General features: G+C 34.6%; 1 protein-coding gene, 2 long non-coding RNA genes and 1 pseudogene across 4 annotated transcripts; 3 read left to right on the top strand and 1 right to left on the bottom strand.

Moving 5' to 3' along the window:
* Window positions 1-2,816: 2,816 nt before the first annotated feature.
* On the top strand, window positions 2,817-69,350 carry LOC143252155 (band 7 protein AGAP004871-like; annotated as a pseudogene). The gene is made up of 8 exons (XR_013028863.1): window positions 2,817-2,973; window positions 18,802-18,915; window positions 60,123-60,226; window positions 60,577-60,649; window positions 62,509-62,591; window positions 66,048-66,306; window positions 66,698-66,776; window positions 67,103-69,350. The product of XR_013028863.1 is annotated as a band 7 protein AGAP004871-like (transcript).
* A 14,509-nt stretch (window positions 69,351-83,859) lies between these two features.
* Window positions 83,860-101,867, top strand: LOC143252156 (band 7 protein AGAP004871-like). Its single transcript, XM_076503858.1, has 7 exons — window positions 83,860-84,085; window positions 94,710-94,813; window positions 95,538-95,610; window positions 97,206-97,288; window positions 99,682-99,945; window positions 100,814-100,888; window positions 101,435-101,867. The coding sequence occupies exons 1-7, from the start codon at window positions 83,995-83,997 to the stop codon at window positions 101,633-101,635; spliced, it is 891 nt and encodes a 296-aa protein (XP_076359973.1). The 5' UTR covers window positions 83,860-83,994; the 3' UTR covers window positions 101,636-101,867.
* Window positions 101,868-111,015: 9,148 nt separating this feature from the next.
* Window positions 111,016-115,140, bottom strand: LOC143252158 (uncharacterized). The gene is made up of 3 exons (XR_013028865.1): window positions 114,639-115,140; window positions 114,355-114,504; window positions 111,016-111,743 (listed from the first exon to the last, which is right to left on the bottom strand). It is a non-coding gene; the product is annotated as an uncharacterized LOC143252158 (long non-coding RNA).
* A 12-nt stretch (window positions 115,141-115,152) lies between these two features.
* Window positions 115,153-121,125, top strand: LOC143252157 (uncharacterized). Its single transcript, XR_013028864.1, has 3 exons — window positions 115,153-115,342; window positions 118,056-118,285; window positions 120,579-121,125. It is a non-coding gene; the product is annotated as an uncharacterized LOC143252157 (long non-coding RNA).
* The last annotated feature ends 6,825 nt before the right edge of the window (window positions 121,126-127,950 follow it).

Genomic DNA, 127,950 nt, shown 5'->3' on the forward strand with positions numbered 1-127,950 from the left:
TAAACCTTAGATTTTATTGTTATAAGTTCTGTAACGGATTTACTAATATATGTATTTTAATATCGATAATTGTCTTGTTACGAAATGATTGGAACTTGTATTGTTAAATGTGTGTTATCAAAGTCTCGCCTATTCCCTAAATTTGTAGAAGGTTCTCGAATCTAAAAATCAACATGTACTAAGTGTATATAGTACTAGTGACTACCGATACTGTTAGCAACTGAAATTTCTAGAAACTATCCCCTTAAGCTTATAAAAAGTAATCGACGCGAAGGGACGGTATAATATTGTTGGTTTGCTACAGTTAGTATGCTATAAACCTTAGAAGCTATAACGATGATTAACGCACATCAGTTAGGAAACTACAGATATTTGACTACGAATGTTTATATATTTCAAACATTACAAACCGTTTAACTTCCGTGAATTAACTTCGAACATTAATATTTCTACGGGAACATTATGTATATTCGTCTGTGAAAAACACGTTTGAGCAATGAGAGGTAGATCACCCGTCAAGTGAATTATACCGATGTCAACATCGAATTAATTCGTTCATCGTGAATCGTCGATAAAATATTCAGTTCCAGACTAGATATACGGCTTATTATTGTTTATAAGTTTGTAGAACATTTGTACATAAGTTATTATTTGTAATAACTACTTGTAATAACCGTTGTTATAAATATATTTGTGTTAAAAAAGAAAATTGTGTGAACCAATTTTGTTGACAAATTTAATAAATATAATACATATTGACATTCATCTTGCTTGTGAATGTAACTTCCAGTTTCCATTTATTTGAAATCGCTTCGTTTCTTCTTTGTGGGTATTTGGGTATGTTTAATTTTAATTTTAAAGACCTCATCGTAATACGTTTGTTTTGAATTTCGTGCAAAGCTACTCGAGAGCTATCTGTACTAGCCGTCCCTAATTTAGCAGTGTAAGACCAGAGGGAAGGCAGCTAGTCATCACCACCCACTGCCAACTCTTGGGCTATTCTTTTACCAACGAATAGTGGGATTGACCGTCACTTTATAACGCCCCCACGGCTGAAAGGGCAAGCATGTTTGATGCGACCGAGGTTTGAACCCGCGACTTTCAGATTACGAGTCGAACGCCTTAACACACTTGGCCATGCCGGGCCTCGTAATACGTATCGTGCGTGACATAATAAATCGGATACTTATCCGAAATAAATTATAATACGAACCAACTGGAAAGCATGTTCTGTATATTTATTACTAAAAAAGTAAAATTTGTCCAGCTGGATTGTAGTGCTGGTTTCAAATACTGTTACAGACACATCCTTTCTATTTTAGTACTATTCCAAAGAGACTTGTTACGGGCTATTTTTAACACAGAAAAGTGATTTTTTTATAGAATTACTTAACATACAAATAGTAAAATTTATTTCTGTTTAGATACTAAGCTTATAATAGTTCAATGAAAATACTTGGACTAAAATAATCGAATTTGAGGAGTGTAAAATAAAGTATAAGAGTGACATAGAAAAAAAAACCAAATAGTCCAATTGAAAATGAGTAAACATATACCCAGGTTTGACTTTTTCATTGTCACCATAATATTATATACTTTAAAGTATCATGCAAACAAACACTGGATATATTAAGATATTACCATTTTGTGTCTCAATCTTAAAGGCCTAGTTTGACCAGATGGTTAAAACACTCGATTCCTAATCTGATGGTCAGCGGTTAGACTCCCTGTCGCACCAAACAGCCTCGTACTTTCACCTGTGGGAGCGATCTGAAGTTACAGTCAACCCCACTATTCGTTGGTAAAAAAATCGCCCAAGAGTTGGCGGTGAATGCTGATGACTAGCTGCCTTCCTTCTAGTTTTACACTGCTAAATTAGGAACTGGTAGCGCAGATATTTGCGCAAAATTTAAAAACAAACAAATTCAACCTTAAGATATCGTATTGATGAATACGTGAAGAACGTTTTATTAGGCTGTATTTAAAAACGGCTCTTAAGTGAAATGTATTAAAAAATACCAAATAATCTGTTTTCTATTTGCCAAATTGCTAAATAACTGCCTATCAAATCGCCTGAGAATGTAATATTCATTTATTGTCTTTTCAATGAAGGCAAACGTTTGTCGTGATTTCGCTCTTAGTCACGCGCTGTTAGATATTAATACAATTGATACGACTAATTAAAGGTGTAAAAAACACATTCCACCCGCTCGCACGTGACAACCAATTAACAGAGTTTGGAGGCACTGTATCCCAAAATGTTGTGGACGTGAGTTTTTCATTATTAAAAAAGTGTAATAGATTCACACACAAAAAATGTATGTATGTATGTGTATGCGCGTGTGTTGTTTAGCGTAAATCTAAACGATGGGCTGTGTGCTCTGGTAACGAAACTCAAATTTTAGCGTTATAAGCCTTCAAATTTATTCCTGAACAAATCATAACATAACCTGATCATACTGTGATATTTTTCTTAAGTATTTCCCAATATTATAACAATATTTGTAATTATTATTTAATAAATAATGAAAATTTAGTAGCTAGTCAAAGTTTATTTAAATAGCATTACTAAAAAGTTGATTTACATTTTTACGTCTAAAGAAAATGAACTACAAGTTATGTACTTTAAAAAATGTTTGAACACAAATAGTAACCTATGATAAGTCAAATATAAAGTAGCAACGAGTTTCGTGATAACTACACATTTGTTTATATCGGGAGGACTCGTCAGTTGTAGTTAAACCGTCGTTTCTGGTTTTAGTGAAAGCCGAGTTCCATTACACAAGAATGAAGCGTATGATCTCTAATTTGGTTTACGTATTTGATCGTAAGGGAGGCAGTGTATTCCAACGCTCTGACTACGAGCATGTTAAAGACTGGTTGACCTATCATTTTAAACTAAAATGTCAGGAAATCCAAAAGATATTCAAGAAATTGAGCACAGTGTTATGGAAGACGGAGATTCACATGCTGGTAAGTTTTCTGGAAACAATTCTATTATTTCTGATCATTTTGTGTTTTTCTCTTCGGACATTTCATCCACCTAATTCGACTAGATATTAATTACTGTGCTATTTTGTAGTTCTGACACAAGTAAGTGAATTTCTTTTAAATTTAATTAGAAGCTATTAATAATAACTTGTATTAATTTCCATGCTATTCATAGTAATAAATACGAAGTTATTTAAATTACTTTGGACTTAGGCCTGGCATAGCCAGGCGGGTTAAGGCGTTCGTCTCGTTATCTAAGTGTCGCGGGTTCGAATCTCCGTCGCACCAAACATGCTCACCCTTTCAGCTATGGGGAGTTATAATGTGACGATCAATCCCACTATTCGTTGGTTAAAGAGTAGCCCAAGATTTGGCGGTGGGGGTGATGACTAGCTGCCTTCCCTCTAGTCTTATATACTGCTAAATTAGGAACGGCTAGTGCAGATTGCCCTCGTGTAACTTTGCGCGAAATTCAAACAAACAACACCTTGGACTTTCATCATATAATAATGCTTCTTCCGTTTTAATGTTATCAAAAAATGTATTAGAAAATAAACAAACTCGAATGTTTTAAGATCTAACGTCAATAAATTTCATTCGAGAAAAAGTATTAAAAACGCATAGTCGAATTTGATAGGCCATGTAAGATACAAAAATCCAGATTGAAGCTACAATGTATTTGCTTGTTTTAGCAAAACGTTATACAATGAGCAGCACTGTACTCAATGCTTTGCATTCAGGTTTGTCATTCAAAGCTTGTGTGTGTGTGTGTTTTCTTACAGCAAAGCCACATCGAGCTATCTGCTAAGTCCACCGAGGGGAATTGAACCCCTGATTTTAGCGTTGTAAATCCGTAGAGTCACCGCTGTACTAGCAGGGGACTCAAAGCTTGTGAGCAGTTGCTCTTTCATGAAAATCTGAATCCTGATTTCCCGTCATATTGTAGATATGCTATGTCCCCTTCCATTTCCCGTCATATTGTAGATATGCTATGTCCCCTTCCATTTCCCGTCATATTGTGGATATGCTGTGTCTCCTTCCATTTCCCGTCATATTGTGGATATGCTGTGTCTCCTTCCATTTCCCGTCATATTGTAGATATGTTGTGTCCCCTTCCATTTCCTGTCATATTGTAGATATGTTGTGTCCCCTTCCAGTGCATTCGCTGACTTCGTAGATTTAATACTGGACACGCAGTTTCTTTTTACCACAAGTTTTGAGGTTTTTCTGGCCTGATTTGCTAGTACCTTTGGTATTCCTGTCTTACTTTCAACATTGACGTATCTTTTTGTCTTCCATTTCTTTAAGATGTTATCTTAAGTTGACGTAGGAAGACCCAGTATGACTAACTGATGCGAATACTAATAACCCATCCATCTGAAATCCAATAACCATTCCGTGTTGAATGTCAGCCACCTCGTGACCTTGTGACATCTTGATTGGAACTTAAGTTCTGTACATTCTTTCTACCCTTGAAAATCACATTCTGGTATGTGTTTGGGGGGGGGATATACAAATAAAAAATGGGGAGAGGTTGACTTTAAATTTATGTATGATGATCTGATTAACTCCTAAAACCCACGTATAGAATGGTATGACTTTACAGGTTTCTCTTAAAGGCGATCAATGCCCTTACTATAGTATAGGGTTACACTCCATTTAGGTTTCATTTTGCAATGCAGGCATGAGTACTAGGTTTATTTCAAGTCTTAATATGAAAAGTTATATCAGATATTTCTCTTCAACTTTGGCAAAAAACTATCTCCTCACATCTGCGAACCTTCTTTATAAAACGTAGAACAAAAATTAACAAAGTAGAGAAATGTTGATTAATAGAACATTAATGTTATATTATGTTGTGTTAAGAATTTTAATAATGGATTTTTCAGTGTGGGCCCGTAGGTATAAAAGCTCTATCGCCTGTGGCAATAACTTTGCATGGAGAAGACAACAAACATAATTTTTGTTTTAACCTATTCTAAAATATTCATTGAAAAAATATTATTGTAGTACACGTATAGAAATAATGTCCTTCTGGTTTGATTGATTTTCAGAAATTCTGATCATTGAAAGTGGCCCGTGACACATTGTTGCATTTTGATTTCTTAGATATGAATGCGTAGAGACCACCGTTGAATGAGCCTTATGTATTTCGATAGGTCTTTAGATGACATAATGATAAATATGACATTATACAACCGGCTATTTACGAGTACCATACAACTAGATGGACAGCTCACGATTGAGAACGACATGACAAAGTGAAAAGTCATAATGACGTCACTTATAAGATTGATGCATCATGTTCGAGTAGTCTTTTCCCAGAAGAAATCCATTACATTGTCGAACGACCGACATCTAGTTCTAAATATGCATGGCCTTGTTGTGAAGACAAATGTTAAATATTTCCAGTTTTGTCAGTTGTGGTGATCGAGTGAGAGAAATAACCCTGGTGGGTGCGAAGCGACATGTTAGGACGAGACAAAACTGCTCTTGGTAGGGGTATGTAGTATATGTTTAATAACATACTTATTTCTATTAGCCTATAAAGTTTCCATTTGATTTCCATTTAAGTTTGCGATGTACTTCTGTTAATTAAAGCACTGATACATATTTAAATGTTTGTGATAATCTGGAACACATATAACATGTGCTTATAGTTTTCTTATAAAATTTACTCAGTGTGATCTGGAATAATTTAGAAATAATGATATATAGGCAACTTTGAAACTATAGCAACTACTTTCGGTAAACGTAATCAATTTCGCTTGAGAGATTTTAACTTTTACACGTTCCCCAAGAAGCGTGTTTATACTGAGATATTTAAAACATGCCGAATAAATACAACTTTACTGTTTAGTTCGTCATATCAATGAGCTAGATAGGTTGATTGTTTTACATTGTAATAATTCTGGCCTTAAGTACAGTTTATAGATCGAATGTTCGTTCTATTACAACGGCCATAATAATCAAACAATTGTAGGATGCCTATATAAATTTCAACTGAATTGCATCTGAATTACTGATTTTCCAATTATTCGCTCGAAAAGAACTAAGATAGCTAAATGAGTGTTTCTAATACTTTATTAATATTCCACTAAACTTTTATATAGTTCACAGGGTAGACTATAGTCAAAAATAGGTTAAGACTTTTAACATGCTTTCTCTCTCCAGGAAATAGAAACTTCATGAAATATTTTTCTATTAATTAAAAGATTTAAGATATGAAATGATAACAGCATTTGAACTGTTGCTTAGCAGACATCTGAAGCATAATAAGGTAAAAAGACGTCTCTTCTTGATAATAAATATATATCTTTTTTCAAACATATCTTAAACGTATATATAAATATCCTAAACTCAGAGCTTACTTGTAACTTTCTCTTGTTGTTCATGCAGCGACCACAGATGTAATTGCTGATGATTTATATTCAAGCATTTCGTAATAAACGTGCTATACAGTCTATTTTAAATTCTTACAGTTCGACTTCTGAAAATGTTGAACAGTAACTGATTGGTAGAGCATTGAAAGAACGAGACAAATTTGGCTTACGGTAAACGTGTAAATTATTAACGAAGACAAAGAAAGAATGACAGCTACTCTCAACAAATAGTTAAACACATTTGACTTTGAATAAAAAAACAATATGAAACTGTTATTTGTCCTGATTCTGAGCAAGGACTATGAAAGGAATTATTTCGTTAAGTTTTACCCTGAATTATTGCGGTTTTTTACATAATATCAGACCAAAGAAAATACAGTTTTGTGCAAAGAAACAATTGTGCTGAAATGAATAATTGCTGAATTATTTTGCAGATTATTTTTTTAAAATGATAGTAATTTTCTAATCAACTCCGTATTCTACCAAAAAGAAAAAAACGAAATGTGCCATAATCCAAAGATCACTCTGCTTACGGTATGCGACCGTTATTAAAATTACAAATAACACAAAACGAATGTTTATTTATTTGACAAACTACATAAACTTTATCGGAAGTTTTCATGGTTGATATTTTGAAGCAGGATAGTTACCAGTTTGTCAAAGTAAGTCCTATTCAAACTAAAGGTGATACATTTTATTATTTTTATAACAATATTACGTTTTATCCCAGTTTTTATTCTTTACTATTAGGAAGAGAAGGGAAAAATAGCTTTTTAGGATCTGGAATAATGTTGTTTGAAAGGATATAAACACAATAAACCTAACCTTTGAACGCCGCCCCTCGCATCAGTTAGAAGTATTCCTTTATATACCGCAAAATAAACATTGGTAATAAAAATAGAACAAACAACTTGTATATCCTGCGTTAACAAAGTACAGAACACACTGACATGAGTGTACATTATCTCATAGTGTCACTAACGTGTTTTTAGAAAGACTAATTTAATTTAACATAGCTTATCCTGCCAATAGAAACTGTGGCTGAGCTGCTATTTGTCATAATTACGATAGTACTTATGGTAGGAACAGGCCAAATGTGCAATATATAAAATAAACATAAAATCTTAAACTGCAAACAGCATGTAAGAAAAACGTTATAAGCACTTTACAAACAGCACTGAGTAGTAAGGAAACAAACTGCAGAGTAAAAAGCTATCAAAGCACTTGTGAAAGTCTGTACGGTAAAAATAAAAATTTCGCAAAACCATAAATTTGCCAATCTGATTGACTAACGTTGCCTTCATATAATGCAAGTAAAAAAAAAAACCAACATAATTGAATTACGCTACCTCAGCCAAAGGCATTTTTCTTACTTTTATTTATAACCGTGGTAATAACACGTAATAGGAATAACAATTTTGTAATACTGCTAACGAGCTGTACACCGGTAGCCGTATTCTATAATTACGAGCGCGCTGTGACAGTTGACAAGTAACGACCTACTCAATATATATAACTTGCAGGTGCACGAGTGCTTGTGCCTACATGCTGTATCACCTTGATAAAAAAACAAACAAAAAACGCCAATTACGTAGATTCTCTAGGTCAGTGATCGGCAACCCTTTTTGATCGCAGATCAATTATGTTTTTGTTGAAAAATTCAGCATCGCATTGGATTGGTGATAATCATAGAATTATTAATATAAGTACACGTATTTAAATGTTTGTTTATTTACATACCATAAACAAAATTAATAGTTTGACTAGTTTAAATATTTTTCCCTAAAATTGATCTTAAAAATTCTCCATAGTCCTGACACTTTCACTTTTTTTCTTGACTATTTTTATTGTTTTCACATAACCGAGAAAAGAAAGTCTCCTAGGTGAGACTGTTACCACTGTTCAGGTCTGTTTTGCTTGAGTGTTCTGGACTTAAAACATGAACGATACATTGTATACTTTACCTTTGCATTATTTTCAAATTAAGTGTGGCATCGAATAGGAAACGAAACAACAGAAAAGCAGAAGATCTGGTGCTAATAACTTTGAAAACTATTCGTCCCAGGAAAAAAGAGCATTGCTTTAATAGTAGAGACAAGTTTAGAAAGAGTAATGCTGAATATACGAATAAAGTATTGGCCATTAATTCAGCGAAAGAAAAGGCCGCCATATTTGTTATATGGAAGAAAAGATATAAAACAAAACCCAGAAAATGTCGAAAGATAGTTCTAAGAAGAGCTACGAGGAGGCTAGGCCTAGGTTCTGCCTGGTCACTCGAGAGACTTAGTACCAATAGGCCTAGGTTCTGCCTGGTCACTCGAGAGACTTAGTACCAATAGGCCTAGGTTCTGCCTGGTCACTCGAGAGACTTAGTACCAAGAAAAGATGTTATGTTTCTACAGGATGATTTGTTATTAACACAATTAACTTAATGCTGCAAAGCTTACTCACCATGCCTAATATTTCTATACTTATTGAATAAAGCAGCCGATAGCGTTTATATAATTTAATACATATTTAACATATACTGATTATAGTTTATATATTTAAATTTGCTTTCACAATTCTTGTCCAGAAAGTACACGAGAATTCTTATTTCAACAAGACAACCATTATAATATACATGCTATTTGAATGACGTATGATAAATAACTTATTGTTCTGAAAAGTGATGCTTACTTAAATTTAACACAATAATTTAAACTTACCTTCTCACATGTTTAATTTTATATTAATTCTCCATGTCACTCAGCTGGTAATTCGTTTTGCTAAAATAGATGTAATAAATTAATTAGTTACTATTTATTCATCCATTTTCTATGAAAATTTCATGAAATATGGAAACTGTCTAACACTATTGCAAAATATTACACACGCACGTAATCTGCACAATGATGTCAAACAAGATAAACTTTGACTGTTAGCAAATACAAAGGTTGTCACGTCATCACACACGCATAGGTCTTACTAGTTGATGGTCCATAACTATCGTTTATTAAGAAGAGAGGGAGCTGCTTATTCTTCAAAACCACTGACTGGCAAAATAAGCTTTAATTTTAGACTATGTGCGTCACATGGTTTTACTATAGGAAGAAGTGGATAACTTATTAAAATAAAAGTCAATTATAATACATTGCTGCTATCTATGTGTTTACATTAGATTTAATTGAAAATAAACTTCACGTTATTCTTATCAGTGTAAGTAAATACACTCTAAATAAGCCTGATAACACACTTATTGAAATTTTATGAATAAATATTTCAATATACACTCCTATTTGCGTAACTGTCTTTCACACAAGTTTGTGTATATTACAACTTGTTCCTTTCAACTCAGTATATAAAATTTATATCGTTTATAAAGGACACAGTCCAATTATTATATTTCAACAATCATTTCATAGAGTTTTAGTCAGCTTAGAGTAAAATTTCCAAAATAATTATGGACTCGAATGGTAACAGTATGTTGTTTTTAAGGGGTGCTAGGCCCGGCATGGCCAGGTGGGTTAAGGCGTTCGACTCATAATCTGAGGATCGCGGGTTCGAATCTCCGTCGCGCCAAACATGCTCGCCCTTTCAGCCGTGGAGGGGTTATAATGTTGCGATCAATCCCACCATTCGTTGGTAAAAGAGTAGCCCAAGAGTTGGCGATGGGTGGTGATGACTAACTGCCTTCCCTCTAGTATTATTCTGCTTAATTGGGGACAGCTAGCGCAGATAGCTCTCGAGTAGGTTTGCGCGACATTCAAACCAAACAAACTTATGTAACGGTTTTTGTGTGGTTTTATGTATTCATCCCTACCTTGTATCTATAAATTTGGCATTGCCATCCTTTTATAATTTTTGCATTTTTCTAATTTCTTGTTACCCTCTTTTTAAAATAATATCGTTGAATTAAGTTAATATGTGAATACTTGTTTTATTTTTGTAACTAAATGATTATATGTATTCCTAATGTCATATTCATTTCTCTAATTTTGATTACATTTAGTGCCACAGAAGCTGTAATAGTTTCTCCAGAACAGCATAAATACCCCAGAATGCCAGACCAATGTTAAGAAGAAATTTACAAAACACATACCATCCAACTTCAGTCCAATTCACTGCATATTATTACAATCTGCTGTTCAACAAGCTAGCGTCATGCCAATTAATAGGGAGGACATTATTCAGATTCCAGACCATGAAGTATAATACCACACACACACACACACACTACTACCAGGCTCGACCCCACTGAAAATTTGAAGAATCGTAGACCACTGTATGTTACATTGTTTTAATAATTGCGTAACTCGTGTTTTAAACTCAGACATCAATAACATGTACATAGTTCTGTCAGATAATAAATACTTGATTTTCTTGGTATATTAAAGTTAGATTATTCTTCCTTTCTTTCCTTACTTTTACTGAAACTGTTTTGAAAGATATCATGTTTACACCATGAAATATCACAAATTATCGTCATACAAGAAGAAGTGTGCTTCCATCTAGCGATCAGACATACAACGTATTTATAAACCATTGAAATGATATATTCTTATAAACTGAACTCACTGTTTTCTTTTTTATTATTTCACCACAAAAATAGGTGTGGTAGAAAAACAGAGAAATTTTATTGCTTACAAACTATGAAACACTTTTATGTGGTAATCAAGTGCTCAGATAAAGCTACAAGTCCACTGTAACAATTATTTGTAACATTAGATTGAATGCAGCGGCCTTTTTTTCTCTCGATCCATTCCTGCATACTAGACAATACTGTTTTTACTGATGTCAACAAGTTAGGTTCTTTTCGTATTGACTCAGAAAAGCTGAAATGCTAACACATTTTTTTTTTACCTAAGGCTTGACTTATATTATCCGTTAAACTCTAGAATATCCATAGGGAATGTTGATAATTTACTTTATCATTTCGAATTTTAAGAACTTTAAGAGTGAAAGAAACAGTTATGTAAAAACAACCCAAACACTCTAACTATATCTATCTTATCATCATTTGATGCAAAGTGGTGTATCAGAGTTACAAACAGGAACATGGAAATAATATGTATATGTATACATATATATTAGAATGCATAAAATGTGAAAACGCTTAAAACATACTTGTTCTGGGAAGAATAGGTGTATTAAATAAATCAGAAATGATATAAGAAAAATATGAATATAAACAGAGACGGTCCGAGGGCCTATTACTCCAAAGGTCCTATAGTTTAAAGATGTTTTTAACAGTTAAAATGTTAAATGAATTGTTTAGTAAATTTGGTAAATGGTTATGACGAAACACCCCAGCATATGACATCAAAAGATTTCAGTTTTTCATTAATTAATGGACAATGTTTATCATCCTTTCCGTGATTTTTTGTACGTATGTATAGGGTTAGCTGTAGACCCAGCATATTTATGCGCCAAGATTGGATTTGGTAATCTAGCTTTTCTGAACAAATAGGCAACGCCGTGACAACATATATTATATCCCTGACTCATTAAACATGTTGGATGCTTCTAGTCAGTAAAGTCATCTTAATACTGAGCCAGTACAATGATCTGTACATTACAGTGTCGATTCAAATATTTATGTCGTTTGTGTTAAAACCAATAATATTGTCCCCTAGTGGCACAGCGGGATGTCTGCGGACTCCTACCGCTACAAACCAAGTTTCGATACTCCTGGTGGGCAGAGCACAGATAGCCCATTGACTAACTTTGTGCTTCATTTTAAACAAACAAATAAAACGAGAACAAACGGTCAGAGCGGTTTGACACTCTAACTCCCTTTAAGATGTATTATTTAAACTTTTTGCTTGAGATTGAATTAATCAACTATGGATGTATAAATGTGACTATTCATTCAGTTTTGAGTTATTGTGAAAACCAAAATTCTGTAATTATAGAGCAGTGGTTCCAAAATTTTTGTATGCCCCGCACCCCTAAAAGTAATTATTTATTTAAGAATAAAGGTGAAGGTGGTCAAAACAAATTTTTATAATTAATTTTAATGATATATAAACAAAAACGAAACATGTGGAAGAGAAAAAAAATCACAACAAACTAAAAGTTGCATAAACCCTACATGGCCTACAAAAAATAAATTTTCATCCATGCATGAAATGAAATTTCTTTGAATTTAAAATGTTCAAATGTTCATAAGCCAATTTAAATTTAATGACTCTTTTGTTCCTGTTTATTTCTTACGAGTTTATCAAAGCGTGGCACTTTGTTGCTGATAGCAATCTGCAAGTCTGCCTGTGCACCCAAGCGATTTATAGATTTTGTCTTGATTGATAAAAGGGCACTAAATTAAAACTCGCATAAACATGTCGTCGTGAATGGGATGAGCATATCTAGTGCTTTTTCACAAAGTCTTGGAAACATGTCCATTGCCGAATACTAATATTGTTCCAAAGTTTTGCTTTGAAACTGCATTTCAAGAACTCGATTTGTGCGCAGTTCAATAAGATCTTCCTTCAGTTCTTTATCATCCGACATATTATCCAAATTGAAGGAGTATGGATTCATAATTCATTCTTCAGAAGTTTCCAGTTCTCCTCCAAAATATCCATAAAATGACTGATAGTATTTCCAAATGATCCACAATTTCTTCACACACACATAGAATTAGGGACTCATCCTCACCTACCATTTCTTCAAGTGATGTAAAATTTGGAAGATTCCCTCTTTTAACTCGTCAACACCAAAGATGTAACTTTTCTTTGAAAGCATTTAACTTTTTCCAGCATTTCAATGTGTTTGTTTTTCTCTTGTAGAGATATACTCAGGTCATTTATACGAGTGAAAATATCACTCAAATAGGCTAGCATTTGGTTGAATTCTTGTGATTCTATTTCTCTGGGCAGATCATAGTCACGTTCCTTCAGAAAAGTTTTGACTTCTTCTGGCAGTTCAAAGAAGCGCGTTAAAGCTCTCCCATTTTACAGCCAGCGGACTTCTGTGTGGAAAAGCAAAACTGAATACTTCTAAAATATTTACAAAGCCACTTGAAGAGGCGGTGGTTCAGAGCGCGACCCCTAATCCAATTGATGGTCTTTACAGAAGTGTCAATGACCTTTTTCAACTTTGGAGGAAATGTTTTTGATGCCAAAGCATGTCGATGAAGAAAACAGTGAGTAACTTGCAAGTACCGAATCTCTTGTTTCATCAATGCAAAAAATCCTGATTTATTTGCTAGCATAGCAGGGGTACACACAGAACCAATAATTTGGATATCTAAATCATATATCGCAAAGAAGTCCTTCACACACTGGAAGACATCTTTCCCTTTTGTGGTTGTTTTCAGATCTTCACAGAACAGGAAATCTTCCATTATGGCACCATCATGGACATTCCTCACTAGTGCGATGAGTTGATTGCAATTTGTAACATCAGTTGTTTCGTCCAATTGGAGAGAGATTTTCAAGGAACTGGCCCTGATATCTGCGATAACTTGGTCCAAAATTTCCGAACTCAAATCACCAATTTGGTTTTGAATAACATTATTTGATAACGGCACTAATTTAAGCTTGTTTGAGGCTTCTTTTCCCAGAACAATTGTTGCCATTTCTAATGCACATGGTTTTATCACCTCTTCTGCAATTGTGTGGGGCTTCTTTGATTTGGCTACTCTATACGCCACGTGCTATGAAGCCATCAGCAGTGGTTTGTCAGCAGATATAAAACTTAATTTTGGAAAGGTTGCTCTAGAATCAAAGCTGGCCCTTCTACCTTTTACCGATTCAACATCATGGCCTGCAACAGCTGCTCCACCAGGCCGGTTGTTGAAGTATTCCTGCAGCTTAGATGGCTTCAAATTTGCGTTTGAAAGGACAGCGTAATAAAGCATGCACTGGGGTTTTTCCAGATCCTTAGTTGTTCCGATGCAAGTGAAATCAAACTTCACATAATCATCATTCCATTTTCTTTTCTTTGACATAATGAAGTTTTTTTTGCACGAACACAGAATCAACAATGCACTGACTATCAGAGCATCATGCATGGGCTTATATACTCTGCGAAACTTTCTAGAACATTCTCGAATATACGTCACATGACGTCATCGATTAATTTTGGATACTTGATACGATCACGTGAATACATAAAATAAATAAATAATAGACACTTTAAGACAGCGTTTACGAACGTAACGTAATTAGTTGTGCCGAGTATTTAGGTCACATTTAAGTTTCGTGTGTTGTTTGTTTACAGTTGTACATTTCGGTCTGCGCCGGTGAAGGTAGAAACGATAGTTTATCGTAACAAGGTAAAAAGCTTCGTTTATAACAAGAAAAATAAGAAATAAAAATCGAACGTAATTTTTGAATATATAGGACAGTACCCTTAAAATAAACAAAAAAACTGAAATGTTATCTCGCATCCACAAGGGGTGCGAGCACTCCTAGTTGAGAACCACTGTTATAGAGCTTTCGCAATAGTGGACAGTCACCAATATTAATACCAATTATAACTGGTCCGTGTGTTACATTTAGTTTTAGAAACCTTCTTTTTCAACCACACGTGGGTCGGTCGGCATGGGTTACGGCGCTCGATTCACAATCTGAGGGTCACGGGTTCGATTCCCCCCCACACCAAACATGCTCGCCCTTTCAGCCGTGGGAGCATTATAATGTGACGATCAATCCCACTATTCGTTGGTAAAAGAGTAGCCCAAGAGTTTGTAATGAGTGGTGATTACTAGTTGCCTTCCATCTAGTCTTACGCTGCTAAATTAGAGACTGCTAGCGCAGATAGCCCTCGTGTAGCCTTGGGTGAAATTCAAAAACAAACAAACTCAATCTCATGTAGGTTAAGCTATCGGAGATAAATCTCTAGACGATTGTTTTACACGGTGTAAAGTGATTGTTCATTCCCAAGATCCCTACTCCCCAAAATAGAAAGAGAAGTCGATTATTTACTTAAGCACGATTCTAAAGTTAAAGACAGCAAAATCGCATGACGATGTTTATCTTCGAGTAATACCTAAAGCATACGCTAAGTTTAATTTCGTATACAACTGGTAATAGAGATGCTACGGTTATAAAGATGTCACTTGTCGAGTCGGGTTAAAAACTGGAAAAGACATTTGTATATTTTGGAAAGTGCCAAGTTTAAAAAATTGAATTCAATGAAATCATAACGTATTTTTACGCATCGATATTTAGTACCATTTACCGCCAAAATAATACTAATGTAAGTAGGCCTGCTAATGTTATATCGTAAGAGTCTATATCATCATAGTTTAACATCCAGCTAAGATTTTAGTAAAGTATATTAGAAAGGTAAAGATACTAATAACGTTCATTATATAGACCAGTATTTATCCAGAATCAAAGCTGAAATATATAATTGTGTAGTTATAAACACACATTTGAAACATGTTTCATGAACTCTTTGTACCTGCGATAATGTTCTTTTTTTCTGTGAATAACATTTAACTAAAACTGCTTAGATTCACAGGTCTGCAGTTTTTTGATTTAAGATGAAGTTTCGTTTAACTCCTATACCCAACTCCTGACTATGTATTATGACCTTCAAAGTATTTTCGTCGTTCATAACTACTGCGTTCCTCTCAGTAACGGGAATATTTATTTATCTTGTTCTTCTACAAAAAAAAAAAAAAAAAAGAGAGGAAAAAAATTAGACTTGAGGAAATTAGAACACGTAGAATGAGACATGCATTAACACTGGTAACATTTTCTTCATCCTCTTCACAGGAAATGGGCAAACAGCCCATTGTTTGTTCACGTGTACGTTTGTATTTTAATAAGTAATCAGTAATTATGTAGTTCTTATAGTAATCTTTATAAATTTCGAGAAAATATCAGGAATTATATCATTAAATACAAGTTTCTGTGTTATTGCGTCATAATGTTTTTTTTAAACTTATTTAATCGTTATAGGGCAGAGGACAAGTGAAGTGACCCTGCATAAAGTTTATTGTAATTCAAAAAACAAACTCTAAACACTGCACAAGGTGTTATATGTGTTGTATAATGTGTTGTACGCGTTTGTTAAAATGTTTTATTTTTTACTGTTGAAATTACACTGTCAGTTCAAATGATTATCTACAACGCTAAAATCAGATATTCTCACCCCCCGGCCCTTTTCTCTCTGCTTTAAAGCTTATAATGCTAAGATTTGGCATTAAATAACTGCGATGAAAACAGATAACCCAGTGTGTGACTTTGCGTTAAAACTAACTTGTCAAAGTTGTCTATAGCGTATATTGATGTCCTGAAATTGATATACCAAACATTCTTTGATTATCCGATACTTTTTTATGTGGGGAGATAGAAAACTTTGTCTTTCTTTACGTAACATAATTGCTTATTATGCATATTATGTCAATGTAAACTTCGTATAATCAATATGTTAAAGTGAGTCGTAAAACTGACATTCACTGAAGATACAAGTTCGACTAATAAATTGCAGATAAGTGTTCTCAAAGTACAGTAATGATCCGAAAGTGGACACCTTGAACTTTTTTTTTTTTTATTAGTGATTTGTATTGCAATTTCTACTTCAAGGGGTTTTCCTGTAATATACTAAGACCAATACTTTTCCTCATTACGAGCTTTCCAAAACCCGTTATTCAAGTATTTGCAGACAGCGACTTCTTAGGATCGTTTCATATAAAACCAGTTGTGAAATGAACAAATAGAACCATTTAATTTCGTATAAGTATGCTAAAAATAAATAAATAAAAATTGTTTCTCGTTTTCCAGTGAATATAAATGCCACTCCCTCTACTATAGATGACACTGGGACTTCTTCTTTGTGAGTATTAGGTAAAATAAAAAAAAAAAAAGAACTTGGGTGATTACCTAGTGGGCTGATGTTTCAATACTATCTTTCATCATTAGGGAAGACTGTATTTTTCGTGTGGCTATCTTTAGGATTGTATAAACAATAACAGTTACCACCAAATGTCTTTTCTGTTATTTAGCACATTAAACATTTTTCTGTGAAGATTCTTTCCTTCTGAATTACACACTCTTACAATTCTTACGCGAAATCTATGATAGTCTTAAGTCAACATTATTACTAACTTCAGTAAATGTAAGTAACAGGTTAACAGGTACAGGATAGAAACGGGAGTTAAAACATCGCATCACAATAAAAACGTTTCGCGGGATTTAAAATTAACACACCTCAGTGCATCGTTTTGTTGAATAAGCTATATTAAAACAGTTTCGAATGTGCATGTCAGCAAACCACGTGACCGTCATGGTCGATATAAGTTACAGTGGAAAACAATGTATAATAACTACAGTTTGATATTACTTGGCATTACGTGTGTCGTGTAATACTCCCCCAAAAACGTCTCTTTATAGAAGAGGAGATAATACGTGACAACCCTTTTAGACGTCAAATATTCACACATTTATAATATAATTAATATTCAAATAGGATATTTAGAATTTCCAATTCCGGTATATTCTTTGTTCTTAATGGCAATGAAAAACATAGATAAGAAAAGCATGGCGTCTAGTAACCAGTAAGAGTCCATGCACGGACAGAAGGATCACTGGCAGAAACTATTTACTTACCCCAGACAACAGTATGCAATACTTTAAGAAGGATCTCTGTCTGGAAAAGGGACACAAGTCACGTGTACAGAGGTTGTTTCGATGACATATCCATCCACTGTGCTTCAAGTAACTATATTATTCCGTACAAAGATATTCCGACCAAATTGTCGGGCATAGTATCTATGGATTTATGTGCAAGTGGATTGTGTAAATTGGTCTAGGAAAATCGCCATCCTCGGAAACTAGATGAATTACGGAGCGCCTATTTGTAGAAGCTGTGTAAAGTAAACGTGATTGGTTCACAATAAATCCTTTTGAAAAGGAAGTTACAATGCATGACTATTGTCAAGACACAACGTTGTCGGACAGAACATGACCGGACGTTGTAATTGGTCTGTAACAACATAGTGAGGCTCTAAATCGTTTTAGTACAACGTATTTTACCAATTTGAGTACTGTTTGTTTTATGTTCATACTAAAGTATACAATTCGCGCACTGGCATTCAATGGTGCTTTTCTGTTCTCCATTGTACGAGTATAAATATTCTACCTGTAATTCATAAAGTAACTTAATAGTAGATTAGTATATTAATACTTAATAGTAGAGTATTTATTTATGTGGTGCATTAGGTGGAGAGAAAATAAAAATATACTAAACTAAGTTAAATAATGATTATCGCAAGCAATGATTTATAAACATAAAAGATTTATTGATGGTGCAACATACAACATATTTAGACAGAACATTGATCTGTCTTCTGTAGGTACTGTGTACAAATTCGTAAAAAAACAACAAAGAAAACAGTTATAACACACTGTCGTGATAATATACAAATGATTGGAAATGTAACTCATCAGTTTCTGGTTAGCTACATATTTATATATGATTTATATTTATCTAGGTCACGCGTCACAAGATCAAGATACTGACACCATGTCTCCGTTTCTTTCAACACTAGGAACTCCTTCAACTTCAAAAGTTGGTCAGCTCGAAGATAACACATACATTGAAAGACGTAAGTGCAAACATCTAAAAGGGTTGAATGAGTATATGCAAGCGTAATACAGTACTTTTCCTTTAATTGGTGTTGCGCCCCTGAGTGAAGTAACGGGTATGTCTTCGGACTCGCAATGCTAGAAACTAGGTTTTGGTACCCTTGTTAGGCACAGCACAGATAGCACCTTGTGTAGCTTTTTGCTTAATTACAATGAAACAGAATTCCACCGTGATTTCAGAAACTACTCCCAACAAACGAGACAAATTACACAATGTAACATGTACCTTGTTCTAGGAATTCATAATCTGTTGACAGCAGTTTTAACTTTGTTACAAACATTATAACGATCTCATTGACTTGTATTTAAAACAAATACGTACATAAGTCATAGAGAATCTAAACAAGGACCTTCTTTAATTAAATAAATACACCACAATATGACGTTTTGAGAGAATATTAGTAAGTAAGCGATAAGCGTCCATGACTTGTATTTCACATTTGTAATTCAAACTGAAGTAAGGCAAGTTGCAGTGTTATTCTGTTAAAGTTTAAGTATAGAAAAAAATTGAACCTGAAAAAAGGACCAGCTGAATAAGCTTTCTCTTTGTTGATTTTGTTCAAGCTTAAACACAATTGATATATAAAAAAATGATATATATTGAATATATGCTTAGGAGTCAAGCAGTTATGATTGTAGTTGAATCTTGTTGTTTTTATTTTAAATTTCGCGCAAAACTACACGAGCTCTGTCTGCGCTAGCCGTCTCTAATTTTGCAGAGGGAAAGCAGCCAGTCATCCCATCCCACCGCCAACTCTTGGGCTACTCTTTTACCAAAGAATAGTGGGATTAACGGTCACATTATAACGCCCCACGGCTGAAACGGCGGCATGTTTAGCGTAACGGGATGCGAACCCGCGACCCTCAGATTACGAGTCGCACGCCTTAACCCACCGGGCCATGTAGTTGGATTTACATTTTTAGAAATATTTAAAATAAATGCTAACATTTCATAATGAAAACAGAGAAACGACACTAATCTTATTAAGTACGTTTCTTATATTCATTCAAAATTCTGGTTATTTCTTTATATTATGTTTTGATCTGAAAATATTTAATTTAAACTTTTCGAAATGTATATTTAAATATAGTCATTCAATAGGATTACCAGTTTTACTAGTGCACTAATCAACAGTAAGTAAATTTAATACTGCTGCACAAAATATTTTTACGAATGTTTTAGTGTAACTGGGTTACCTGAAATTTATAAAATTCACTTTTTTTTTCCTCCAATGTAATAAGATATCGCGAATTCTGTTTCTTAAGAAATACAGAGACAAAAGTGCTCTTACCAAGTGAACAAAAGGAAAGGGTTTACCTTGCTACTAATGCGAGTAAAAAAAATATTTAATGGCTTAAACCATCTAAATAATCACAATAGTAATATGCTAGCCATGTATTTGAGTTTAACAAAATAATGTTTGTTATTTTGACATCTCAATAGATGTCGCCATTACGAATTGGCTGAACTAACACATTTGTTTCGATTTCTTATAGAACAAAACAGTTAAAATTATGGTTTTATATTAACTGCATTAAAGGAGTTAATATCGTAGCTGATTCTGGTGAGATGTTTCTAGTGACTTAAACTGGCTGCCATATCCTTGTTGTTGTTATTTTTACCATAAACATAAACTTTGTTTCTTTGTATATTGCCCATTATTTGTTTTGGATAAGAATGAAGTACTGGATGCTCTGTATTCATTCATATCCTTTCTCGAGGGAGATGTGAACCTTAAACAGACCATCGTTTAGAAGATATTCGTATGTAGGATTTTCAATATATGTTACAAAATTTTAATCAAGAGACAAATTCCTAATTGTGATTACTGGATTTATGCCAAGAGTGAAGAATGCACATGTCTAAGTACAGTAATGGAAAACTGTTGTGTTTAATTTAACTTTTATGTTGTACATGGATGAACATATGTATCACATACATTCATTCAGAATTTTGAGTGTTTGATAAAAAATATCGGATTTATTCATTAGCACATCGGAAGTCATGCATACACACAATATCAACTAATGATAATTATTTTCATATTGTGGCGGTAGCAACGCCAAGGTCAGGTCATTTATTTTGATGGTAAGAACCACCAAAATCAGAGTATTTATTTTGATATTTTGAAAGTAACACCCACGAAGCCAGAGTATTAATTTTGATATTGTGACGGTAACAGTGCCGAAATCAAAGTGGTTTCACTTATGTGTCAATAGCTTATGGTCATAGTTATTTCTTATGCGTCAGAAAAGATTTCTCATATTCCAAAGAATCCTTCAGATTTGCTAAGATATTAGAACAATAAAAACCATGTTTAGTGAAATCATTCTCTTGAACTCGTATCTTCCGATTTAACTATAAAAAAAAATTCTAACTTTACTTTTTTCTAATACTTGTAAACATATATCAGAAACCATTTCTGACTTTAGTTTTTCTAATACTTATAAACATATATCAGAAACCATTTATGACTTTAGTTTTTCTAATACTTATAAACATATATCAGGGTTTAGAATGTGTCAAACTTCTGAAATAAGCCCATCTCAAGCTAAAGCATAAACAGCAAGTTTCACAAGAATAAATGTAATACATACGCAAAATTTCAACCACGTGATTACAATAATTATAATACTATGATATTTTAGCTTTTTTTTCTCTATGTAGTTTATTGTGTGTCAGCATAATATCTATATAATCTTAGGCAGATTCAGCGCTTATTATATGTAGTAACCAATGTACACTGACAAAATTTCATTTTACTGATAAATGTTTTTGTAAAGTAAATTCATATAAGACTATTAAAAAAACAGTTTGTTTTATGTACAAAATGTGTTACAGACCTACTAGATAAAATATGAGGTAAACATACATTATCGTATACTTAACTTTATACATATATATAAAGTTAAGCAGCGTATGAGTAACGTGAGAAGTTTGACATATGTAGAAAAGGTTTAGGGAACACCGCAGAGTGAGTTATGAGTAGCGAAAGCGGTACAACTTTTTTGAACATCTGCAGTTATAGTTATGTGTTCTACCATTCGAAGACGTTTGGAAACAAGTCAGTAAATACATCTATTTAAAGACATTCAGGTTAAAAATAGATGGTGGGTGGAAGCGTATGGCCACTGTTCTAAAGATACGCCTGCTCTTATTAAATAACTATTCTCTGCCGTGCTGGTTTCAGGTCACCGTTCCTTGTTACTAGGTGCGCTCAGTCACATTTTTAGGTATTATTACTTTTAGGTGCGCAAGTGATTCGCAAGATATTTGAATATCAAATGACATTCACATTAAGGGCATGGTATCACTTTTTAAGTGTCCTTCAGTGGCTCAGCGGTAAGTCTGTCAGCTTATAAGGCTAAAATCGGGGTTTCGACAGTCGTGACAGACGCGGCATATATAGTCCATTATTGTGAAGCTCGTGTTTGATACAAAACAGAGATGCATTTACTATGCAAAAACTTAAAGCCGTGTAGGGGCGCTCTAACTTTGCTTGCTATTGGATACATTCATTTCTCTTACCTCGCACTTTGTAACACTAAACTCTTTTCTCTTTTCACGTGGAAACTTAACAGACACAATTTTCGAATTCAGAGAGCTGTGCACAATTTAAACTTAAAAGTATATGTAATGTTAGGCCTAACGCCACAGGTACTAATATAAAACAAAAGTACTTTATTATTCACTCTTCTGTATAACAGGCATTATGATCTCTAACTGTTGCAACCGTTAGGTTTTCTTGACACTAGTCACGGTATTTCAAACGAGACATTTTTATCTATAGCTAATTGATTTTCCTTGTCAATAAAAATTGTGTGCTTTAAAATAGAGATACAGGAAAGTTAACATAACATGCTGATAACGTTGTCTACCATTTTTACTTCATATAGAAAACAAAATAAAACGAAACTATATGCATGTCTAACAGGAAAGTTAACATAATATACTGATAACGTTGTCTACCATTTTTACTTCATATAGAAAACAAAATAAAACGAAACTATATGCATGTCTAACAGGAAAGTTAATATAATATACTGATAACATTGTCTACCATTTGTACTATACATAGAAAGAAAACGAAACTCTATGCATGTCTAACAGGAAAGTTAACATAATATACTGATAACGTTGTCTACCATTTTTACTATACATAGAAAGAAAACGAAACTCTATGCATGTCTAACAGGAAAGTTAATATAATATACTGATAACGTTGTCTACCATTTTTACTTCACATAGAAAACAAAATAAAACGAAACTATATGCATGTCTAACAGGAAAGTTAATATAATATACTGATAACATTGTCTACCATTTTTACTATACATAGAAAGAAAACGAAACTCTATGCATGTCTAACAGGAAAGTTAATATAATATACTGATAACGTTGTCTACCATTTTTACTTCATATAGAAAACAAAATAAAACGAAACTATATGCATGTCTAACAGGAAAGTTAATATAATATACTGATAACGTTGTCTACCATTTTTACTTCATATAGAAAACAAAATAAAACGAAACTATATGCATGTCTAACAGGAAAGTTAACATAATATACTGATAACATTGTCTACCATTTTTACTTCATATAGAAAACAAAATAAAACGATACTCCATGCATGTCTAACAGGAAAGTTAACATAATATACTGATAACGTTGTCTACCATTTTTACTTCATATAGAAAACAAAATAAAACGAAACTATATGCATGTCTAACAGGAAAGTTAATATAATATACTGATAACGTTCTCTACCATTTTTACTATACATAGAAAGAAAACGAAACTCTATGCATGTCTAACAGGAAAGTTAACATAATATACTGATAACGTTGTCTACCATTTTTACTATACATAGAAAGAAAACGAAACTATATGCATGTCTAACAGGAAAGTTAACATAATATACTGATAACGTTGTCTACAATTTTTACTATACATAGAAAGAAAACGAAACTCTATGCATGTCTAACAGGAAAGTTAATATAATATACTGATAACGTTGTCTACCATTTTTACTTCACATAGAAAACAAAATAAAACGAAACTATATGCATGTCTAACAGGAAAGTTAATATAATATACTGATAACATTGTCTACCATTTTTACTATACATAGAAAGAAAACGAAACTCTATGCATGTCTAACAGGAAAGTTAATATAATATACTGATAACGTTGTCTACCATTTTTACTTCATATAGAAAACAAAATAAAACGAAACTATATGCATGTCTAACAGGAAAGTTAATATAATATACTGATAACGTTGTCTACCATTTTTACTTCATATAGAAAACAAAATAAAACGAAACTATATGCATGTCTAACAGGAAAGTTAACATAATATACTGATAACATTGTCTACCATTTTTACTTCATATAGAAAACAAAATAAAACGATACTCCATGCATGTCTAACAGGAAAGTTAACATAATATACTGATAACGTTGTCTACCATTTTTACTTCATATAGAAAACAAAATAAAACGAAACTATATGCATGTCTAACAGGAAGGATTAATATAATATACTGATAACGTTCTCTACCATTTTTACTATACATAGAAAGAAAACGAAACTCTATGCATGTCTAACAGGAAAGTTAACATAATATACTGATAACGTTGTCTACCATTTTTACTTCATATAGAAAACAAAATAAAACGAAACTATATGCATGTCTAACAGGAAAGTTAATATAATATACTGATAACATTGTCTACCATTTTTACTATACATAGAAAGAAAACGAAACTATATGCATGTCTAACAGGAAAGTTAACATAATATACTGATAACGTTGTCTACCATTTTACTATACATAGAAAGAAAACGAAACTCTATGCATGTCTAACAGGAAAGTTAATATAATATACTGATAACGTTGTTCACCATTTTACTTCACATAGAAAACAAAATAAAACGAAACTATATGCATGTCTAACAGGAAAGTTAATATAATATACTGATAACATTGTCTACCATTTTTACTATACATAGAAAGAAAACGAAACTCTATGCATGTCTAACAGGAAAGTTAATATAATATACTGATAACGTTGTCTACCATTTTTACTTCATATAGAAAACAAAATAAAAACGAAACTATATGCATGTCTAACAGGAAAGTTAATATAATATACTGATAACGTTGTCTACCATTTTTACTTCATATAGAAAACAAAATAAAACGAAACTATATGCATGTCTAACAGGAAAGTTAACATAATATACTGATAACATTGTCTACCATTTTTACTTCATATAGAAAACAAAATAAAACGATACTCCATGCATGTCTAACAGGAAAGTTAACATAATATACTGATAACGTTGTCTACCATTTTTACTATACATAGAAAGAAAACGAAACTCTATGCATGTCTAACAGGAAAGTTAACATAATATACTGATAACGTTGTCTACCATTTTTACTATACATAGAAAGAAAACGAAACTATATGCATGTCTAACAGGAAAGTTAACATAATATACTGATAACGTTGTCTACCATTTTTACTATACATAGAAAGAAAACGAAACTCTATGCATGTCTAACAGGAAAGTTAATATAATATACTGATAACGTTGTCTACCATTTTTACTTCACATAGAAAACAAAATAAAACGAAACTATATGCATGTCTAACAGGAAAGTTAATATAATATACTGATAACATTGTCTACCATTTTTACTATACATAGAAAGAAAACGAAACTCTATGCATGTCTAACAGGAAAGTTAATATAATATACTGATAACGTTGTCTACCATTTTTACTTCATATAGAAAACAAAATAAAACGAAACTATATGCATGTCTAACAGGAAAGTTAATATAATATACTGATAACGTTGTCTACCATTTTTACTTCATATAGAAAACAAAATAAAACGAAACTATATGCATGTCTAACAGGAAAGTTAACATAATATACTGATAACATTGTCTACCATTTTTACTTCATATAGAAAACAAAATAAAACGATACTCCATGCATGTCTAACAGGAAAGTTAACATAATATACTGATAACGTTGTCTACCATTTTTACTTCATATAGAAAACAAAATAAAACGAAACTATATGCATGTCTAACAGGAAAGTTAATATAATATACTGATAACGTTCTCTACCATTTTTACTATACATAGAAAGAAAACAAAACTCTATGCATGTCTAACAGGAAAGTTAACATAATATACTGATAACGTTGTCTACCATTTTTACTTCATATAGAAAACAAAATAAAACGAAACTATATGCATGTCTAACAGGAAAGTTAATATAATATACTGATAACGTTGTCTACCATTTTTACTATACATAGAAAGAAAACGAAACTATATGCATGTCTAACAGGAAAGTTAATATAATATACTGATAACGTTGTCTACCATTTTTACTATACATAGAAAGAAAACGAAACTATATGCATGTCTAACAGGAAAGTTAATATAATATACTGATAACGTTGTCTACCATTTTTACTTCATATAGAAAACAAAATAAAACGAAACTATATGCATGTGTAACAGGAAAGTTAATATAATATACTGATAACATTGTCTACCATTTTTACTTCATATAGAAAACAAAATAAAACGAAACTCGATGCATGTCTAACAGGAAAGTTAACATAATATACTGATAACGTTGTCTACCATTTTTACTTCATATAGAAAACAAAATAAAACGAAACTCTATGCATGTCTAACAGGAAAGTTAACATAATATACTGATAACGTTGTCTACCATTTTTACTTCATATAGAAAACAAAATAAAACGAAACTATATGCATGTCTAACAGGAAAGTTAATATAATATACTGATAACATTGTCTACCATTTTTACTATACATAGAAAGAAAACGAAACTATATGCATGTCTAACAGGAAAGTTAACATAATATACTGATAACGTTGTCTACCATTTTTACTATACATAGAAAGAAAACGAAACTCTATGCATGTCTAACAGGAAAGTTAATATAATATACTGATAACGTTGTCTACCATTTTTACTTATATAGAAAACAAAATAAAACGAAACTATATGCATGTCTAACAGGAAAGTTAATATAATATACTGATAACATTGTCTACCATTTTTACTTCATATAGAAAACAAATTAAAACGAAACTCTATGCATGTCTAACAGGAAAGTTAATATAATATACTGATAACGTTGTCTACCATTTTTACTATACATAGAAAGAAAACGAAACTCTATGCATGTCTAACAGGAAAGTTAACATAATATACTGTTGACGTTGTCTTCCATTTTTACTATACATAGAAAGAAAACGAAACTATATGCATGTCTAACAGGAAAGTTAATATAATATACTGATAAAATTGTCTACCATTTTTACTTCATATAGAAAACGAAACTATATGCATGTCTAACAGGAAAGTTATTATAATATACTGATAACGTTCTCTACCATTTTTACTTCACATAAAAAAAAAAAACAAAACTGTCTGATTGCGCTTGTTTCGTAGTGGAGTATAAGTTAATAATTGTAAAAGCCAAACGATGGGGCGCAGATATCCTTGCTGCTTTGTGCCATAAAACTCCAAATCAACTAACCAATCAAACGACGATATGTCGTTGTAACCAACCAACCAATCATGGTAAAGATAATTTAGGAAAGAGCAACGCGAGCTCTGGGGAGGAATATGGTAAACATGCGTCGAATTCATTAAGATAAATGTTTCAATAAAGACATACTGGCCTATATAGAAATATCTATTATACCAATAAAAATATTGTATTTCTTTGTGGAAGTCTTGAAATAACGCTTTTATACTGATTATTTTATTACAAAACAATCATATATATTTCTTTTATTGCTATTAAATAGGCTTAACGCGAATAACTGATAACTGCATGAGCAATGAAAAAACAATATTGCCTCTGGCGTCAAGGTTTACTGCTGTTATTTTTAGCATGCTCAGAACGCTATAATAACCAATGTTTGTCTTTCAGTTTGTAAGTGTCTTCACATTTTATTATTTCTCTACAGATTCTAACCAGTTCCCATAAACTCCTGAATGACAATAATGGAACGTTTGTGTTTCGTATAATTACTAAAAATGTTGTTTATATAAAAGTCTAAAAGTTAAAGTAGAAACGTATTTTATGGCGTGCTTTAATATTTAATATCGAAACATTCTCGTTAGAAACTTGCTGTTTTGTTAATCACCATAATTTCGTAAGAAACAACCTTGAGAAGAAAACAAAGCTACACAGAAAGGTAAATTTATCATTTGTATTTATAGATATTTTGAGATAAAAATATATTAAAATATACAACATTACTGGTTCCAACTTCTGTATCTTGTATATTTTTGTTTGTTTTGGAATTTCGCACAAAGCTACTCGAGGGCTATCTGTGCTAGCCGTCCCTAATTTAGCAGTGTAAGACTAGAGGGAAGGCAGCTAGTCATCACCACCCACCGCCAACTCTTGGGCTACTCTTTTACCAACGAATAGTGGAATTGACCGTCACATTATAACGCCCCCACGGCTGGGAGGGCGAGCATGTTTGGCGCGACTCGGGCGCGAACCCGCGACCCTCAGATTACGAAGCGCACGCCTTAACGCGCTAGGCCATGCCGGGCCCTGTATCTTGTATTCTAGGTTAAAGGAAAACTGGAAAGAGTAGTTAGTGACCAAAACTCACTATCAGAGTTAAAACTTTGAAAATAAGGATTTTTTTTATACGAGTCTCAATTCATTTGGGTCATCAGATATAAAATGATGGACATTTGCAATTTATCTAGACATGGTGTTGTTGTGTACAAATATATATTTTCTATATGCAAACAAGAAGAAACCACTATTACATAACATATTACACTGTGATTATATTGAAATTATATTGTGATTTTTTGCGTCTTGTTCGACTCGTAATCCGAGGGTCACGGGTTCGAATCCCGGTCGCACCAAACGTGCTCGTCCTTTCAGCCGTGAGGGCGTTATAATGTGACGGTCAATCTTACTATTCGTTGGTAAAAGAGTAGCCCAAGAGTTGGCGGTGGGTGGTGATGAGTAGCTACTTTACCTCTAGTTTTACACTGCTAAATTAGGGGCGGCTGGCACAGACAGCCCTCATGTAGCTTTGTGCGAAATTTAAAAAAAAACACACTATTATGAGCTAGATTAAAAAATACTTATATTATTTGTAAGTTGTAAACTGTCATTTCTTTCAGCTACTTCTCTCACATTTTTATACGAACTTTTTGGTGTTTTTTCTCGCAGGAAAATCTGACATTATAAAAGAGAAAAAGTTGCATTTTTAAAGTGTTTCAGTTGGTTTGATTTCGTTATTTCGTGGTAGAAAGTACATTCTAACTTCAGTTTCTGATAAACTGAATAAATATTAAATATGTAAAATATTGCAAACAAATATTGAAAATAATTTTTTAAAGAAATAGTTATGCCAATTTATGGTGTGCCCCATTGTTTATGGTCTCTCTTACTATAAACTAGAAAATATCCCAGGCGATGTGGATCATAAAAAGCAATGCCATGAACCACTCCCTTCTTTCAATGTTTCGAGCTGTAGACAATGAACCTTTTGACCTATGTCGGAGGTATTTGTGCTACGTGACTTTAAATGTCATTTTCACTTGAGTTCATCTGCGTGTGTATTTCCACCGATACTTATTCGTTGGACTAAGGTGGTAAATTAAAATGGCTGCCAATCTCGAGCTATTCGTCTGCTTTCTTATCTTTAACAATTCTTTTTGGGAGGATGAGGACACCTCAGGTTCTATACCCAAATTTCATTACGTTAATATAGCCAGGCCTTATCAATAATTTATGACTTCAGATACAGAAACTCTCTCTCTCTCTCTCTCTCTCTCTATATATATATATATATATATATATATATATATGTATGCATATATAGACACATATTTTACAAAATAACAACGACCTTACAACAGCAATACCTGCTCCATGCTAGTTCAGCGGTATGTCTACGGATTTACAACGCTAAACTCAGGGATTCGATTCCTCTTGGTGGGCTCAGCAGATAGCCCGATGTGGCTTTGCTCTAAGAAAACACACACACACAGCAATACCTAAAATTAAGATAAACTCGATCGTATAAAAATGATATAACGAGCCATTTGTTGAAGATGCCTCTTAGTGTGTTGTAATTATGTTGTTGAACATACTTTGTACAAATAAAACACGTCTGGCTTCTCTTCGCCTCACCTAGTGAAAGGTGACGTTTGTGTTTATGGTTTCACTGTATAAGACAATGCGGAACTGTGGTTTTAAATGGACTGGTAATATCTTTAGTCTAACTTCATAGTATAACCACGCGCATCACCACAAGTATAACACTCCACGTGTACGTCTTCACTCCTAATCTCCGTGTTAAGACTCCGAACGTGATGAATCAGAAAGGCTCTTTGAAAAACAGTACAACTGCTTCTCGTACATACGTTATTAAAGGTAAGTTTCTCTTATACTGAAAACTTTAGACTATACTTTGAGTGTTATACAAAAAAATATCGGTTTATCTTCGTTAAGTTTAGGAAATAACGAAAACACAGTAAAAACTAAAAAAAATGGACGCACGTGTTTAGTAATCGTTATGCTACTATACCTTATGATATTCATATTAAAATATTAATTAATTAATTAATTTAATAAAATATTAAAATCAGTAATTCAGGGAAAACTCGTTGAATGACTAAGTGAAACTCGTGAAGTACTCGCGCCCTCTATTTTGAGATGGTTGGGTTGACGGTATTATAGTTTGGAAACACAGATCATGCAAAAAGCATTTTATTAATTAACAGAAGCTTGAATGTCACAATATTTATGAAAGTTCATGTAAGTAAATTTCTCATATAAAACGAAATGTCATCGTACCGAATTGTATATAAGAGGTTACATGGTTCGTACATCGCATCGTCACTACAATATGTATATATACACTGCTGGCCAAAATCTTAAGGCCAATGAACATAAAGAAAAAATATGCATTTTGCGTTATTAGACTCAACCACTTATTTGAGTAGAGCTACGAAAGATGAAAATAAGAAAAGGGAAAATAAAAATAAAAAACTTTTTAGCATTTATAGGGAAAATGTGAACACTATGAAATTAGCCTAAATACTAGTTGATCAAAAGTTTAAGACTATACCAAAAAGAAGTCCTAAACAGGGTAGGAAATGCCCAACAAGAGATCTCAGTAGTAAGTTGCACGGTTGTCATTGCGAATAACGTCAAACATTCGTTTTGGCATGGTCGATATAAGCGTTTGCAGAAGGCTGGCTGGAATGTTATTCCAAGTGGTGAAGATGGTTTCACGAAGATCATACACTGTTTGCTATTGACGTCCATTTCTATAGACTTTTCTTGCCATCCACCCCCAAACATTTTCAATGGAGATCAGTTCGGGCGAACATGCTGGATGGTCCTAAAGTATCACGTTGTTCGCCATGAAAAAGTCCTTTGTCCTGCGGCCATTGTGGATTGCAGCGTTCTCCTGCTGAAAGATCCAGTCATTTCCACAAAATCGAGGACCTTCAGTCAATAAGGATTCTCTCTTCAATATGCCAATGTAGCCAGCTGCTGTTTGACGCCCCTGTATAACCTGAAGCACCGTTGTTCCATGGAAGGATAAAGCACCCCAGATCATGATGGAACCTTCTCCCCTGTGTCGTGTGGAAAATGTCTCCGGTGGGATATCCTTATCGTGCCAGTAACGTTGGAAGCCATCTGGATCATCCAGGTTATTTTGTTTCTCATCAGAGAACAAAACCTTCGTCCACTTTCTGCATCCCATGTTTGGTGCTTCTCAGCAAAATTTAACCGAACTATTTCGTGGTGTGGCCTTTAAAGACGTTTACGGTTTTTAAAGTCTTTCTCTCGTAGATGCCGTCTTATTGTTCTTGAGCTGCATTTTGGGTCCGTAAGGCCTTAATATGCTTCAACGATCCGCTGGTGTCTTGCCGGACAACCAGTTGAATCCTCCTGCTCAACGCCGGCGAAATTTTCTTGGGCCGACCACTTGAAATTCTCTTTCCGTATCCATCAGGGTCTTTTAAGAAATTTGCAACAACAGTTTTACTACGCCCAATCTCACCAGCGATAGCACGTTGAGAGAGACCTTGATTTTGCAACTCGACAATTCTGCCACGTTCAAACTCTGTCAACGTTTTAGCCTTTGTCATGTTTTTTACCCAATGTAACGCAGGAAATGTCAGTGGAAGATGTTGATAACGCTAAAGCTTGAACACAAATGACGAAATTTCGTTACGTGTTTACCGATTAACGCTTCGCTACAGTATGGTCTTAAGCTTTTGACCATCTGGTATTCAGGCTAATTTCATAGTGTTCAAATTTTCCCTATTAAATGCTAAAAAAAATTATTTTTATTTTCCCTTTCCTTATTTTCATATTTCGATGCTCCACTCAAATAAGTGGTTAAGTCTAACAACGCAAAATGCATATTTTTTCTTTATGTTCATTGGCCTTAAGATTTTGGCCAGCAGTGTATATATATATAATAATCGCTTCGTACTTTAGAGGCAAGAGTCTGTTATAAAAGTGATGGGTAAACCCCATTATTCGATTAAAGTAGCCCAAAACTTGACGATGGTTGATGTTGACTAACTGACCTCTTTCTAGTTTATCACTTCAAAATTAGGGTCGACTAATGCGGGTAAGTTCATTGTGTAAAATTCAATAACCAAACTTTTAAACAATACTGTTCGCTCAACTAAGGTTTATTGAAGCAGGGCCTCAGGCCGTTTAGCTTAGCAAAATGATTTTTGTATTACAAAAATGTAGCTACAGTTACATGTAGATTGATCTGACTTCATGAACAAACCAGAAAACTAGAGTAACACGTCTGAATGGGCGTCATCTGGACAATTTGAATTTACTCTGTCCTTTCGTACGTTTTAAAAGGAAGAACCTGCGTGTCATGTCGTTTTGTTTTTTAAATTCTTTATCAATACATAACGGATTGCATTAATAGTAACACATTTTGAAAATACCTGTTTGCGAAACATTGGACTTTGTTGGACCACCTTAAACAACAATTTCTATCGATTAATTTTTAATAAAAATTAACCGTATAAGGGTGCTTTCTTTATATGGCCATATTCAGCAAAGCTTGACTTTGATTTATGCCAGTTGAGCTTTTAATAAGTTTTATGAGAACAATAATGACGTCATTGTTAGTGACCAGCAATTTAAAGATAATAATGTTACGTTTAATGATAATAGAGAGGTAATAATTTTATAGTCAATGACAAACAGTGACTTATAAGTATAATGAAAATTTATTATGCTGAGAAAACAGACCAATCTTCTATATAAATTTATATTATTTTTTGTACATGATATGTATTTTAACCATACTTTTAAATCTTTATTTGCCAGTTTAGTGTTGTATTTAGTAATCAGTAGCTTAAGGATGATGATGCATGTATATTTATTTTTTGTTGGCAGATAAGCACGAAGGTCTATCTGTGCTCTGCCGACCACGGGTATCTAAACTCAGTTTCTAGTATTGTAAGCCCGCAGACATACCGCTGTGCTGCTGTATTTATAGTAATCAGTAATTTAATGGCTACAACGTTATTAATGTTTCCTATTTCTTCAGTGATTTATTATTTAAGGGTTAATTATCAATAACTTATTACAGTTTTGTGTGTGTGTGCACTGACATTATGTCAAACATGCTCGCCCTTTCAGCCGTGGGGAAGTTTTATGTCACGGTCAATCCCACTATTCGTTGGTAAAAGAGTAGCCCAAGAGTTGGCGGTGGGTGGTGATGACTAGCTGCCTACCCTCTAGTCTTACACTGCTAAATTAGGGACAGCTAGCAAAGATAGCCCTCGAGTAGCTTTCTGCGAAATTCAAAACAAAAAAAACAAACAGAGATTAGGCACTGTTTAAAATGTACTGTTCTAATTTTTTTATAGTGTGTGTTTTTTGTTGATGGTGGGCGAATAAAGTAGAAACAGTGACTATAAAACTGTTTTTCTGAATGTTTACCGAGGGGGACTTGTGTCACCCAGCGAAAAAGAGTGCGATTAGATCTATGTCTCACTATTCTTTAACAATTTGGTTTGTTTTTTTAAATTTCGTGCAAAGATGCACGAGGACTTTCTATGGTAGTTGTCCCTAATTTAGCAGTGAAAGACTAGAGGGAAGGCAGTTAGTCATCGCTATCCACCACCAACACTTGGGTGAATTTTCTTACCAAAGAATAGCGGGATCAATTGTAACGTTATAATGACCCCACGGCTGAAAGGTCGAGCATGTCTTGGGGAACAGTGATCCGAACACGTGACCTTCAACTTGCGAATGAAGCTCCATAACCATCTAACCATGCTGGGCTCTAACAAACTCAATAGAAATTAACGTTGACAAGACCTACAAACTTAAAACACATTAATTTAATATGTATATATTAATATACAAATACTACTAGCAAAGTTTGATTGATAATCGTGAACTAATTTCGGTAAATAATCTTTGGAGGCGACTTGAATGGACAGTGAAATAAGCTGTATAACAAATGTATAGCGTTTTTATCATTAGTTTCTCTTTATACCCATTCAAGTTGTTTCCAGATTTTATTTTCTTAAATGTGGGGTCGTTGTCATCAAACTGAATTTAAGTAAAATGAATAAAATAAGAAAAGTATGTCTGTGTGTAATTATGTGTGGTTTCTTACAGCAAAACCACGTCGGGTTATCTGCAGTGTCCACCGAGAAAAATCGAAACCCTGACTGGAGCGTTGTAAAGACCTATCTCTGTCATACCAGCGGACAATTACCAAAACCAAACCAAATAAAACCAACAATTAAAATGAAATAAGACTGTAAATAAATTAAAAGTGATCATGTTTTGTTCGTTTATTTGTTTTTGAATTTCGCGCAAAGCTATACGAGGCCTATCTGCGCTAGCCGTCCTTAATTTAGCATTGTAAGACGAGAGGGAATGCAGCTAGTAATCACCACCCATCGCCAACTCTTGGGCTAGTCTTTCACCAACGAATAGTAGGATTGACCGTAACATTATAACGCCTCCACGGCTGAAAGGGCGAGCATGTTTGGTGCGACGGGGATTCAAACCCGCGACTCTCAGATTACAAGTCGAATGCCTTAACCCACATGGCCTTGCCGGGCCTAAGCTATCATGTCGACATACGGGTCGTTACGTTATTTTTAATGTACAAGTAACGAGCAGGAAACTTGTATTTCATCATTGGCCAGGATATTCGCGTGTTCAAACTCACGAGAGGTAAAATAGGATTTCTACTACCAATAGACTATCGAATGAAAAGAAACAATTAATTAGAGGTTAAGAAAAAATATAGTGGGCAGTAAAGGTGGAATTGTCTAACAGTTTCCAGCCGAGGACAATTTCACACGAATTAATGAAATTCGCATTATCCACACAAAGACATATCTTTGCATGCCACATGTAAGTAAGTAATGAAGCGTGTAAGTACGTTTAATTAACTATAAAAAATTATATAAGATACATAAAAATTCTCTTATCAGCACTACATATGTGATTTCAATAGTTTGTTTGTTTATTTTTGAATTTCGCGCAAAGCTACACGAGGGCTATCTGCGCTAGCCGTCCCTAATTTAGCAGTATAAGACTAGAGAGAAGGTAGCTAGTCATCACCACCCACCGCCAATTCTTGGGCTACTCTCTTTCCAACGAATAGTGGAATGTCTCAATTTCTATACTGCCTTTGGGACAGGCCTGGCATGGCCTAGCGCGTTAAGGCGTGCACTTCGTAATCTGAGGGTCGCGAGTTCGCGCCCGAGTCGCGCCAAACATGCTCGCCCTCCCAGCCGTGGGGGCGTTATAATGTGACGGTCAATCCCACTATTCGTTGGTAAAAGAGTAGCCCAAGAGTTGGCGGTGGGTGGTGATGACTAGCTGCCTTCCCTCTGGTCTTACACTGCTAAATTAGGGACGGCTAGCACAGATAGCCCTCGAGTAGCTTTGTGCGAAATTCCAAAACAAACAAACAAACAAGCCTTTGGGACTAATTCTTCGTTGTTATGCTTAGTTAGATGACCATGAATAAACCTTATTGTATGACTCCGCAACTTCCGTTACAACTGTTCCCTGGTGGGACGGCAATAAGTTTTCGGGTGCAAAATGCTAAAATCAGAGGTTCGATTCCTTTCGGTGGACACAAAAGAGAGCCTGATGTGACTTTGCTGTAATAAACTACAAAGACGTAAACTCCATTGCAGCACGTTTATACGGAGAACGAGACAGGACGACATAACCAATTTTATGTCTCACAATTCTACATACATTCTATAGCTCGCCCTTTCAACCGTGGGGGCGTTATAAGTGGCGGTCAATCCCACTATTCGTTGGTAAAAGAGTATCCCAAGAGTTGGCGGTGGGTGGTGATGACTAGCTGCCTTCCCTCTAGTCTTACACTGCTAAATTAGGAACGGCTAGCACAGATAGCCCTCGAGTAGCTTTGTGCGAAATTCCAAAACAAACAAACAAACAAGCCTTTGGGACTAATTCTTCGTTGTTATGCTTAGTTAGATGACCATGAATAAACCTTATTGTATGACTCCGCAACTTCCGTTACAACTGTTCCCTGGTGGGACGGCAATAAGTTTTCGGGTGCAAAATGCTAAAATCAGAGGTTCGATTCCTTTCGGTGGACACAAAAGAGAGCCTGATGTGACTTTGCTGTAATAAACTACAAAGACGTAAACTCCATTGCAGCACGTTTATACGGAGAACGAGACAGGACGACATAACCAATTTTATGTCTCACAATTCTACATACATTCTATAGCTCGCCCTTTCAACCGTGGGGGCGTTATAAGTGGCAGTCAATCCCACTATTCGTTGGTAAAAGAGTATCCCAAGAGTTGGCGGTGGGTGGTGATGACTAGCTGCCTTCCCTCTAGTCTTACACTGCTAAATGAGGGACGGCTAGCACAGATAGCCCTCGAGTAGCTTTGTGCGAAATTCCAAAACAAACAAACAAACAAGCCTTTGGGACTAATTCTTCGTTGTTATGCTTAGTTAGATGACCATGAATAAACCTTATTGTATGACTCCGCAACTTCCGTTACAACTGTTCCCTGGTGGGACGGCAATAAGTTTTCGGGTGCAAAATGCTAAAATCAGAGGTTCGATTCCTTTCGGTGGACACAAAAGAGAGCCTGATGTGACTTTGCTGTAATAAACTACAAAGACGTAAACTCCATTGCAGCACGTTTATACGGAGAACGAGACAGGACGACATAACCAATTTTATGTCTCACAATTCTACATACATTCTATAGCTCGCCCTTTCAACCGTGGGGGCGTTATAAGCGGCGGTCAATCCCACTATTCTTTGGTAAAAGAGTAACCCAAGAGTTGGCGATGGGTGACGATGATTAGCTGCCTTTTCTCTAGTCTTACACTGCTAAATTAGGGACGGCTAGCACAGATAGCCCTCGTGCAGCTTTGCGTGAAATGTCAAACCAAACCACTTTTATAAACACTTCATCGTAAGCTCATGTCAACTTCCAATACCACATTTTCAGTTTGCTAGCTGTCTTTAGTAGCAAAACTCGGACTGTAGAATTTCTATTAAATTGATATTTATTATTGCACTGTGCCTAAAGTTTCGTTGAGTGGATTTTTACGAAAACTGTTCTTTAACTGTACAGACTATTGTATGGAGTTATCTATTATACATCATAAATTCCAGAAAGCTGTGATAACTTTTGTATAGGTCTCAACATATTGAATCATCATGTGAAAATTTCAAATTCATATCTATTGTCACTTCTCTGTTTCTTTAGTAACGAATCTAGAAATTCGAAAAACGGTAGAAAATGGAAAATACAAGAACTAATTGGATCATTTAAGAGATCTAGATTCTTTTGTTGATTCCAAGTGTTATTTCCTATACGTTCCTATCTGTTGAATTCGTGGCGTGTGTTGTTGTTTTGAATTAAGCACAAAGTTACACAATGGGCTATCTGTGCTCTGCCCACCACGGGTATCGAAACCCGGTTTTTAGCGTTTTAAGTCCGCAGACATATCGTTGAGCCACTGGGGTGCTTTTGGCCTGTGAAAACAAAAAATTGGTGAAAACCATATTAACCAGTATCTATGTTAGGATAAATTTAAAGAATGTGAAATTAAAATAGAAAATTATAATTCTGAGGAGAGGTTAATAATGCAGAATAAATTTATTTATTTATTTTTTAAAGGAACAAAAAGTATCAGAAATAAACCTACAGTTTGACAACAATTTTTATATATTTTGTTCAAACTCAACCACGATTATTATACTTCGAATATGACAGTCATTTTTAGTATATTTCTCGAATTGAATAGTCTTGTTTTTAGTTTGATTTAAAATGCTATAGCCATTGTATTAACATAGCTAAGCTAAGTCTATGTGGGATCTCTTGTCACTTTGTTTCCATGTTTCGTTTTTTCTGCTTTATTATGTTATGGAAGGTTAAATTTAGTTCATTTTTAAGGGGGGGGGAGCTTTCCGTATAAGCTCTGCACTACAAATCTTATTTAAACATTTTCTTTAAGGGCTTCGGAGAACCCGAACAATTCTAATCCTACTAACAGAATTCTCCAGCAATCCACTCACGATAGCAGGATTGTAATCACACCACATACGTTATCAGAAACTAATACCACTACAGCCGTAAACCCGATATTAATAAAAAAAACAAAAAACTTTTATCTGATAACAACGTAATAAACTAATTAAAACAACTTTCTTTTGTGTGCATTTTCAGTTTTGTTTGCATTATTATAAGGCCCTACGTTCCTGTAAAAATGAATGTTTATCTTGCAAAAACACCTTGTAAAGAGAGTTTGGTTCACCGCCTTTTGGATCCAAGTATTGCATCTTATCAAGTAACTTTAAATGTTTCGCTGGTACAACACACGATGTAAAGAAATGACCAACAAATTTTTCTTTATAAAATGCACTGAGGACCGAATTAATATTTAATAATTAGTGAATTAATTACAATACTGAGAACATTTTCTTGACATTTGTATGTGACTTTTGTGTTATTAGGAGTCCTGCCAATTTATCAGCTGTAATTTCTACGGACTTAAAAACACGAAAATCAAGGGCTCCAAAGATTGCCAAAAGTTCATTGTGCAACTTTACACCAACATAAATAAACATTATTAGGGATTCTATAATTTAAAAAAAAAATCGTGCCAAGTGGTTAATATAGTACACAACTCTAAAAATGTGTTTATGAAACCAATATGGTCCAAGTGTGGTAAAGAGTTAATTGTTGTGATATTATTGTCCGCTTTGTTTGTGTGAAAATGAGTTGAGAATATTTGTTTCTCTGAGCTTACACAGTGCCTTTTTTGTTCGTTATTGTGTCTTTTATATTGGCTTCAAACTAAGAAAAAATAATAAAATAGTCGGACTAAATAGTTTCCTGTAAAAGTTTGATTCAAAATTTTACGATGTATGAAACACGGTATTTTTAGTTCATTTCTTTTTACGTTAAGCATAAAGCTACATAATAGACTAGTTGTGCTTTTCCCACCACGGGTATCGAAACCCGATTTCTAGGACTTTTCTTCTAGCCTTAATTTGTAGTCGTGAAAATATCAAATTGTCATTGTGCACCTCACACCTAAAGTTCTGCTCCCCCAGTGGTACAGCAGTATATCTACAGGCTCACACCGCTAGAAACCTGGTTTTGATACCTGTGGTGAGCAGAGCACAGATAGCTTTGTACTTAATTCTAAGCTTATCTGATTTACTCAGAAGGATGGTATAAACGATGAAACCACCTTTAACAACAGAAACAACGAGAAGTCTTATTTGTGTAAACGCATTCTTATGCATGAGAAATAAATGAAAAGAAAATTCTGTTCTTTTTCACTGCACTTTATAATTCATACCGTAGCCTAACTTGTGACTTAGAACCACATGCTGCTCACAAGTTATTAAAAAACAAGCACAGTCGTGGCAGTGTCGTCCATTTTGTCGTACGGAACATGACATGTCATGTTGGTCGAAATCAAATTAGACCTACGCCGTTGTATAACTAAAACGATGTTAAATTAACTTTAAACGTTGTTTTGCCTTTATATTTAAATAAACTATACAAAAATGGCATTTAAAATAAATATATTTAATATGTATTTCGTACGCTATTGTTTGTTTGTTTTTTGAATTTTGCGCAAAGCTACACGAGGGCTATCTGCGCTAGCTGTCCCTAATTTAGCAGTGTAAGACTAAAAGGGAAGGCAGCTAGTCATCACCATCCACCGCCAACTCTTGAGCTACTCTTTTACCAACGAATAGTAGGATTGACCAACACATTATAACGCCCCAACGGCTGAAAGGACGAGCATGTTTGATGCGACGGAGATTCGAACCCGCGAACCTCGGATTAGGAGTGGAGTGCCTTAACCACCTGACCCCGCCGGGCCCCATACATTATTAAATTACCAAATATTATGGTTTACTAACGTTTGTGCATATACAGCCTGTCCTTGTTATTCGTCACTTATGCTTTCCTGAAAACCACAGGCCACTAACCTACTTATTTGCATGTAATACACAGAAGATATGCTACGACTACGAATATGTTTCCGCAGCAGACTAATCGGCATAATTTTACTCATTATTTACACCAATACATTTACACTAATATCTTACAATATCGTTTTCTGTCAGGTGATACTGTACATTAACGCATATACGAAAAACGATATTAATACATTTACACTAATATCTTACAATATGCGTTAATGTACAGTATCACCTGACAAAAAACGATATTAATACATTTACACTAATATCTTACAATATGCCTTAATGTACAGTATCACCTGACAGAAAACGATATTAATACATTTACACTAATATCTTACAAATATGCGTTAATGTACAGTATCACCTGACAAAAAACGATATTAATACTTTTACACTAATATCTTACAATATGCCTTAATGTACAGTATCACCTGACAAAAAACGATATTAATACATTTACACTAATATCTTACAATATGCGTTAATGTACAGTATCACCTGACAAAAAACGATATTAATACATTTACACTAATATCTTACAATATGCCTTAATGTACAGTATCACCTGACAGAAAACGATATTAATACATTTACACTAATATATTACAATATGCGTTAATGTACAGTATCACCTGACAGAAAACGATATTAATACATTTACACTAATATCTTACAATATGCGTTAATGTACAGTATCACCTGACAAAAAACGATATTAATACATTTACACTAATATCTTACAATATGCGTTAATGTACAGTATCAACAGACAGAAAACGATATTAATACATTTACACTAATATCTTACAATATGCCTTAATGTACAGTATCACCTGACAAAAAACGATATTAATACATTTACACTAATATCTTACAATATGCGTTAATGTACAGTATCACCTGACAGAAAACGATATTAATACATTTACACTAATATCTTACAATATGCGTTAATGTACAGTATCACCTGACAGAAAACGATATTAATACATTTACACTAATATCTTACAATATGCCTTAATGTACAATATCACCTGACAAAAAACGATATTAATACATTTACACTAATATCTTACAAATATGCGTTAATGTACAGTATCACCTGACAAAAAACGATATTAATACATTTACACTAATATCTTACAATATGCGTTAATGTACAGTATCACCTGACAGAAAACGATATTAATACATTTACACTAATATCTTACAATATGCCTTAATGTACAGTATCACCTGACAAAAAACGATATTAATACATTTAATTAATGAAGGTGCATTCTAAAGATAAATTAATTTATACTTAATACTCACCGCTGATGGTCTCGATGATGACTCCGAGTGGGTGGGAGGGGTGGGGAGTTACTGGGAGAAGGATCGGAACCACCCACCTTCTCCTCTTCGGATGCAGATGTAGCTGTCTGTTTCTCACCGAATGCAGTGATGGTGAGTTGTCTTGTGTTTTTTTATAAATCTCTTGGTAACAAAAAAAACTGCATCTTCCAGCTTCTTCGTCACTGCATTACTAAGATACACGTCAGGACCATTTTCAGAAGCAACTTCTACTGACTTTATTAAGGATGTCTGAGAGCACTTCGTGTGTAATAACTTTTTTGGTGAAGCATTCGCAGCAGCACACTTGTAGCCACATCTGCTTGTTGGACCAACGTTATGAGGTCTTGGGATAATTTACTAATTCCTCTTTATCATTCTCGTTAACTTCATTAAAACAAGCCTGTCATGCAAGTTGTCCGCTGTTGTTGTGACTCTTAAATACACCAGGTTCAAAACTATTTAAGTCACTTACGAAGTAAGGTTGCAGTTTGTTTTTTTTACATACTGTCCACGCACTTCACTGTCATTTCGTTCAGTGACTCTACGATGTTTTTCACTGCCTTCGTGATGTTACAATCGCATCAAAGTTCCCTGACGGATATGCTATCTTCACGATCAGTCCTCTTGATGAGCTGTGAAAATGTACTTTTCAAATAGTGCGCCTTGAAGACGACGATTACCCCTTCGATCCATGAGCTGAAACGTGGATCTCATGTTAGGTTGATACATAGCTCAATTTTAATTTCTGTCGTTAAGCGGGGAAGTTTGTAAGATGACATTGTCCAGAAGTAACAGTGTTTTCTTGTGATTGGTTTGTTTTGAATCTCGCGCAAAGCTACACGAGGGCTATTTGTGCTAGCTGTCCCTAATTTAGCAGTGTAAGACTAGAGGGAAGGCAGCTAGTCATCACCACCTACCGACAACTTTTGGGCTACTCTTTCACCAACGAATAGTTGAATTGACCGTCACATTATAACGCTCTCACGACTGAAATGGCGAGCATGTTTTGTGCGACGGGGATTCGAGCCCGCGACCTTCGGATTACGAGTCGAGTGCCTTAACCACCTGGCCGTGCGGGGCCATTTTTTTAGGAAGACCAGACTCTTACAGTCGAGAAAAATTTACAAAGAAATCACCCTTGAAAACTATCTTGAGTAACCTGTGCTTTTCGGTTTGAACGCCAAATTACAAGCAGGTTTACCTCGCTGCAGCCCTTCAGTGCTCGTGGATGTTCAGAATGATAAATCAGCAAGGGTTTTAATTATAAATTCTTGCCGAGTTTCTGCAACTAAAAGAATCGAATATCTTTAGGTGCCTTAAATCCTGTCGCAGTTTTTTTTTCTCAAAGACAATAAATGTGCGCGAAGACATTTGTCTCTAAAAAAAAAGACTAGTCTAATATACATTAAAAACCAGTAATGAAGAGTGTTCGCCGCTTTTTAATATCACATTCAGAATTCCAGAGAATTCCCCTGTTACCTCTACATCGATTAAACTTTTTCTTATGCTTACTCAAATATATTTAACTTTAACATAACAATAACTTTGAACTCAGCTAATCCCGTATTTTTTCTTTTGATGTTTACTAAAACAGGTTTTATGAAGATATACGTACTGTATCAAAAGTTATAATATGGAAACTATAGTGAGTACTGATCAAATAAAGTCGAATGGAAAGACCGCGTGACAATAGAGTTTATTTTGAAACGACGAACAACGGGAGCTGCGAATAACGAGGAGCGGCTGTGTGTAGCACTGTTGGCGAGGGTATTGTGACACACAAACAAAGGCACGATGGGTAATTTTTCTTCGATTGCACTTATCCTTTAACTATCATGTAAGAGCTTTAAGATATTAAAAAAACAAACATGTATACCTTTAGGATACCACTAAAAGTAAAAGAAGACACAAGTGAATAAATTTTTGAGATTTATATTACTGAATGATTATGAAAATATTTTTGAAGAAGAAAATTGATCATAACAGGGAGTTTAATATAGAAACTCTGCCTTTACATCTTGTCGTTTCATGCAAGACAGTGCACACTCAAATATTGCACACGTACAATGTTTTATTATATCAGGTTATCCCATAAGTAATGTCCGAAAATTTAATACAGAAATTGCATCATCATTAAAGCCTTCCACAAAGAAAAATAAAATAAAGTAACCCAATTCCACTTTTTCAAATCATTAATCAAATAAACCCTTATGAAGATGGATGTGTCTGAGGAGCGAATTAGGCACAAAATGCTTTATGAGTTTTAAAAAGGCAATGGTACAGCAGAAACTACATCAGACATTCATGGTGTTTATGGTGTGGAGTCTCTCAGTGAAACAAAATGTCGAAGGTCGTGTGAGAAGTTCAGATCAGGTGACTACACCTTAAGTGATGCACCACGTTCAGGTCGTCCTGTTGAGTTTAATAATGAGTTGTTGCTGGCTGAACTTGATGAAAGTTGTGCTGTAACAGTTGAAGAACTAACACAGAAGCTTAATTCAACCCATTTAACAGTTCACTGTCATCTGCAACAGCTTGGAAAGGTGTTAAAACTTGGAAAATGATTTGATAGAAGCCAATCACAGAACAAGAGTGGACATCTGCACTTCTCACCTTTTTTGGACAGTTTAGTGATTGTAAATAAAATGAATATTTTATAAAAACGTTAAGTGATACAGACAATGGCTCAGTGCAGGTAAACTGGCTAAAGCACAGTCCACAATGGACCCCCACCCTAAGAAAGTCTTGTTAAGCGTTTGGTGGGATATTGTTGATGTGATCCACTTTGAGTCCATTTATTTGGACTCTCACCAGCTGTATTATTTTTAATCAATGTACAAGCTTTACGCTCAATAACCTAAGCCTTCTACACGTGCGAGCTGGTTAATAAATAACATGATTTAACTCTAATACAAATATGCGTACGCTTATTAAAAAGCTGAAAAGTTACTTAAGTTATTTTATATTATTAAAAGCGTACAGGAATTTTAGATTGTCGAGATCCTACACGAAACATTAAAATTTGTTTTTCGAGTTATAATACAGTTGTCCAAGCAAAGAATATTATGCACATGTAATAATTCCGAGAACCGAACAACCTTCACGTCAGGTCCTAAACGCCATCTTACGCTAATAGAAGAATTGTTGTGTATTTTTCTCAGCCACTCCTCCCACATTCCCTGCACTAGTGAAAGCAGATCACCTCACCCTAACCACCTGGCTAGGTCGAGCCCGTTTGGATTTTCAGTTTATTCTTTTCCAGATACTTGTTTCTCAAAGTAGGTAGTAAAATAATTCTTCGGTATAACTTGAAATATTCAACTTCTAAATACAATCTACATCAAGTGAAAATATGGGTTATGTGTTTAAAACAGAGTCTCCACTTGTAACATGTGCGCTAAACTCAGATGTATGTTCGAAGCGCAATAATGTTGGTAACCACTGAAAGTCATATATGCTTTAAAGCACTCAGTAGTAGAAAATATGTTTTATATATATAGCTTAAGCTTTTCTTGAAGCAGTTTTAACTGTTTTTTATATTTCTTTTTAATTCTTGAAAGCTTTCCAAATACGAACAGCGCAGGTTTCGTTTTTGTCAGTTATGTATGAAACATCATCTGTGGCATGTTTATTGTTAAAAATAGATTCTCCCAGCTACCAGCTGGTTAAAATATCGTTCTTGTGGATAACCATCACACCTCTCTTCTTGCGGCTACGAAGAGAGTAAGTAATAAAACTAGAATGGATAGTTACCCATTACCTTCAACATTGGAACAGTGTCCTCCTACCCCTACAAGGGGCTTCAGTTCAGCATCAGTTCAACTTGATAGTGCTAGTTTCTACTTCCCTCATTCAGAAGATTATCAAATACCAAAACAGCAGTGGTTCTCAGGTAGGTACGGTCTAGATTACTATGGCCGTTGTGCTATATATGAAGAGTTAGTTTTGGAAACACATAAAACAATGATATATCCCGATCGTAACATTTCCATACGTAGCGAATGGACCAACAATGCCTAATAAGAAGATAAATATATTAATTAGCAATAAATTTTGAAGTCGTAAAGTTTTCACGTGTTACCAAAATATTATAGTTTTTGCTTATTGCTAATGAAACCATTAAGTGCTGCTGTAGTGAAATTATTTAAAATTCCCAGCAGGCCTTTGCACTATTATAAATGCAATATAATAGTTATTGTTATTATTATCAACCACAAGGCGACACAAAAGGCTATCTGTATCGCTTGAGAGCACAATATAATATAGATAAAAGAATACATATAGGATTCTTACAGTATTTAAGTAAAATCTTTCGACATATTCAATCAATGTCACATCATAATCTTCTACCAAATATTAATAAGAATTGTTATCCCTAGCTATTTTGTAACCAAATTTATAAATGTCTATTTCCTTTACAGATTATTCTTATTGTTGTTTTCTTTCAGCATATAGATACTCAATGGGCTGTCTGTGCTAGCCCATTACGGGTATAGAAATGAGCTTTCTAACATTGTAAGTTTCAGGATTACCGCCAAGGCTTTAATAGATGAAAAAAAAGAGAAAGTAATACCTACTTAATTTTGAAGAAAGTAGACGTCGACAGTAGCCCCTAGTATAGCGGTAAGTATACGGGTTTACAACACTAAAATCAGGGGTTCTATTCCCTGCGGGGGGGCATACGTTAACAAAACATCTCGGAGAAACACGTACAAAGTGTATATGCAATATTTCTGCGCGAAAGTAATGTTTTCTGAAAGAACTGGTGATCATTTAATAATATATGATATCTTATGACACAAAACATGGATTGCTTTAATTTGAAAATTTATGCTAGTGATATTTATATTTCTGATTTGAAGAAATGAAATGTAGGGTTTGATTAATTTTGATAATAAAAGTGTTTTTGTGTCGTATCTATATATATCTATATAACATCCAAATGTTTGGAGGTGGGTTAAAGCGTTCGACTCATACTCTGAGGGTCGCGGGTTCGAATCCCCGTCGTACCAAACATGCTAGCCCTTTTAGCTGTGGTGCGTTATAATGTGACGGTCAATCCCACTATTCGCTGGTAAAAGAGTAGTCCAAGAGTTGGCGGTGGGTGGTGATGACTAGCTGCCTTCCCTCTAGTCTTACACTGCTAAATTAGGAACGGCTAGCGCAGATAGCCCTTGAATAGCTTTGCGCGAAATTTTAAAAAAACAAACAAACTTATTCAACTCAAAGCAAAGGGCTATATGTGCTCTGCTCACCACAGGTATCAAAACGCGGGGTCTAGCAGTATAAGTCATGAGATGTATTACTGTGTCACTAGAGGGCCAACGGCTTGAAAGAAATATTTAGGAAGTCGTAGCATGAAAGAAATAAAAAAGCATTGGGAGAGGCACGTGTTTGAGAATACATCTGTTGTTCAATGTTAATTATTCACTGTTTTTCAAGCCAGCATTATATTATGTGCATGCACGATTTTATTGTATTTACTGCATCTTTCCCGCGACTGCTTAGTGAACTTGAATGCCATGAACATAATGGAAATCATGTTTCAATACCCGTGGCGGGCAGAGCACAAAAGAAGTTTGCAAACGGCTCACTAGACAATTATATTATAAGGGATTGGATTGACTGCACTATTTTTATTTATTCAAAACTATTTTAGCAAAAATACCGCTGCATTGTCAGAACAAACATCCACTAGTATGTGTTTTTCTCTATTTATATATATATATAATTATAAATGTTATATTTATAAAACTAGCTTACAGTGAAATAATAAAGTTAATGATTTCGTCTATTAGTTAATTGCGATTCTGTTCATTATGTCTAACTTTCCAAATGCACAGCTTCTAGCGACTGCTATGCTCTTCAAACTGAGAATGTTCGATCGAGAAAAAGTCTGTACAAGTTGCACGTTAGAAACTCGAACACGACGTTCTGCTATTCGTCACTGTTTCTTGAACTTCTGTCGTTTTATTAAATAATTCTTTATTTTATTATTTTCGTTCTCTCAAAACTTGAAAACAAACTATTTATGAACAATAGTATTCTCTTTAAAAGTTTGGTTTTATCATCTCTGAATTTTAAATTTTAAGTTTTGTCATGATCTGTTTTCAAAAATACGTCTGAAAAAGCGTAATATTAAGTTTTCGGAGTTTTTGTTATTGTCTGTGTCAAGTATGTGGATTTATCAAGGGTTTGTTTACTCCTTTTCCGCGCCCCATCACCGCAAAAACGAGCTCAACCCTTCGGACCTGTGGACGCTCTGAAAGAGATATTAATAAACTCACTGTTTGTTCAGTCCAGTAGTTGCCTGAGAGTGCTGCTTCTTTCTATCTAAACTATCAGTCCTGAGTTAGAGTCGTGCGCAAATAACCCTTGTATAATTTTAGATCCAAAGGAAACAAACCAACAAACCAAAGATGAATACATAGTGTGTCAATACTTCGTCATGAAAAATCCATCAGATGAACTTAATATCTATTGTTAAGCGCAATAGTTGTTCATAATAAGGTTCGCAAGGAATTGCACAAAACTCTACTAGAACGTTCTGGCTAAAAGCACCTTAGAAAGGAAAGATTCAGTGAAAACAACACTCTAAAGTCTTTACTATCGACTGCTAAAGCTGTACACGTATAAAATGCACAAACAACATGCACGTTAAACTTACAAGAAAAAGAAAATTCGCTCGAAACGGCGCGTTTTAATGTTTTTTATTATTGTCTTGCTAGCCTACAACAAAACCTGCTTGATATATTGCATCCTAACTTTTCGTAGAATACTAATTAAGATACTGCGAAAACTATTGAAAAGTCAGTTTGTTTATTCTGTATTTTACATAAACTAAAAACAACAACATTATAATTCTACTGTAAACGATGTTATCATTACGTTTTGAAATTAGCTATCTTCCAAATATCTGGTATCCCTTTAAAAAGCTTAATTACAGAGTGAAACAGGAATTACCAACCAATAACAGATGAAAATTAGTTGACTCTAATATGTAGATACTCAGTGCTTTGTACACTATACAATCAGCGTCTCTAGGGGTTGTTGTTTAGAATTAAGCACAAAGCTACACAAAGGACTATCTCTACTCTGTCCACCACGGGTATCGAAACCCGAATTTTTGCGTTGTAAGTCCGCAGACATACCGCTGAGCCACTGGGGGGTGTCTCTAGGGATCCAACCGCTATAGTATGTATGAGTAAGAAAGGATTAAAAAATTCAATACACGTAATATTAAACTTTATTACACACGTTCTTAGAATAATTACTTTAAAATGCACAAAGGTTTATTTAAGGCGATGTTTTAGACGTATATGTTTTATTTGAAAAGGCAGCTTTTCTACTGGTACAATTTTATTTTGTACTTAGTGGGGGTTGTGTGTTAGTTTAGACATGTAGTTGCCCATTGGTTAGCATTGTACATAGAGAGAATTTAGTTACACAAAACTATAAATACTCACTATGTTCTCAAAAGAATTTCCAGCTGCCGCTTAACATTTTACATTTCGATCTAATGTGATCAAATAGTCAACAGCTACATTAAATCATCATGGTGGTTCTCAGCTAACTACTAGTCACGTTATTACTATCATTACAAAATATAAAATTAGCTACCATAGCAAGTAATGCTTTGTCCATAGTTGAGCATAAAAAAACCAGCAAATAAGATGAATAAAAATTGTAAAATTAAAAACCTGCAAATAGGAATCATAAAAAGTAAGGAAACAAGGATGGGCAAACTGTACACATTATTTACCCAAACTACAAATCTCTGTTTTGACTCCATCAAATACAATTCCAGGTAAAAATATGTAGCCGAAATATGAACGTGTAGTTTTTAGTAAGTAAAGCCTGTAGTATTTTCAGTCTTGTTTCCTCAATTTTTTGCGATCCTTATTTGTTTTTTATTTAAATTTAAATTTAAAATTTTATTTTATTTATTTAAATAAATTTAAATTTATTTATCTTCTTATATCCATATTTAAATTGGTCCGATTGTATTTTTTGAGTTTATCAAACCAAGTAAACAGTTACGTAAGGTGCTCACCTCAATACGCTACGCAAGCCCGAGCGATCCATAAAATGGAATTACACTGTAACTTTACAAGGCAAAAAGTATATATATATATGCGTGTGTGTGTGCATTAGTAACTTAAGTCGAAGCTATCCGCTCAGCGGTGTGTCTGCGGACTTACAACGCTAAAAACCGGGTTTCGATACCCGTGGTGGGCAGAGCACAGATAGCTTATTGTGTAGCTTTGTGCTTAATTCAAAAACAACAACAAACAGCAGCTATAAGGTGTTCAATAATTTGTTTAATTGGAGTGGCTTATGTTAACTACGACCTCATAATTTCAGCCTCATTTATTTGGAGCAACTGCTTAGTCAGGAAAAACAATCACAAGTAGGCTCACAGTGGAAAATAAAAAGGTTCCCACAAAAGTCAAGTATCGTACTATAATGGAACTCTTCCTTATATGTATGATACTGGAGAAAACTTTATTAATACGCAATATGCAACCCTCAACTTCGCAAAATTTTTATCTTGCGTGCATGTAGATTTGCAATAGAGGTCACGATTTTTCCCTTTCGCCTCCTTTTCCAGTCACAGAGAACTTTATTTTTCTACATCATCAGGGTGCAGATATGACGTCATGAATACATCACACGCAGATTTAATGTACTGGCGCCACGGATAATTGGTTAGTAATAAGTAATGTCTTTATGAGTTCAAAACGAAGCTCTGAATGATTATCACAATACATCGACTTCTTAGGTACATGTGTTTTAAATTTTAAGTAGAATAAGTTTTTGGTTGAAATGTTATTATCTTTATGCTATGTGAGTGTAAGCTCAAACGAAGGATTCGAAAACAATCAGACTTATATCTACATATCGTATTACAGAGTTTGCATGTCTCCTTGAAATCCTAAAAGAATTGTGGAAAATGAGCTCTTAAATTTTGGTACTGTGATTCCTTGGAAAGAAAGTTGTTTCTAATTCATAGTCCTGAAAAAGTCCAGAAAGTTTAGTTTGAATAAAATGATCTCCACGGTGTAATCTGCTTTATTAAAAATAACCTAATAATAAAATACTTGGTTATCGAAATCGGGTTTTTCACATATTAGGAGATCCTAATACTGTTTAAATTTCCGGTAGAGGGCATATTTATTGGACGAAATTGCCAGAAACATCTTAGAAAAGATATTCACATCACAACAAATTCCTTATATAAATAATACACCGACTATTATTGTTTATTATGCCCCAGCCGGCCTGAGTAGAGAGAAACGCGTCGTCTACAGTGGATGTGGCCAACATAGCGTGTGTGTGTAATAACCATTATTATGAGCTCTTCTACTTTTTGTAAATCCTTAAAGTACGAGTTGGAAGATGCAGTGTGAAAAACATATAATAGGCCTAATTCTACTTTGTAGGACACGCACATCTGCTAAAAGAAATCACATTGGCTGCTGTTTTATGTTTAACCACACAATGACCAAAAACAACAGCTGGGATCCATATGATTTCTTGTAGTAGATACATACACACTACAAATTTTTAATATTTAGTCACAACAGTTTGTATAATATTTTAATCCTCAATATTTTCTCATTTTAACTCCAAACTTTTATTTCACATCTATCAGTCACAATTCTCCTTTATTTATTTTGTGGCACATTTTTTTTACACCTATGTAATTTCTGATTTACGTAATATTCTTTATTTGTTGTATATCTGGTACAGTTAACCACAAAGAGCATACATTTGATACTAACACGTAGTTTGGAATAATTAGCATCAAGCACCTATTGAATTTGGAGACATTATATAATTACATTTCGGTTTCTTCAGTAATCCAATAACTTTGAGTTCATATCTTTCAGCTGCTCTGCTTTTGTCCACACCTTTTTCAGCCAAGTTGCTTTACAATACATATCATGTTCCTTGTGTGGTTTTATATAGTAGATAAAATAATATTATAAGGTATGCCACTTATATACCAGAAACGAAGGCAATCACGTGCAGGGAAAGCATTTTATGAGTTTAAAGTATGATGCAAATTAGTATTAATATGCAAAAATCGTGTCAGAAGTTTTATACGATGATGGTTTTTGAGCTTATAACTCCCGAATTTCGCGTTTGATTTTTATAAAATTTAAAAACGATTCACATTTAGAATACTGTAATGTGTAATAGAAATTTTAGCACGATAGAGGAAACTAATTTTTCTCCAGACGAACGCAAACATTTACGACATTTTAGCGTAACTTTTGCCAGCGTCTCCGATAATACTTAAGCTGCTATGACCAAACATTGCTGCCATATTAATGAAATGTATATGTACCAAATGTAAAAGAAATCAATTAATGGGAAGTTTCTTTGTCTGTTTGTTTATTTTCGTTGGTGCGAATAAGCAGAAAACGGAGAATTTTAGGCTAAATTTAGCCTGCTGTTAAACAGTGAGGGTTAAAGCGATGTCTTTGTAATTCTGTTTATAAGGTAAAGAGAACTGAAAAACACAAAATAAAATTGTCTTGTTTAGTGGGGTGAATTATATGAGTGGTTGAATACCTATTCCTTTTAATAACACACTGTTAGTTTGTTTGTTTTGAATTTCGTGCAAAGCTACACGAGGGTTATCTGCGCTAGCCTTCTCTAATTTTGCATTGTAAGACTAGAGGGAAGACAGCTTGTTGTCATCACTCACCGCCAACTCTTGGAATACTTTCTTACCAATGAATAGTGGGATTGACCGTTACATTATAATGCCCCCACGGATGAAACGGTAAACTTGTTTGGAGTGAGGGGATTCGAACCCGCGACCCTCAAAATGCGAGTCATCTGCCCTAATCTGCATATGCTGGACGTGCCATTTACTTTCTTTTTTTATTGGCTGCACGACACACTAGAGTGTATATTGATATAATATATCAAGCTCTATCTGCTTCGTGTGAACCATTTTTCTCTCGCAGAACACTGGTAGCTGAATTATGGCACAATAGTTTTCCAGGTCTGCCATGTCCTGACGATAAAGTCATTGTACTACAAGCCTGTAGGTCAAGGGATCGAATTGCTTTATCGAAGATGCTAACCTTTTCGACCGTGAAAACGTAATAATATGATGATCAATTACACTATTCATTGGTAAAAAGTAGTGAAAGAGTTGGCGAATAGGTGTTGTTGACCATTTGCCTTCCGTCCAGTCTATCCGTTCCAAGTTAGAGACGGCTAGCGCTGATGGTCCTCAAGCAACTTTACACAACTCCCCACCCTTACCCTTCCTATTAGCTCAGCGGTAATAACTGAATTTCGATACTACTTTAAAGTTTGGAACTCAACAACAAACAAACAAAGATAGTTTTGACAGAGTACAGTTTTATAAATTATGGAGTTCATACTGTTTGATACCGGGAAGTGGTAAAGTTACAGAAAAGCACTTGCACTTTAAATATACATATGTGTGTGTATTTCTTAACTTAGTGCTATATTTTTACACACATGTTTGATAATTTTAGGAGATTCACCTGAACTCCCACACACCGAGTGAGTGGTTTACGAAACAGAACATGTCGGAAAACCTAACGGTATCGACATTTGGGGAAAACCCACATAGCTCTATAACGATAAAGGCTTCGGTTTCTTTTTTTGTAGAAATTGAATGATAATAATGAGTTTTATTTATTTAATTAAAACCCCTCAGTGTGGATTCCTGTACGTGGTGAGGGGACCTCCCAGGGAAGGTTCTGTTCTTTCAGTTTACCTCCTCTGGGATTTATACATCCACTCACATATTTCCCGTGCGTGACAACCCGTGAAGACGGGAGGCTTTGGGGTTGCCCCTCTTGGGTCAGTCGGCTGGTTTACTCGGGCTGGAGTCAACCAAGTACCAGTGTTAGATGTTTTCAACAGGTGTTGTGGACATTGTGTCTGATGCTGGTGTTTGGGTATAGTGCTCACAAAACCCTGGCGTTGCTGCAGTTTCCTTGTTTGACATTGTAGTGTGTCCCCTCGTTTGGCTTCATGGTGGGTGGGGTCATTGGACACCGTAATTTACCTTTCTTTATTATGGATACTCTAGCTAAATATCTTAATAAAATAGTGAAAAAACAGTCTATAGGTAAACGACCACGACTTGAAGATTCTGAGTAGCAATTCTTACCATCTATTCCACCTATTGTACCTCATTTTATTATAATGCATTCACTTTCAGACAAATCTGTTGGGCAAATGTCTCCCTCTTTCATTGAGAAGGGACTAGGAGGACTTGCTGGTTATCCAAAGTCAGTAAAAAAGCTTCGATCTGGTGAAATATTGGTGGAAACATCCACATCTCAACACAGTGAACTGCTCATGGATTCAAAGGCAACTAGGGATATACCTATTGAGGTTACACATCATGCTACTTTGAATTCATCACGAGGAGTTATTGTTGAAATGGATTTGAAGAACATCTCAGAGTCAGATATTTTCGCTGGTTTCTCTACCCAGGGGCTTTCTGCAATGAGACATATATCCACTTGCAAAGATGAAATTATGATGCCGACCAATATCCTCATTCTCAAATTCACTTCACTACGTCAGCCTGCCACCATCAAGGCAGGTTATCTTAATTGCAGAGTACGGCCATACATTCGAAACCCTCTCCGACGTTTCCAGTGTCAGCGGTTCAGTCACTCGAAGATGACATGTCGTGATTTCTTGACGTGTGATCCTTACGGTGGCAAGGACCATGATGCCTACGAGTGTGAAATGAACCCTCATTGCATCAATTGCAATGGCTCTCACCCGTCCTACTTTCGTTCTTGCCCAAAATGGTTGGAAGAAAAATAGTTGCAGCGTTTGAAAACGATTCATAACATTAGTTATCCTGAGGCTCGAAAATTGCTGTTTACCACCTCATCTCGGACATATGCTGCTGCACATTGTTCTACAACTACAGTGGGAGTGCAGACAAATCACTCTGTACCTTCAAAATAATCGTTCTCCAAACAAATGAAAAGTCTTTTGACCTCCATGGTTTAAAAAGTTGGTGAATCAACTTCAACACCCATCTCTGTCCCTTACATACATTCGAACAAATTCCAAAATTTACATCCTTTGGTTCCAGGTACAGGCGTTTCCTCGGATACATCTTTGTCTCCCACCCCAAGATGCAAAACAATCATTCATTCACGTTCTCAGTCACTGGTATCCATTTCCAATAGCAAAGACCTGACCAATCAACCAAGGGCAGGATCCATGGACGTCGATAGATCTCTCTCAAATAAAGGCATGAAAGAAAAAAAAGACGTGGTTATAAACAGAAGTGTTCTCCACCCAATTTGCCTACACGTAAATAAGAATGACCACCCTGATACTATGGAACTGTCGAGGGTTATGTTCTAATCTGGATGACATCAAAATAGTGATTGCTTCCTACCATCTTGTTTGTCTTTCCTTATAGGAAACATTTCTGAAACCTGCCGATATAGTCACCTTTCGTTGGTTTTCTTTATACAGAAATGACAGGCTATGTGATGGACGAGTGAATAATGGGGTAGCACTGTTGGTTGATCAGCATGTACCCACCCCGTCTTTGCCACTGGCCACACCCTTGGAGGCCATAGCCATCCGTGTTTCCTTGGGTAATATCATCACTGTTTGTTCTCTCTACCTGTCACCTGGAGAGACATATGATCAATCAGACCTTGATGCTTTCATTGAACAGTTGGCATCTCCCTTTTCATCCTGGGGGACTTTAATGGACATCAACCCCTCTGGGGAAGTGCTGATATAGATAGGGGGGTCGCTCCGTAGAGTGTATGCTCTCTGATCACAACCTTTCTCCTTTCAATACAGGTTCTTCTACTTATTTCCATGCACCCAGTCAGTCCTTTACTGCTATTGATCTCTTAATTTGCACCCTTCATTATTCTCCCACTTTCATGGTGAGTTGACAATAATCCACAAGGCAGTGATCATTTTCCTATAATTTTGAGAGAGACTGGCCGTAGTCGATGCCACCCGACCCGCGTGCCCTGGTGGAAGCTGGATTACGCAAACTGGCCCTCTTTTACCGCTCTCGCACAACTTAATCCTGCCATCGTCTGTAAGCCATCAATAGACAACTGTGTGGCAGCAGTAACTGACTGTATTATACAAGTAACTGCTCAATGTATTCCTAAAACCTCTACACGTTTTCCACGATATCCTCGTCCATGGTGGAATCCTACCTGCCACTTGGCACAGAAGGTTCAAAAACAGGCCTGGGATACTTTCTGTAGACATCCCACACCTTCAAACCGCATCGCTTTCCAGCGGGCCAGTGTGCATGCTCGGTGGGTAAGACGTCAAAGCCAGAAGGAATCTCGGATTAAGTTTACAACTGGCATTTCTTCTACCAGATTCATATGGGACAAAATTCGAAAGATCAGTGGGCAATATAATTCTGTCCCCTCTCGATCTTGCTCTCTGATGGCCAGGAAGTAGTTGATACCTGGAGCATCGCCGATACTCTAGGTGAAAGCTTTTGCCGGGTATCTAGCACTTCTGCTTTTTCTTCCACCTTCTTGGCCATCAAGACTCGGGCAGAGCAATCATCTCTTTCCTTTCAAGCCGATTGTCTCTATGACTATAATCGTCCCTTTGCACTGGTGGAACTCAAACTGGCCCTTCATCGGCCTGGCAATACATCGGTTGGACCTGATGACGTATACTATGACATGCTGTGCCATCTATCTCCTGCTCTCTTGCTATTCTTCTGATTGTTTTTAACCAGATCTGGCAGGAGAATGTTTTTCCTTATGCCTGGCACCAGGCTATTGTCCTACCTTTTTCTAAGCCTGGAAAGGATCCCAAGATTCCTTCAAACTACCGCTTTATTGCTTTGAAGAGCTGTGTCTGTATGACCTTAGACATGATAGTTAATGCTCGTCTTGTTTGGTTCCTCAAATTAAACAACCTTCTCTCGCCCACCCAATGTGGGTTTCGACGAAAGTGCTCCACCATGGACCACCTGATTCGACTTGAAACATCAACCAGAGAAGCCTTTCTCAAATGACAACATCTTGTATCAATATTCTTTGACATTGAGAAGGCTTATAAACAACATGGAGGTATGACATTTTGCGAGACCTCTATATATATGGGTTACGTGACCATTTTATTTAAAAAATTTTAAAGGAACAAGAAATCCAAGTAGTGTGGGTTCGACACTTTTCCGTTCTTTTCTACAGAAACTTAGAGTCCCCCAGGGCTGTGTTCTCAGTGTCACCTTTTTCAGTATAAAATTAATGCCATCACTGAACAACTCCCTCTTACTGTTGCAAACGAGCTCTTCGACGACTTTCACATCTCATGTCAGTCGTCAAACATGAGGTACATTGAGCGGCAGCTACAGACTGCCCTCAATCGTTTACTGAAGTGGACCACAGCAAATAGCTTTAACTTTTCTCTTTCCAAAACCGTTTGCATGCACTTTTGCCCTGATCCTGAACTCCGTATTGGTGAAATTGTGCTATCTGTTGTCCCTGAGACAATGTTCTTGAAGCTTATTTTTGACCGTAAGCTGACCTTTATACCACACATCAAGCAGACATGGGTCAAATGTACAAGAGCACTGAACATCCTCCGTGTCCTCTCTTCCATCACTTGGGGAGCGGAGTGACGTTCTATGCAAAAGATATACCATGCTCTTATTCGATCGAAACTCGACTATGGATCACTGGTTTATGGCTCTGCCAGACCCTCGGCCTTAAAGATGCTGGACCCCATTCATCATCAAGAACTTTGGTTCTGCACTGAGGCTTTCCACACTTCCCCAGTTCAGAGCTGATACAGAGTCTCATGGGCCCGGCATGGCCAAGCGCGTAAGGCGTGCGACTCGTAATCCGAGGGTCGCGGGTTCGCGCCCGCGTCGCGCCAAACATGCTCGCCCTCCCAGCCGTGGGGGCGTTATAATGTGACGGTCAATCCCACTATTCGTTGGTAAAAGAGTAGCCCAAGAGTTGGCAGTGGGTGGTGATGACTAGCTGCCTTCCCTCTAGTCTTACACTGCTAAATTAGGGACGGCTAGCACAGATAGCCCTCGAGTAGCTTTGTGCGAAATTCCAAAACAAACAAACAAACTAAATTTAATTTTAACTTTTTATCAGATGTTTGGTATAGATAGCCTAGCTGCTTTGTGCCATAAAACATTAAATCAACCAACCAACTAATGAAAACCAGGAGGCATGTCCAGTAAGGCAGCTGTATGTTTAAAGCCTTACACTACTATTAAAATCCAGTGTATCTGTATACTGTGTCACCAGTGTTCTTGCGCTCATGTTCCCACGTACTTGTCACAATACGCTCTTCAAGTGTAAATGGACTTACATTGGTGATATTTCTCTAAAAAAAACACAAAAAAAAACAAATTTATAATACATGCATAATTGAATATAACATAATAACATATGGTTGGGTAGGAACTTATGGGCCACCCTGTATATTTACGCAGCTACAGCGGTAATAAAGGTTGCGTTTTTCTTTCATTTCATCTAGGCTTAGCTTTATTATTGGTTACGAACGTTAAAAGACAATACACCATTACAACAAGGCCTTTAGTAGTTGCTGTTGCTTGCAAATGAAGAGATATGATATTTTTAGTACTACGTTATGACTTAATTATTTGTTGAATGTAAATACATTGCACAAACGACTTTAAAAGAACGACGTCATGATAACAAGTTGTTCATAATAACTATTTGTAGCACAATAACAATCCCGATCCTCTTTGCGCGTCCTTATCACGTGCATAGAGATGGGGCGGACGAAGTATTGTAGTGGTAGTCCTGAAGTTAAATAATAACTACTACTTAATACGTGTAAACCTGAGAATACAAACGCGTGTACTTCGTACACTTATACCATAGTAGTCTCAATTTTTGTGAACATTTATACTATTGTTCTTCAAAATAAGTTAATTGTTCATACTTTTGGATTACTATTATCAATTGTTTAAATTTTTCATACGTAGGTAGTTCGAATTAATGGGTATTGATATATAAATGTAATTTTCTTTGTTCCATTACATTTGACTCACGTATTTCATAAAGTTAATATTTTCTGATGTCTTCGTTCACGTGACCCACCCACTGTGTGCCAATCACCATGATGACGTTCGTTACCAACATTATGAGTCATTATCGTTACAAGTGATACAAAGTGGTGTAGCTGTACATGTAAATTGTTTCTCGTCTCTGAAGTAGCGACTTATACACGTTATTCACGTGATACGTTTCCTAATCAACTTTTTAAGCTCGGCTGCTATTGGTCGTGCTGTAGTTGACGAGTTCAACCGACTGTTTTAGAAGCAGAATTGAAACGCAGGTTTATACAACCGACTAACTCATTGTATTGTTAAACTGTCTACTGAGTTTGTTGAAAAACAACTGAGGTTGGAAACCTGCACAGATTGGCGAACTGCTTCTGGTGAAGTAGGATTTTAATAACAATATATATATATGGCAAGTTCATACACTGGAATCGATATGGAGCATTACGATAAGGAAGGACGTAGAAACCCACAGTCAGGTGGATACAATTTAGAAGGTAAGATACCATTTAGCCTGCAATATAGCTTTATTTCTTTCGAGTTGTAGCAACTTTTAAAGTTTACCTTTTTTCTTATCTGCAGTTATTAATATATATGTGGCCAGGAAGGTTAAGGCGTTGGACTCGTAATTCGAGTCTTATTTAGTAGTACGTGATCAGATAAATTTTGTCAAATTAGGGCAAGTTATAGAATATGCAGTGGATACAAGTACAAAAACACTTTTTAATGCTACTAGAATGGCCCGGCATGGCAAGGTGGGTTAAGGCGTTCGACTCCCCGTCGCACCAAACATGCTCATCCTTTCAGCAGTGGGGGCGTTTTATGTGACTGTCAATCCCACTATTGTTGGTAAAAGAGTAGCCCAAGAGCTGGCGGTGAGTGGTGATGACTAGCTGCCTTCCCTCTAGCCTTAAACTGTTAAATTAAGGACGGCTAGCGCAGATAGCCCTCGTGTAGCTTTGCGCGAAATTAAAAAAAACAAAACAATTTTGATCAAAATTTAAAAAAATCAAACGTGTTTAACAGTAACGTTTCATTATGCGGTTTCTTTGATTAAATCGAAACAAAATCATTGTAGAACATTTTTTTAATGTGATTTAAATAATTAATGTGTTTTTTTTGTTTTTTTTTTTTATTCTAGCTCAAACTGGAGAAAGTCCGGGAATTTGTGCCTATCTTTTGACTGCAATATCTATCTTGTTGATAATCTGCACCTTTCCCTTCTCATTGATATTCTGTATTAAGGTAAAATATTTTCTTTGCGTTTTAAAAATAATTTTCCAAAGGTGATAGTCGGTTGAAATATTCAATACAGCTTTTCAGAACCTATTAAAATAAACGTATCCAACAATGGAAGTACTTGTAGAAGTAAGAAAAAATTATGTGATCTAAAAAAATTGTTAATTGGGGAATTTAACTTTTAAAATTTCAACACAACTTATCATACATCAGGTATTTGCAAATACGAAACACCGTTTCTTCCTTCCACCCTATAAAGATTGGAAATACGTGCTATTTCTACAATCTGTATCTATCGTTGCGTAATTGATAACTATGAATTAATTCACATTTTCTCGTATTTTAACCCTAACTAGGTTGTTCAGGAATACGAAAGGGCCGTGATATTTCGTTTGGGTAGATTACTGCGAGGTGGAGCCAAAGGCCCTGGTAAGTATTCCCTATTTTCAAATTAAACATTATGAACTAGACAATTACATTTACAAATTAAAATCTGTAACAACTTTGTTCCGATTGAACAAAACTTGTGTTTAGTACAAAAACGTCATGTTTTTTGTTTTTTTATATTCTCGGAGCTGAAGTCTTAGAATTTTCAACAAACACGATTATTTTAATGAAAGCCTAAAAAAAAACCTTCAGTGTAAAAGAAGGGGTTTCGCTATGTCTCTGTTATCGTGAGAAAATAGATATTTTTGAGTTATATCTACAGCATATTTAACACTATAGTCAGTTTTTTTTATTTGACATTCGAATTACATTAACATATATGAAATATGCATTGCTAATATTCGGCTAAACCTAGTTTTATCTTTTCCCCTTTTATTTTGCAATTAAAGCTATGTTTATTAATGTTTCGTAATGAACAATTAAAACAGTTCCTTCCCTCTAAAGAAAGTGTTATTTAATATAAAAACAAGTGATCTGTTTAGAGTTTTCATTTTTGTTTTACCAGATAGATAACGTCGTTTGATTTTCTGCTACCTGTCGCTGTAATAGTTTTACGCCTAAATATTTTATTAGCTATTAATTTGAGAACTGAATCCGTAAATCTTAGAATAACTCTTGACATACATGACAAGTTTTATCTCTCTCTCTCTCTCCCGACTCGGGGCTAAGAATGGAGGTTTTATACGCGAAAACTCATGTTCAGCACTGATATCGTGCACGATGTGTAGTTTTGTGCTTATATTACAAATAAAGAAAAGAAAGCCTGTTTATTGGCTCTTGTACAGTGACATCTGATTAAGTAATTCCGAAATTTTAAATGTATTTATGAGCTGTGTTGTGGCTGTTTTATTTTTGTAGGACTTGCTTGTTTATTGTGGTATTAGCTGCTTTTAAACGGTTTAAATGTTTGACATTAATGAACTAATTAACAAAAACGACAACTTGTATAAAAAGCATGGGAAAACTTTTATGGTGTGAGTTGTGTTTTTCTTAGAGCAAAGCCACATTGGACTACCTGTTGTGTCCGTCGAGGGGAATCGAACCCCCTACTTTTAGCATTGTAAATCCGTATACTTTCCACTGCCGCAATGGGGGACGAATAATATAGTGTGACACACTTAATAGTGGACAACCTTTAAACATACGCAAATAGCAATTTCTATTAGTGACATTTATTGCAGAAAATTCTTAAACTTCTTAGTTGATCTCTCCTGGTGGTCAGTTTCTTTAAAAGTGGATTTTTTTTTTCAGTCTAAACGTCTATAAATTAACTTAATTAATTAGGTAAAAAAACAAAAACGGTTTCACGATTTTATCATACTTTATAAAGTGCGATTTTTATTTGCAACTAAAGCCTTAGGATTAAACGTAGACACAATTAGGGACATATTTGTTACATTTTTTTTTAAATCAAAAACTTTAGTTGAGGTGAAATAATAATTCTTACTTTGCGCTTCATTGTTTGAACTTTATTACATAAATAAGTGTATAGTTGACGATAGACCTCAAGACCTATAGGCAAAAATAAAAAAAAAGACTTAATTTAGTGGGTCCCGAATATTCGCCATTTAAACCATGGGGGCGTTATAATGTTACGTTTAGTCCCACTATTCGTTGTTAATAGCGGTGGGTAGTTATGACTAACTGCCTTTCCATTAGCATATAACTTAGGGACAGCTAATGCAGATGGTTCTCGGGTAGTTTTCGAAACAAACAAACTAATCCATTTATCGTAGAACCTGTAAGTGTGAAGCTATAAAACTCATTTGATGATCGATTTTATTAATTTCTCTAGACAGGATTTTAACATCTGTATTTACCCATAACCTGTTTTATTTCAGGGATCTTCTTCATTGTCCCCTGCATTGATACCTACTGTAAAATTGACCTGAGGACTGTATCTTTCGATGTGCCACCACAAGAGGTATATGAATTATATTATTTTTTCTTAACTTACATAAAGCGTGTCGTTATAAACAAAGTAAACTTCACCTTCTAATTTTTTTTTTTAAATACGAAGTGAATTTTTAGCTTTGTGATATTTTCAGGTAAAATATAATTTATTACCGGTGGTGCCGAAACTGGACAAAGTTGGTAGAAAGAAATTATTCATTAACAAACGAAAACACTGCCTACATGTTTGTCTAAAAAATAAGTGCTTTTTTACTAGTGTGTTTAGTTTCTCGATTTTCTCTCTCTTGAGATTAACTTCCATTGAACTAAACGCAATTTTGAAGTAAGTCTTCACTCGAAAAGCCTCTAGTAGAATACTAAGCTCAACTTCTTTGTCCAATCGACGATGTCATCTCGAGATCTTTGTTCTCTCATCGGTAGGTTGTTACATTTGGAAACTTCAAATCGGCTAGCAAAGGATATTACAGTGTTAGCCCTTTCAACCCGGATGCTGGATGTTACTACAATGTATTTTCGAATACAGTGGCACCTCGGTTCTCGAACGACTTCCTTATGGAACAATTCGGTTTTCGAACATGTTGTTTGAGAAAAAAATGTCTCGGTTGTCGAACATAAACTCGGTTCCCGAACCAAGCTGTCGTGGCCCGATCCCCCCCGAAATAACCCGACTGATGACCCGAACGACCCTTCGACCATTTTCGGCCCACGCCAAGCTTGCCCAAAACATTTTACCCGCACCTGTCGCTCAGTCCACACCCCCCGCTAAAATCTACTGTGAACGTTCGTTTTCTTTTGTTGTTTTCTAAATATTCTGATTAAATAAGCCACCATGGGGTCAAAGAAGGATAATGAAAGCAGAAAACCAAAAAGAAAAGTTGTTAGAGCCATAATAGAGGTGAACAAAGATCTCATAGCGAGGTATGAGATTGGTATTCGCGTGTCTGACCTAACTACACAGTTTGGTATGGTGAAGTCTACAGTCTGCACATACTGAAAAATAAAGAGGTCATCAAAGGAGCTGATGTTGCAAAAGGAGTGACAGTGCTTACGAAACAGAGATCACAAACAATGGAAGAGGTAGAGAAACTGTTGTTGATTTGGGTAAACGAAAAACAGTTAGCTGGTGAAAGCATTTTTGAGATCATCATTTGTGAGAAAGCAAAGCAGTTGCATGGTGACCTCCTGAGAAACACCCCTAGAACGAGTGCTGATACAAGTGATGCGTTTAAGGCTAGTAGGGGGTGGTTTGAAAAATTTAGGAAGAAAAGTGGTGTAGATAGTGTGGTGAGACATGGGGAGGGTGCCAAGCAGAAACAAACCTCGGGACAAGTTTTTAGTGAGAAATAGGTCCAGTGAGTCTCGAGCAGGTTGTAGCGGCGCAAAGAGAAAGAACCCCAGAAGGAGAGTTGCCTGACGTTTTTATGGAAGGTGACTCCCCTTCCAAACAATAATAACCCTCCTACTTTCCACGTTCCTCACCATCTTTCACTTACGCCATCAGCTCTCCTCAGCACAGGTAAAGTGCAGTTAAATTTTCATTTATTGTTTTTTTATTGTTTATAGTTCTTGTGGTTGACTTTATGCATGTGAGTATTATTATACAGGTATAAATAAGCATTATTTTTACTTAAAATGCTTCATAATGCGTAACTTTTGAAAGAAAATGATTCGGTTTTCGAACAGCCGTCTGGAACGGATTAAGTTCGAGAACCGAGTTACTACTGTATTTCCCCATGGTGGCACAGCGGCATGTCTGCGTACTTGCAGTATTAGAAATTGGGTTTCGTTACCCGTGGTGGACAGAACAAAGATAGGCCATAGTGTAGATTTTTGCTTACGTACAAATAAACCTTTCGAATATTACATGTTATATAGAACAATGCAACTAAAATAAGGCGATCTCAACGATTTTCTGGGCAACATGTTTATGATAAAACTGCAAAGAAACTACATAAATAAAAGACTTGGGAAAAATACGCCACTAATAATTGAACAAGGTCAGTAGGAAATGAAAAACAAGATTTGAGAATGCTCTTACACATGAGATAAAAATACAGCTTAAATGTAATACGGTTGTCGGAAAAAACTTCTGACGAACGGCTCTGTTATTATGTAAAACCATTAGTGCAATATCACACGCCACACACCCCATCTTGCGGGAAAGAGGAGTAACTCCAGTTTGGCATTGCAGGAAATGCAAGGATCTTTCATGTTTCACGTTTCGGGGTAATTAAGTCAGTGAAATTTCGAGCATTGTACTGTAACTGATAGTGATTAATAAAACTTCTGAGTGAAAACAAGGAATATGTAAATCAGGTTATATATTCCTCTAGTGCCTTTAGAAATCATGTACTTGGGTGAGGAAACATTGACCTTTCTCTCAATTTGTACACGTACAGATAAATAGCTTTCTTCTTGTGAGATTGATGAACTGACGTCAAGAATGATAAACGGTGTATATCCACCACAATGTGGATTCTACTTAAACAGTCATCTCCACAACCCGGGGATACTTTTAATTTATGGGGCGTGTTTAGTTTTTGTTTGAACTTGTTTATTTATATGTTATTTATCACAGGGTTAGATTTGTTGTTTTTAACGCAGTTCTTATTTTTGATTTTACTGTATTTCAATATTTCTCTCTTCTTACACACACACACACACACACACACACACACACACACACACCTAGGCCAATAACACAGTCAACAAACAATAATAAATCTAATGAAACAGATTCCCAATATTAGCGAAAAAATAACCAACATTTGTAAAAGTTACAACAAAACGCAACATTCCAGTAAGCACTAAATTTATTCCAAAACCAGGTACAAAACTAAAGTCCATGTTATGTAAAACCTACACTGAGAAACATAACATCAACACTATTTATGTATACTACAATGCAACAACTCTCACGACTTCTATATTAGAGAAACAAGCAGAACAACAGAAACCAGATTCAAAGAAAAAAAACAACAACCTTCGCACGTTTTGAACACTGCAATTTAAATAAGCATAACATAACCATAGAAAACTCAGATATAAACAAACTCAAAATCAAAGAAGTCCTACTTATACAACAACTAAAACCAAAATTAAACCAATATAAAGGAACACCTTTATACCAATACTAATTAAACATCTAACTGTAACGTCCCCTACAATCTCTCACCAGTTTATACTCTCGTCCCTAGACGTGCCCGGCAACGGTCAGCTGCAGACTCTCTTTGTTAACCAGAAGATGACCTAAGAAGGTCGAAATACTGTTCTGTACAATATTTAAAGTTTTATTGTCCATACCAGCCGTTTTTAGAATATATACCAATTACTTTAAATTTTTAGTTATAGCATCTATTACAAGGTCGAATAAAATACGCAATCAGTATAGAACTTCAATCTAAGTTTTTACGTTATGAAGTATATTTTGGAGTTCTGTAAACAAGTTTATTTCATTTCTGTACAGATCTTATCCAAAGACTCTGTGACAGTAGCGGTTGATGCGGTTGTTTACTATCGTATTAGCAACGCTACTATTGCCGTTACGAACGTGGAAGACTACGGTCGTTCAACACGCCTCCTAGCGGCAACTACACTCAGAAATGTTCTGGGAACGAAAAATTTGTCTGAAATTCTATCGGAAAGGAGAGTATTAGTCACGTGATGCAGTCAAGCCTAGACGAAGGTACTGACCCCTGGGGAGTCAAAGTTGAAAGAGTGGAGATGTAAGTGATGTTTGGAGAATTATACTACGGAATGTTTTGACACATATGTTCTCTTAATCTAAATTATTATTATTTATTCTAATTGATAAACATTTTTTGAATTCTTCCAAAAAAATCATTTCATTTTGTTTTTTGAACTAAATGTACTCGCAGAAATTACGTACCAGAGAACACTACATTCTTTCGAACTAGTAACGAATAAAAGCGAAATCTGAGGATATCACGTGCCAGTATTCCACTTTCCAGGTGTATACCTGACGTTATAACAAAATATGTTGATGTTGAGTATTCTAATTGGAACTAGCACTTAAAGAAAACCTGACTACAACACATTCATAAATAGCTCGGTATTTATATACTAAATGATAGGATTTGCTCTTGATATTTATAGTAAGGACGTCCGGCTTCCTGTACAACTACAACGTGCAATGGCAGCCGAAGCGGAGGCCTCCAGAGAAGCCCGAGCAAAAGTAAGTTCATTTAAGATCTGCGATACATAATATTAGGCCCCTGGTGGGACAGCGGTAAGTTTACGGACTTACAAATCTAAAATCAGGGGTTCGATTCCCCTTGGTTGACACAGCAGATAGTCCGATGTGGCTTTGCTATAAGAAAACACACACACACACGCGTAGTATTAGTGAGACATGTTCCTGTAATAATTGTTTGGTTCTTTACTTTAGCTGTAATAAAAAAAAAAACAAAAAAAAAACTTTTTCCTCTCAACGCCTGTAACAAAACGGACGTCAGTTAGTGCCACCTGTAATCCTCACATTCAATGTTTAAATCGTTCCAGTTGATTGCTGCCGAAGGTGAACAGAAGGCTTCCAGAGCTCTGAGAGAGGCATCTGAAGTGATGGCCGATTCTCCAGCTGCTCTCCAGCTACGTTATCTCCAGACTCTGAACTCCATTGCTGCCGAGAAGAACTCTACCATCGTCTTCCCCATTCCCTTGGAACTCTTCAAGGGATTCTCTAAGAAGATGGAAAAGTGAAAGATTCCAGAATATTGGAGCATTGAACTACCTGCCACAACGAATACAAAGGTCGCTTTGATCTACGTGACGTCCCTTATTGTAAATCATTTTGTACATTTTATATTTCAATTGTTAAAGAAAACAATATTATCCGTTGGGAACGGTCTGATTATCAACGCAATCAAAAGAACTAATAAATAAAAATAGCAAAATAAAGTTGTTAAAGGTATGATGCTATCGTTACCTATTGTTCTGAGCCCATTCTCTTAAGCCTTAATTTATACCTAACGAAAACTTTGCCGATGTTTGATTAATAACTTATAAATATGTTGTGTTGTCGAACCTAATCAATGCTTTAGCTTAAATTTATTTATGACTATTTCACTGTCCACACGGGTTACGTAAATCAGCTGTTGTGATGAATTATCTTGTCAGATCTAGTGTTTTAACACTGATTGGTTAAGAAGAAAGGCACTTAACAAATAAAAGGAATTTTTCCTTCTTTATAAACGCCGTTTCAAACTGTTTTACTGTTTACTTTAAACTGTTGAAATACTATACTACCTCAGTATAGACCGGATTGCTGTTGACAAGCTTTTTGACATCAACATGTTTATAGAGGAAAGGTGAAGAACTTGAAGCAATTATTTACGTGGCTCCTATGTGTATCTCACGTTTTCAGTAAAAAAAATACAAAACAAAAACGAAATCTCTGTTAAGGTAACACATGAAATTTTATCAAATGGATATTTTGATATGGACTGTGAAATGTCGCTAGAAACGTTCTTTGGTGAACCAATCTTTTTAGGTTTTTTTTAGAGCAATGTTTTCAAGTATTGTAGTTATATTATTATGACATGTAGACAGGATCGAGGTAAGAGATGGTTCAGGGCAAAGATATTAAATTATATGTTATTACAGGGCTTTAGATGAAATTGTTCTGAAATATATTTTAATTATTTAAACTTTTTAATAATGCCAGTCAAATTATTTTCCACGTGAAAACAAAGGTAAATTTATGAAAGTTGAAATATTAATGCGTTTTTATATCATTTTAAAACTTTTTTTTTCAGAATTAAAACGTTCTTCTTACGTCCATACTATATCACTAATACCTGAAACTAGCTACCATTTAGGGTAGCTATAAGCTAATAGTTAACAAGCTTTTGTAATAGTACTGTAAAGTGCTACGTTTTTATTAAAACAATTGTATTTCGATTAGATGTATACATCGCTGGAATTCAAAAATATTTGCAGCATAAGAAAGCTTTGACATTTTCTGTTTCCATTTTTTATTGATACATTTTTTTCGTAAAACTTCTTAAGTGTATGTGACATCATAAAACATCGAATTAAAAAATCCATCGTACTGGACCATAAATTAATATTATATGTTGAAGTTCGTAAAAGAAAATTACAACTTTTTAAATTTCTAGAAGTTTAAGGTGAAGCCACTTCGATATTTACAGATGAACTCCTAACTGAATGGGGAACTCCGCTGCTACAGCGGTAAAGTCTATGGATTTACAACGCTAAAATCAGGGGTTCGATTCCCCTCTGTGGGCTTAGCAGATAGCCAGATGTGGCTTTGCTATAAAAAAAAACAGACAACACACTCTTTTAATATAGCTATGGTGGTGCTAGCTAGTAGTAGGTAATAAGAACACACACCTAACAGAATGGTTGTTTCTTTATTCCAGAAGATAGGCACACAAATATTGTTCTTAGTTCTCTGTAACATTCTTCTATCCGATACTCTCAATAATATCTGTGCTCAACGGGTAGTTGAAATAACAAGTCCATACGAAACGCTTTTTCACATTCTGACGACCAAGAGCTTAGCTTTCTAATAATTGTTGTTCGCCGTGTGTTTCTTACTGTATTAACTGTAAGGTTTACTAAATATTTGTTTAATTTACTGTACGTCCAAGTAATGATGAAATGATTACATAGAAGTATGTACGTGTTAATTTTAATTAATATAGTTTTATTGAGTGTGTTTATCGGAAAGTATCACGAGTTTTGTACTGTGCGTTTGAATGAAATAAATGTGATGTTAAAATTATAACCATCGCGTTGAGTTTGTACATGATTATTATTTTGTAGAATTTCGCGCAAAATTACACGAGGGCTATCTGCTCTAGCCGTCCCTAATTTAGCAGTGTAAGACTAGAGGGAAAGCAGCTAGTCATCACCACCCACTGCCAACTCTTGGGCTACTCTTTTACCAACGAATAGTAACGCCCCCACGGCTGAAAGGGCGAGAATGTTTGGTGCGACCGGGATTCGAACCCGCAACCCTTGGATTACGAGTCTTGGCCACGCCGGGCCCTATACATGATTAATGAGAGTCGCAAGAACAAATGACGAGTGGATAATAAACTTTAATCAACGCAGCTTGGGTTTAAATTGATTGGAAAACTCCACGTAAAAAAAAAACGATACATTTAAAAGTCGTATTAATATAAAAACTTACATTCGTTCAGAAGAAGAGTTAAAACAGGGAGTGCCTAAAGATAAACTGCTATAAATACTCTCGTGGTGTTATAAAATGTTGTGATGTTTTGCGGTACTAGATGAGGGCCATCTGTTGATGTTATGACGCATGAAGTTCAAAAGATGAATTAAAAAAACAAATTACATTTTCTAAAATTTATATCGTAATTTGAAATGTGATCCTAATTAACGTTTTAATTTTTCTTGTCCTGAAGACAGTATAGGAACATAACGGTAATCAGAACGCACGTGTTAAAAAAATACAAAGATTTAGAAAGTCACTTTTAGGTCTTACAACTAGTAGTCGCGGGTTCGCATCCGCATCGCGCCAAACATGCCCGCCCTCCCAGCCGTAGGGGCGTTATAATGTAACGTTCAATCCCACTATTTGTTGGTAAGAGTAGCCCAAGAGTTGGTGGTGGGTGGTGATGACTAGCTGCCTTCCCTCTAGTCTTACACTGCTAAATAAGGGACGGCTAGTACAGATAGCCCTCGAGTAGCTTTGTGCGAAATTCCAAAAGCAAAACAAACTTGCAACTAGTAACTCTAAATTTTTAAAACTATCACACTGTTTAATCATTGAAACACTTAAGGCATTTGTTGGAAATTCTATACTTTTGTTTTCAGTACTAGTGCCAAAATTAATGTTTTACAAGAGTATGTACTAAAATTACAGTTTATAGCAGAATGTAGCTCTCCCTTCGGTGATTAATTCCAAACAAATAAACAAAGCCAGATGGTTAAAGCGATCGACTCGTATTCTGAGGGTCGCGGGTTCGAATTCCCGTAGCACCGAATATACTCGACCTCTAAGCTGGGGGGGGGCTTGTTAAAAAGTAACGGTCAATCCCCACTATTCGTTGGTAAAAGAGTAACCCAAGAGTTGGCGGTGGGTTGTGATGACTAGCTGCCTTCCCTCTACTCTTACACTGCTAAATTAGGAACGGCTAGTGCAGATAGCCCTCGTGTATCTTTGCGCGAAATTCAAAACAAACCAAACTAAACCCATAACTTCGACATGAATTACGTAATCAACGACTGATCAAGCTAAACATGTCAGTATAAGTCCACTACCACACGTTTCTTTTGTGTAACGAATAAAACTATAAAGTTCTTATTCACCGTACCTTTCCATTGTCCATTCTGATATGTTTGATGTTTCTTAAAACCATTGACGCAAGTTTATTAAAGTGTTAAACAATAAAGAACTTACTCAACGACCTCATTCTTCAGTACTTCATACTTATCAAAGGCCTCTGCTAGTTCAGCGGTAAGTCTACGAACTTACAACGCTAAAATCATGGGTTCGATTCCCCTCGGTGGACTCAACAAATAGCCCGATGTGGCTTTGCTATATGAAAACATACGCGCTTACCAATGTAACGAACACTAACCTCCACCCATTCGCAAAAAGCTAAAACCTACAAGGGACCATTTCAAAACGTGTCCTATTACAGAGAATAATACGTTGGTCAGCCATATGTTCGCGACGTTGAAACACTTGTGAGTTATTGAATTCATCAAGTGTACCCGCAAATTATACCGACTCGACGAACAATGAGGAACTGTGTAATTATAAATACGTTGAGAAGTGATACCTGGTTCTATACATCCGATTTGTGATTAGTGTATGCTTATTGAATGATCAACTTGTATCAAACAAAGTCCTGTTTCCTCTTAAACATCATTAATATTATATACAGGACATGTTATGAATTAGTGTCCTTCAATCCTCCCTGCCTATTTCAGTTTTGTACAACTCGGGTATCTGATGGTCCATTACTTGATCTGAAATTCAAAGTAGTGATCGTACAGCTACGCTTGTAAATCAATACTTAGTGGAGACAGCTTTACATCTCTCAGTTCATGACACATCTCTTTAGTATAAGCTACACTTAATCCTATTATTATGCATGTAACTCGTGACTAGAGCTAGCCCACGTATTTTACATATTTTGCCTTTGTGAGTCGTTAATAAACTAGATAAGCAGTTAACTATGTTTTCACGACGTCTGACATACTAGAAACTTCTTGAATATATAATGATACTAGTCTTCTCACGTGGGTGATGTGGCACTTAGTTATGTCCTGTTAAAATTCAGAATGAATATGAATCCAAGCAATGCTTGCACTTGATCAGATTTCACTTTGTCCTTGTATTAGATTTTCCACTGTGTTTATTAATATGAAATTTATCTTGATTTTCATGAACTCGCACATTTTCCTCAGGTTACAAACTAGATACGATCGTCATCTTTAAAGAAGACTCAGCTATGTCATCTGCTCTTTCTTCTATTGTTTGTCCGATAATAAAATATTGTCTTTGTTTTAAAATGAAACAATTGTCTCAGTTTGTTTTGGCTTTTTGGAAAAGTTTCATTTTTCAACTTATTCGAATTGTGCATACATATTTGTTATTGTGTTATTTAATTCACTTATACCTGTTAGCCAAGTGTACGTTGGAACTCCAAACCGAGACATTCGAACACTCCTATATGTTTTGTTTGTAGAAAGCCTTTAATATACGGAATCACTTGGTGCGATGCAACTTCCAAGGACATCCTAGATGTTCGATAAAGTGAAACTCTATGAACATTTAGAACACAACTTTCAGCTAATGTTTTTTATTTAGTGAACGCATCGAATTGTTTAATAGAGTGTTGTCATCCGTTTGATCCTAATCAGAGATAACTACAATAACATGTTACAGCAGAGAAGAACAAAAAAAGGTGGTTTGAACTAGTTCTATATCCAAATTGGTATAAGTCTGAAAAAGGGGTGAAGCGAACCTTATCTGCAAAAACTGGAATAGAATACTAATTTGTGTATTATTGATTCACTGAACACGTTTTTTAGTATGTTGTTCCTTGTTGTAAGTATATTATACTTTACTGGTATCTCTGTCCACTAAAACAGTTTTCATTGGCAGCTACGAATATCCTTTTTAATGTTGGAGTAGGTACTCTATACTATTAACACGACGGATGGTGGACACTCACTTGTGTAGTAGATCACATTTCCTTTTATAGATATGAGAGCAATTGGACCATGTTCTGCTATCGACACGTTCGAGGTATTTGTAGCTAACTTACACTAGCTTATTGAAATTGACCATGCAGCTTACATTCGTCTGATGACCGTCCACGAGAGTCAAATATCCACTTTTTTGTGGTTTAATCATGATGGACCATGTACAATTTGGAGCACATTAAACTTTGATTCACCTCGGAGCACCTCTGTGGGAGTCAGAACCATACAGGATAATTACATTCCAGGTCACGTTACTAATCCTCGAAGGCCAATTTGTATAATGAAAAACTGAAAGGCGCAACAACAATTATTCTATTGCGCCACAGCTGCACCATTAGGAAGGTAATTAATAGTTTTTGTGAGACTATCAATAGAACTCGGTAAGTTTCAAACAAAAATTAATTTATTAGCCTATCTAACAAAACGTACAAAAGGTTTGTTCCAATAATGTTGTAAGAAGGTTAGGCATACTCCATATAAAGTTTTTGATTTACAAGTAAGTTACTTAACTTATATTCAAATTTATTAAGCACACATTAATATGACAAACTTCAACAACGTTTCGCTGACACTGTAATATGCAAAGTAAAGGTTTTACGGCTTCGTCCCTAGTTTCATAATTTAGTTTCAATATTATGTTGATATAATTACTAAAAATTGTTTATATGAAGGTATCAAACACACAATTTTAATTTCACTCGTTTTTTTTCTTTCCAGCGATAACTAGAGAGACCTCAAGTGACACAGCAATAAGTCAGCGGACTTATACATTAGAAACAGGGGGCCCGGCATGGTCAGGTAGGTAAGGCACTCGACTCGCAATCTGAGGGTAGTGGGTTCGAATACCCGTCGCACCAAACTTGCTCGCCCTTTCAGCCGTGGGGGCGTTATTAGTGACGGTCCCACTATTCGTTGGTAAAAGAGTAGCCCAAGAGTTGGCGGTGGGTGGTGATGACTAGCTGCCTTCCCTTTGGTCTTACACTGCTAAATTAGGTACGGCTATCGCAGATAGTCCTCGAGTAGCTTTGCACGAAACTCAAAAAACAAGAAACAAACAGAAACAGGGTTTCGATATCCATGGTAGTCTCAAATAGCCCTTTGTGTAGCTTTGTGCTAAACTACAAAAATACAACTACAGTTTTTAAACATTTTCGTAAACGATGAAAGTAAACCTTATTGTAAATAAAGTATCGATTTTATTCTTATGTTACCTTTTCAAGGTCATATTTCACGGTATGGCGTTTTATCAATCGACGATACTGCTTTTATCATTTGAAAAATTGAAATAATGGTATTTTATCAACTGGAGATGTCGTTATTGTCACATGAAAGAACTGAAGTTAGGACTTTATACCAACCAAATGCACTGCTTTTGTCTCACTTCACAACCACGAGAACATGATATACCGTATTTTCCGGTTAATAAGCCGAATCGCCCAATAAGCCGAAACCATTTTTAAAAAGTGACAAGTTTCTTCAAAATGATTTCTTAGTCTCGTTTCAGCGTCAGCATGCATGTTGTGTGTGATCATTGGCGTTCTGTAGTAAAGCAGAACGTGTCGTATTGAGACAGAGATGGAATCAATATGTCATTCGTTATTGGCTCCACTCACTGTAATTAGGTAACAAATGAAATTCCAGAAACAACGTTTCACTGTAGTCTTAACGTGCTTTGCTGATGGGACAAAATTACCGCCTATGGTAATTTTCAAAAGAAAAACATTTCCTAAGAAGAAGACATTTCCGAAAGGAGTGATCGGCCAATAAGCCGACCCCCAAAAATCAGGTCCAAAATTTAGGGCCAAAAATTCGGCTTATTAGGCGGAAAATACGGTATTATCAACCGCAAGCATTATTAGTGCCACTAACAGAGGTGAATTTATGACGTGTTTGCTAGCAGGAGTTACTGCTATTTTCACGTGACAGAGTTGAGTGTGCGATATTTAACCAATCAAAGTTACTGTTGTTTGACAAAATAAGGCTAAACTGCCAGGTGCGCATGACAAGTAGGATGTTTCAGAGTGACTACTCTACTAACCCATATTGTTCATACACCAGACGACACGGGTGTTAGTCGTAAATTCTCAATCGCCAGACAGCTTTTTATCCCTTAATTATGAGTAATAAACTCTTTATCTAAGCTGACATATTTGAGTTGCTGAAATTTTACCACCATATGATCATAAATCATTTCAATCGCGATCAAATTATCTTTCATAAGTCAATTGGAAATATTGTGAAACAAGTGTAATGTATAAATTGATTAAAAGAGTACGTCGTCTGAGCCTATATTAAAGTGCTATCAGTGTAGTTAACAGAAGAATGGAGTATGCTTGTTATCTTTAAAAGTTATATGATACAGTCTGTTGCCTTGTTAGTACTGTTATTAAATATTTACAATTTGTGTTTCTTCTTTTAATTCCGCAAGTTTATCATTATCAAATATAATCACTACAACTCGTAGCGTTCTTTTAGAATAGGCGTAATGCATTATCGGTGTAGCTGCAGTTTACGTTGTTTATTAAGTTGAAGTCCGTGGTATGGAGCACAAAATGGTCCAAAATATTTTAATTTTTGTTGGTGTAATATTTGTATGTTGTGAAGCACAAAGTAACACAGTAAGCCATCTTTGTTGTGCTCCCCACGGATGTCGAGACAAGGTTTTTAGTTTCAATCAGTACTCATAACCACCCCTGAATTACTGGATAGATTCATAGCACGTAACTAGTTTCATTCTTTTTTTTTCTTTGCTCGGCATGGCCAGATGGGTTAAGGCGTTCGACTCGTAATCTGAGGGTCGAGGGTTCGAATCCCCGTCGCACCAAACATGCTCGCTCTTTCAGCCATGGGGGCGTTATAAAGTAACGGTCAATCCCACTATTCGTTGGTAAAAGAGTAGCCTAAGAGTTGGCGGTGATGACTAGCTGCCTTCCCTCTAGTCTTACACTGCTAAATTAGGGATGGCTAGCGCAGATAGCCCTCGAGTAGCTTTGCGCGAAATTCAAGAACAAACAAAAAAACATATTTTTTTTTTCTCGTGGATTTGAATAGTATCGTTAGACATGCGGAAACTGAAATGCACTAAGAATGAATAACAGATATTCAAAACAATTCCATCTTTCAGAGGCGTAACCAAGAGGGTCTGACCCTCTGGAACATCTAGTCATATCTATTACGTATTATTTTTTAGCTTTTTACATGTAATAAACTCGTTTTGTATCATTTAATCGTGCGTTTTCTTATATCAAAGCCATATCGGGCTATCTGCTGTGTTTACCCAGGGGAATCGACTCCCTGATTTTAGCACTGTAAATCCGTACACTTACCGCTGTGCCAGCAGGGGACTGTATCATTTAATTAAAAATGAAACTTCTATAAAGATTCTTAAATTTGTTTTAGTTTGTTTAATTACCATTTTTAAAAGTATTAAATTAACTAAGTTCAATTTTTTTTTTTTACTTTTGTCACCAATTTAAAAATTTCTACCTTTCCTGAGTGGAAAATTTGACGACTGTTTCTGTTACTCTAATAGGGGCGCTTTTGATAACTTAATATACACTACGGAACACCGACATTTTATTAAAGATAAGTAATAAAATCATTACCTGCCAAAATGTGATACATTGTTTAAAAAATTCTTCTGTCACCTTTCTTGACATATAAAAGATAAAACATATCAATTTTTGATCGATGACGTAACGCTACGTAATAGCAGGTCAACCAATAACCCCGATATTTATTTACACCGGAAGTACATTAAAATACAATAAAAATTGGCACAATGTAAGCTCTGCTCTTCATGCACATAACCACAACTTGTTAAATATCTTATCAAATTTAATTATTATTTGTCCTAACATAATTTATGAACTATATCCAATAAAGTAATACAAGTATCTTTATTGAATAGCCACTATTAATAATTGATAAAACTTCCATGAAGTACATATTAAATATTTTTAAATAAATAGACTTTATAGAGTTTAGTACAGGACTGTCGAACAACGCTTATTCTGTAAATCGAGAGGAACTGTCGTGTTAATCATGGGTAATGTCTAAGCGTATTCTTGTCTTTATATATTCCAATCCAGAACAGGCCTATTCATCCGTCTCAGACCTTGCTCATAACGTCACTTCGTTTCCTGGGGGACATTACTGGCTTCACTCAGTCATTTACGGTACACTAATGACTCAACATTAAATATATAGGAAAAAATATTATAGTCTTTTTATGATAAAATCGAAATAATATATAAAAATATATAAAGTGCAATATATGACGATTCAACCTGAGGAATGGTGTTTGTAGAAATATTTCTATACCGTTGTCTTAACTTATTTCATTTTTTCGAACACTTCTTATACAAACACAGAACCTTAAACCTAGACAACAAAAACCCATTTGCAGTTTCGAGTTTACAAAAAAAAATTTGAAAAGAAAAAATATACAAAGTTTGCTCATAAACAAAATAAATGCAAAACTAAAATGCAAAGGATGGTACATGTAACCAAACTCCCGTTGGAGCACGTATAAATACATGTATAACACCTAGCATCTTTAATATCATAACCCATAACCTGCGTACACTAGTACAGGGTGGCCTGTAAGTCCCTACCCATCCTTACGTTATTATAAACAACGTTATAATACTAATGATGAGTTGAAGGCAGCTGTTACCGCTGCATTTGGAACAATAACCCCTGCTATGTTGAGGACAATGTCTCATACAACAAGGCGTCGCATATTATGCAGCGAGAATGAGGGATAGCACACAGATACACTGGATACATAAGATATATGGATGGGTAGGGACTTACGGGCCACCCTGTATATCACACAGTTTTAAAACCTTCTTCCCCACCACCGATATTCAACAGACCACGCTATGTTTTTGCAATCTCTATAATAAAATACTCAGCTGTAACATTTCATTACAGTACAGGTAGCAAAGTTTGTTACCCATCAACTCAAATATTTTGTTTCTCAACCGCCTGATTTATTTATTTTTGAAGCAAAAGCAATGACATGTATTTTGAAATTGGCATTAACTTTGTATTTCATATACGTAATATAAGTCAAACGGCAGTACAGTAATATAGTTAGTATTATAATTGTACTATGAATATTAGAACAACAAAGAACCAAGAATAATAATACAACAATTCAGACTACGCACGTTACGAAACTTTCGAGCAACAAAGCTTCAAAAGCAGGCTTATTTTGTTCTCTTTATTATCCCTCCTCAAAGAGGGGGTATATACAGAAATACAACAAATAAAACAAAATTTAATGATGTAATAATATAATATTGTAATAATATCTCAAGAGATCACAGAATTAATAAGTTAATGCGTATTTGCACATCAAACAGGTTCCTGATAAAACAACAGTGATGAAACATTGTCTGAAATAAAATGTTTTTTTTCATTATCTGGAGATTAAAACTACTTTTTTCTAAGTTTATTAACAGAATGTTGGCTGTATACCAAATGTATATTATTGCAACCAAAGCCAATATTCTAGCGTGGTCTAATTAAAGGTTCAAACTATAACTTGTAATGAAATATATAAAAATATGTGTATCTGTGGGCGTTTGTGACAGTGAGTGAAGGAACGAAAAATTACACCACCAGGACACGGAGTTAGCAACTGTTACTGTAATCGAAATTAAAAACAAATTAAAGAGATAAACGAAACCACATTTCTTTTTACATTTAATCAGCTAAACTTGAAAGTTGCAACGTGAAATCAAAATTGGGTTAGGCATGACATAACATGCCCCATATGGGAATCCAAAGTTTAATAGTTTGCGACCCGTTATCGCAGATTTGCGCTCGGCAATTTGAGGTTTCTAGGTGAGCTGTAAGAGTGACAGTCAAATCCCATTATTCGATTAGACAAAAGCAGCCTCGAATGCTGTTTACCAGTTGCGTTTCTTTTTCTTTCTTAGTTTAAAATAAGGAACGGCTGTCAGATTCGCTTTAAGAAACGCAACTTACATTTCAAAGAGATTTATACTATACAAGCACTTATCCAAAATTAGTTAAAGAAACGATTTGGAATCACAGTCTGTTTCGCCACTTATATTAAATATAGTGAATTTGTATGTATTTAATATCTAAGTCTATAACATCACAGGAAGTAGAGAACGTCAGGATTCCAAAGTGACAAAGTGACATTTTGGCGCTTTCTATTATGTTTGATATCTTACATTTCATATAATATTTGGTTTTTAGAGTTCATATTTGATGAAATGATAGTCGTGTTATGTTGAATATAAGTACTGCAATTTTTAAATTAGCGAAATTACTGATCACAACTTTATATAAAAGTGAAACTGAACTTTCGTTTTTTTAAAAAAAGTACACATTTTACCATAGTTTAGATTTGTATGACTCAGTTAGTATAACTATTCGCCTAAAACTTAGTAGATAAAATTTGCTATATCTTACTTTTCCGCAGAGTGAAGAGGGCGCCAATGAATACCTTATTAATTAGTCAAGGCAAATTTTTATTTTGAATTTTTTTTTGTAAAGTTGTATTATTGGATATTCGAGAATTTTTTAGAAGGTAAACGTAAGTAGCCAGTAAATACTGAGTCAATCTTACTGCTAATCGTTATCAGCTATTATAAGACTCTATAGCATTATGTAGTTCTTGAGTTTGAGTTCTTTGATTCAAACTTCATGCAACTGACAAGAAGTTAACATTTAGTTCTTGATAAAAGCTATTCTTGGAAATATTTGGTTTTTATGTAGTGATTTTTGTATGTGTTTTGTATCTTCATACCTACCTTATTTCTGTACTTTTCGGCATTCTCGTCTCTACATCTTTGTGAGAAGAACATCCTATCAGACACGAACAAATTTAAACCAATACTCATAAATCCAACAAAGACACGCGAGACGCAACTGAACAAATTACTACTAGAAATGAAAAAAGCCAACACAATTTCACAAACACTTTATTCCTACCTACGTAAAACCGACTCACGCACACCACAAATATACGGCATCCCCAAACCTCATAAACCAGATTGTCCATTGCGACCGATAATGTCAACATATGAATCGTTTAATTACAATCTTGGAAAATACATAGCATGGGCATTCTCCAAATATGTAACATCAGCCAGCTCATTCATCAAAGACTCTTTTAATTTCAAGTCTAATCTAAATCAACTTAATCATAAAGCCTTAATTGCCAGTTTCGATGTTATATCACTCTTTACAGAAGTTCCAACCAGTGGAGCCTGCAAGATAGCCTTAGAACTCCATATCCGAGACCCTAACCCAACTATAGACATTCCCAGTAACCAGTTAGCAACCCTCATAGAATTCACCACGATAAAGACAAACTTCATGTTCAACAACCAAAACTATAGACAAACAAATGGCCTAAGCATGGGCAACCCAGTATCACCAGTTCTAGCCAATATTTTTATGACACAAGTTGAAACACAAGCAATTAACACAGCATTACATCCACCACTATACTGGTACAGATATGTAGATGACACGGTTGCGGGATTCAAATCTACAGAACACATAGTTAATTTTTTCAATCACATTAACTCTATACATCCCAACATTAACTTCACATGTGAACAGGAAGAAAGCAATCAAATATCATTTCTTAACCTCAAAATTACAAGAACCGACACATAATTCAAAACAGAAATCCACCGAATAATCACCCATACTTGACTATACATTCCTTGGAACTCAGCACATGAAACAAAACAAAAACTCAACATACTAAGAAACCAAATAAACACAGCCATACAACTATGCTCACCAGATAAAATTAACTATGAATTAGACAAAATAAAACAATACTTCATCAATATCAATAAGTTTCCTCCACAAACCGTAGAAAACATTATACGCACACACCTAGACAGAAAGCAAAATCAACCAACAAAAGTAAATATATGTCACGAATCAAAAACTCACGAAACCATATACTGCTGTATACCATATTCCTGATATCAGCAGACAAATAACGAACATTTGGCAAAAACTAGTAACAAAATATGACATTCCAGTTAATACCAAATTTATTCAAAAACCAGGCACAAAACTGAGGTCTATACTATGTAAAAACTACACTGACAAACACCACACCAACATTATTTATAAAATACAATGTGATAACTGCCACGACTTCTATATTGGAGAAACAAGTAGAAAAATGGAAACCAGATTCAAAAACCATAAAAAGTCACCTTCACACGTTTTCGAACACTGCAAGTCAAATAAACACAACATAACCATAGAAAACACTCAAATACTAAATAAAGAAACAAACATAAACAAACGCAAAATTAAAGAAGCCTTACTTATACAACAACTTAAACCCAAAATAAACCAATATAAAGGAACGCCTTTATACCTATATTAATATAATAAAATAAGTAAAATTATATATTCAAACATCTAATACCGCCTTCTACATTCCGACACTCAATTACACAACCCCTTTCAAACATGTGGTCAGCTTCCGGTCAGTTACCTCTTTCTTTGTGAACCTGACGATGACCGAAGAAGGTCGAAACGTTGTTCGCTCTTCTATGAAAAATATTTTCTCAACTCAAACGAGCCGTTTTTGCTTATATATTTCTCAACAAGTGGGTTTCCTCGACATCACTGAGACATTAGTATTTTTACGAAAACATTATATAACTTCAGCGGTGGAAAATTCGGCGTGTGATCAACAAATAACACAGAGCTCGCTATCTCCCTGTAAAACGAATTGTATCTACATCAACTCAGAATTGATGAACGAATTAATATCTTGTTATCTTATCGAGAAGGTTTCAAACATTTATTTAAGTTCTACATTTAAATTATAATTTTCCCAGTTTCAAGCGATTCAAAATTATATACATTACGTAATACTCGGAAGAAAAACATTAATTGTTTTCTTCACATGGCGCAAAACGACACGAGGACTATCTGCGCTAGTCCTTATCCCTTATTTAATAGTGTGAAGCTAGAAGGAAGGCAGCTAGTCATCACCACCCATCGCTAACTCATGAGCTACTCGTTTGCCAAGGAATAGTGCGATTGATCAAAACATTATAACGCCCTCACGGCTGAAAAGGCGAGTATCTCTGGCATGACGGAGTTTCCGAATTCAAACCCTCAGATTACGAGTCCATAACCCTAATCATCTGGCCATGCAGGGCCTAGCATTAATGGAAACTACACTTAGATATTACGTACATTGGACATAAATATACGATAAAACACTTACTTCTAGGTTGATTGTTCCTGTTAGGCAAGAGATAACCTCTAACTATGGTGAATAAGTAATCTATGCGTACATATTTACTTATATTAAAGAAACATGGAGGAATCCTAAATAGCCGTGGCACTTGACGCTTTTTTTAGGGATGATTAAAACAAATTTATCTACCAGACATTTGTTTTCCCCAGTTTTTATTCGCTATATTTTTGTGCGCCAGCAATACGAAGAATGGGATGCGCGTATACTGATTCAGTATTATTATTCATTATGAATCTACTAGTCTACCCTTAAGTAGTATTAAAGTAAAATAACCTACGAGGCCTTGAGCATTGTTAAATGCATCAATCGAAACGATCTAAACTCCTGAGTTCAAAACTGTAATTAGATCTCAAATCGGTCAAAAGATAACGGAGGTGTGAGCTAAAGGTTTGTACATTATAAACAAAAACAAACTCAGAACCATCCTGTAAAATACTGTGTTGCTGCTAAAAAGTATTGATTCCTTGTTGTTAAGCGCAGAGCTACAAAATAGGCTATCTATGCTCTGTCTAACGTGAGTATCGAAATGACTTAACTCCTACAAAAGTCAGACCTATACGACCCCAATACGTTTTATTTTGTTAATTATCAGTTTACGTAATTTGTGATAATACTCGCATCTTTTTGTATTTTCATAAACAATGAAAGATTTTGAGTACAATAATATACCGTTTAAGCACATTGCACTTTGGAGTCATTGTGATCCCATCAAAAATAATAATAACAGTCAATGGTTAAAATGTCTTACTAATATCTGCAGGATAAATGAATTATTTAATTTAAACTTTGAAACACCATAATTCACCTTGTGCTTAACTATAAACAAACAAACTTTTTTTGTAATAATTATGAGTAAAGAAACAAAAGGCCTGGAATGGCCAGGTGGTTAAGATGCTCGAATCGTAATCTGAGGGTCGTGGGTTCGAATCCCTATTGCACCAAACGCGCTCTCCCTTTCAGCCGTGGGGGCGTTACTATTCCTTGGTAAAAGAGTAGCCTAAGAGTTAGCGGTGGGTGGTGATGACTAGCTGCCTTCCCTCTAGTTTTATGCTGCTAAATTAAGGACGGCTAACGCGGATAGCCCTTGTGTAGCTTTGCGCGAAAATTAAAATAAAACAAACCAAAGAAACAAATATTTATGTAATTAAAGGAAGTACCCCTGTTGTGTAAAACTTCAAATTTATTTGATTGCAGGTATGCAAAACATAATATTTAGGGATATAACATTTCACTAAATTAACCTTGCTGCATCAAATCTTTCTATTTGATGATTTTACGTTAACCTAACCGAACTTTGTTATCGTAAATATTGCACTCTGTATGCCTGAAATTAAATAACTTTAAATAAATTCTATACTTGGCATATTCCCCCCAAACTACAGAAATAAAACTCAGTATTTTTATTCCCATAAATAAGTTCCTCTACCGCTTGTTTTACTTTCCCTTTGAGAGTTTAACATTTTGAGGGTTTTATCCTAGCTTGCTTTTCGCGAGCCCAACTTTTTCCGTTCTTTTTGATGTACTGGCTAGGCCTACATGCTCTGCTGTAGTAACAAAAACCGTTGTGATTATAAACATATATAATTTTATTCATTTAGTGAGATTATTATAGGTACTATAAAGTACATCACAGTTTGTTGAATAAGAACCATCAACGATTATTTTTATTGTTGTTTTCACTCCCTGTGCAAGGGAAAAGGGGAGAGAGAGCAAGTGTTAGACATGAAAACAACATGGTATTCCCCTCACTCGAAGTCGACTTGTCTGAGTTGGTTACAGTGGTCATAAACGAGTACAAGCGGAACTGTCTCCTTCATCGCTATTAGATAGCTCGTGAAGAACGCACTTTTCGAAGAGTGACCGTAAATGTAGAAAACGTAGCCATTACTTGTCTATGGCAGTTTCATATACGGAAATTCTCATGGAAGAACAAAACAAGGAATCTCGTAGAGAAAGAAGCGTAAGCAGCGGGTACCACATAAACGGTAAGGTACCTAACACAATAATACATATACAATAATGTTAACATTTCATCAGTACACGTACGTTACATTTTATAAATAACTTTTCCATTTGAGTTGACGTCTCATGTGAGTCTGTGTAAACTTTAGAACTTTTAAACAACTTTTAAGATGAGGAAGTTTAATGTGATTGGTCAGTCTATGAACTATCAAACTACGATACTGCTACCTCGTGTAGGTGAAGGTGATCTGCTTTCACTAGTGCATGGAATGTAGGAGGAGTTGTATTGCTAGCTGATCAAATACGCAACTTTCTTTCTATTAGCGTAAGATGGCGTTTAGGACCTGACGTGAAGGTTATCCAGTTCTCGGAATTATTACATGTGCATAATATTGTTTGCTTGGGCAACTGGATTGTAACTCGAAAAACAAATTTTAGTGTTTTGTGTGTAGGATCTCGACAGTCTAAAATTCCTGTACGCTGTATAATATAAAATAACTTAAATAACTATTCAGGCTGTTAATATGAGTATGCATATTTGTATTAGCGTGATATCCTGTTGTTAATTAACCGGCTTGTACGTGTAGAAGGCTTAAGTAAAAGCTTGTACATTGATTAAAAATAATACAGTTGATGATATTCCAAATAAATTCGGGTCCGCATCCCCGTCGCGCCAAACATGCTCGCCCTCCCAGCCGTGGGGGCGTTATAATGTGACGGTCAATCCCACTATTCGTTGGTAAAAGAGTAGCCCAAGAGTTTGCGGTGGGTGGTGATGACTAGCTGCCTTCCCTGTAGTCTTACACTGCTAAATTAGGGACGGCTAGCACAGATGGCCATCGAGTAGCTTTGTGCGAAATTAAAAAAACCAAATAAATTAGTTAATACAAATAAAATAATTTAATTGCATTTTAATTATTATTATTGGCCTAATGCATAGTTAACCGGACTTACGTGCACAAATTAAATATGATTGGTAGTTTTTATAATATACACGTATCAAAAGGAAAGGGTGTTTTTACTAATGTCGTAGAAAAAGTTGTTTTCCTTGAAAGCAAACGGAAAATCAGTGAGAGTGAAATCTCTTACTCGGAATTCTATTTAAATACCGGTTCTTTTGTATGAAAATGTATACAAAAATCAACATTGACCATACACTATATGCTTAATATATTTCCGCATGATGGAATAACAAATGCCACGGAATTAGTTCGTTTCGTAGAATTTTTATAAACAAGTATTTAATTTTAAAATTAAGCTTTATATATAACAACATTCTAGTAAAACTAACTTAAGCAACGGAAGACACCAAATAATTATATAAATTAAAACTTAAAAAATATTTGCTTCATTTTGTGTCGCATTTATTGTCCCCCCCCCAATAATTAATTAATAATTAATTAGGGCGCTTTTCATATAATACTTTAAAAATTACAAAAATAATAATTTAGAAAATGTATATTATAATTATTTTTCTTAGAGGTCTCTATCGGAATGTCATATCGCTGAAATGGGTGTCAGTTTAACTTTAATGTTATATGGTCACGTGGTTAGAGGCGCTCGACTCGCAATCTGAAGGTCTCTGGTTCGAATCCCAGTCCCCCCCCCCAAACATGTACGTCCTTTCAGCCGTGGGTGTGTCATAAAGTGACGATCGATTCAACTATTCGTTGGTAAAAAGAGTGGCCCAAGAATTAGCAGTGGGTGGCCTTCTCTCTATTCTTACATTGCTAAATTATGGACGACTAGCGCAGATATCCCTCGTGCAGCTTTCCGCGAAATTCAAACAAAACAAACGCTATTTTTGTGCGTGTTTTGGCGAGGGCGCAAGAGCTCCAAAATGTTTGTTACGAAGCTTGAGCACAAAGGCTGGGATTCTGATTTGTAAGGTGTATATTGATGCAAGTGATACTAAAGTAATAAGACAACCGATTTTGAAGAAATCTTTTTATATTTTGAAATATATATGTATCTGATGTGATACAAATAAAATGTGACTATTATTTTCATTAATAAGCAGATCGTCTCATTTCAGGATATTTTTTGATTTTCGAGAACCGGGAAAAATTTGTTATTCCCGGAATTTCCTGGAATTCCCGGTTAATGTTTTAAAACTATCTTCAAAGTAGTCGTAAAGATAACCTGTGGTCTCATTCTACTCTATTCATTTTATAACAGAAAAAAAAATTAACTATTTTTGTTGTTTTTGTTAAAAAATAGCATTTGAGAAAGAATAATGCATTAATCGCTTTCTTTAAGATAAGATCACTTTTTAATTAATTAAGTTTTCTGAGATTGAAAACACTCGTTCACTTTCTGTTGAAGTGTGATTATTCTAATCCACGTGTATGTTTCTGTAAGTTTTATGTTTACTTTCCATTCGGTTTCGTTTCCCCTCAGTAGACTCAGCTCAATGTGGCTTTCCTACAAGAACACACACACACACACACACACACACACACTTTCCACTCAATTTGTACATTGCAGTTTTCGTGTATATAAGATTTGTTGTAATCCGAAGTCAAGACCTTAGTTTTCATGGTATAATTGGTTTTACTTTGCACTATCAGAGCTGTCTTCAACATTTTTGTTCTTTTTCGTCACTCATCAAATCAGTTTGAAAGTTTTTTGTTTTTTTTCCTGAATTTGAAAGTATGTTAAAATGTTTCGCGAAATGTGTAACTTTATACTTTCGAAGACATGGCCAAAAAGTCTTTATCACTTTCAACTCTTTCTGGATTCTGTAGGAACTTAATTAACGACACAAGTTCTTTGTTTCTTCTTTATCCGATTCATTTTTGAAGAAAACTTCGACTATTGTTCGCTTCCTTCATCTTCATGAAGATTAATTTCAAAGATGCCTGGATAATTTAGTATTTCTTTTCTCAAATATCTCTACGGTCATTTGTATTTGTTGTTGTAGTATTGACAGCAGTTCATGTAATTGTATGTCCATTACCACACGAACTGAATTTCAAATCGTTCTTTTTAACAATTATACAATATACAATACTTATTACGCAAAAAAAAGAGCAGTTGCAATTCATCTTTTGAGTAAATTTCGGATACTTTTGGAGTACTGAATTTCGGACTGGAGAATTCCTGAAATCTTCTATAAAAGTTCGCTCTTTCTTCAGCAATATTTCAGAATATTTCAACTTGCAGTTCCTTGGTTTATCAGCAGATTCACTCTCGCTGTCAACTTCAGTAACTTTAGAGTGAGTCATAGACTCGTCTTCACCATCATCTGATTCAGGTTCTGTTGAGCTGACGGTTTTGAATAAGACCTCAAGAACTGCAAAATGAATCGCATGATTGTAACATTGTTTGATAGATAAACAGCTTAATTTTTTTTCATTCACAGACGGACCGTCAGTTATTGACCCAATCAAATCTTTCAATCAACTCCTCCTTCCTTTATTCTTACTGTTAATAATAGTTTAACTGCTTTTCCAGCTAGACAGTTGCTATGAATCCTTACCCAAAGACGAATTATCATAATCTATAGTTTTGTAATTTGACTTCACATTTGATGCATCGTTTGTTTCCGTAACTTGTTCATTCATCAAATTTATCACCAGCTTCCTTCTTTTCTCTAATTTTCTCTAAATTTTTCTTTTGTTTATTCGTAAAACTTAAAAATCAAATCCATTACCCCACATTTATTTGTAGAAAGCTTGAAGCCTGTAGCTAATAGTGAATTTCTTGTGGATGAACTATTACAGATTTCACTAACTGTAAATCCACTGAAAACAGCTAATTTGATAAGTTTCCTCGAGCGTTTCAGGTTTTCAGGAACTGTGAAATCGTAGATTGATTTTGATCATCTTGAGTGGTATTTCAACTTCCTTTCGTTTAACGATGTTTATATTATGCTTTAATGAAAACTTTTTGGTAAGAATGCTTGTGGATCCTACTTGGTAGGCAGTTCGCTTGGGACAATGTTTGCAGTTTGCATGTTCCCCATTCGAAACTATTGAAACGACTCCATGCTTCAGACTTGTTATTTTTAACCATGATTCACTAACAGACCTGGAATTATTTTATTCCATAGTTAAAATACTTCATAATAATAGTAAATATTCGAGAGGACTTCCTTTGTAACTTTAATCCTTTTGAAAAACATTTTTAAAACTGCCTGGCATAACATGCCAACGCCAGATATATATTTGCTTAGTTAACAAAGGTTCTTTTTGAAGAACAGTATCTCAACTACTGTAGAGTTCTTTGGTAATTGTTGAAACGTAATTACCGTATATCACGGCGTCTAAGACGTTATTTTTCTCCAGAATAAGTCACAAAAATTTATTCTGCGCCTTTCAGGCTGAAGGTTACGTTGCTCATAGGCCTAAACCTAAGCCTAGAGGAAGCGTTTCGATACTAGACAGTAATCAAAGTCCGTCTATACGACCCAGAATGAAATGTTTAAGCTATTCAGTATAAAATAATAAATAAACAAGAACAGGTTATCGAACATATGGTGCTGTAAAACCGGCACTCTTTTTAACTCCTCAGGCTTAGAATAACGTTTATTACAGATATCCTAGTGGTAATATAAAGTACACACTTTCAAAGTTAGGTGTGAAAAGCATATAGCTCACAAAAAACGAGAAGTGGTCAAAAGCATTTACGTACCGTAAGTCGCCAAACAATCCACGAAACATCTTTAAGATCGGTGGAATTGCTGGACCTTATTCTTGTTTATCTTGTTTGCAAAACTTAGCTAATCAAGATGGAAGTGTGTCTTGCACACCGGGAAATACTGAAGATAGTGATTCTATGAGGGAATTTATTAAATATTTTTTTCTTATTTTTTGTTGTTGTCATTTCTATGCCGTATCAATTTTAAATCTAAGATTAGGAAATATATTTAAAGCTTCTTTTATGCTAAATGGTAAAAACAATCATACAATTTTTTAGAGTGCAAAAATATAACTAACTTGTTCTAAAATAAATCATTTAATCCAATTTTAAATTCATGCGAATTATGATCATCTGTTGGCAGCTCTGTTTCAGATCAGGCTCGTGATTCTTTTATTCACGTCCGACTTGTCTTGAAACTCTTCCTGACCATAAATTTCGTAACTGTTCCTAATATATATATTGACACCATTAGGCCTAGAAAATCGTTCAAACAATAGTCTGTAGGCCTAAAAGCTGTCACTACACATTCAGTTCTCTAACCATTAGGCCTAGCAAAACCTAAATGCTCATTTTTATCGTACGAGCCTCCACAGAATCAATTAACTTCTGTTTCTTTACTAGGATATTCCTCTTCAGATTTTGAATAATTTTTAATAATTCCCTTCATCTTTCATCCTAAAGACATGCAAGAAAAGTGAAGGTCGCGATTTGCTTCGGAATTCCCCATTTTGTTTTAGTATCAGACTCTCTTCAGTTTTCTTTTCATCTGGTACCAAAAACTCCTATTTACAACTCCATTCTTATTTGTTTAAAACAATTACCGAGTTTTCAAAGACCGCTCTGTTATTTGATTTATATATTGGTATTTATATTTTAAAATAATTAAACCCTAATAAAAAAACAAACAAACTCGAAGATTAGTAACATTTGCTATTCCCCCGAAGACAAAAACGTTTTACAAAAATTATCCTGAAACTTGTGCCTGGAAATCCCGAGAACCACTAGTATGTTAACGTTTCTTTCTTTTATGGTGCAAAAATATCTCTCAGCTTTATTTACTTCGTTCACTCATATCAATTGGAGTTCTGACTATTCTTATATAGGATGAAATACAATTTTGATGGCTAGTGACTTTCAAGTAAAACTCGCGCTCTGTTTCGACTTTGTTATTAATGTAACTTAAACTCGCTAAATCTCTTTAATGGCCTTACATGGCGAGGTGGATAAAGGTGGTTAAGGCACTCGACTCGTAATCCGAGGTTCGCGGGATCGATTCCCCTTCACACCGAACATGCTCGCTCTTTCTACCGTGGGAACGTCATAATGTGACGGTCAATCCCACTATTCGTTGGCAAAAGAGTAGCCCAAGAGTTGGTGGCAGTTGGTGATAACTAGCTGCCTTCCCTCTAGTTTTATACTGCTAAATCAGAGAGTGCTAGCGCAGGTAGCCATCGTGCAGCTTTGCGCGAAATTCAAAACAAATCACTTCTTTTTTTTTATGTGTGTTGCGAAATATTTTTTACCCATTGACCTTGAAAAGGTTTGTTTCTTTGGAATTTCGCACAAAGCTACTCAAGGGCTATCTGTGCTAGCCGTCCCTAATTTAGCAGTTTAAGACTAGAGGGAAGGCAGCTAGTCATCACCACCCACCGCCAACTCTTGGGCTAATCTTTACCAACGAAAGTGGGATTGACCGTCACATTATAACGCCCCCACGGCTGGGAGGGCGAGCATGTTTGGCGCGACTCGGGCGCGAACCCGCGACCCTCAAATTACGAAGCGCACGCCTTAACGCGCTAGGCCATGCCAGGCCCCTTGAAAAAGAACAAGTTTACTATCGCAACATGCCACGTGCTGTTAACAATTGAAAATAAAACAGGTTTGTTGTTCTCTCTTCTATTTCAAACTGTTACAGTTCTTCAAATGCTGATGTTTTGGAGCAAAACATGTTAATAATTTGACAGTTCGAACACAAATGCAGATTATGGGTAGGAATTTTCTAATGGTAGTTTCTCTGAAGGATGTTATGATCAGTAAACATGCTTATTATGATGGCTTTCTGCTTCTAAAGTTATTTATTGACTCAAACAACTTCGTGCTTAAAAAAAAAAAAAAAGGATTTATCTTTTTACATTTTGCAATATGTTTCGTTCCTTTTTTATCAAAATAGCAAATTACGCTTTGCTATGATTAAGTATTAGTTCATAACATTTAGTTTATTGTTCTAACTAAATATTTACAGAGTTTTGAGACTGTCTCCTTGTTACTGCAATGTTACATACTACCATAAACGCCGTCCTAGGGGCGGCCATTTGTGCTATTAATCAATAATAGAAGTATTCACATATCCTTATAAGAAAGTGTAAATGGGGAATATTTAAAAAAAAAATCTTTTTGTGGGGGAATACTGCTGGGGAAAATTGGTTGGGTTCTTTTTAGTCGTACGTAACTGCTTACATCAAAATAATTCATTGTACTCTGTTCAAAATACTTAAGTTTTTATATATAATGAAAGTGCCACCTTTTTGCTGATTTTTTTTTTAAACTACCAGTTTAGTAGTATATTTCAAAGTTACTTGAATAAAGATTATAATCAAATCCTGGTTTTCAGTCCTACTAAATATTGTGTTCTTGTTGCGAGTACAGTTCTGTTATTGAAAATTGTGTACTGATATAAAGAAATGTTTGTATGTGCGATAGGTATTTTTCAAATCCTTTGAATCTTGAAAACCCGAATAACGAAAGTGTGAAAATTTTTGTATGGATTTTTATTTGTGGAGTCACTCGATAGATGACGCTACTTTGCACAAACAGTAAACCATCATGTTTGGTATTGAGAGTTTTACATATTTCAGAACGGCTGGTATGGGTATTAACACTTTTACTGATAAGGAGAGAACAACGTTTCGACCTTTATAGGTCATCTTCAGGTTAAGAAAGAGAGAGTATTTGAATGTGACCGTTGACGGACACGTCTTCGGGACGACCGTATAAAGGGGTACCGGATCGTAGGGGGCGTTTTGAGAGTTTTATTGTATTTCAGCACAATAGATGGCATCATTGTATTTATTAATTCGGTTACTTAGATGTGTAAACGGTCATGCCTTTGCTCCAGTATAGTAAAATTAAACCTCAGTTTCTACGAAATACCGTTTACCGGCTTACTGGTGGCGAGTTTGAATCACATCACCGAAAATTCTCGCCCTTTCAGTCATGGGAATGTTCCTTACCTAAATTAGTGAAATTTTAGTATGGCGCTTTTAAGTTTAGATAGCGTAGATAGTCTTCGAGAAGCTTTGTGCGAATTTCAACAAATAATAATAATAATAATAAAACAGCTTACTTTATGATAACAAAAATCGCAGATTGTTGAAGGAGATGATAACTTTGGGTATGATTATAATTTTCGTTTTATTCCAAAGTAAAATCACGTTTTGAGATAGCAATTCGACTTTGCGAATAGTTATATTGCACATTTTTTTTTTCATTGAATAAAATAATTTCCTATTGTTGTCCTCAAACATATTTTAATAAAGAGGTTCGGTTTTGATGACCAGAAATCGAGGTTTCAGTGATCAGAAGTAATGATAAAGAAACCTATTTGGAATGAGGAAGTATTATGTTATAATTACCATAATTATCCGAGTTTGAGCGGATACAAACTCTCCAAATTGGCGCTCAACTCGTACTCTGAAGGTCGCGGGTTCGAATCCCTGTCACACCAAACATGATCCCTATTTCAACCGTCGGTTCGTTACAATGTGAGGGTCAGTCCCACTATTGGTTGGTAAAAGAGTAGCCAGAGTGATGATGAATAGTTGCCTTCCTTCTAGTTTTACACTGCTAAATTAGTGTTATCTAGAGTAGATAGCCCTCGTGTAGCTTTGCGCGAAATTTAAAATAAACAAATGTTTCCTGATGCGTATTGTATTTGCACTCTTTTTCTGTCTCTATGGTAGAAGAGGGTGATATTATAACCATCTTGTGCAGCATAAGAGCAGTTACTCTTTTTATTGTAACTTCTAGGAAGCAATTAGCTTTTCATTGTGTAATTGTTTTGTAAACATTGTTACCTATGTTTTGAAAAATAGGCCTTAAGAAGCTTTTTGAAATGTTTTAATTTATAGTATATTAAGTATTGTATTGTATTGTAAACCTTATATAAAATCGTGACAATGTCTTTAAAAATAAAGGCTGGCGGGTTCTTCCAAATTATCTAGTGAAATTCAACGTTTTGTGTTTGTAAATATAAGTTACCTCATTCCTTTTGTTTTGATAGTTTATACTCCTGAAGTTGAACACTTTATTCTCTCAGAAATTGCTGTTGACTTGTATTACAACAATTTTAACTGTTCTAAAATAAATTCTTTTAAAAATTCACTCCTAAATGTTTTTAAATATACTTTCAAATATGCTGCAAAACATTACATTTTTAGAACTTTCTAGGTATTTAGGGCTAGATTACTAAATCTTTAATCTGAATGTTCATTATTAAGACCCCATGATCTCTCGCTAATATCTAAGTTACATTAAAAACAGTTTACAACAATATTAATTTTAGTTAATCTCTTAAAGTGTATAAATCCAGATTGGTACGTTTTAATTACATACTTGTAGGCTTAGTTTCGATGTAAAACAGTATAATTTCAAAATATTAACATAATTAGGTAATAATGTTGGGGTTAGTAGGAAAGTTTCAAGAAGGCTGATTCTGTCACTTAAAGAAATAATAGACGTAAAAATGTTGGTCTTGCTGCAACTAATTTTTTTATATGCATTTCTCGAAGGAAACAAGATTGGCCCTATTAATAATTTTCCAAATGCATAGTTATTAACTGAATATAATTTGTTTAGTTTGGATTTCCCCTGAATACCTGATAATTTGCACTTCTCGCAAATTTCACTTGGCTATTAAACATTTTAATGCACGTCCAACAAAACCCAAAATGTTTTGGTCTAAATTAATGAAAATCTCCATATTTTGGAACGATAGATAGAGCGACCTGGGTAATAAAAGATTTATTTGTTTGCTGAAATTCGTAATAAAAGCATTAACTTTTAAACATCAATACATATTTGTAAGCGAAATTCTTGTTTCTAATCATCCTAAACTTTGCATATAGAAACACTTAAGTCATTAATTTTTTCTAAAAAACAAAAAAAAAACTATTGGTATGAAAAGAAATGAACATAAAGTAAGATAATTGAATATTTGCGTCACAATACTGCGGTAATTGGTATAATTAACTCGTATTGTTAAGAGATGTTATGGTATTCCGAAAGTAAAGAATTTGTAATAGTAATATTTTGAGCCGCTAAGATTTAGCTTAATGTGGTTATAATAACCTAGTATCAACTAACAAAGGTTGTCTTAAACTTCTACAGTCTAATCAGCACAATGGGGGAGAAAGAATATAAAATAATTTCCCAAAATAGAAGTTAATTTCACATCACACCAGTCAATTAAAACAATTTAAAATTTTCCACATTTCAACGAAGTTTCTAACTAAATCATCTGTCCAATTCGCAACAGATAATTCTTATCGCATATCTTTCAAACATATTAGTTCAAATTATTGCTGAAGTGACCTTGTGTCCTCTTATATCACTGTGCCCAGTTTTGTGGTACTAATTGATTTAGAAATGTGGAAACGCGCGCGCGCACGCACACAATGCTTTTGTATATATAGTATACTTAAAACTCGTTAAGCTAAATACAAACCAGCTGAACAAAGTTTAAGTTATTTGTCATTGAGTAATACAATTATTATACCCTTATTATTATACTGCTATTATTGCTTAGAAGTAGGCCTAATCCAATTTTAGAAGTAGCGACACCTACTGTTCAAATATTGTAGAATATAGTTAAAAATGTTTTAGGGCAGTGTAATATATAATGATAATTTGATGTTACTTTCAATAATTTGTTTTCAAGTTAAAGAGTTTTGATGAAAAAAAGACATTTTGGTTACAATTAAAATTATTCATTTTCTTTTTCCATAGGGGACACAGAAGTAAACCCTGGAGTGTGTGCTTATATAGTGATCGCAATTTCTTTGTTGTTGATTCTGTGTACTTTCCCATTCTCCTTGGCATTTTGTATTAAGGTAATTATTAGTTATTTTTCAAGTTGCGTTGTTAAGACAATTTTGATAATGTAGATTATAGGATAACCTATAATTTGGATTTCTTGTTATCGTTATTTACACTATTTATTTGTGGGGGTTTTTGTTTTGTTTTTAACAAATTTCAGTCTTAGCAGAATTTGTTCTTTTACTAGTTACATATGGCGTTTTTTTTTATTATTCTGCAGAACTAGTTACAACCTTTTCAAAAAACAATGTTTTACTAGTTGTTGTTGTTCTCAACATAAAGTATGAATACTTTTTTTATCGTGCCTCTAGGGTTTTATCGAGTTTTTAGTTCTGATTATGAATCCGTTAAATATGTGTGTGATAGTTGTAAACAAAAACCGTATTACGCTGGTAAGGAACTAAAATATTCTGGGAATTTTTGTTTCTCATTCAATATGATTCCAATCTCTTTGTTTTTATTCCGTAATTCGTTTTGCATCGTCTATTTATTTGAATAAGAAATATTATGGTAACTAGCAGATTTTAATGAAAAGGGAATGTAAAATTATTCAGAAATTTAGCATACTGTTTTTACATATTTTTATGCATATTATACTTGGCGTTCGACAATTTGCAGTGGGTGGTTTTGAGTATCTGCCTTCTCTCTGTCATCAATCAGGGACAACTAACGCATGTATATTTTATGTATTTTTGCTCGAAATTTAACAAACATGTATTTCTTTCAAAAATCGAAAAGGTTGTTCAAGAATACGAAAGAAGTGTTATTTTTCGTCTTGGCAGATTACTCCGTGGTGGGGCTAAGGGTCCTGGTAAGTGTTTCTGCTTGTTTCTACCTGAACGATTTATTCAAGATTGTAATTCCAGTTCGTTTATCAAAAGGCTCGTTAGTTTTTAAAAGCTATTTTCTGCAACAAGCTGTTCATATGAAGATTTGACTATGTATTCGAATGTCATGTAAACGAGTTTCATGTATATACGTAACAGATTGTATGAAAGCTCTACTTAAGCAGACTGGGTAGATTATTATGCATAAAATACCACGTTAATTCTCGTGTAAATAGTTAGGTTCATAAGATCTTTTGAAAAACGTTCGAGTAGTGCAAAGATGAGGATCATCATACCGTAATGAAACTCTTGCTTATATGATACTAGAAAAAAACCTTTCCATTATGCAATGTGCAATCCCCAACTTAGCAAAATTTTCATCCTGTGTGTATATAGATTTGCAATAGGGGTCACGATTTTCCTGTTTCACCTCCGTTTTTCGTCATGGAGAATTTTCTTTTTCTCCTTTCGAATATATAGAGAGAATTGGGCAGCTCAATTGGCTGTGCGTAGTGGAGTAAAACGAAAGTGTAGAGATCACAAGTAGATTCGACGTTTACGGAGTATTTTGCATGTTTTGTCTTTATAATATTTTTTTCTTATCCAACAGAGATTATTATACAATGCTGCAAATTGCTCAGAGCCACAATGAACAGTTATCCCTACCAACTGCTGGCACCCAAAGTGAGAACTGGCGCCACAGCTAGTTTTTATAATAGAAGTGAAACTTCTTTAGTGCAGTGTTCCAAACATGCGTTGGGGGAGTATAGCAAGATAACTCAAAAATAAGGAAGAAACAAACGTTGGATACAACGATAACCTAGTAAACCTATCATTTTGCTTTCAAGCGTTTTTCGTTTTGTTTTTTCGCAATTACTCACTCCTTACAAGTTTTTCATTCAAAAATTATCAAAAACAATTACAGAAAATTATCAAAAGGTTAAAATTCGAGGAAGTTCTATAAATATTTTAAAATATTAAAATTCGCAAACAAACAACGTTTCATAATGTATAATTAAAATACCTAAGCCGATCAAGTGTTGCAAAAGTGACTTTTTGACATTTTATATTAAAATAATTTATAATTAATAATGGTGGAGGGGCAACCAAACTTTGAGTTGAGAGGGGGGGACGCAGTTATTTAAAACTGGGAAGAGACCGTCTCAAAGGGACTATTCAGGTGTGTCGAAATCTGTAAATTATTGCGACAAGAGATACTGCACATCAAAATTATCTTTCTTTCATTTTAAAATTCAAATTTAGAACTAGGCTGGTGCAACAGTTCTATACTTACCTGTGTGACTTTTTGTTGTGTATTTTCTATATCCAATGGCTGCGAGGCTTTCCACCCAATATCATGGCTCATCTGGCCGGCTGGAATACGACAGACACACTGGCTGGTACCATATTTATGTGAGCAAATATGTTAATTACAAAGCTGGTGAACTTATTGAATACCGGGAAAGTTTATTTTTGTTTTGTTTTAACAGTACAATCTTTCAGTATTATGATTTTTATTTACAATATTAAATGAATTTTCATTACTCTGTAATATTTCAGTGTTAATTGTTTAATCCAGGACTTTTCTTCATTATTCCTTGTATCGACACTTATCACAAAGTGGATCTCAGAACAGTGTCCTTCGATGTCCCACCTCAAGAGGTATGTAGGATGCAGAATGTTTTTAGAAAATCGGAAGTTAATTCATGAGAGATGATTTTTCCTTCTTACAGTAAACAAATATTTATATAGCCTTAACAATGGGCAGTAAAGTAAAATTTTGAATGTTCTCGTTTAGAATCGTACCTCGATCTAACAGCAGTAAGTCTACGGATTTACAGTGCAAAAGTCGGGTTTCCGATTCCTTTCGTTGGACAAGGCAGGTAGCCTGACATGGGGTTGCTATGTATATAAAAGCATACACACCTACTTCAATAGGCACAACCTTGAAGTTAGTGGTGTATATTCCTTATAGTGAACAGACAAACTTTATGAACAACTTTTACAATAGAATTCTCCGTGTTTTTTATATTCTGATAGTTTTGGTACTGTGAATTTTGTGTACAAAATGATTAGGATAATTTTTCGATCACACTTTGCTAGCAAAGTTTCATTGAGTAAGTAACGAATTTACATCTTGAAATAAGCTACGAAAAGAGGGAATATTTATCTAATCTTTGTTATTAGTGTATCTATACATTATATTAACTTCGTATTTTCCTGTGGGAGATATTAAATATAAAAAAATATTAAACTGTACATCGTGCATCATTTACCACAGCAGCCACAAAGGTAACGGGCATCTAACTTCTTTATCCAAGTACTTATGTATAAAAACTTTTATTTATTGTATTGCTAATATACATTTCTCAAATAGATAGCGGTAACCTTGTGAGCAGGTAGATAATCTAGTTTATCCCTAGACAAAACAGCACAGATAGTCTAATGTGTATTTTTGCGCTAAAATACAAAACTATCGCAATAACAATGAAGGAAACCAAAATGTTTCGCTGACATCTAATATCAAAGTTTTCATCTTATACATTTATTATATCTCAAGCTGCTGATATCCGAGTAACAGAAAAGTTTTTATAGGAAACTAATTAACCTTCTAAAATCTAGCTAAAGGTGTATCTCCTTATTAAAAAAAAAAAAAATGTTTAGACTACAAACCCATTCCGTTTTCTTGTAAGGTAAAGACAAAGTGCCTTTAAAAATGGGTTTGTAAATTAATACTTCTTTAGTGCTTAAGTTCACAAAATAATACAATATTAGTTATCGGATCAACACTCGTAAAAGTAACATTTCTTATTCGTTTTTTTGTTTTTGAATTTCGTGCAAAGCTACACGAGGGCTATCTGTACTAGCTCCCCCCTTGACTTAGCAGTGTAAGACTAGAGAGAAGGCAGCTAGTAATCACCACCCACTGCCAATTCTTGGGCTACTCTTTTACTAACGAGTAGTTGGATTGACCGTAACATTATAACTCCCCCACGGTTAAAAGGGCGAGCATTTTTGGTGAGACCGGGATTCGAACCCGCGATCCTCAGATTACGAGTCGAACGCCATAACCCACCTGGCCATGCAGGGCCTTATTATTCGTACAAGAGTTGGTGGCGACTGGTGATGACCAGTTGCCTTCCTTCTAGTTTTTACTGCTACATTAGGGACGAAGAGCACAGAAAGACCTCGTGTAGCTTTCCTTGAAATTCAAAACAAACCAAACAAACTTATTCGTACAAAGTAGTTTTCATAGCGAATGCTCTTTTAAATAGATGAGTTCGTTTCACTTTGAAAAAAGTAATTCTGATGCTTAAGCCTAGCACTCTTAACTGCAGGTTCTATAAACCGGTTACTGATTTGTCAGTTTGAACTCGTCATGCTAATATCATTGACAAGTCGTACTTTATCAGGTTACACTTCTTGTTTTGTTTTTTTCTCTGACTGTCTAAAGGTCATCATTGATGCCCTGTTGCTCCTGAAACTTTTAGAACGTAGGTTTGAGTAATGATCAAAATTTTCATATTAACTAGACAAGTCCGTAAGTTCGCCTTCAGCGCTGTTGAATTTCCCTCCCTCTTATTGATTTAAAATTAGCAACCTTTATGGCCACACACGGCACTTGGTAGAACAAATTGAAATAGGGCTACACCTGTGAAAACACAAATTTTGACAGTCCTAGCACTGTTACTATCTAGTAAATTTACGACTAGTTTTGCCTTGTGGAAGTAAGCGTTATTGACGCAAAGGCTTAAATTAACGATTCTATTGAACTATTATCATGACACCATCGTGTAATATGCTGACTAGATGAAAAGCGCAGTATCCTATGAAATGTAATGGTATGGATATTAGAGTTGACTGATGACCCTGATACTTTAGTTTAAAGAAGAAAATAGATTTAAAATATTTGAAGTTAACGTCCTCCAAGCACACGCGCACACATACATAGATATATACATACACAAATTATTAAAGTAACGAAGTTGTTAATTTTGAGATTAAATGTATTTCTACATGTCCAAATAACTGCATATAGTCATCTTTATCCGTAGGTCTTATCCAAGGATTCTGTGACAGTAACGGTTGATGCGGTTGTTTACTATCGTATTAGGAACGCTACGATTGCCGTTACTAATATCGAAGACTACGGTCGTTCAACACGCCTCCTAGCGGCAACTACTCTCAGGAATGTCCTAGGAATAAAATATCTGTCTGAAATACTTTCGGAGAGAGAGAGTATTAGTCACGTGATGCAAGAAAGCCTGGATGAAGGGACTGACCCCTTGGGAGTCAAAGTTGAAAGAGTGGAAATGAAAGTTTTATATTTTTGTTTTTTGTTTTAAAAAACTGAATATATCGTGCGAAATTAGTTTGTAAGATTATCCTAATATAGCTTTCGCAAATGTGGGTATGTGTGGCTAAGGTCTTGAAACAAGTGTTTCGGTAACAACTGACAACACAGTTCTGGTACCTTTTTTATGAGTAAACATGGTGGTCATTTGTGTAAATGAATTACTAACCACACTTCTATAAGTTAGTTTATACCTCCCTAGTGTAAATACACATAATTTTGCTTCTAACAAAGATATTTAAAATAAGGAACTATTTTTGAGTTTAATGACAAAGCAAGAAAACTATAGTTTGGAGTGATTGGTTATAGCGCGAGAAATATATAGGTTAGGATATTCAACATAAATCGGGACCTTCACTAATACATCAACTGTTTGATCGGCCAGGATGGAATAGAATTTTAATCGTATATTTTAGCTTGGGCCTGACTTTTGCATTGACTGTAATGTTTATCATTGTACTGTTGTGTTTTCTATTTTGTGTGTACTATTATATCTTTTATATTACGTATGAAGACTTAATTTTTCCAGGAGATTTATAACTTCAATTCTTCTCTTAATGTAATTCTAGAACTGAATTTGCAGTTGCCCGTTTATTTGAATATTATTTTTAGTTTTAATCTTTCGCTTACTTATAGAGTAATGTCATATTCATTCATACACGAATGTATTTTTACACTGAAGGAACAAAAAGTAAATATAGTGGAAGACCGGAAATAAGTGAAATTTAATTTGATTTAAAATAGAGTAAAATTTAAAAGCATAGGAAGTAAGTAAATAAGTATAAGACAGAGACATCTAGTGTTGAAATATAACTATTTTCTTTTATAGTAAGGACGTGCGTTTACCTGTACAACTTCAGAGGGCAATGGCAGCTGAGGCTGAGGCATCTAGGGAAGCTCGTGCAAAGGCAAGTTTGTTTTGTTTGTTCTAGTTTTTAACACTTTACAACATTAGGATCTACATAAAGACTCTTTACAATATTAGGTCATAATATTTTTCTCATTTCATGAAAAATAAGTGTTACTTTCATGTTTGCCCCAGCATGGCCAGGTGGTCAAGGCGTTCGACTCGTAATCTGAGGATCGCGGGTTCGAATTCCCGTCGCACCAAACATTCTCGCACTTTGAGCCGTCGGGGCATTATAATGTGACGATCGATTCCATTATTTGTTGGTAAGAGTAACTCAAAAATTAGCGGTGGGTGGTGATGACTACTTCCCTTCCCTCTAGACTTACACTGCAGTTAGCCCTCGTATAGCTTTACGCAAAATTCGAAACAAATCAATACATCTCTGTTTTAGATTCTACTTTTGTAAACTGGCGTGTTTCAAGGTAAAATTTGTGGTGAATTTTCATGGTCTCACGCCACGTAAATGTTCTGATAGGTTAGAAGTTAAGAGAACAAATCTATAATTCCTTTGTATGTTTAGAATATAAAATATTACCAATTCTAGCTCATTGCTGCTGAAGGTGAACAGAAGGCTTCCAGAGCTCTGAGAGAGGCATCTGAAGTGATTTCCGATTCTCCAGCTGCTCTCCAGCTACGTTATCTCCAGACTCTGAACTCCATTGCTGCCGAGAAGAACTCTACCATCGTCTTCCCTATTCCCTTGGAACTCTTCAAGGAATTCTCTAAGAAGATGGAAGTACAATAGAGGAAGTTGTATCTTGTAGAATACAGATGTACTTCCGGTTGATAAATATTATTATAATAATGTAATACATTAATAAACAACGCATTTTTATCAGAAATTTCATCAATAACCAAGTGATAACTCAAACTCTTGAGTTTGATCATTAGAATTAACAATTTCTTTATTTTTATCCCAATATTTATCAGCCTTGTAACTGTGCCTTTTGACATTAAATGACAAGTCATTTTTATAAGCTTGCAGTTTGTCCTTTAATCCTACTATTTGTATTAGCAAAAAGTTCTGCTGTTTTTGCAGCATGTTTTACAAAGTGAGTGACTCATATTTTGTCATAGAAATATTTTTTTATTTTTTCGCTTTTTTGTAATTTATCATACGTATTTATCCTGTCAGTATTCTTATTAAAATATTGAATTTACGTATTAAACTTTTGTTTATCGTGAAACTGTTGCGTTTGACCACTTCTCGAATAGATTAAAATCGCATGAGGGAACTTTTGTATGAATGGCTCGTGATCTTGATGTATTGGAGAAATATTGATGTTTTATTTTTTTCACTCCAGCTTCACTTATTTTTAAGCCTAATAAAAAAAAACACCTTCTGATCAATAATTATCTACTTTTGTTTCACATTTGTGATTTGTAAATAAAACTGCTTCTAACATCGGTGTTTCTCATATACGGCGTTACTTTCACACGTACTTCTTACCAAGAGTTATAATTTAGTTGCATTTTAGCTTATGTTTAGCTTTTGTTTTCTTTGCTTTTTCAGAATGCCAAATACAAACTTTAAAAAAAATTGGAACTGGACAAGTTTTTCTTTTTATTGTTTTGTTATTTCCAGTCAACCTCTGGCGATTTGTTTCTCTTCGTTCCTAATTTAACGCTGTCCTCTAATCATAATGTCTCCTATTTGTTCTAGTCCTACTTACCTGTTGTTGTTTTTTTTGAGTCCACATTCCTCGCCTGTTATTTTTATTTATTTTATCTTTTTTTAAAATAACTTGCCTGACCTCTTCTGTGACTTCACTTTTCTATACAATTTACTTTTTTGAATCTGCGAACAACATTATCATCAGGTTTATTTATTCTTTTATATTTACATCACCAGAAGCGTCTATAATAAGTAGAAGACACAACACGGAAAACAAAGCTAACTTTTATAGCACGAGGTGACAACAAAAACCTCGGTTTGCGGAAATTTTAACCCACGTTGAAACCCTGATGGTTTCATTCTTTCCGAAGTTACCTTTAAATGTTTGAACCTCATTTTAAGCCACGTTAAGCAGAGTGGAGAAGTTTAGAATTGTAATGATTTATTCGCAATTAAAGATCCAAAGAATCTCTGTTTTGTGAAGGCAACGAAACTGTTGTATTGAGGTCGTTGTAACGGAGAAACTAAGCTGCATTCAAGTCGTTGAAATTATGTTAATTAGTAAATAACCTTTTCCATTGTATTCTCGCTCTCTGATAGCTCAGGTTAAAGGCTAAAAATGTTAAAATTCGAAGCTCGGATCGCGGGTTCGAATTTCCGTCACACCAAACATGCTCGCCCTTTCAGCCGTGGGGGCATTATAATGTTACAGTCAATCCCACTATTCGTTGGTTAAAAAAAAAAAGTAGCCCAAGAGCTGCCTTCCCTCTAGTCTTACACTGCACAATTAGGGATGGCTAGCGCAGATTGCCCTTGTGTCACTTTGCGTGAAGTTAAAACTATAAATTTCGGATCTTTTGAAATTTCTTGATAATTTAAAATCGCTTTCAACTAACCTCAATTAATATCAACACAGCTTGTTTTGGATTTCCTGCAGCTTGAGAGAATATGTAGATTTTTATCGGTGTTCTTAAGCTAAACTATTATATAGTTGGAGAAACACTCCGTAATTTTTCGCTTTCAGCATATTTAACATTGACGAGTACTAACGGGAATTCTTGGAACTGACGTACATTAATATTTATATTTGCGTGATTTATTTTTGTTTTTCATAAATTAAACGCTTTTTTTGGATGACAAGTTTCAAATCGGAGAGTCAAAGACAATAGCTGGTTCTCGAACACTTATGAATGTTTCACTTCTCTAGTAACTGTTGAGAAACAAGAAGTTTCTTTGACAAATCTTGACATCATATAAACCCTTCCTAATTTGGATTTTGACCTATACATAACAAAATCTATAAAAAATTTCTCTTTCAAAAAAAGACAAAAGTATGGAATGGCGGACAAAATGGCTAACGTGCTCCAACTGTGAAGATAGGATTCATGGTTTGTGTCCCATTGCCGAAAAACCACTCTTCATTTTCAGAGGCTCTGTATACGCTAAAAAACAAAGTTACTGTTATGTCTTGCTATTTAGTTAGATAATAATTGTGATTGGATACTGTTCAGTAATTGTATTCCTCTAACCTGTTAACTCAATTATAAGAACAGGTCCTTTTTGTAGCTATTTGCAAATGTTTTGAATCCAACAAAGATAGTACCTTAGTTAGCACAGGAAATTTAATTAAAAAGCAACCTTGGAGGTTGTTTTTATATTGCTTAAAAGATTGTGGGTGCTCATTTATCAGTTTATCAAATATCACACACACTTGTATGTTTTCTGTTTATTAAATTAGATAAGAATATGCAAATTAGAACATTAATTAAAATTTCCAATGATGTCGGAAGCAACTTTGTCTCTAAGTTGGTCTAGATTTGACCTTGTAAACTGTTGTACCTAATCTGTGCATACAAACCGTTCAACTTCAGAGAATTAACTTCGGAGGTTAGTATTTCTACGAGGACACCATATGTCTTCGTATGAGTCAGCTTGTAAGGGGCATGAAGCCAGTCAAGAACAGACAGCTACCTTGTTTAAGATTAAATACGTTTGTACTAAAGAAGCTAATAATTATAAGTTCAATAGTAATTACGGACCTTTCTTTAATTGAAAACAAGTGTTAATACAGTGTAATTATTTGGCATACCAAACTTCCTGTAATGAAGGATTACAGCAGAAAGTTGGACGGGTAGTCAAGGAAGCCTAGTTTATCTACACGGAATGTATATATTCATATTAATTGAATAATAGCAAAAAATTGTGTAATATTGGAATTTCTTATCACTAGATGGCGATAAATGTTTTAAGGTAGGTCGACAGTGCCTGTAAGCGCACAGCAACACGATGGGCTATCTATGCTCTGCCCACCTTGATTCTACAGTTGTAAGTCCGAAAATGCCACTAGAGGTCCTATGGTAGGCCTGCTGTTTGTTACTTTTTTTTCATTTTGCATTCCACGTTTTCAAGTACTGCTAAATAAATATTTTCTAAAACTGTGTCGGAGAGAGAAATTACATTTTGAGTGAGAAATACTAAAATGATACCATTAATAAATACCCTATGGCTTTGATTAAATCAAATATTAAAAATTACTTTGGAGTATTTATTTTTCCAGGAATATCTGAATTGCTTAAAAACTCTAACTTGAGCCTTTTTCAATAGCGTATTGATTAAATACCTCTACTTTTTAGAACAATGGAAAGATAAATAAGTTTAATATACAATATATAAAAAGATGTTATCGGTTACGTGACGGATTTACTATTATATATCTATTTAAATATTGATGGTTGTTTTGGTTAAATTCATGTATGCATTTCAAATAACTTGTACTGCTAAATGTATGTTGCGAAATTCTTGCCTATTCACTAAAATTGTAAAATCTTTTTAGATGTAAGAATCAACAATGTGTGTACGTAAACATTAGCATATCGTCAATATTATTGTGCAGGCTGAAATTTCTAAAAACTCTCCTCACGCTTATAAAATTAACGAAGAGACAGTATATATTACTGGTTGGCTACAGTTGGTGTACTATAAATTTTGGAAACTATAACTGTAATATATCAAAGAATTGTGATCAACGCTTATTAATTGGGAACTTCAGATATTTGACCAGGAACATTTATGTGTTTCGAACGTTACAAACCTTTTAACTTCAGCAAATTAACAACAGACATTACAAAAAAAATATTGAAAATAGTAAATTTGTAAAATTTTTCTTCATAAATTATTAGTAATAACCGTCAATACAAATTGTATTGTTGTTTGTATACTAAAATGTATTTCTACTAAGAAAGAAAACTGTCTATATCAATGTTGCTGGCAAATACATTGGATATTTATCGATATTTATTTAACTTGTAAATCTAAATTACAATTTAATTCAGTGTTAGGTTATTTCAAACCGAAAAAAGTAGCAGTTGCCATTCTCATTTCCGGCTAATACAGGTCACTATTCAAACATTGGTGTAATCCATACTAACGACTACCCTCAAGTCAAAAACAGGGCAACAAATTCCTTGATAAACGAAGATTTAAGTAAAAGTAGAGTGACCTCTCTACTCACCAGACCTCAATCCTATCAAACATCCTGGGGAAAGAATCGTATCCTGTTAGGTAACTCCAAACTCTAAAATGTCTTGTAGATGTATTTTTCCTTCCTTTGTGTGCTTGCTTATCACATTTATGAAGTACAAAGACGCAAAAATATCGTCAAATGCTTATTTACGAGTGTTGATTGAATGATTAATAATCTTACAGACAATATGACAAACTTGATTTAAAAAAAACGAATTGGAGGGGTAGTTAACATTTTTATACCAATATATTTTATTATTTTATCGTAAATAATGGTTATACATTCTGATTATTCTTCAATTACTTTCCACGTTGAGGATATAAAACGCTAAAGTCTTTTAATTCGAATAATGCCACTTTCACTAAAGCGAAACATGCATGGTAAAGGTACAATCGTAATATTATAAGTACGATAGTCCTTATAGTAGGATGTGTTTGGCGTGTTTTGAATTTCTCTCGAAGCTACACGAGAGCCATTAGGATGACAGGACAAACACGTCGCAAAAACCATGTAAACAAAACATTATAAATACTTTATACTCCCACATTGTTATGTAAATAAATCAGAGTAACGAGCCATCAAAGCGCTTAAAGTCGGTAGAGTAAAAACAAACATTTCACAAAACACAAGATAGTCACATTGACAAGGCGAAGGCACATCTTTTTCTTATGTTCATTTTGTGCATTTAAATTCCTATATTATTGAATTACGCTGCCTTAGTTAACTTATTTTTCTTACTTTACTTATAACTTTGTTAATGAAAGTAATACCAATAACCATCTTACAAAACTAGCAACAAGTTGACAGTACACTACTGGCCATATTCTTTGATTACGAGCACGCTTTGTGAGTTGCCAAATAACAAACGTGGGCACAATTGCTTATGCGCATGTACTACATGATCAACCTGCGGTTGTATCGCTTAGATAAAACGACGCAGACTATATAAATTGTCTAGATATACGTTTTAAGTATGAACTAGCCTTTGAAAACGAGGTTTTTGTTTTCATATATCTGACTCGAGATATTCTGTGTTGGACAAAGCAATAGTACCATAGCAGTCGGTGCCTAGAACATGAGTCTCGTAGGAGAGGATGAACGCTACCACTGGTGAAGTCTGACACAGCATTGCTCGAGTGCTCTAGACTGAAAAAAGTAAGTTGTACAAGTTATCTTTGAATTGTTTTCAAACTAAGTGGGACCTATTGACATCTGAGGCTGTACACTGTGGCTTTGAAGATATGCCTTTCAAGGAAATAAAACGAGATAAAAAAAGAAAATCTTATCTTGATAACCTCGACAAGTCTTCGCCACTTTGAAGAGAGTATTACTGTAAGAATAGAGAAGTTTATTAAATGTAATGTTAGATATGCGAAACAAACCTTAGCCCTAAATCCAGCCAAAGAAAAGGCTGCTGTCCTGAATATATAGAATAAAAACTAAAGTAAATATATAAGCAAGAGCCATAAAATGTAAATAGACAGATTTTGGAAAAGTACTAGAAAATTTGCATACAGCTCAGTTACTCTTGAAACTTGAGAAAAACTGAGATATATTTTATAAAAAATCAGGAAGTAAGAATGCGAGCACCAAAAGTAAGAAAATGTTTTTAATTTGATGCAACCTCAAAGTGGGTGAGGCCATCGTTCAACCCATTTCTTCTATTTTGTGTTTTACTTTGACCTTTGATCCAAGTATAGAATTGAATTAAGTTTTATCAGTAGCCAATTATTTCTAAGTATTCGTAAAATAAAATAAAAATCAGCAAGTTGATATTAATTTTTCAACACATCCCTTACTAGTTATGTAGCTATAATGTTTCCCATAAACAAAGTATAACCATTGGAACTGGATATTTCACTTCTGACATAAAACACCCCAAGGTATTACGTCATACATCTCGCTAAAGTCACGTGAGTTGATTAATACGTGTATCTGTACTTAGTTGCTAAAACAAAGTTTAGAGTAAAGAAATATAGCTACATACACACATTTCTTATAGTATTAATAATTACCATGTTATAAAAAGTACACGAACTACGAATGGGTAGAATGAAGGTCACTTCTAAGTTGCATCCTGTCAAATATTAAGTGTTGCAACATCATATCACCCATTCCTACCTTGTTTTCTTACATTTTGGAGCTTCGTTTCCTAATTCCTAATTTGTTGTATTTGAAAATGTTTTACACTTGTAATTATCCAGCATATCTACTTACCATTACTCAAAGTAGATACGATGTGTTGTTGGAAAAACGAAAATTTTAGCAATAAGAAAATAGTTCGGCTGAATAGTGTTCAATAACATTTTGACAAATATCATCGTTTGTTTGTGTTTTAATATATTTCATTACTTACTTACTAAGGATCTAGGATATTATCCAGTTAATAACTAATAGTTAATAAGGTATTCAATCAAATTAAAATCAAATTTAGACAACGATGCATTAAAAAAAGATTAAATATGCGTACATGAACACAACGTTTCAAATCATGAAGGTAAAACTAAATAAATGTTTTTTTTATTTTATATACAATGCTTGTAAGAAAAACTGGAATTAAACCTTCAAGTTTTGCAACGACCATACATTTCACTCTTGCTGTTAGCTGGAAGTCCCAAGGTGTACAATACTAGAAATAGGAGTTCTAATACTCTTGATGGACATCTTTTTACTTCAACACCAAACAAAAACAAGAGAATAAACTCATACTAGCTTAAAAGTCTAAACAAAGTCAAACTGTGTCTCGGTTAGATCGGACCGAACAATACATTAAGTTAACGTTAGTCTACCAAATTTTGCTTCTTTAAACCATACATAAAGATTACCAAATACAAAACATGTCCAAAACAAATCAGCTACTAAACACACGTGAATACTTCTTAAAATGAAATAACAAGTTCTGCGAAAGTTGTATCTAATGTTTTAAAATCCTATTTTTGTTTATAATGTGAAGTTCTTTATACAATGTCCGAGAATAACACTTGACCTGTCCCCCACACACTTGACCTGTCCCCCACTGGGACAGTAATAACTTCACGAATTTACAACGTTAAAATCAGGAATTTAATTTCCCTTGATGGGCGCAGAACACAGCCTGATATGGCTTTACTATAAGAAAATACAAATACACACATTTTGTCCTGCAGTTGTTAAGAATTCAAAGATAAATACAACGAACGTTTCGTACTCACCACGGGTATTAAAATTCATTTCATAGTCATAAGTTGACAGACTTACTGCGAAGTCGACGGGCAACATGTTTTGAACTTATTTAAATACGAGTAACTTGTGTTAATACAAGATAATTAAAAATTATGAATGGAAAATGAGGTAGGGACATTGACACAAAAATACTGAAGCAAGAACTAAAACCACATAAATTGTAATTCAATATTGTTTGTAGCAAGATACCTACTTCATTTTAAAATTAATAATTTTTAACACTTGTTTGTTGACTTTTATATTACATGTATACCTGTATAAACTATAACGTGTCTATACATTGATATGTAGCGCCATCTTTTGGTTTCAATATATACTTAAGTACAAGCATAATATATCTACTATTTATATTTTACCTGCACATATACTAATTTTTATCGGAAGAGTGTAAGTGGAAGACCATCATCGAACCAGGTGTGAGAGACAATACTGGACCAAATGGCTGAGTGGTTTATGCCCTAGTTCTCTAAAGTGATAAGTCAGTAAGACGAAATACCAATTTTCGATCTTTTGCCTCTATGTATAAAGATACAATGTTGTTTTTCTCGTGTCTATGTTCCCCAATAGATTTTGGTTGGAAAGGTCTTTATAACGTTGTTAGTATTTTTCGGCAGCTACTTTTCCCTGTCCATCCATAACTACTACCGTACTTAATGATAATACTCGTTTCAAGAGCTTTGGTTTTGCTTGCTTTGATGTTAAGATAAATTTTTGAAGACATATAACATTGAACATAGCTCATATATAACCTGGAAATATGTTTTTCTTATTTTAGAGGAACTAGTTACAAACTTTACCTTAAGACAATTTAATTAAACTATAAGCACTAAGAAGTCTTGTTTTTTTGTTTTTGAATTTCGCACAAAGCTACTCGAGGGCTATCTGTGCTAACCGTTCCTAATTTAGCAGTGTAAGACTAGAGGGAAGACAACTAGTCATCACCACCCACCGCCAACTTTTGAGCTACTTTTTTACCAACGAATAGTGAGATTGACCATAACATTATAACGCCCTCACGGCTGGGAGGGCGAGCATGTTTGGCTCGACGGAGATGCGAACCCGCAACCCTCAGATTACGAGTCGCCTTAACACGCTTGGCTACGCCGGGCCCCACTAAAAAATATAAAAATTATCACTAGTTGTTATCACCCATATATAATGGTCACAAATACGTTATTTTTTACCAATAAGAGCAGGAAGACCCTGGTGCATTAAAGTAAAACATTATAATATTTTTGTTTTAAACTTATTTACAAGAGATCTATCAGATTTTCCTAGAATACAACAGTGACCCTACATTTTCAACTGAGCATAAATACCACAAAATGCCTGGCTACTTCTGGTGGATCATGAACTGAAAAATATGAGAACCTATGATAAAACAATTTACTCCACGTGACCAGTTTCTTCTGGCAAGCACATTTTTCTTCTGACCAGGTTGCTTTAACCATAAATTACAATATTTCTGGCAAGAAGTCTAAAGCACATTGTAAAACATGCTACGTCAGTTTCTTATCCACCAAGTTCAAAGTTATTGGATTATACATTTCTGACCCGGCGTCTCGTAATCTGGGAGTCGTGGATTCGAATCCCCGTCACATCAAACATACTCTTTCTTTCAGCCATGGGGACGTTATTATTTTGTTACGGTCAATACCACTATTTGTTGGTAAAAGAGTAGCCTAAGATTTGGCGGTGCATAGTGATGACTAGCTGCCTTCCCTCGAATCTTACAGTGGTAAATTAGAGACGGCTAGCAGAGATAGCCTTCGTGCAGCTTTGTACTTAAAAAGGAAATTCTGAATAAATATCAACTTTTTGTAAAATATAAATATATATATATACATGAAAAATACTATATCGAATCTTAGTTATGGCAAGTGAATAGCTCCGCAATGGCTTAAATGCAATCGTTTAAAATTTTGTCATCATAACACTAAATAATATAACAACTTATTTTAATTCATCGAATAAATTTACAGCAGTAAGAACTGGATATTGTTGAAAACATGACAGTAATTATTACACTTCTTTCTTCGGATACACAATTAAAATATTGAGTATCGATGAAATATGCTTCGAGGAGGAAAATGTTGTAAGATCATTTGAGCTTCTTCACCTTAAAAGAAATGTTACCGATCCAATAGTAACCGTTGTATTAACCGTTGAATGCGATATTGTACAAGTAATTATATGATTATTGCAACATATAACCTTTTGGTTGAACTGTTTGTTTGTTTTTGAATTTCTCGCAAAGCTACACGAGGGCTATCTGCGTTAGCCATCCCTACTTTAGCAGTATAAGGGATCACTACTTACCTCCAACTCTTGGGCTACTCTTTAACCAACGAATAATGGGATGGACTCTCATATTATAATGCCCCTCACGGCTGAAAGGGCAAGCATCTTTGGTGTGATGGGAATTCGAACCCACGACCATCAGATTATGAGTGCAGTGCTTTAACCACCTGGCCATGCCGAGTCCTTGTTGAACTGACGCAAAAAAATTCATTACTATAAAATATTAATAATAATTTTCCCAATGTAGTTCATTTTTATAATTAATTAATATATATTCCCTTCCTCAACCATACTTCATTGTTATGCAAGTAAATAAGCTGATAGAAGTTCAGATACGTTTTTCTTTAACTTACGCTGTAATATAGTGTATGGCCACACCGTACAGTAAATACAGCTATGCAACAACACTGTACAACTATGTTGATAATATCATTAAGTATCGTCAACTACTCATCTGAACAACGAATCTTAATTGGATTTTGTAAAATATTGACACCTACTGTTTGTAAGTATTAGAGGTAAATATTTTAATTACTTGCAACTTATATGCGTATACTTAATTGTTACATGTAATGTATTATTGAGCTGTATAAAAACGTAAACGATGAGCTAACGTTATCAGTCTAGCTTGGAAAAATATTGTAAAAACATAACACTTGAATTTCATATACATGCAATAATTAAATCTTATTAACTGCCTACAAGAGGCTTAGCATGGCCAGGTGGTTAAGACACTCAATTCGTAATCCGAGGGTCGCGGATTCGAATCTCCATCACACCAAACATGCACGCTTTTTCAGCCGTGGAGGCGTTACAATGTTACGGTCAATCCCACTATTCGTTGGTAAAAGAGTAGCCCAAGAGTTGGCTGTGGGTGGTGATGACTAGCTGCCTTCCCTCTAGTCTTACACTGCTAAATTAGGGACGGCTAGCGCAGATAGCCCTCGTGTAGCTTTGCGCGAGCTTCCAAACAAACAAACAAGCATACAAGATTTATACATCATCCAGTGGTTCCACGGTAAACTAAAAGGAGAGGTTCGATTCGTCTCTGTGAACACAGCGCAAACAGTCCGTTCTGTAGCTTTGAGTCAGCAGATTATATGTGCAAATACATATGTATTGGATTCACTATTTTGGAAATTTAAACAGTCATTACACTCATATGTATTGTTGAGGTGTGGATACAGGCTATGTTAGTGTAGATTAATCTACTGTAAATATGTAACACAAACAGGTTTCGGCAAACTTTATCATCATTACTCACCAAGTAACATGCATTACTCATCAAATAAAGTTTTCAAAAGGATTTGTAACGTGGTTTATTACTGTATGTTTAAACTATCTTCACTTCAGCTTTCACTTTTGAAAATGCATTTCCCCTACTAAAATATGTAAGTGTATTAATAATGTATGACAGTTCTTCTACTAACAAGTAATTTCGAAACGACTTAAAAGTTAATGTTACAAAAAATGTTTTGTAACCAAGTTGGTTTTAATGTTTTGACTTATTATCCGACGTGAGTATCTCTTAGATGGTAACAATAACTATTGTACTATTGTAATCATTCGGCACACGTGAATTGGTTTCGATTCCTCCTCAGCGGTCCAGTTACTGAATTTAAGTATATGATGTTTGTATAACGTTGTATCCCCTCACTATATGGTTGTTATTAATTTTCGTGCTTTGTTTGGTTATTAAAACAACGGATAAATTCACAATCACACACAAGACACATTTATGTTCATACTGTATGTTCTCCCAAAATCTCATTTCAACTTCATCTTAGTTTATCAGAAAATATTTCATTATACAGTGCTACTGTTTTTCACCTGAGTAGCTGTTCTGAAAGATTATATAACCAAAGAATGTGAACTGTGTACCATCACCGTACCATCCTGTTCAACTTATCATGTTTTGCTACACGAAAAAGTTAGGTGTTGAAACATTTTAAGATGTTAATTCAGTGCACTTTAAATTTTAGAAGTAGTGTATTTATTAATTAATCAGTGTATTTATTAATTTTACAAATTACTATTTTTGTAGGAAATGCTTGATAATGCCATGTGTATATATGAATATAAAAGTAAAAATTACAATTTTTTCTTGAATTTTCGATAAATACTTTTCGCTCTTAACAAGTCGTTTAAACAAATTTCAGTAATTTCGCGTGTGTATTAACACTATTATCGCACATAAATATAAACGTTTTTATACAGAGTTTACAAGTAAAAGTGAAAGTCATATATATAAGTAATTACAGTAGACTCTACGAGTGAACTTAATGGGAGAAAGTTGGATTTGTTTGTTTGTTTTTGAATTTCGAGCAAAGCTACACGAGGGCTATCTGCGCTAGCCGTCCCTAATTTAGCAGTGTAAGACTAGAGGGAAGTAGTTACTCACCTCCACCCTCCGCAACTCTTGGAGTACTCTTTTACCAACGAATAGTGGGATTGACTGTCACATTATAACGCCCCACGGCTGAAAAGACGAGCATTTTTGGTGTGACGGAGATTCAAACCTGCGACCCTTACATTAGGATTCGAGTGCCTTAACCACCTGGCCTGAGAAGGTTGGGAGTTTTATTAGTTCAAATAACACGGCTGGGATTTAGTACTTTTATACCACAACAGTTTTGATATTGTACTAACAATATTAACTATTCATTTCAACGTTTGCTGCTATTATTACAGCTGGAATGTCAATTTTAACAAGCTAAAGTTTGTTTACCTAACCCCAATTTTTATTTTATATTCACAAATATCTTCAGGCAGTGGAGGGTGATACAGATGACATTTTTCATACCTATTTTTTGTTTTTTTCTTCTTTCTCTACCGTATGAGACTAACGAACGAAGGTCAAGACTGACATATCGTCACCTCTATGTGGATATTAATATCGAAGTCACCTTCAAAATCCTGTGAAGATCTTACATTCCACGCTATGGACCGCGCCCTGGTGATCAAAGTAATTGAGACATTTACTACACACTTTTGCTACCTGTAGATTTCACTTTCTACTATAAATATCTATGTAAAATGCATTTTAATTATCTAAGAAAGACTTAACAAGTACAAAATTAACCTTACCGTTCTTCTCAGCAACGTGTTACAACGAAAACTTTGATTTTAGGTAATAGTCTCATGGTTACCTTAATTAACACAGCCAATGACGGAGTAGTTTCAAGGGCAGTCCATGACTCTTTTTCGTCTTTTGTATAAAATTAGTTTAACCTCACGAGTTTGATGCAAAGATATGAAACTTTATCGAGGGAAGGACACAAGTAAAATTGCAACACGCACTTAGAAAAAGTGCGTCAGAACACTTGGAGTTTTAATTTATCAGGACATTGAAATAGCTGAGGAAGTATCTCAACATTTGAACATTTACTGTAGACAAAATGAACACAAACATCTAAGAAAAATGTAAAAATATTAAGAACGATAATACGTTTATTTATAAAATATATTTTGCAGTCTCTGAAACTCAAAGTATAGGACGTTCTGAGTCACAGGAGTCAAAACAGGAAGTTTTTACCGCATGTATTTGATGGTACAGCACTAAGAGTGCTGATTTGGTTTCCTTTTCCTTGAAGGCGTCTCAAAGATATGCTGATTGGCTAGTTGCTGTGGCATAGACAACTCGTTCTTTAATAAGACCACAGTTGTGCGCATGTTCAGATCTATCGGTCTCTACGTCTTCTGACTTACCTTTTTTTGAAAACACGACGTTTTGGACACAAAAAGAAGAGGGCGTAACTCGAAACACAATCAATAAGCTGTGGCATCTAAAGGTAACATTAGATAAAAAATCATCACAATGTATTATAGATAAAGTCTTAGCGATACTAATTAAGGAAGCATTATTATTATTCATATGTGATTTAGAAATAAATTTAGAAATTTTGAAGATTACGTTTTCTAGAATAAGTGTTATTATAGTATATAAAGATAGTGAATTTAAATAAGTTCTTATTAACTATCTAAAACAGAAAAATGTTTAGGTGTTTCACTGCTTCATTCGATTTTTTTCCCACATCTCGGTGTTGTGACATACTTAACACGTGTAGAGATGTTGGATAATTACTGATCATTAAATACAATTAACTCGATTTTTTTGTGTGATTGTTGTTGCTTTTTGAATTAAGCACAAAGCTACACAATGGGCTATCTGTGCTTTGCCCACCACGAGTATCGAAACCCGGTTTTTAGCGTTGTAAGTCCACAGACATGTCGCTAATCCACTGGGAGTCTTTTGGTGTGATTCAAATCAGATGTGAACAGTGTGTGTCACTATGAAAAACATGTATTAGTGAATCAGTTCATTCGAGGTACATTAAAAGATGCCCATGAAATGACGTCCGATAACATCTTAAGAATATTTGTTGTTCTCACTGTAATAAGAGAAACACATGCAGATGAACCTGGAGTAACAGTCATAATCGATTTTTTTATGAGGATTACTTTCACTTGCAAGTGTTTAAAGCAATTCTTGTTTCATGTGTTTGACTACTGTTGTTTCATAGACACACGTAACTACACACTGTCAAAATGACCGAGAACAACAAACGAAATTTCCAAAACGTACTTAATCGATTGCTTCTAAACTTATTTCATGTTTCTATTAATATATTGGAGGTCTAAAGATGCCTGGATTCAATTTATTTTAAATCTTATTAACAGATAAACAAAATGTCGTCAGATCCAAAAAGAGAAGGTATTTTGCCATCATTTCAACCATTTGTAAGTCAGGTAAAGAAATCTGACCAGTGGAAAGTGATAAACAAAGATTTCGGTGATAAAAACAGGCTCTAGGGAACCTCAACCACAGAAGGCAAGCTCTCCACAACAAAGGGACAGTTCAAACAAAGCAAAATAACGAACACCTAAAAAGGACAGTTAGAGAATGGGTCTGTTTACTTTATGTTCCAACGTACGATTTAGATCTCCATTAGCTAGTTTTTCTCGTTAAATATCTCTTTATATTTTTAACTTTAAAAAATATACGGTGCACCCATTTATGTTGGGAAAACATAATTTTCTTCTTTTGTACTACACTTTATAATACGAGATAAAAATACTCTAATTCTGTTGTTATGAAGAATAGTATTTTTGTAATTAATTAGTAAATAATCATGTTTATCATATCATACAGTTATTGTTTTTCATTATTATAAGCCACTTGCTAGTAGAGCGGTAAGTCTACCGATTTACAACGCTACAATCAGGGGTTTGATTCCTCTTGGTGGGCTCAGCAGATAGTCATATGTAGCTTTGCTATAAGAAAACACGCACACTCGTTATTGTTAAGAGTATCACTTGTCATAGACGTAATGCTAACATTTTTAGCTAATAATACACAAGTTGATATACCCGTAAAACGTACTACTATTGAAGTTAATACCAGTAAAAAGCAACACTTGTTGTCATAGAAATAATGTCTACATTTTTATCTTATAATACATTAGCTAATGTACCTATTCATAGCACCGAACCGATGTTTAATGGTTCTGTGAAACATAAAAATTAGGCGCCTTCCAGAATCTTATTAATCTAAATATTTACAACACATTATGTAAAATGTTATAATAATGACAAACTATAATTTTGAGAAAATATATATCGTGCATACATTCAAGTGTTCGTTAATCACAGTTTGAGTTTTCTATATAACCAACCACTGAATTCTTAGTGAACAAGTTGAAGTTACGCATGCGTAACTTCCGGGAAGTTGACTGCTTGTCAGTATTCAACAGGCAATGTGGAACTGTTCGCCCAATCGGCAAGGGCTGTCTTTATGCAGGCAAACAGTCAACACTGTTTGCTTTCTTAACACTGTTATTTTTGTGTTATAAGTTACTTCATTATTAATTTTTTCTATGTAACTTTTTAGAGCAGGAAACGTTAGTATAACAAAAGCAGAAAGAAAACAATTAACACAGTTAAATGAAACACCCATAGAAACAACACGAAAATAAATTGTTACTGAAAAGCATACAAACCTCAGAAACCTAATGTTATATACATTGGGAGGCGCCAATGCCCGGATTGACTAACAAAATGAAATACTGAAAAATATAATATTACAAAATACAAAACACTGCATCCCCAGCTCTCTGGTGTCATACAAAAAAATAACGTTTCCAAAATCATAGCGTGAGCATGTTTTATATTGTGTCTATTTACTGTTACCTCTTGGAAGAAACATAAACATATTCGCTCCCGTTAAACATGTACACACAACATCCTTTTCAAATCATTTTAATCGCAGTTCTCAACGTTATTATTGTTAACGTATTTCTATGCCACTGTTCGCTCATTCACAGAACGTTGTGCAGTTTACATTTTGTGTGTTATCGGTATCCGTTTAACTACACTTCTTTTCCAATCTTCCAACAGCAAGATGTTTTATTTTAACCGATCGTTACATTGACACGAAAAATCTGTTGGGAAAAAAAAAACTGGTTGTTTGGAATTTGCCCGTCAGCTAAACTCATTTTTATACAGGTACGGTGGTTCTGTGGTACTATGAAATTCCAACATCCTTTTCCTTCCCCAAGCTTGTATCATCAAGAAAAGCTGATTGGCTAGTCCCTCTGGCGTCAAGAGCTGGTTCTATTATAAGATAGTTGTGCGCAGGTTTAGATGTTACTCTACGCCTTCTGACCTAAAGCTTTTGAGGTATAGAAAGAAGAAGAAATAGACGTCGGTATTACATTAATCTGCGACATCTAAAGGTGATTTTAAATAAGAAGTTATCATAATTTATTACCGATAAACAATTTACTTTATCAGTTAATGAAGTATCGACATTCCAGAAGAGAATATAAAGTATCGTATATTAATATAGGATTAAACGAAATAGAGGAGATAGAAAAATGTTAAATGTTCTACAAAAGAGCGCTATTAGTAGTTTATATATGATAATAAAACTCTATCCTGATCGCATTCGAAAGTTGAACATTTCTTATTATAATTTATAACGTTTATATGACTTTTTATTAAGATTTGTTAAACCTAAATGTTTTTCTGACATCATGAATATATGATATGAAATGCTTATTTTAACTTATATTTCAAATTAAAGGTTATAAGTCCAAGGTTTGATGCTAAGTAAGTAAATAAAACAATTTTCAAAGTACTTATTACAGTGAATTATATATAGTTGTATATCGACGATTGTTCTCTGTCTGATGTAACTGGCCTGGCATGGCCTAGCGCGTAAGGCGCGGGACTCGTAATCCGCGGGTTCGCGCCCGCGTCGCGCCAAACATGCTCGCCCTCCCAGCCGTGGGGGCGTTATAATGTGACGGTCAATCCCACTATTCGTTGGTAAAAGAGTAGCCCAAGAGTTGGCGGTGGGTGGTGATGACTAGCTGCCTCCCTCTAGTCTTACACTGCTAAATTAGGGACGGCTAGCACAGATAGCCCTCGAGTAGCTTTGTGCGAAATTCCAAAAACAAACCAACAAACTGATGTAACATTATAATTTAATTAATATATATTTAATAAAATATTTGTAGTTCTAGGTTTAACCAAACTTTCATCTAAGATTAAAGTGGTGAATTTATTTCTTCAATTAAATCCTTACGTTTTTACCGTAACAATAATTCAATTAACAATGAATCTTCCTCTGTTACCACTCAGTTTTTTTTTTTTCATACACTCATATAAATCCCTTTCTTTTATGTGTACGTAACTATTGCTAGTTCAAACTATGTGTATATAGTTTTTCACTTGTTTGTTTTTTTTTGGAATTTTGCGTAAAACCACTCGAGGTGTATCTGCGCTAGCTGTCCCTAAGTTATCAGTGTAAGACTAGAGGGAAGGCAGCTAGTCATCACTACCCACCGCCAACTCTTGGGCTACTCTTTACCAACGAATAGTCACGGCTGAAAGGGCGAGCATGTTTGGTGGATTGAACCGACCTTCGGAATATAAGTCGAAACTTGGCCAACCTTTTAACTAACATACACACTCACGGCTGAAAGGGCGAGCATGTTTAAACAACGTCTGCGACCGTGGATTAGAACCAAGCGACCTTCGGAATATAAGTCGAACGCCTTAACATTCCTTGGCGTCACTTTCGACACAAAACTAACATGGAAAAAACACATAAACAATATACACTCATCAATAAGAAAAAAGCAGTTTAGCCATGCATGCGGGGCCGCTATTTCACTTGCACTTGAATTTTCATGAATCCATTTAATGACAACCTTCGGATCACACTATTCTTCAGTTTGGATGATTTTCCTGAATGTTTGATTTTGGTAATAGACGTTAAACTTTCTGTTATGCTGAAATTCAAAAAACAAACAAACCTTCTGAAGTACTAAGTTTGTTTTTTTTTTAATATGTACAGTTATATTTAATTTTGTTGCATAAAGTAATACGTGTTCGTCCTCTACTGCTTTATTTCGTTTTATGTTTCTTATTTTAGCCACGATAATTCCCAACGTGTAAAGAGATATGAGTATTTAGTAATCACTCACTTCAATAACCTAGAACGATATTTGCGGACTTACAACACTAGAAACTTTCGAGACTCGTGATGGGGTGAGTGCAGATAGCTCTCTGACCAGCTTTGTGCTTCGTAAAAAATAAAAACAAACAAACAAAAACAAAAGACTGTAGGTGATTTAAAATGAAAGTGCAAAATAAATGCGTTATTATGAAGACAGTGGATAAGAATAATTCGATATAAATTGAACGGTCCACAGTAATTGGTGTATAATTACATCCTAGGAATATTTATAAATTAATAACTGTTTTCGGTGACAGTACAAAAGCTCGCGCAGATCTAGCTCGTGTCACAGTAGTAACTACTGTTACAATTATTACCCACGCTCTTGCAATTTCTTATGACATTTTATTCTGCAGAATTACGACCACCGGTGTTTCATATACACGCCCAGTTACAGAACTTTAGATGAATATACACTTCAACACATATATTTACGACAATTTTCTTTCATATACTGAAGTCGCCACTCTTTTATTCTATTTTGTTTTACCTTTTATTTCCAGGAAAAAAAAATGTCGTCACGCCCACATATGGCAGTCGCTGCGCCAATTGTTGGCCCAGTAAAAAAATCTGACCAATGGAAAGGAATAAAAGAAAAATTCGACGGTAATAAAGATTCTAATGTCACTCGGGACCCTCAACGAAAGGAGTCGAAATCTGCACAACAAAAAGAAGGCTTAAGTAAAACAGTGTAATCAGTAGCGACAAAGATGTTTACACACGACTGGAAACATTGGTTTCTTTTCTTTGTTTTTCACCATACACAATAGATGCCTACAAGCTTGAATTCGCATGAATGGACCACTAATATCTTTTTATAATATTTTATAATTTACTTTTTTTATCCTAACAATGCAACATTTATTTTGAAACTGCAATACAAGTATGTATATATATTATAATACATTCAGTATTGTTGCACGAGATATCTTTTTTTCATACAGTTTATGATATTTCACTTACAAATAGTGTAACTCTGTTCCTTTCGTGAGGAATAATAATAGTTTTACTATTTTCATAAATAAAGAATATTGTTTATCGTACAACAAAGTTGTCAGTTTTATAACAGTAAAACGTACCACTTGTGATAGACGTAATGTTAACATCTGTAGATTATATCGCACGAGGCTTTAATTAATGAAACCAATCGTAAATAAATGTCGCTGAAGTATTTTGAAATGATTTTTTTGATAAAGCATAGTCTATCTTAGCAAATAAATATACGTAACAGAAGCGAAGTAAGCAGAAATAAAAGTGTTATAAATGCTTGAAATCTAAATCAAAAGTATCACTCAAATAACGTTAAACTTTACTCATGAATACATAGAAAGTAATAGCAAAATTATATCTTATCTTTTTCGTAACATATCAATGGGCATGCCAGGTGGGTTAAACCGTGCGACTCGTACTCTGAGGGTCGCGGGTTCGAATCCTTATCGCACCAAACATGCTCGTCTTTTTAACCTTGGGGCGTTATAATGTTACGGTCAATTCCACTATTCGTTGGTGAAAGAGTATCCTAAGTTTCCGATTGTGTTTATTTCTTAAAACAATTAACGATCGACCACTGAGACTTGAATGTTTAAAATTTTGAAGAAAAAAAACAAAAGCTGCAGATGTTATGGCAAAATGTTATATGAAATCTCAGATTGTGTTTATTTCTTAGAAAAATTATTAATCTTCGATTATTTGAACAGAAATTATGAAAAATGTTGTCTCTCTTCCACAGCTAAAATATCAATATTTTGTTCACAATAAAATCGAACTTAAAAGTGGATTACGTTTCAAAAGAACACGTAACGAAACGTTCTAGACCTCGATAATGTAGCCTTGTTCTTAACTATAAGCAAAGTATACTTGGGAATGTTGATAAAGATATCCTATTTTTGGATTCTCTCTGTTGCTTGACTTTTTTATTCAGAATAAAATTAAACTTATAACCGAAATATTCAAGACAAATTCAAGCTTAATATTGAAATTTTTTTAATAGTTCCATTTTGAAAAGCATGCATCACGCGCATCTTTCCAATCGAATAAATTGGTAAAAAATATGTTCGTGCAATGTTTGAAAAAAAAATCAAGGTTATATAGAACCTTTGCAATTGTGTAGAAAAAATAATTTTTCAATCAAGTTAAAGATGCTTATTTTAACCAAGACAAGACTACATTCTTGTATTTATAAGGGTAAAGAGATTACATATCACGTATGAAGAATTTTTCCGATTTGGAGAAGCCAAATATGTTGAGAATTCACATTTTTTGAGGCAAAGCGATTTTCCGCAGTACTGCGATTTTTCCTTAAATATATAATGAAAATACATTATTCTGTATCCTATATTTCTCCGATCCCCCTAATTGACCCCGGACTCTGGGACTGTAGCCCCCCGACCTCCTCTCTCATCAGGTCTGTAAATGATTATTCAATAATCAAATAAATGGGTATTTTACACGTTATATGATGTGCTTATTAACGTATTCTTCATAGTAACACATTTAAATTTTATAATTATGGCTTGAAACAGCTATTGTTATAATACATTTAACATAACCATACAACTAAGAGGACTCAAATTCTGGTACATAATATGTCCCTTTTTCATTAATCTTTTCTTTTTTTCCAAATAAATAACTCTAAGTTATGTTCCTCTAGTTTAATTAGAAGGCTTGAGGTCATTTACGTTGACCCATGACATCATTATTGTAACAAGTTAGTGATTTCAGATCTCATTCCAACAATATTAGAAATTCTTGATCAAACAGCACGTTGTATTCATGAGTTGAATGTTTAAGCTTTTCATTTGTTCTAAATTTCAAACTTTTGATTCTGTATTGAGTTTCCTTTAATCTAAATTCATATTCTAACAACTGCAAAATAAGGCACAGGATACTCAACGGTACGTGTGAGGACTTATAATACTTAAAATATAAATGGTATAGGCCCGGCATGGCCAAGCGTGTTAAGGCGTGCGACTCGTAATCTGAGGGTCGCGAGTTCGAATCTTCGTCACACCAAATATGCTCACCCTTTCAGCCGTGGGGGCGTTATAATGTGACGGTCAATCCCACTATTCGTTGGTAAAAGAGTAGCCCAAGAGTTGGCGGTGGGTAATGATGACTAGCTGCCTTCCCTCTGGTCTTACACTGCTAAATTAGGAACGGCTAGCGCATATAGCTCTCGAGTAGCTTTGCGCGAAATTCTAAAGCAAACAAACGAAAGATATTAATGGAACTGGTTACAAACTGTATTTCTTGTTAAATGATACAAGATGTTCGAAAGGAGACATAACCTTATTAAACTGTAACCATGAATAATCATCAACAAAATATTCAATTATCTTTTGTAATAAACATTACTACTTATAAACAATGAGTTGTAAGCTGGTCAAAAAGCAACAAAAAAACTACCTGTACAGGAAGGGAGACTCCGATGTCTTGGAGTAGTGGTTCCCAAGCTAATGGATCGTATAATAAGGCACAGTAAAACATAATAATATTTTTATTTTAAATATATTTACTGTTGCACTATTAAAGTTCAGTGAAATATACTGACGACTCAAGCGTATCGTGAGTTGGAAGATTTCTAGAACTCTGTATTATGGAATGATTTACTTCATTGTCAACTTGTTCAGGTAGCATATGTGTTATAGCATTTCTGGTGAGAAATATAACCAACAATATTGCTTTAGTTTTTAACTTTGATTTCAAACAGTAAATAAAAATGGAGACATTGAATTTATTAATTAAAAAATAAGTGACATTTCATTTGTATATATACATATATATGCGAAGTATGAAATGCTACATATAAACCTAATTGTGGTAGATGGTCAATAAACTTGATTCACAAAATGTGGATTGTGTTTCGAAGCTTTTCAACCGTGGGGGCGTTATAATGTAACGGTCAATCCCATTATTCGTTGGTAAAAGAGTAGCCTAAGAGTTAGCGGTGGGTAGTGATGACTAACTGCCTTTCTCCTAGTCTTATACTGCTACAATATGGACGACTAGAGCAGATAGCATTAGTGTAGCTTTGTGTGAAATTAAAACAACACCAAAAAAATGAGTCCAATAAAACGACCATTAAACATTGTACTCCAGAGGTTTGTTTGAACATGACAAACGTTTTGTATACATACGTACAGCCATCTGTGGGACCTGTTGATATTATTGATTGTCTTGTAATGATAATTCTAGGACATTTATTGATGTAAATTCCACAGAATCACAGAAGTTAGAACATGAATTTGGAATTTCTTGGCAATTACATTTGGTCGTAGCATTAAAAATTAGTTTCTAAAGATGTCTGATTTTTTTCAGAGGTGGGATGACCTTAATTCCAAGGTAAGTAGAAGTCAACGTGAATGCCCTTATGATAAACACGTGAGGAAACTCCTAAAAAAATCAAATGAGATTGTGAAATGATGATGTTGTGCGTTTTTTGTTCTAAGGTAAATTTTATACAAGGGTGCTGTTTAAGTCTTTCTACAACATCGTGTCATCCAACGACACAAAAATATCCACCTTTTCTACATTTGTGTTTAGATCTTTAAAAAATCTGTACTCATAATATTTTTAAACAAACAGCAAGAGAATGTTGCTATGATTCTGAAATAGTTGGTATGTCATACATAAAACATAACAATAAATAAAACATGTCTTCACGTACAAAAGTTAAAAGGATTGTGTGATGTTAATAACATCAGAATTTGCTTGTCGTATGTTCAAGCTTTGTTAACGAGAGTAGGCAACACATTGAAAAATATGTATATCGTGGTGTGACGTTTTCTCTGCGTCGTAACTTAAATAATTTTCTCACGGGTACAAATGATAAAGTAGAAGCTAATAAGTGTGGGACTTATAAAATTCCTTGTGTCTGTGATCGAGTTTACATTGGTTAAACGCACAGAAATTTAAAACCAAGAAACAAACAAAGTGTAGTAAGAGAAAGTAAAGTAGATGAGTTTTAGCCAAAATGTGGTAAACATACCTGCTACTATAGACCGAAATTATGTTAAACTAATGCATCAAGTGTAATTAAAAAGTGAATTAAATATTAAGGAATCTACATAAATTGAAATATTATCCTGAACAGAGAAGTTTGGGAGAAACGAAGACCTGAACATATATTTTATAACTCTAGATGGCGCCACAGGAATATATACATTAGTTGAACGTGGTGGCGTTGTAGTCCTGAGTCCTAGCGTGGAACACTTAAACATGTAGAGTCGTTGTAGTGCTGAATTCTAGTCTGAACAAACTTTATTGTGCAATTATTTTAATGTTGTACGATTTTTAATTGAATTAGAATTAGTAAGAAGTATTTTATATACAAAATGTTAGGAAATGCAAAACGTGTGTCACACAATTTAAATATAGAAACGAAAACTATATTCAGTACGTTAAATGCATACTAAATCGATACTTAAAAATACAGTCAGCTGTGTCATTCAGTATTTATAAAAACGGTATATTATGTATGATGAACTAACTTATGTAAAATAATTTATTCACTGTAATAGTTGCCACGTTCAGATAACGGATAAATTAGGATAGTGTGTGCAATAAAAACTGATATATCTAATATACTATGTTATAATATTTCTCGTTAGAATAATGTATTTAATTCTACCTTTTATGACGCATAACTAAATCAAGACTACAGTGTTGATAACGTAATCACATTTTGATATACCCTACAATAAGCTCATTATCCTATGTTCTACCGTTTATAAAAACACCATCCGCCGTATCAGTATTAACCATAGAATTGAAACTTACATGTTTTTTTTATATTTTTATTTAGAGAATGACGTTTCGAGCTGCCAATCTTGGTCTGGGTGCCTGTTATATGCTGTATGAGACAACGAATATCGAAACGTTATGTTCTTAAAAAATAGAGATATAAAAACTTGATGATTGTCCACTCTGTTATTTTATTTTTACCATGAAGATGATAGGATGTTGAACTACAACACTCTTTGGAGGTTCGATTGCGATTTATCTGCGCCCTCTTAATACAAACATACCCTTTGGCACCACTTCGTGGAACTTTACCGCTAAAAGAGTTGCGCCTTCGGGTGCCTATTGCATAGCAATTATGCAACCTCAAGTGTCGGTATATTAGATAACCCTCAGACGGCATCCTTTATTTATTACGTAACAGTTTTTTTACCCCAGGTGGTTCTATTTTTTGGGGACAGGAGTGAATGGGTAATAGTGTGTTACCACTAGTGATGAAAGTGTTAAAACAGATCATTACTCATTTCCAATCATTCACTGTCTACAGTTTGCACTCTGAACTTCAAAGAAGCCATGGTTTATTGTTTCGTTTAAGAAAAGTGGCTTTTGAACCGATTGTCAGGTGTCATATGATAGCTTGTGTAATATCATTTCTAAGTTACGGGAATCATAAACAATTTTGAACAAAGTTAACCTTTTCGTACACAGCCTGATGAACTACACTCTTCAAGTCTGTTCAATCATCTTCTTCCTTGGTCAATGGCAGCGGTTAATAGTGAAAGTTATCTTACTTATCCCGGTAACAAGATGTCTTTTAATAACTGGTCACAAAGAACGTCTTTGGTACAGACGTTGAAAACGTTTGAAAGTCGGAGATACGCTTGTTTTTACCCTCGGTCTTGCATATTAAGGCAAAATGTAAAGTGAATTATCCGATTGTGTTTATTTCTGAAAACAATTAACCATCGACCACTGAGACTTGAATGTTTAAAATTTTGAAGAAAAAAAAACAAAAGCTGCAGATGTTATGGAAAAATGTTATATGAAATCTCAGATTGTGTTTATTTCTTAGAAAAATTATTAATCTTCGATTATTTGAACAGGAATTATGAAAAATGTTGTCTCTCTTCCACAGCTAAAATATATATATTTTTTTGTTCACAATAAAATCGAACTTAAAAGTGGATTACGTTTCAAAAGAACACGTAACGAAACGTTCTAGACCTCGATAATGTAGCCTTGTTCTTAACAATAAGCAAACTAGACTTGGGAATGTTGATGAAGATATCCTATTTTTGGATTCCCTCTGTTGCTTGACTTTTTTATTCAGAATAAAATCAAACTTATAACCGAGATATTCATGACAAATTCAAGCTCAAATATTGCATTTTTTTAATAGTTCCATTTTGAAAAGCATGCATCACGCGCATCTTTCCAATCGAATAAATTGGTAAAAAAATATGTTCGTGCAATATTTGAAAAAAAAAAACAAATCAAGGTTATATTCAACCTTTGCAATTGTGTAGAAAAAATAATTTTTCAGTCAAGTTAAAGGTGCTTATTTTAAACCAAGACAAGACTACATTCTTGTATTTATAAGGATAAAGAGATTACATATCACGTATGAAGAATTTTTCCGGTGGGGAGAAGCCAAATATGTCGAGAATTCACATTTTTTTGGATAAAAAGGTATTTTTTGAGGCAAAGCGATTTTTCCTTATGTATATTATGAAAATACATTATTCTGTATCCCATATTTCTCCGATTCCCCTAATTGACCCCGGACTCTGGGACTGTAGCCTCCCCCACCGACCTCCTCTCTCATCAGGTCTGTAAATGATTATTCAATAATCAAATAAATGGGTATTTTACACGTTATATGATGTGCTTATTAACGTATTCTTCATAGTAACACATTTAAATTTTATAATTATGGCTTGAAACAGCTATTGTTATAATACATTTAACATAACCATACAACAAAAAGGACTCAAATTCTGGTACATAATATGTCCCTTTTTCATTAATCTTTTCTTTTTTTCCAAATAAATAACTCTAAGTTATGTTCCTCTAGTTTAATTAGAAGGCTTGAGGTCATTTACGTTGACCCATGACATCATTATTGTAACAAATTAG

Source organism: Tachypleus tridentatus, chromosome 6, assembly GCF_004210375.1.
Source record: "Tachypleus tridentatus isolate NWPU-2018 chromosome 6, ASM421037v1, whole genome shotgun sequence".
NCBI lineage: Eukaryota > Metazoa > Arthropoda > Merostomata > Xiphosura > Limulidae > Tachypleus > Tachypleus tridentatus.

Coding starts and splice junctions, on each gene's coding strand:
- LOC143252156 (XM_076503858.1), top strand. CDS start 83,995: ATGGCAGTTTCATATACGGAAATTCTCATGGAAGAACAAAACAAGGAA. Junction 95,611..97,205: donor TGGTGGGGCTAAGGGTCCTG/GTAAGTGTTTCT, acceptor TGTTTAATCCAG/GACTTTTCTTCATTATTCCT. Junction 100,889..101,434: donor CTAGGGAAGCTCGTGCAAAG/GCAAGTTTGTTT, acceptor TACCAATTCTAG/CTCATTGCTGCTGAAGGTGA.